The 121,896-nt window shown below is 35.9% G+C and overlaps 1 protein-coding gene and 2 pseudogenes across 1 annotated transcript; all 3 read left to right on the top strand.

Moving 5' to 3' along the window:
• The first annotated feature begins 27,568 nt into the window (after window positions 1-27,568).
• LOC129235339 (IDLSRF-like peptide) lies at window positions 27,569-106,403 on the top strand. The gene is made up of 4 exons (XM_054869135.1): window positions 27,569-27,785; window positions 57,416-57,544; window positions 75,109-75,307; window positions 104,706-106,403. Exons 1-4 carry the CDS (start codon window positions 27,569-27,571, stop codon window positions 104,851-104,853), a joined length of 693 nt encoding a protein of 230 aa, XP_054725110.1. The 3' UTR covers window positions 104,854-106,403.
• On the top strand, window positions 87,133-87,316 carry LOC129236529 (U2 spliceosomal RNA; annotated as a pseudogene).
• LOC129236517 (U2 spliceosomal RNA) lies at window positions 87,891-88,074 on the top strand (annotated as a pseudogene).
• Window positions 106,404-121,896: the final 15,493 nt, after the last annotated feature.

Here is a 121,896-nt window from a genome sequence, read left to right on the forward strand (position 1 = left end):
CAGTAAATTATCTACGCAAAGAATTCTAGACATCTAACTTATTTTAATTCGAATATTGCTAGTGCAGTTTATCGAAATGCAAGCTTTTGCTTCGTAAAATACGTAAGTAAACGAGGAACTTTAATTGAAAACAAAATAAAATTCATAAATTGTGTAACTTCTAAAACTAAAACTATATGAAATGTAATGAAATGCTTTCAGAATATTTAAAAGCGTGTGTAGAATTAAGCCGTTTCATCAAAGGATGCGGCATTGAGTCTTAAGTATCAGGAAATTGTAGCGAAGTTAATGAAAAATTTAAAATGTGCCCGAAGGTGACTATAGGACTAAATAAGCTTAATAAATCTCAAGCTCATTCAGTCCCCACCTAACCTTTTTCATTTAATTGAACAGAGGCATATAATACGTTTTTTTTCCCCAGTTACAGGGTCTCAACGTTTAAACATAAAAAAAATTTTGTGTGAAACTTTTGTTTATCAGTTTTTATTTACTTCTTCAACTGGGCATAAACTGCTGATTTTTTCCCCAAATTGGGCTGGAATTTTTTGAGTGATTTTGGCCGAGTTTAACAAAGCGGGCCAGTCGTTTCTTTCCCGTGCTAACCGGCTTCAGTTGGACATACCAAATGAAGCGAAGTACTTATCCACCTGATCTTTTCTAACACAGAGGAGGCTTTCTTCTTCCTTTGCTGCCACCCGCTGGTACCGCATCGAATACTTTTAGAGCCAGGCCGTTTATATCCATTCGGACCTTTATTCGCTGCAATATATCTATGCCATCGTAAACCTCATACGGCTTATAGTTCCATCGCCTACAATACGAACCGTCGCTAAAGTCAAAAATCTTGCGCAGAATCTTTCTCTCAATTACTCTAAGGGACGCCTCATGAGATATTGTCATGGTCCAAGCTAGTGAAGTGCTCATTTGCCTACTAGTTCTAAGTAACACTTGTTGACAAGAGCGATTCTCCGTTGGACTTCAAGGCTGACATTATTATTGGTGTTGGAGGTACTTCGTCTTGTCCTTATTCAACACCAGACCAATTTACCTTGCATTTTTATCCAGCTTAGAGCAGAAGTAACAGCGCGGTTGTTCAAACCGACGATGTTAATATCATCGGCATATGCCAGGAATTGTATGCTCTTATAACTGACTGCAGCGGAGACATTTGGTGTAATAAATATGTATGTACAAGTAATATTAATTGTATTTTTAACGTTTTTAAAAATAAATCTTCAATATTAATCGGTTGCTGTATGAAAATTGACTGAACTTTTTTATTTTTTCAACTATGAATTTTCTTTTTTTCAATTTCTAAGATTACAATTTTGAACACACACAAAAAGAATAAACAGTAGAACTGTTGAACAGTAGTAAATATCTTTACAAGAATAAACAATTAGAAAGTATATTGTAATAAACAAGAAACTAGTACATATGTCACTTGCATGTTTGTATGTATTAAAGCAAAATTCAACTTTTGATTGATGGTAGTTAAAATGATAGCAAGGGGTAGCAAATATAAACTGACAATAATATTCTCAAAAAATTTTGCAAAAATTAGGAACTCCAATTTTTTTTCATGTTTTGGCTTTAATTGCACTTTGTTAAATTCGCTTAGCCGAATTGTGTTTAAAATTCGAGTAAGTGTGCTTAGAACTTGGTTATTGATTAATCAAAATATTTAGTATGCAGCAAAGCCTGACATTTTGGCGTTTCGCGGCATTTTAAAAATCTTAGTTACTTTAGAAGCATAAAAGTGAAGCGTTTTTTAAACGTTTTTTGAAAGTTTTTTAGTTAGTATGAAACAAAAAAAATTAATTCACAGGTGTAGGTGTTTCATGAAGGAGACTCATACATTTACTGCCAAATTTCGATTGATATGTAGGAGTGTATACAACACAATAAAATACGCAAAAAAAACAAAAAATGTTTGTTACTGATTTGTGCTCTTACAGCTTGACCTCCTTTCCTCTATACAAAGTTTCAAATAAATGGAACCCCACCATCACGTGTCAATAGAGTTAAAAATGCATTTGACAGCCACACTTATACTTTCCACTTTCAACACATCAACAGAAGCGAACAACAAACTGGTGAAAATGTCTGCCAACTGCTGTTGCTCGTATGTTCGCTCGTTCTTTTATTGTTGTGGCGCTGACTCGTGAGCCCCAAGTCGAGCAGCGAAGAGGAAAGAGACCAAATGGCTCCACCAATGAGTGCAAAGTGCAATTCCAACTATAACTACAACAATTTTGCAAATGTTGATTGCAATCTCAATGCCAATCTAGATGGCGTTGACAATGTTGTTAGTCTTGACAATAGATTTTGATGGCATTGGCGATATTGTCAGCGTTTACATATATGCGAAAACATGCGCGAGTGAATATGCACATACATAAAAAAACATATGAAAGTGCATGTATTTTGCCATACTATACGTGATAAAATCGGGGTAGGCTGTCACGCCTGCTCCATTGGTGCACAAAAAGCGAACTGTGCGATGTGCATACACAAAACAACTATACGTAGATACTTAAAAACGATTACACTGAAACTTATATGTACTCGTACAGACATTAGCACACTCATACTATTGCACGCAAATGTGAATGGTGCCTTCCATCGGATCGCAGTGCTGATGGCTGTTGACTTTTCCGACATATACTCGAAGGCACCGTTCGCAGAAGCGGAAGTCATGCATGCTTAATGGTATTCGTTCGTGGACATGTGGCATGTATGTGTGTACGTATATGTGCCATACAACTGTTGCATTACTACAATGTTGACACTACACGTGGAAAAATCGATTATCAAACAACTTGACATCTTAAAATTCTTTTGAGATCTTAATGGTTCTTTTTATACATTTAGGATCTTAGGTTACTAATTTGTAGGGTTATAATCGAAATTTATTATCCTAAGTAATTTGTTACTAGTAACAGCAACTAATGATATAACAAAAATCGATTCTGTATTGTCAATCAAAAATCAATACTTTCAGTCTCATGCGGAATCTTAAATTTTTTCTAGATGTGTTACGTTTAAGGAATGAAAAATTTTTGAAAATCGTTTTATGTGCTGATATCTTACAATAAATTGAAAATTTTTATATTGAGAGAAAAAAAGCTTATTTGGTTTAAACTTTGTAAATATATGGAAAACGTTTAATTTTAATGATAAATAAATGGAAACTGAGCCAAAAATAAGAGGTTTCAACTACAAAATTATATGCAATTTTTTATTTGTAGAACGCCGTTATTTAGCGAGATCACAAAACTATAAGACTGGGAAATAAATTACTACTGTGGGCAAAAAGTAAGGTGAATTTGGTTGTAAAATGAAAAATCTTTATTTATTCTTGTAACTCAATTTCATCCCCTTCAAAGCAATCCACTCTCGATGAAATACACTTATACCAACGATTTTTCCAATCCCAGAAACATGCCAAATAGTCCATTTCCGGTATAGCCATCAGCACCTTCTTCGATTCAGCTTTTATCTCCTCAATCGACTCGAAACGCGTTCTCCGGAGTGGTCTTTTGAGTTTTGGGAATAGCCAGAAGACACACGGAGCCAAATCAGGCGAATACGGTGGTTGCGGAACGATATGCGTGGCATTTTTGGCGAAATGGTCACGAAGAACGAGTGCAGTGTGAGACGGTGCATTATCGTGATGCAAAAACCAAGAGTTGTTGGCCCATATTTCTGGTCTTTTTAGACGAATTGCTTCACTTAAACGACGCATAACGCTCAAATAATATTCATTATTAACAGTTTGGCCAGGTGGAAGGAATTCATAGTGCACCACACCACGAAAATCGAAAAAAAACTGTCATCATGACCTTTATTTTTGAACGACTTTGACGTGCTCTTTTCGGTCTGGCCTCGCCTTTAGGACGATATTCGCTTGATTGGTCGGTTATTTCAGGGTCGTGAGCATAAATCCAAGTCTCATCTCCCGTAATGATGCATTTGAGCTTGTCCTGATAGTCTGAAAGCATTGTTTCACTCACATAAACGCGACGACTTTTTTCTAAGAAATTGAGAGTTTTCGGTACCAAACGAGATTTGACTTTTCGTAGGCCCAAATGGTCTTTCAAAATGGTTTTCGCAGATCCTTCTGATATTCCGATCATATCAGTAAGGTCTTTAACAGTCAACCGACGATTTTTGAGCACTAACTCCTTCACTTTATTGACGTGTTGGTCATCTGTTGACGTCGATGGTCGTCCGGAGCGCCCCAAGTCATCAACACATTCTCGACCCTCTTTGAAGTCTTTGTACCACTTATAAACATTTTTCTGCGACATGGTCGAATCACCAAATGCCTTCTGCAACATGCTAAACGTTTCCGTAGCCGAAATTTCATTCCGCAAACAAAATTTGATGGCACTTCTCTGCTCAATCAAATCAGACATTGGAAAAATCGAAAAATGCACTTTTGGTCGTTTGGTAAACACAAGCGTAAATATATTACTGATAATGACATTCACATGAAAGTTGGCCCAGATGTTATTAACAGTGCTGCCAACTCATGAAAAAAATAACTAGAGCGAAATTTTAATCCCGCGAAGTTTGACAAATAAATTCACCTTACTTTTTGCCCACGATTTTCAAACTTAATCAGCGATTCAACTGAAAACTGGTGTTATTTATGCCGCCTATAACAACACAAGGCGTCACCCAAGAAGTCAAAGAATAGCAACACTCATTTAATTACTAAATATTACAAGGCTCACATCATTGACAGCTTTGTTTCTACGGAAAATACGTCCCTTCTTCCTTGGGTATTCCCAACTACACTCCATTAGACCACAACTTTTATCCTGTAACAGCGTTGTCTATAAACTGCTTTTTGGGGCTTACTGAAATTTGATTTCGATGCAACCAGCAGGAAGAGGGACTTTTAAATGTCTGCCCTGAAATAATTAGTAGTCCTTAAAACATTTTCTGTGGCCGTCATCACAAGGAGTGACGAAATGTTGCTCTACTTGTCGTGAGAAGCTGTTTTGGCATACCGGCGGCTAAGCTTACCTCGCAACACATTATTTGCAATCTGTTCGAAAAGATACGTTTATATAGTGAAGCACACGCATTTAACACTTATGTGAATTAATTCTTTTAGATAGTAACTGCTGTTCAAAAATATGTTTGGATTCAAGTTTTCTGTTACTACTTTTGTTGCAATATTTTCCTCATTTAACATATTTTAAATTTTTTAATAGTTGGAAACGCACCCTTAAGTCTAACTCCATTTTCATACCCATATTGCAATAGTTGTTTCAAAAATGTTTTTATTAGTATTTTTTGGGTAGTTGGCAATGCATTAAAAAAATATTTCTAGATTATAAATGTCTTTCAGTCTCAAGCTCGTATTGCAGTATTTGTTCTTTTCATATTAATTTTCATTACTTGGGTAGTTGGCAACACAGTGCAGAGAATATTTCTTTATGCTCCCACTGTAATATTGTATATTTTCTAACTTATATGAATTTAAAGTTTTTGATAGTTGGTAAGGCTGCTCAAATTATGTCTGGATTAGGATTTTCTTTTTATAACGATTTTTATTTTTTCAATTTTATTTATTATTGTTATTTATCTGCAAAGAAATAATTTATTTCAATAGTTAGGTTGCAATATTTTTATCATATAGTTGTGTATATGAGATATGGTTGTATAGCTTCAGCTTATTCAGCTTATTCAAGCTTATTCAGCTCTGCTAATATGTCTGAACTCTTTTTATACCCATATTGCAAAAGTTTTTCCAACTAATTCAAATTTTTATTTTAGGTAGTTGGTAACGCAGTTTCAAAATAATTTTTAGACTATTGCTATGTTTTTTCCGACTTAAACAGATTTTCAATATATGCATAGTTCAAAAATTTTTTAGAGAACTCATTAAACTCGTTCATACTCATACTGGAATATATTTCCTCACTTTTACTTCTATACCTCAGTTCAAACAGTAGACTGGATGAAGAACTTCCTTTAATACCCATATTGTTATTTTTTTCGTATTTATATTAACAAGGTTTTAATTTTTTATAGTTGGCAACGCCATTTAATAATAGGTCTCTTCTATTCGCCAGTTTGCCACTAAAGCAACAACAAAGTTATCGAGTAAGATTTGCCACTAGCAAAAAGGATGTTTACTCTATTTAAAAAGTGTCAAAAAAATCTTTGCATAACTGATGAAAACAACAAAAAATGCAGTTATTTTCCGCGAATTTCATTCATTTGGGTTTTTTTTTGCAAATGGTATGGAATGTGAAAGGGGTAGGAAATTATTTAGTTGATTTAATTAGTTTCGGAATATCATATTCCAATGGTATTTTTTCCCACTCTTCTCTGATTAATCTTATTAATTCAGTTTTATTAGTTGGCGATCTTTTTCCTACTTTTATTCTTAAATGAACCCAAAAGTTTTCGATTGGATTAATGTCGGGACTTTCGGCGGGAGTATCAATAACTTTGGTGCAGTTGTAGAGTAACCAGGATCTGTATAAATAAGATTTATGTTTGGGATCATTATCTGGATAGTATTTGTATTTAAATTTGTTCGATTTTTTCGGGTCAACAAAGCCGAAATTTTTAATGCTGGAAGTCAATTCGTTTTTTAAAATATCAAGATATACTTCCTTGGTCATTATTTCGTCCAAAATTTTGCTTTCACCCACTCCCATTGTTGATATACAGCCCCAAACCATTACTGACAGTTTTCCAATCTTTACGGTACGGATAATATTTTTGTTTTGTAGTCCTGTGAGAGGCTTACGCCAAAGTCTCTGAGGCCCATCATGGTAGTAGAGCATCATTTCGTCTCAGAAAATAACGTCATCCCAGTACTCTGTGGGTAGCGATATGTGCTCGGTGGCAAATCGCAATCTTTTATCAACGTTTTGTGCTGATAACAAGAGGTTTTTCGTAGCCACTCTTGAAGAATATTTGTGTTTTTGCAACACTTTTCGAACAGTTTCATGAGAAGCTCTTAACCCGTAGTCCTTTTCCGCTTAAAGAGCTAATCCTCTTGTACTGCTTTGCGGGTTATTATAAATAGTTTTAATAATTTTACGTTCAATTCGCTGCGTCACTTTTTTGGGCTGCCTGTAGATCTTTCAACTCGAGTCTTTCTTCATTTTCAGCACGGTTTATGATATTTTATACAGTTCTAATTTTGAGGGAGAACATATCGGCGATTTCTCTGGCTGATTTGTCTTTGTAGTGATTGAAATACACTAATTGAATAATATTTTTTGAAACTCGCTTTCCTTAAATAATTTCTTACCCCTTTCACATTCCATGCCATTTGCAAAAAAAACCCAAATGAATGAAATTCGCGGCAAAATAACTACATTTTTTGTTGTTTTCATCAGTTATGCAAAGCTTTTTTTGACACTTTTTAAATAGAGTAAACATCTTTTTTGTTGTGGTTTTTGTAATGTGTGTGATTATTTAATAACTGTTGGCGCCTAATACTCGTAGACAAGTACAGTAATGGAATGTGTGTATATATTTTTTGTTTGCTTTTTTATTTGTTGTTGGAATTCTCGATCAAAGCTAAAATTTTATATTTTTCTTCACTATGCAAAGATATTCTTGACAAACTGTATGTTCATTTCTGCCTGTTGCAAACATTATTCTAGCTTATATTAATTCTCATTTTTTTAAATTTGGTAACACTATTATAAATTAAGAATTCCTCCAAAACATTTTATTAGAAATTAATATTGTAACATTTTCTATCTTCTCTGCCGAAAGGTATAGTTTTTAAGCTCATTGGCACTACTCTTCCCCTTATTTATGCCGAACTGGGTGAGATATAAATGAAAAATTAAGTCTTAGACATAAGTACCCTTCCCAGAAGCAAAACACGCTTTTTGTGAATAACTGTATAATAAAGAAATATTGAACTATACTCTGTGGGCAAAAAGTAAGGTTAATTTATTTGTCAAACTTCGCGGGATTAAAATTTCGCTCCAATTATTTTTTTCATAAGTTGGCAGCACTGTTAATAACATCTGGGCCAACTTTCATGTGAATGTCATTATCAGTAATATATTTACGCTTGTGTTTACCAAACGAAAAAGAGTTCATTTTTCGATTTTTACAATGTCTGATTTGATTGAGCAGAGAAGTGACATCAAATTTTGTTTGCGGAATGAAATTTCGGCTACGGAAACGTTTAGCATGTTGCAGAAGGCATTTGATGATTCGACCATGTCACAGAAAAATGTGTATAAGTGGTACAAAGACTTCAAAGAGGGTCGGGAACGCTCCGGACGACCATCGACGTCAACAGATGACCAACACGTCAATAAAGTGAACCGACCAATCAAGCGAATATCGTGCTAAAGGCGAGGCCAGACCGAAAAGAGCACGTCAAAGTCGTTCAAAAATAAAGGTTATGTTGACAGTTTTTTTCGATTTTCATGATGTGGTGAACTATGAATTCCTTCCACCTTGCCAAACTTTTAATAAGGAATATTGTTTGAGCGTTATGCGTCGTTTACGTGAAGCAATTCGTCTAAAAAGACCAGAATTATGGGCCAACAACTCTTGGTTTTTGCATCACGATAATGCACCGTCTCACAATGGGGATTGGAAAAATCGTTGGCATAAGTGTATTTCATCGAGAGGGGACTATTTTGAAGGGGATGAAATTGATTTACAAGAATAAATAAAGATTTTTCATTTTACAACCAAATTCACCTTACTTTTTGCCCACAGTATGTATATGCATATATGTAGGGATTAATATCCTTTGGTTACCCATTAAAATTAATTCTTCTCATTTCGACTTTTCTTTTTCCTAAAATCTTTGTCATCTCAATTTTCGTTCTTTTGACACTAACTATAATATTTGGCAGCACATCCAAGTTAAATTGAATTAAATATGTAGAATGACAAATCGGCAGCAGACAACAGCGGGTTGCACACACACATACTGTGTAAAATATAGACTCACTTTAAAATATTAAACCACTACGCATGCAGTACCATGCCAGAGACTGAATAATATTTTGGTATTGGCACAAGAGGAAGGAAATTATATTCGACAATTTTCTATAGAGTGCCAAGGATGCGTATAACAACAACAAGAAAAATAACAATAGCGACATTGCAAACTATAACAATGCAAAATGTTGCCGGGATAATGGAAAGCATCGATAACATAAGTACATATTTATAGCAACAATATCACAAGCTCATTGACAACAATAACAGCAGCCATAACAATTGAAACAACAAAAAATATTGTAATAATTTACTTAAGCAAAAAGCAATATTAACACAATAATAGGGAAACAACGATTGGAAGAAACGATGCGTTGGGTCAGAGGCAACAGAACAGATAAGGAAAATTGAGAGTGTCGATGGTGGCAGACAAACAAGTTAAGCCCTTGTGTTCAGACGTTAATGGCAAAAAACACTTGAGGTCAAGTGAGCGTATAAGCGACTATGAAGCTGTGAACGGGAGCGTGAAAGCACAAAGGGAGTGCTTAGCAGAGATTGGATACCAAAGGCCGAGACGGCAACATGTAACCAAATGGGATTTCAATGAAAATACTAAAGAAGAAAAATATATTTATAATATGACAATATAAATCATAAACATAAAAATAAATAAATAAGACTAAATATTTTGTTTTGATGAAATCAGCAAAACAATAGCAGTAAATATTTGCAAATCTAAGTTAATTGCGTCTGAAATAGAATAGAAAGTGAAAAGAAATGTCACTGCATTAACTATTGGTATTTACAAAAGTCTTACTTTGCAAGTTATTTGTTTTTTTTTTGCTTTTATTGGACAATTCATTACAATTCCAATGTAATTAACAAAATTGCTATGATGCAGTTATTCCATATAATATTTCCAATGCATACGAAGGAACGACCGCTGTTAGAAAAAACTCACACTCAGCATTATAAAAAGGCATAGTTTTGAGTAAACATTATACATTTCCATATTAAGAAACAAATTAGAACAATGTAAATTCCACGATTCTTTTAATTAGCGAATGCTCTGATAATATGCCAAACAACAGGAACACATCAATAGCACAATCTAAAAATAATTGAAAAATGGGAAGTGATTTTATAAAAGAACTCTAAAAAAAAGTAGAGTATGTTTTGCTATGTTCACCCTTTCTAATCACTTTTTCACATTTTCCTTCCAAGTTCTCTAAAAGATGTTGCCGTCTTTTCTTTGGAATAGAGTGCCCTACTTCCTGCATTGCAGACCACAAATCATCACATGTTTTGAAATTGTTGCACGTGATTTTGTACAACAATAGCATTCCAGAAGTTTTCTATATGATACAGGTCGGGTGGGACCTGTGCACGCTATTCCTGCACCATAAGTTTTTCTTTATAGAGCCAATTCCTCACTGTCTTTGGGGTAGGCTACACAACATTAATCTATATAAGTGTACAGTTTTATGGTATAAACTCATATACAAAGGGCTTTTTTTGTTCTGGCGTATATATAATTATTAAAATCGATTTAGTTGATAGTTCACGTGCACAATCTGTCCTATGTCATGCCAAAAAAAGGCCCTTAGATAAGGAAGTTTGCGCATCAAAGTTTAGTCGTCTTCGTGTAAACCTGAGGTACAAGTTTCCATCTATACCCATTATTATTATAGAGTTACTCCATCTCGGTTATTATTATTTTTTTTTCGCAACTACCGGAGATAACATGTGTCCCGGATATCGGTATCAAGGAACGATGCTCTGTTGTTTTGTGTTACGATGTAGTAATGTTGTAAGAATGTAAAATTTTAATAGATCTGGTTTAGGAAGGACCTTACTATATTACAAGTTTTTATTACAACAGCTTTTTGTATTTGTGCGTGTGTTTTTTCGTTTATATTTATTGATTTTAGGTTTTGTATGAAAGTGTTGTGTAGTATTCCTGTTGCTGAAATAATAATTGGTACTATTTTCACTTCATTTTGTTTCCATATGTTTTTGATTTCTTGCGCAAGCTCTATGTATTTTTCAATTTTTTCTGTATATTTGCTGTGTATGTTAACGTCATTAGGGACACTTATTTCAATAAACTGTGTGGTTTTTTCTTTCTTATCTATTATTGTTATATCTGGTATATTGCATATGATTGTCTTATCAGTGTATATGGCTCTCCCAGTATAGTTTAAAGTCTTCGTTTTCTAGTATGGTTTCAGGTGTATATTCATAATATGGTGCTGTGTCATTGGTTAAGTTGAGAAATGTGGCTATTTCCTTTTGGATGATTTTGGCTACTGCATTGTGTCTTTGTGTGTATTTTGTCCCAGCGAGCATTGGGCGTCCTGCTGTTATGTTACATTTACGGCATCTGTCGGATATGATGGTTGAATCTTTCATTATGTATTTTAGTAGTTTTTTGTAGTTTCTGTTTCTGCTTGTAGATCTCCTTTTCTTAGCCACGTATATGTATTTTGTTGATCTATTTTGACATTGTTAACTATATGTGGATGTTTTCCATGTATTTGTTTTTGTTTCCAAGCTGCTAGGGTTTCTTTTATTGAATGTTTTGGTAGAATAAGGCTTTGGTTGTTGAGGTTAAGGGGCGTTAGTTCTTTGTCTGCTAGCACTATTGCTTTATGAAGGGATGTGTCTTGGTTGTAGAAGTATGTTCTTAAGTTATTTATTTGGTTGTTGTGCAGCAGATGGATATCAATAAGTCCCCTTCCTCCATTTTTTCTGGGTATTGTTATACGCACTTTACATGAATGTGGGTGATGTTTATTATGTTTTGTTAATTTCGTTATTATTATTATTATTATTATTATTTATTTTTTAGGCGGCCGCCGTAGCCGAATGGGTTGGTGCGTGACTAACATTCGGAATTCACAGAGAGAACGTCGGTTCGAATCTCGGTGAAACACCAAAATTAGGAAAAACATTTTTCTAATAGCGGTCGCCCCTCGGCAGGCAATGGCAAACCTCCGAGTGTATTTCTGCCATGAAAAAGCTCCTCATAAAAATATCTGCCGTTCGGAGTCGGTTTGAAACTGTAGGTCCCTCCATTTGTGGAACAACATCAAGACACCATAAATAGGAGGAGGAGCTCGGCCAAATACCCAAAAAGGGAGAACGCGCCAATTATATATATATATATATATTTATATATATAACTCATCGAAAGAGTAATTTAAAATCGGCTGCAACATTATTACAGAAAAGATAAATACCAATACGTTTCGAATGGAAAAAGTCAGTTAAGTCAATTTAGTAAATTCAGATCCAAATTTCGATCCCTGAATCATAGAGTACTTTCATTAAGTAACCTCTCCTTATGTCTCTATTTTTCTAAGTACTGTTTGCTTTGGAAATACTCCTTCTGTGTGCCTTACCTGCACACATATAAATATTAGTTAAAAATTTATTTATTTATAAACCGCAACCCACTCATTTTCGATAAAAAGATCAAAACATATAAATAAAATCATGCATACGTAAGTAAAAACAATAACAGCAATAACATAACTAAACAAATTCATAATTTACCTTCCGCATATTTCCAATTACTTTATGCAACGGACAACATTATTGACACTTTAACGCGAATTTGCAAAGTTGTGATTAAATGGCATTCAAGCAATTATAATAGTCATTCAATCACTCATACGTGATGTGGGCGTGGACGTGGGCGTGAGTGTAGTGCATGTTGCGTGTGCGTAATAGAGCAAATATGGAAAAAGGTAAATAGTTGTACGAGTAAATAATAATAACAGCGTGACGCATGCAACACTCGTATATTTGGGCCCTGATGTTTTTCTGTAAATGGAAAATTTCATAGTTTTGAGGTGCCTCTGAACGATGAGTTTTCATGAGAGGTCTTTGCTAGGTGTAAAATTACTTGGATCTTCATATCATTACCCAGTTGTCTACTTTTCATTATCGTGGCAGGGTCGAAACCTAACTCGAATGAACTCCACGCCCACGCACACTCGAGTACTGCCCGTACGCCCCTGTAAATTGTGGCCTCAAATAGTCAGCACAACCATTTTCACGGCTGATGATTGCATAATTTGCAGTTGCAAGTTGTTGACACAAAAGATTTCATTTCGACGCATTTGCACTTTGTGCCACTCATCTTTACATACGTATGTGATTTTTGCGAATGTGAGTGTACGCACGTGTGAATGTGTAAATGTTTGCGTAGGTAATTGCGCTTGCATTGTTTAAGTAATCAATAATATTGTTCCTATAGTAATTTGCGTGGCACTTCATACGCAATTATCGACACTGCACGCTGATATAAAGTTTGCCGTGAGGCTGTCGATTTCATTTCAATTTTATTTGCCAATTATTATTATTTTTTGTCATATATACATTTTTACTTGCGTTGTTATTTTTTTTTTTTTTTTTTTTTTGTGGCTTGTGAGAGTAAACTTTGTTGAAAATTGCGCTGATTTTAAATTCTGTTAATCTTTTTTTTATTAAGTTTATGGTGTGGCAAACATAGGTGTGGAATACTATGTGAAATTTTTAATATTTCGATTCATCATTGCGGCAATGAAATACAAAATTATTAATTGATAACTTAAGGCCGTTTTAATACATAGTAGCGATTTCTTTTTTATTTGCGAGTAAACATTTCACAGCTTTATTGCAAAGAGACATTGCTAGGGTCCGATTGCTAGGCTCATTTTTGATTTCTTACAGTTCGAATATTAATTTTATTAAACTTTTACAAATTTATATAATTCATGTTGAAAAGACCTTCTAAGGGAGATTAGCTTCAAAATAAAAAAAGATCTGTGGAAAACGAAGTATTTTGTGCATAAATATTAGTGTCCATGCACACTTAGGGACTGGTAAATCTTTGGTGAAGTTCAAAAGACGTTCTCTTAACTTTCGGAAGCACTCAAAACTTGTTGGCCCACTCTGCGCTGAATTAGAAATACTTGATTGTTGAGAAAAGAGGGTATTATTTGTGGTGCCACTAAATTATAATTATTAGACAGTAGAGAAAAAATAAAATTTCAAAGGTGTTTTTCAAAGTTTGGATAATCAGTTTATATCTTTGTCCTAAAGCTGACGAATCTTAATTAAAACTGAGGAAATTTTTAGATACATTTTGTTGTTGTAAAAGTGATAATTTATACAATCAAGTATTTTGATTTAGACAAATCATATTACAAAATAGTTTTGGCTTTTGAAAATGAGCCTATAAAAAAATACGACACATAAGGATAAGCGAAACAAAATCAGCATCGGTCGCCCTTGATTTATAGAACAACAAAAATAAAAAAATTATAGACAAGAAAAAAAAATTAAGAATTTTTAAAATGCGCTGGAAATAAAATTTGTAATAGGCACCCTCAAAAGCTCTTCTTCTATTGAATATATGTAGAAGTCATCCTGTGACTAAAGAGCCACTGTTTTCGCTAAAAAAGGCACGAATTTTCCAGGCCTCCTATCATATTATGTCGCCAATGGGGAGACTAAATCAATGTGAACGTGTTGCTTGTAAAATTGAGAGCGAATTCGCTTGTAAGCGATTTCAGCTTGTAACTAAAACGAGAAACTGTAGACGTCGTTCCCAGAATGAGCAATTATTATTTGGAAAAGCATATACTGCCCAAGGAAGGCACAATTGGGGACCTCTATTATGTAATGGTTACTCTCTTTTATGCACTGTTGGCGACATAATTACCAAGGAATAATTAGCGCAACTGGATACAATTTGTTTTTAACGATCGTTCAAGAGGAAACAGCTTTGTAGGAAGAATCTTGTGACACACACTCACGATGCACTCAAACAAGACAAAGTTTTGCTTTTCTAAAGTATCCACCATCAAAATCGAAATTTATATTTATTGAAAATTGCTGGATAATTATTTTGAGTAATCGCGCGTATGCCGCTCGAATTTCTCTCAATAGTTCTCAATCGAAAGAATTGAATGACACAAAATATGGTTGAAAATTTAAGCAACTCAATACCCCAAAGGCTCCAATCGGGTTCGAAATCACACGGACTATATTTCACAAAACAAAATGATATTACTTTGCTGCGAGAAATTTAGGCACTATTAAAAACCTTAAGCCCCCGTTTTTTCTCGAACTATTTAGAATCTTTCACCTTCAAACCATTTCGTATCTCCTAGCCTTTGCTTTTATGATGGAGTATTGCATTTTTAATGTGAACAAAATTAAAATTAAATTACAAATAAGTTTTAAGTCCTAAACATAGAAGAGATGGCAAGAAAGGACATTATAGTATATATTTATGACATTTAACTCGATTACAGGGAAGAGTTGGGGATGTACACCAAAAATACGGCCATAGTCAGACCTATGATTTCTTACGTGACAGTAGTCTTGGAGAATTGCACGATGAAGCAATCAGTAATAAAAACACTTACTTACCTGAGATCTCAATGCCATGGGATATTTTGCTTCTGTTGTTCTGATTTTTCAAAAACTTCAAGGCTTAACTGGGCAATAAAAAGACTTGGGAAGGGTCTACAAGTCAACGTAGCATGATAACATAGTACACAGTTTCATCTTACCGAAAATGGTGCAGGTGCAGCTGCCTGCGGAACAGCGCAAAGACACACGGAAGCGCTAGGCAAGCATGCAAACATATTTTAAGCGGATTCTACGTAATTGAAAGATGCGCCCACTTTAAACCTTCAACGACACTATACCAACAGCATCATAACTACCCTTACTGATAGCCAAACAGCAATAAAGGCTCTCAACTCTTTCTAGGCTACATCAAAACTGGCGCTGGAATGCTTCGGTAAGCTGCATATTTGAGCACGTAACTCCATGGATGCATATAGAAGTTACTGGGAACGAAATGAGAGACAAATCAGCCGGAAGCCTTTATAGACGCAGATCCATTTTGTGGCCTAGAAAATGTGACTTTTCGTCTTATTCAGGAAGTGGAGGAAGGACAAAGTAGATCATACTGGGGAAAGTAGATCAAAATCAATCAGTGATTGGAAGTAAATAAGAATAATTTTAGAATCATCACAGGATTTCTAACAGCAGATTGAATAATCGTCTTACTGATGTAAAAGCGGCACAAAAACCTGGGTAAACATATTTTACCAAAGGAGGAAATAAAACTCGACAAAAAGGGAGAAATACCAAAGTATGGTGAGGGTGGTGGACTCCACGGAGCGGGCACAGTAGCCACCCGTAATAATAATAATAAGTTGCGAACTTGATGAAGGCTATAAAAAGTACTATGGCCTTAAATGTTTGTGCAAAGCCGTATTTGAAATGCAATTTGTGTTAGTATTACGAGGGGTGCCTTTTATATTTCGGGATTAGAGAACAAAAACAAATTTAAATCATCGAAAATCAGTTTATTGTTTTTCAAAATATTCTCCATGAAGATCTATACACTTTTGCATGCGTTTGAACCAATTGTCGAAGCACTTTTGCCACTCTGAATGAGGTACCTCCAAAACATGCATTCTGAATGCCGTAACCGCTCCTTCAGGTGTCGAAAAACGTTGACCTCTCAGTTTGTTTTTTACGTACGTGAATAAAAAGAAGTCATTCGGTGCCAAGTCAGGACTATACGGCGGATGACCCATTAATTCTATGTTTTGGGTGCTCAAAATTGCAGTTGTTTGAGCCGATGTGTGAGAGCTCGCATTGTCCTGGTGAAGAGTGATCCGTCTTTGGCGATTGGTTTTCCTAATTTCTTGGAAGACAACTGGCAAACAAATGGTTGTGTACCACTCAGAATTTACTGTTCTGCGTTGTTCTAGTGGTACGGTTGCGACATGTCCAGTTTTTCCGAAAAAACAGGCGACCATTTGCTTGAAAGTGCTTCGTGCGCGAACAACTTTTGTTGGACTTGGCTCATCTTGAAACACCCATACAGTCGACTGCTGTTTACTTTCGAGCTCATACGCGTAAATCCATGATTCATCAAATGTCACGATGTCATAGACGTGTTTCGAAGCCCCGCGATCGTATTTTTTGAGCATTTCCTTCGACCAATCGACACGAGCCCTTTTCTGAGCGATTGACAAATTGTGTGGGATCCAACGCGAACAAATGTTCTTGACAGTCAAATGTTTATGCAATATTGAATGTATGCTGGTCCCACTAATGCCTAAGATTGTCTCAATCTCACGATAGGTCACATGACGATCTTGCAATATCAGTTCGCGAACAGCATCAATGGTTTTCGGAACAACAACTGATTTTGGACGACCTTCACGAAATTCGTCGTCGTGAATTCACCATACCATCGATAAACACTGGTCCTTGATGGAGCTTCGTCGCCAAAAAATGAATTAAGTTCATCCATGCAATGTTGCTGAGTTAATCCACATCGAAAGTTGTAAAAAATAATCGCACGAAAATGTCCACGATTTAACTCCATTTTTGGACCATTTTTGGATATGAATCTTGTAAGTTACTGTAAACAACACAAATAGCGGTGGTATTTCAAAACGTTCCGAGACTGTTGCCAGATTGCAACACCAGGGTTGCCAAATCCCGAAATATAAAAGGCACCCCTCGTAAACCCGGTCACATAGATACTCGCATATGTGTGAACTTGCAAATGGCTATTTGATTGCTCGTGCTGTGAATAATTCAATTACAAGCTCAAAATGATGCTAATAAATTTCAATGAAACTCAAATTCGTGCTAAACATGCAATTTGAAAATAGCTAAATTGGGCAGACAAGTATTCAAAAAGCCCCTATAACACATAAATTACTTGGGCATGCGCTTTCAGTATATGCATATGTATGTGTGTTTAAATGACTTTTATTATTGCAAATTATCATTTTCGTTATAGTTTCTTGCATAATTGCCTGTGAAGAACAGTAAAGACAAAAACACGAAATTCCTTTGGAAGCCATAAAAATAGCCTGTCTAGGGATATCGCAGCTTATAACACTAGTTTACACCAAAAATGGTCCTCGACCAAAAGGCGTTTTTTAAACTAATTTGAGGTCGCTGAAACCAAAAATGAATTTTATTTTTTTTTCAAAGAACGGTTTCCGAGATATTCCCAAAAAACCTGTTTTTTGGGCAATAATGCAGTTATTACTTGCATTCTCGAAAACAGTGCGCGCCATTTCTTTGAAGTGCATCAATTTCGAAAGGCACATGCATAACCTACATGGCAATACATAATTCGTGTCAATGGAAGTCGTAGTTTTCGCAAAACAGCTGTTGAAAGTTGAAAAAAGGCATTTTTGACGTTTTTTACTAAATTATCAAAGTTTATTAACTTTTTTCTGGAACAAAAAATTGGCTTATATCGACATAAGATAATTTTTTTGAAAGAGAATTTTCTCACCTACATTTGAAGTCTAAGTTTGTCTGAATCGACGAAAAATTGTAGAAGTTATGACCCATAAAGTCAACACGTGTGATTTTGCAGCTTTTGACTTGGCTATGTTTGAGGTCGAAAATACGTTTTTACTCTCGAACTTCTTCTTTTATGTTGCACAGAATCTTCACGAAGTTGCATCCAGCAGTAGTCGCTCATCATTCCGGAGGAAAAAAATCCAAATGCCTGTGAAGTAGGTGCATTTTTAACGACATGCGAGCACCTGTTAACAAAAACAAAGTTAATTGTAAATTTTCCAATAATTTTCCAATCAATTTATATGATAAATATATTTTGGAGTATGTACGTTTTACAATACTAACCAATAGTTTTAAAGTGTTTCATCATTGTATGAATCAACAGACGGTCGTTGTTGCTCCTGTTGTTTCCCAAGAATCCATGAACAACTTTTTGGAAAGCTTTCCAAGCTTTAGCTTCGGAACTGTCAAGGCATTGTTGAAATTCTGTGTCCGTAAACAATTTCTTTATCTGTGGACCGACGAATATACCCGCTTTGATTTTCTCTGTTGATAATCTTGGGAACTTGGTTTTCAAGTATTTAAGGGCTGTGTTTTCCGGTTTTTTTGTCAAAGCTTTCACAAAATTCTTCATTAGCCCAAGTTTTATATGCAAAGGGGGGAAAATAACTTTTTTTTCTCAACAAGTGCTTTTTTGGTAACGTTGTTTTTTCCCACGACATGCTCCATACGCTTCGGCCAAACTTGTTGAGTGAAATGTTTGTCATCCACTCTGCTATCCCAAAGACACAAAAAACAACTGTATTTGCTATAGCCACCCTACAGACCAGTCAGTAGAGCGACAACTTTCAAGTCACAGCATATTTTCCGGTTATACGAACTGTAGTCAATTAATTGAAGTATCTCTTTCATTGTCTCATAAGTTTCTTTGACATTCGTAGAATGAGCAACGGGGATCGATGGTTTCTTGTTGCCTTTGTGCAGTAAGACAGCCTTAACACTATACTTGCTACCATCAATGAATAGACGCCACTCATTTGGATCATGAGTTTCTCCAAGTGCCGCAAACAACTTATTAACATTATTGCTGTAGCAAAAATTTTCTGTTTTTGAGAAATACTGTTCGAAATTTTTATTGCGGTTTCGGTAATACGTTACGTTAGTACCTGATTTCAAATAACCGCGTTCCTGTAGACGTGAAGCTAGGAGTTCTGATTTTTCTTTCGATAAGTTGAGATCACGACATAAATCGTTTAATGCTCTCTGATTAATTGGCTCTGCCTTCTGACTCGATGTGCTTGGGGAGCTGCCGACACTCGAAATCGAAGCTGTTATTCCTTGAGAACTGAGGGACTCTGCTTTGGTGTTGGTGGTTCACGTTTTGGATATTGGGTAGAATGTGGTGCGGTTTTTGTCACTGATGACACTTCGGGATACGTAGCTTTGCTATATTTTCCTCCTCGAAGTTTAGTCAGGCAAAAATAGCAATCACTCACATGATCAATAGGATTCCTCCACTCAAATGGCTTACCAAAAGATAAGTATGACCGTGAGCTTTTGGTAAATTCGTTCAAACGTGCAGAATATGTAGCGCAGACAGAGTTTGGAGTCCACGTTTTGTCCATATCTTTTGCTCGTAAACCAAAATATTGCTCGTAAGCTGCTAATAAATGCGTGGTCAGCTTTTTTCGAGCACTTTCTTTGAAGATATATAAACCACAAATAAAACAGAATTTATCTGGTGCGTGCTTGCACATTTCAGTGTATTTTCTTATAACACAGATATAAACAAAGAAAAACAAAGTAAGTTCTGCTCTAGTGCAAGGCGCAATCTCAACTGCCCGACCGCCTGACGGACTTACGCAAGGAGTCTGTATAAATTCATCGTCTCATTATTATATTGCTCTCTTTCTTTCCCTTATGTATTCCGCGCCTTACGACCAGACCTTACTTGACAACAGAGTCCGTCTCTTTTCCTCTGTCGTCGTGTACAAATTTATACTTGCAGAAATATGGTGCCACCGAAAATTGTATACAGACGTACAATGGTCATACCTACAAGGTCATACCTTTTATTTAGCTAGAATTGGTACAATGGGCAAATAAGCCTATTCTGCGACATATATATATATATATATAAATATATATATCTATTTGTGTGAAACAAATATTGTTTTTAATTATAGTGAGCCTAAGAACAGTTATTTTGCGTGACTCAATACGCAGGCTGGCATTATTTACTTTTGTTCGAAACCGTATTGTATACATCAAAAGGATATATGACAGACGATGAAATTGTCTTCATTCAAATAATATGTTATAACTTCTACAATTTTTCGTCGATTGAGACAAACTTAGACTTCAAATGTAGGTGAGAAAATTCTCTTTCAGAAAAATTATCTTATGTCGATATAAACCAATTTTTTGTTCCAGAAAAAAGTTAATAAACTTTGATAATTTAGTAAAAAACGTCAAAAATGCCTTTTTTCAACTTTCAACAGCTGTTTTGCGAAAACTACGACTTCCATTGACACGAATTATGTATAGCCATGTAGGTTATGTATGTGCCTTTCGAAATTAATGCACTTCAAAGAAATGGCGCGCACTGTTTTCGAGATTGCAAGTAATAACTGCATTATTGCCCAAAAAACAGGTTTTTTGGGAATATCTCGGAAACCGTTCTTTGAAAAAAAAAATAAAATTCAGTTTTGGTTTCAGCGACCTCAAATTAGTTTAAAAAACGCCTTTTGGTCGAGGACCATTTTTGAAAGTGAAAAATTGTAAACTAGTGTAATTAACCATTTAATAAAGGGTCTTTCAAAAGACGCGTCTAGAAATTTTTCTTTTAATAAAACGTGTAAAAATTTAGATCTTTTCAAGTTTGTCTATTTTTATTCAAAATGGATTTTAAGAACTATACTCGTACGTCAAAAGTTATACGAGTTTCATTTAAATGTCGACCACGAACTTCGTCTGCAGGTAAAAACCGCGAAGCAGTCAATTCATGAATGCTTACTTGTTAAGGTTGTCGATATATAGATGTGGAAGGTTGTTCTGCAACACTTTGCACTACAGCAGCAATACTCTACAAAAACTTTTTGATCTGCCATTCCTCCTCGACAGAACCAGTTTCTTGAAATTTTTTTTTACCAACTTTTGAACTCTCGACTCATTTGGACAATTATTTCCAACCAAAAAAAATCACGAATATCGCAAAATCTGCTGTTCTTAAAGATTGACCATTTTCATAATAAGTTTCAATAATTTATAGCGTTCTATCTTGTAAGTATCCATGGTTAAAATTCTGCACCTGTCTACTTCACAAATGTCAAAGCTGACATAAACAAGAAGCTACCCTTTATTTTCAATGACTAATAGATATGACCTATAAGATAAGTCATGCAGAATAATTGGTAATCGAGTAGGGACTACTAGTAGTTCGCTAGTAATTTCAAGAATTTGATTTGATTTAAGAAATGGGTTGTAGTTTTTCTCAAGCCAGTTATGCCCACGTTTAAGTTTTAATTTACTATCGCGACTATTCCAGTGGAAACTTATCTGCAAAGGCAAAAAGTGTACGAAATATTTTAGTAAGGGTCTCTGTATTGTGTTTTGTGAAGCAGTTTCCCTGGTAAATAAGAAAAATAATTATTGTTTTAATTTGCCATTCTTTCAGCACAGTGTAGAGAATATATATTTCTGATATTGCCAAACACCTTTTTTTTAAACAATTGCCAGTTTTTCCACCACTCGAAGGTTCTAAGGTAGGCGAATACCGGAATACCTTTAAGGGTACGTGTGGAAGCTTTACTGATGGCAATTTGGGTCATATCGTTGTACCCCCTGAGAGAGGAATACACTTTAGGCAATACACGTGAGTGTATGGAGGCTTAAGTCGAGCATTTACGCCTCCGGTCCAAACCAAAATTTACTGGCGTACTCCGCAATTCTTCGCATTTTGCGCGCACGCCTTCATGCGATAGGGGCCACTAAGAACTCGATCTAGACACTCCATTATAGAATTTGTTTAGCACGAGTATGTTCCAATACTTTTTAAACAAGCCCTGACCATGAAATGCATGCCAATATTTTAAAATGAAATATTCAGGGCGTGCAAAGTTTCAACCAACACTGTTTGTAAAACGCCCTTGTGCATGTCAGGCGGCAATGAAAAATCTCATCTTCCCATTCATTTTTCTAGTCTGTAAGTGGAGTTGGAATGTAAAAAGCTTATTAATAATGCAAACAAAAATAAAGGAGGTCATAAAGAGGAAAATTTGCTGAAGTCGCCTGAGTAGAAAAGTAAAAACGCATTGTGCTAGACAGAAATTAATATTTATTTCACGAAGGAAAATAATACGTGGAAGGAAAATAAGACGTGGAAATGCAGCAATGGAAATTAGCTCCTTAAATATTTATCTACATTGTACAATTGTACAAGCATACATCCACAGAGGTTCGTTATTCATTATTCCATTGACATAGTCAATTTCTCAACCGACAGGCAGTAAAGGATTCCGGTTTCTTGTGGCTTTTATTGAAGTTTGTTGTTTTCGTTTGTATGTAATTTATTATTTTCCTCACGTCGTATACGAATCAATACCTTCATATATTATGTATATAATTTTATACGTACAAATAACTACATATATTTGTATACACGCTTGCTGATTCTCAATATTGCTATTCCCCATGAAAAAAAAGAAAAACAATTTCGTCCACTCGTTGCGCTGCATACAAAATTGCCAATACACTGTTCCTGCACACGCGCACAAACACAGATTTGCGAACGGAGAGTGACACTAATCAGCTGCTCATGCAACGTATTCTATGTATATGTGTGTATGCGCAGTGCACATACACTACGTATATATTGCGCTCTTAAATAATCATTAATTTTACGCTCACGTCCAATTAGATTGAATTGAGCAGCTACAGACGTAAAAATAGAAAGCACAGCTTTAATTATTTTGGGCACAAATGGAAGGCTCATACGACCTGGTGCATGATTTAGATGAATTTGTATTAATGGAGAAGGTAGGTATTACTGTAGGTATAAAATTAAGCAGCTAGGTATTTTTTTATTTCTATGTAAAGCAGCTAGGTATTAAATTAAGCAGTTTCTGGAATTTATGGTGTGCGCCTTGAAGTTGTTTAGGTAACGGAACTATCTGGTGTCTTATGCCGTCTACGAATCTCAGGTAGTTTCGTTTTCATAGCCACGAACACAGCCGAAGGATTGCAAATGCTTGACGGTGTAAAAACTATTGGAAACAACTTTTTCTACCATTCGATTCCTCATATAGAAAGATAATCAATGATAATGAAAGCAGAAAAGTATATAGAAAAGGTTGAATTTTTTGCATAAGCAGACTAGGAAAAACTTTTTCTCTCTATTGGTGTTACTTGCTTGTGGTTTCGAAACTGAGTACATCCGAATGGTAGACACGCGCCAAGACATTCAGTTACGGCCCCTGATTTATTTACTCTCAATATTTGGGTTTTTATATATTACTATTTGCACTATTTTCGTTGCCAGTACCATTACCTTTACTGTTACGATTACAATTACCATTATCATACAAAAATCCCTAAGGGAACTTTTCAGCACTTGCCAGTTTTTGATTAAGAATGTATATACTTCTTTCCATTTTCATGAACATGGGTTGTGAAAAATTAAAAATTGCAAATATGGAATAATTTTCTGGTACACAAAACTGTAACTGTAACTGTAATGGCAATGATATGTCACCGACTCATACACACATTTCGTACAGATCACGATTATTTTACCAAAAACGACATTAAAACCATTCGCTCCATATTATGAAACAAAATTATAAATTTATCGAAAACGGGTAATTGATTTGATAAGCATTGCACTAATAATTTTTTTCGTTTGCAAATAGAGATCTTTTCCAGTAATCAGAGAGCTTAAATAGTTATCGTTTTTTCTATGGAAATGATGGTTTGACAAAGTTGTATGCATTTCGATAAGCAGTTTTAGTTTATTTTTCTTATTATGATGTCACACACATTAAGGGGGGAGCCTGGTTTATGAGGTCTAAAAATTGCATCTCTTTGCGATGTTTGTTTTTTTAAGGAAAAAATTAATTTAGCACTGCAAAGTTTTTTCTATCTTTTAATGAACATTTAAAAAGTATAAAAAATTTTTGTACTGGTTAAAATAAGTTGAAAAAAATGTTTAACATAGAAATTAGTAGAGCGCTGCAACGCTGGAGTTTCCAACTGGCGTACAAGATACAGCTCGTAATTATTATCTAAAGCAAAAAATTCAAATGGATTTCTAATTATCATGATTTTTTATTCTAGATGAACTAAGAAAACTGAGAGAAATCCCAAAATTTCACCTTTTTGGAGGTTTTAAAGAAAAAAAAGCCTTTCTATAAAAAAAAAAATTCACTTCAACTTGGTATAAAAATCTTGACATTTTTTTTTTATCTATTCTGTTAGTTCAAATAGAAGATAATTTAATACTGAAGGGAACAAGCTATGATTCATTTCAAAAGGTTCATTAGTTTTTTTTTCATTCATGTACGCCAATTCAAAGAAATCATAAAAATGAAAAGTCGAGAAAAGAAGATAAAGTTTGTACTAAAGCTGTCCGGTCACAGCGTAACTACCTAACGCTCGCCTACCTTTAGCTTTGTATCTACGGAAATATTGAGAATTAGGCTCTGTAACTTTGTGTGAATATTCTGAAATATATTAGGAATAGGTTAAAACGAAAAAAAAAAAAAAATTAATTTTTTTGACCTTATAAACCAGGCTGCCCCCTTAAGCGAAGGCAAATAGTTTAATTACATTTGGCAAAACAATGCAAAAAGTAGCAAAACAAAAGATGATAAGTGATAAGTAAAAATTGTTGTAGTGCAAAAATGCTAATAGATTTTGATAATTTGCCTAACGCAACGCTTATTCCTAAAATCTTTTCTTTTCTATTTCTTTAAAATAACAAACGAAAATTATTACACAATAAATTGTACTTCAAACTGTCATAGAGTATTCATTTTGAATCCGATAAACCTAGCTCTAAAAAGTTTCAGAAATAATTTAGCTCGCACAAATTATCTATTAATTGGAGCAGAAGTTCAAAATTATACATCTTTATATAGTACTTCTAGTTGTAAAGCCTCACCCTTCAAAATGAGGTACACCCATATCAAAAAACAAAATTGTACGCATATAAAAATTATTATATTCTTGATGTGTCACTATAATTTCCTACAAGTAACTTTGTAAGGACAAAGTTAGCCACGTGCGAGCCCGAAATCAAGTTACAAACTAAAGATTGAGTCTGACTCAACTCTATGCCGGTGAGTTTGGAAACAAGAACAATTAATATTAACTCATTTACAATAGTTCAAATCCTTTTCTGAATGTCTAATTTTCTCCAAATTGTAGCTTTGATGACCTGATAGTTACTGGCATATTTCATTGGAGTCACGCGTGTGTGAGTGTACGTATATTAACTTAATATAATGAATAACACGACACTAAGCTGGGATAAATTGCATGCCCTTCGATTTTGCGATCAAACTGCCAATGTTAATAAATCCAAATAGCAGGGCCAAAGAAAAATACAAAATTAGGTAGAAAATGGTGAGATAAAGCGTCCCCTTCATGTTGACTTACATGTTATGAATTATTTACTGAATAGTTGGCGTCTTACTGAGATGTTGAAAAAAGTTAATGATATTAATAAATATTGATTTTATTTGCTATATGAAAGATACTATTGTATAAAAATACTCTTCTGAAAATGGCTTCTTTGACATTTGGTTATCATCAAAATATATTGCCAATGGAGTTTTCAGTATCGATTTCAGTTTTCATCGGTGAATATTTTTACTATATGCCTATGTCGTGTGAGTAGTCTCGAAAGTACTGACTTTTTGTTGTTTAAATTTGACCTCCCTCTAACCTAGCTTAACTAAATCGAGGTCAATTATCAATTTCCGACACTTTTGAAAGAATGTACGATTCTTGTACAGAAGTGGTTTTCATAGAAACTACGGTATTTTTTAGCGAATGTTACATATTATTATTATGCAAATGAGAGCAAAGAAAGGCAGACACTAAAAAAGTTCAGGTCAGCTGTATTGATTTTTCATGGGAGGCAGTTTTAATATTTATTGAGCTCATACGGACAATATAGTATGTGTATAGTGTATCTACAGTTACATTTTCCCCCAAAAACAGGCGCTCAGAATGAACAACATCGCTGTGAATAATGCAAGCCTTCGAATCATAAACATTTTTTGTTCGAGTTGGCTTTTTTGTATACGTTGATGACAGCGGTTGGCCAGGTAGTACCTATTTGTTTTGAGATTATACAGTACAGTACAGTACAAATTTTTAATACCCTTCCATATTCCGGTGAAAAAACCGCTTCTTATCTTTCAGTACAAGCCCTTCGATGTTATTTAATCTGTGTTGTACCGATTCTTTTTTGCTTTTGAATCATTTATATTGATTATTATTTGAAACGACAATTATTTGGAAACGACTTTGTCGGAGCATATTTAGCCTCGGAGGATATCTAGCAGCGATTTTTTTAATTAATTTATGACAATATCCAGCACCTACTGCCGGAGAAAATACAACAACACAACTACCCAATATCTTGGCTACCTGAGAGCTCTTGGCAGCCGGTTTATTGTCGGAGGCGACTACAATGTAAAAAACAAGGGCATGGATATCAAGGCACAACTTTTTGTCCAACCTAGATCCGACAAAAGGCAGCAACTACTCACTCTGGAGGACAACATGGAAAACAACACCTCACCAACATGCAATTTTAAACGAAAACAACACATGGGTTAAAAAACGCCACTAAAAAAGGCTAATGTGCTCGCCAGATACTTCAAAAAGACCTTCACAAATCAAAAGGATACTCAAAACTATAACCTGCCTGCTACATCTGACACAGCCAACAAACCAATCAAGAGAGTAACTCCGGACGAAATTCGATGCAAAATTAAGACCACAAACAACAAAAATTTCCTGGATAAGACAAAATCAATGGACAAATATTAAAAGAACTACATGATGGCGGAATAATATACTTAAGACACATCTTTAACTCATCCATTAGACTAAAATATTTTCCCCTTCCATAGAAAGTTTCAGAAATAATAGCATTGCCGAATCCAAATAAAGACGCCAGTAAACCATCATCATATAGACCTATAAGCCTCTTAACAATTCCTCGGACGAATGCTCGGAGGTATTAAAAATGGATGCCGCAGTATCACAAGGCAGCGTATTGGGACCATTGTTGTATATGATTTACAACTATAACAATCCCTATCTAAATGACGACAGCATGATTGTTACCTTCGCCGACGACACAGTATTAATTACGTCTGACAGGAATATAAATGTCGCTTCATCGAAGTTACAAAATCTAATTGACACAATGTTGACTTTGTTTCGCAAAATGGCGAATCCAGGTAAACGCACACAAAACGGTCCAAGTATCATGACCATCGTACGCTAACAATTAATAGCACAGTCATCACTCGGAACGCAAAATCTAAACACCTGGGCATGATCATTGACGCAAAACTGACCTGGGAGGACCATATAATCCAAAAAAGAAATCCAAACGAAGTGAAAAACAGATTCAGGCAACTGTATTGGCTACTCAACAAGGACTCAAAACTGTCAGTATACAACAAAGTACTAATATATAAGACCATGATAATACCCATCTGGAGATACGGCATAGAACTAAGGGGGACAGTAAGCAAATCAAATATAAAGGGTGGTGAAATTTAAAGGGCCGATGTTGAATGACAACCACACCTAAACGTCAACGACACCGTTGGACTTCTTTCTTTGGGGTTATTTGAAAGAAAGATGTACGTCGATAAGCCAGCAGCAATTCAAGAGCTAAAGGATGAGATAATTCGGCACATTAACGGGATAGAACCTCAATTATGCCTCAGTGTCATCGAAAATTTGGACCATCGGATGGAGGTGTGCCGATATTTTGTTCCATACATTATTGAGCCATACCAGTATTATCATAATAAGGACAAATGACAATAATTTCCTAAAAAAATTGTATTTTATTCAAAATCAGTACCGGCCCTTGAAACTTAACCACCCTTTAGATAAGAAACTATTTGCATTTGGTGGTCTTTGGAAGTGTGCCGCCGAGGTCACGGCGGCTGTTTGGCCGATATTTTGTTCTATACGTAATTGAACTATACCAATATTATCATAATAAAGAGAAATGACAGTAATTTCCTAAAGAAATTGTAGTTTATTCAAAATCAACACCGGCCCTTGAAACTTAACCACCCTTTATTATACAAATAATTCAACGACTTCAAACAAAACTCTTAAAGACTATCGTAAATGCACCCTGGTATATAGCAAATGAAGACTTCCACCGCGACCTAAGAATTGATCCCATAAAAAACGTAATCCAGAGATACAGCACGAAACACACATAAAAATTACTAAGCCATTCGAACGAAGAGGTACAAAAAATGCCACACATGGAGCCGACGCAGAAATTAAGACTAAAGCGAATCACACCAATAGTAAATATTAGCAGATACAAAAACTATTTTGACACACTATAACTGTTGCTAATATATTAAATCTTAGCTATGTAACTATTCATTGGAAGAGGTTACTTAAATGCTGATTTCAAGTAACAATTAATCTCCCATCCAAGCTATGAAAATTACTAAGTGTCCATGGACCAATGGAATAAGAAATTGGGATATAAGCAAAAAAAAAAAATTTACGCAAGTGAAAATAACTGGAAAAATATGTCCCCAAATGCTGCAATAGAGTAATGATATCAGCAAGCAACTGCACATAAAGTCTAGAATAAAACACGAAACCAAATTTTAAAAAATTTCACTTTTAATAAGACTGCCTATTGCAACATAAGTGTGCAGCTGCGACGAGCATCGACATGTTTTGCAAAAGAATTGATTTCAACTTGGTGCTCACAGCAATTTCCGTGCGAACACAGTGTGGGCTTGGTATCAAATTCGAAGAAGAGAATCAGCATGCGTAAATAAATGTGGGTTTACTGGAATGTGTAAATACTAGCTTAACAGTATAAGTATTTGGTATCACGTTCTTCGTTTCATGGCGTATATATAACGTATTCGTGTGCGTTGATCATATTTTCAACCAGAAAGTTTGTTTTGTCATTTTATAAATATCAAAAAATCGAATTTATGCATGACAATTTACATATTCTATTAACAAAATGGTTTGCTAAAACCAAATAGAGAAATACTTGTGGACATGCTTAATATTCATATTTCTCTCGAATGGCTGTCTGGCATATTTTTGTAAATGGCAGAGAGGCTGAACCTAAAATGTGTTGTGTTTTTCATAGCAGCCAAGTGTAAGCAAATTTTTTTTCACTAGCTTAGATACTCGTATATGTGAGGTAAAATAATATATTCTGCTGTTATTTAGCGGAAAATGTGTGTGTAAGGCAAAGTTGTCAAAGTTGTGCCATAAAGAAAATAAATTAATTTTCTGCTGTACAATGCAGCCGTTGCAAGTTGCTTACTATAAACTTAAACCCAGATTATTGGAGATTGTAAGTGTTGGAAAAGTAAATGGCAAAATTAGAGTGCTTAAAAAATATGCATATTTCATAATCAATTTTTTCAATTACATATTTTTCAACTTAGATTTCAGAGAATTTCAATTAAATAATTTTTTTTCTGTTGTTATCCAAACAAATAGTGAATTTATATGTAAATTATACACAGTATGTTCAATAAATAGCAGAACTTTTTATTTAAGTCATCTATTAAACTTTGATCATATTGAAAAGGTACAAGCGTCAGCTTTCAACCGCAGCCAACTTCATGTAAATCGTTTGACAGGATAAAAAGTTACGCGCCTTTGTATGTTTCGTGCTTGTGTCGTAAAAATACAATGGAGCAAAGAGCAAATATTAAATTCTGTGTTAAACTTGGAAAAACATTTAGTGAGACGTACGAATTGATGCAAAAAGTTTATGGTGATGATTGTTTAGCTCGTTGAAATGTATATAATTGGTTTAAACGATTTAAACATGGTCGTGAAGATTTGAATGATGATGAAAGGCCTGGTCGTCCAGAAGCAAGTAATCGTGCTGAATTGGTGGAACAAGTCCGCGAAATCATTGCTGTTGACGGAAATTTCACTGTAAGAATGTTGGCTGAAGAATTAAATTCATCTACTGGTACAATTTGGAAAATTTTAACTGACGATTTGTGTAAAAGAAAGGTTTGTGCACGCTCGTGTAGAGCATTGTAAAGATATAATTTCAGCAACTGAAAACGATCCAGATTTTCTTGATTCGATCATAACTGGTGACGAGACATGGTGCATCAAATATGATCTTGAAACTAAGCGTCAATCTGCAGAATGGAAGACGAAAGGGGAGCCAAAAGCAAAGAAATTGCGTTTTCAGAAGTCAAGAATCAAAGCAATGTTGATCACGTTCTACGATTCCAAGGGTATTGTACACAAGGAATTTGTTGCAGAAGGTCAAATTATTAATGGAGAAAACTATTTACAAGTTTTACATCGTTTGTGGTCAAGAATTGTTCGTATAAGACCTGAATATCCAGAGGGGAAACAGCTGTTTTTATTGCATGATAATGCACCACCTCACAAAACCAAAAATGTTCGTGAATTTTTGATGCAAAAACATATTTGTGTTATCGACCACCCTCCGTATTCTCCTGATCTATCACCATGCGACTATTTTTTGATCCCTAAATTGAAAACTGCCATGGAAGGTGCTTTTTATGATGGTATTCCAGCCATTCAAGCAGCCGTGACACAGGTGTTAAAGAAATTCCCTTAGATGACATAAAGAAGTCCATGCAGAAATTGGTTGATCGTTCTGAACGTTGTATCGAGTTAAATGGAGACTATTTTGAATAAAAAATAGCTTTCAAACACAGTACGATACGTGTTTTATTCTACATCTGAAAAGTTATGTTATTTATTGAACATACTGTGTACTTATACATTAAATACAAAATACTTACTAAATACGTGGAAATAAATAAATTAAATTTAATTAATTAAGTTCATTGATAAATTGATATTGTGTTCAAATTCAGCTGTGAACATCGGATGTGTTCTCAAGCATCACTCTAAAATAGTCCAGAATCTTTGTTGCTTGAAGAAAATATTAAATCACTGTAATTTTATAAAAATGATAGGATAGTTTAGAAAACGTCGAAAAATATTTATACCATATCAGTTCTTTTAAACAGTTCGGAATGACTTGCAGTGTCAATAGAGATAAATCCATCCGTCCGTCAATCTCTGCGCGAATATTGAGATTTAGGAACTAAACCCGTTACACATAAAATCACTACGATTTATGTCTTTGCAACAATTACTTGCAATACAGGGTGCTATTATATTACAGCTAATTACAACAACATTGACTCTGTTAGCAAGTCAGTGCATTGAAATATAACTCTGCATTAGATCATATCATCCGCAGAGCAGTGTAAAATAATTCTAGGGTAAAATCAAATTGTATTAATATATATTTTTAGTTCAACCTGGAGAAAGCATTAAATTTGTAACGCGCAGTGGCATATGCTCTTGACATACTACTGTGGGCAAAAAGTAAGGTGAATTTGGTTGTAAAATTAAAAATCTTTATTTATTCTGGTAAATCAATTTCATCCCCTTCAAAATAATCCCCTCTCGATGAAATACGAGTACACTTATGCCAACGATTTTTCCAATCCCCGAAACATGCCAAATAGTCCATTTCCGATATAGCCATCAGCACCTTCTTCGATTCAGCTTTTATCTCCTCAATCGACTCGAAACGCGTTCCCCGGAGTGGTCTTTTGAGTTTTGGGAATAGCCAGAAGTCACACGGAGCCAAATCAGGCGAATACGGTGGTTGAGGAACGATATGCGTGGAATTTTTGGCGAAATGGTCACGAAGAACGAGTGCAGTGTGGGACGGTGCATTATCGTGATGCAAAAACCAAGAGTTGTTGGCCCATAATTCTGGTCTTTTTAGATGAATTGCTCCACGTAAACGACGCATAACGCTCAAATAATATTCCTCATTAAAAGTTTGGCCAGGTGGAAGGAATTCATAGTGCACTACACCACGAAAATCGAAAACTGTCATCATGACCTTTATTTTTGAACGAATTTATCGTGCTCTTTTCGGTCTGGCCTCGCCTTTAGCACGATATTCGCTTGATTGGTCGGTTATTTCAGGGTCGTAAGCATAAATCCAAGTCTCATCTCCCGTAATGATTCATTTGAGCTTGTCCTGATAGTCTGAAAGCATTGTTTCACACACATCAACGCGACGACTTTTTTCCAAGAAATTGAGAGTTTTCGGTACCAAACGAGATTTGACTTTTCGTAGGCCCAAATGGTCTTTCAAAATGGTTTTCACAGATCCTTCTGATATTCCGATCATATCAGTAAGGTCTTTAACAGTCAACCGACGATTTTTGAGCACTAACTCCTTCACTTTATTGACATGTTGGTCATCTGTTGACGTCAATGGTCGTCCGGAGCGCTCCAAGTCATCAACACGTTCTCGACCCTCTTTGAAGTCTCGAATGGTCGAATCACCAAATGCCTTCTGCAACATGCTAAACGTTTCCGCAGCCGAAATTTCATTCCGCAAACAAAATTTGATGGCACTTCTCTGCTCAATCAAATCAGACATTGTAAAAATCGAAAAATGCACTCTTGGTCGTTTGGTAAACACAAGCGTAAATATGTATATTACTGATAATGACATTCACATGAAAGTTGGCCCAGATGTTAATAACAGTGCTGCCAACTCATGAAAAAGATAACTAGAGCGAAATTTTAATCCCGCGAAGTTTGACAAATAAATTCACCTTACTTTTTGCCCACTTTCATTAATGTTATTCAAAACAGTTTAAGTTTTCCTTAAAGGCACAAAAAGTATACAAGTTTTCTTTTCTCTTTCCAATATTAACTAAAAAATGAGTTAGCTTAGTGCACATATACAACGATTTTTAATCTCTGGTTACTCAGTTTAGGTAAACGGTGCTTTGCCTGAGGGTAAAAACCTACGATATTTCGCTAAATAATGAACAACAGTTATCCAATTTTCGTCTAGCGGATAACCATCAGAATGTGTGTTGCCACAAGGTTTGTGAAAGGAGCATTAATAAATATTCCTATGTGCCTGGTGTCCTTCAGAGCTCTTTATTGCCGTCTTCCGAGAAACAATAAATATAAATTCTAATAAGTAAATTATTATATGTACGTATTAGTAAAGTTATTAGCTACCAATACATTTAATTTTATTAAGTAGAAATGAGAGCAAAAAACATTATTTCATGTTTTACTAAGAAATATTGTCAGCGCTATAAGGGTTCGTATCTAACGCTTAACAAAGGAAATGACGAAAGGTATCGTATTACAGTTATAAAGAACACGACTACGGATATTTGTAAGTAAAGCATTTGAAATAATTATTATTCGCCGCATTATTTACTAAAATCGGCAAAATACTTAATCTTTGCGCCTCTTGAATTTGCTTCTAAGCATTCATTGCTCGTACTATGTAACATATCCTCCATTTTCCAGTTCTCGCTGTTTTTTTTATGAAAATACAACTTCATTCTGAAAAAATGGTAGGTTTTAACGGATTTGGCCACGTGAGGCCGAGCGTTGTCATGCTGTAGAATCACTTTTTCATGCCTCTCCGCGTATTGCGTCCGTTTCTCGCGGAGTGCTCGGCTCAATCGCATCAATTGAAGTCGATACCGATCGCCAGTGATCGTTTCGCTTGGTTTTAACAGTTCATAATAAATAACACCAACCAAATATATAGCATAACCTTCGCAGCGTGAATATTCGGCAGCCCCCACGACTTTCTTTTCTTTGGATTGCTGTAATGAATCCATGTTTTCATCACCCGTCACGATGCGATGAATAAACCCCTTTCTCTTTTGCCGCTGGAGCAGTTGTTCGCTGGCAAAAAACGATGACCAAGGGATGTTGGTTTTAACTCATAAGGAACCTAAGTCCTCTGTTTCTGAATCATTCCCAAAGCATGCAATCGCTTGGAAATGGATTGGCGGGTTACTCCTAATACTGAGACAAGCTCTTCTTGCGTTTGACACGGATCTCGGCACGTTGTTTCACTTAAAGCAGCATCTCTATAAACTTTTTGTAGCTCTCGATACGCTTCAGTGCCATTTTTTTTCGAAAAAAGAGCAAAATCAACACTTCCCGCAAATTACGATTATTCGGCAAGAGATTTTAGATGTACATATTTATTCACAAAGAAAGTTCCTGTTTGCTATTATTTAAAAGCAAGTGATACTATTACTTTCACATTTACAACGCAAATACAAGTTTCTGGTCCCACTTTTTTACAATTTCCTGGCGCTCTATTAATGCTGCATGTGCTCTTGTATCTTTTTATCACACCAAGAACTATAGTTTTTGGTAAGTTTAACACTTTGGCTATCTTCTTTTGGCTAGTTCCTGACCTCTTAGGACTTCGAACGAATTTACTCACTATTCGTTTTCTTTGCTACACCTTAGCAGTAATAAACATAAAAATGATTTACTGCATATATTTAGTTATGTAGGATATATTCACAGCTGCATAAGACCTTAATTTCTTTCATCATTTCCTCGCAAATGTGTCAAGGTAAATTATACTGCGGCCGCCGTAGCCGAATGGGTTGGTGCGTGATTACCATTCGGAATTCACAGAGAGAACGTTTGTTCAAATCTCGGTGAAACACCAAAATTAAGAAAAACATTTTTCTAATAGCGGCCTCCCGTCGGCAGGCAATGGCAAAGCTCCGAGTGTATTTCTGCCATGAAAAAGCTCCTCATAAAAATATCTGCCGTTCGGAGTCGGCTTAAAACTCTAGGTCTCTCCATTTGTGGTCTTTAAATGTATAGTTTTTGTGATTGAATTTTTTTTTTGTTTTTTGGTTTTTGTTAAGATTCCATAAAACGGGATTTAAATCTCCAAGTATAATTTGTAAAAGTGGCATAGTGCCAAAACAACTGATTTTGGGCGACCTTCTCAGAAATCGTCGGTGGGCGAACAGCAGTCACACTGCAACCCAATTATTTTTGTATGGTTCTTGCTCGACGTTTAATGATTTTAGTTCATCAACGCATTCTTGTCTTACTAATCCACGTCAAAGATTGTTATTCACGTTATTCACGGTGTAATATTATTTTTTACCGTGGTGAATTTTTAAAGACACTGCCAACAACACTATTATGGTTCACACATCAGAATCTTCGAGTGCGCTTATTGTAAAATATGTCAAACTTTCCAGTAGGAATACCAGATGATTGCAGCTCACAGAAAACTATGTGTTGAGCCAAACTTGTGTGCTGGAAACCATAGGTTTTGACAAATTTGTTATTATATTTTTGTCTTACGTCTTTTGTCTATTGAGCGCTGCAAAGTCATTCCTTTGATCCTTTTTAATATAAACTGTATTTTTGTTGCATAATTAATTTCCATTGCTGTTTATCCCTATTAGTAGTTTTGTGCTTCCACTTTTCATAGTGCTTTATTTTTCTATTTTCGTACAGATAATTACCAAAAGGGTTTTTCAAGCTTAACTTCCCTTTCTGCTAGCGAGTGCATTTTTCTAAACTTTTTTTCAAGCCTTGTTTTCGAACATATTTCGCACAGCTTATAATTTAATTCTTATTTGTCGCACACTTCGATATTTTTATATACACTTATATATTTTCCCCATGGCGCAAGGATTTGTTGGTCGTTAGGTCTTGTTTTAAATTAATTTTTTATTCTATCAAGCCGACAAAGTTTTATGAAAAATTGCTCAGAAACTTTTACATGATTGAAATACAAACTTAAAGTATAAGCTTAAGAAAATAGCGGAAATTCAAAGTTGGTCGTAAAGTTCACAAAATAAAAAAGAAGGAGAAAGTGAGATGAGGAAGGGAGAAGGAAAAGGAAGCAATTTAAGTATTTTGTTTTTGTTAAAGTTTTTACTTCGCTTAGAGACAGGAACGAAATTGAATATTTTTACAAAATATTAAAAAATTTAAATTAAAAAAATATTGAAATATGAGAAATTTCTCTACTTGGTTCAAATTCAGATAAGTGACTGTCACATGCAGACATGTAAAACAAACTTTTTTAATTTTATTTACGTGACTACCACATATAAAGCGATTGTTATACATTATTCTCTGGAAGGACATTCGTAATCTTCTATTTTGCTATTTGTGCTATGCCGTGCTCATTTAGAGCAGAAGCGCCAACCTACCAAATTTTTTGCTCTAAATCTCCTTCCGCACTTTTTTCTATGCCTCATTATCTGAAATGGTTTCGAACCTCTCCGAAAAGAAGGAGGAAGCTCTCCAACACTCGTTCCTTCAATAAAGACATTCATCGACATGATCCAACGCGGTCATTGCACTTGCGGAGTATTCAAGCGCGCAAAGCGTATGAGTGAAAATCAGTTTATACGCTAGTTGACAGGGATGGGATGTAAATTTGATTTAAAAGAAGGATGAATTAAGATAAAAATATGGAGTTGAATAACAGCGAGTCGATGTAGAAATGAAATCAAACAAGTTGCGAGTTCGTGTTAACGCTTCCTTATCTTGAACCCCTGCTGAACTAAACTTAGTATTCAATATTTAAAATTTTTGACTTATTGCAATCGTGGAACTGGATTTAGTTAAATATTTCTGAATGTTTTATTTTTATTTTTTTGAAGCTGCCGTCACACCAATGGTATGTGGGGCACACTCCCACTAATATAACAATCCTTCCACCTTGGCTAATTCTACCCTGTGACCGCAAAAGCGTCCTGAGATCACATCTGGGTTCCTCTCTTGCAGGCATATAAAGGCTATACGCCGTCGATAGTCCCAATTACTCCCACTGTGTTCATAGTTTGTTCTAAAGTAAAAGAGGCATTGGAAAAGTTGCAGTAATGTTATATTAACAGAACACCGTCGTGTCTTCTGTACGATGTTGTATTGAGTGTTTCAATCAAAAGGCTGTGCTTATCGTCGGTACGTCGGAAACCGTTCGCCTCCTCTGTTGTTGCTGCTGTAACTGTTGCTGCAAAGCCTTGCGCTCTCAATCAATATAGCGGAGTCACGACAAGATCTTACATGCAAACGTTTGGGCTTCCTCCCACTTACTGCTGGTTGCACACATATCTCGTATAAGGGTACTGGGGGATGGTTTATGGCCCAGCGCTTGTTTGAGAGCAGCTCGTTCCTCTCTGAAGCGGTCGCAGTAAAAAATCACGTGTTCTGCACTTTCGTCAGTATTCCGGCAGTTTGGCCAGAAAGGCTTGTCTGCCAGCTTAAAACGGAGTAGGTATTCTCAAAAATAGCCATGTCCGCTGAGCAACTGCGAAAGCTACTAGTCGATGACTCCATGTTTTTTTCCTAATCCCACCGCTGCTGCCACCGGCCTATTGTCAGCAGTCGCTCAGCTGCTCAGTAGTCCCTTGCGTATTCTTGGGGTCCTCCTATATTATCTATATCTATAGTAAATACTATAGCGTTCGAGATCAGAGAGCTATATCGATATTGAACTTAGAATCAGCTTAAAACAAAAGCAAAAAAAAAAAAACCGAATAGCTGTATATCATCATTTAAAAATATTTTAGAATTTGACAATTTTCAACTCTGGGCAACTAATATCCGCTTTACAAGATCTGTCGGAAAAGTTTTCGGACTGTTTTTTTACCTCAGCTGCCAGCGCCAAAGTCTTTGAGAAGCGTATGAAGATACATCCATCACGAATGCCGTTAATGAAAGTAACCAGCTGATCCGAATTCCAAAGAATCCCGCTTAGAAAAATCAAAAGTGAAGTTAATGTGGACTCGTTTTTACAATACCAATAAGATTAAGCACAATAAAACCGTTCGAATGGGCCAAAAAGGTAAATACTGTATTCTATTTCGGTGTTATAAAACGTTAGCTTTAGTAAATTCACAGTGTTCGACAGAATACCATGAAAATGGAAATTGACGCTTGTGGCACTACAAGCAGCCCCCATCTTCGCCTGATTTATCTCCGTCTGACTTCCTTCCGTTTGGAAAATTACCCACGACCATGAAAGAAAGCCATATGCAGACGTTGAAGACATTCGAAGACGTTGATTGTAATGCTGAAAAACTTATTCAAACACGAGCTAAATAAGTCATTTGATATGCTTTCGACCAAGTTCGAGGGGAACTATTTTGGACAAAATAAATAAATCATCTTTGCCAACAACTTTTTTAATTGTATTTATTAAGTAGGAAATTAGGGTCAAATAGGAAGTCATCTGTGATAAGAACCTTGAAAAATCTAACTATTTGGAGAGCATTTAAAAGTTACAAAAAGATTGGATGACGCTTATCAGTAGGTACTAGGGGATGCTATAAAGAGAAATAGAACGTTCTTTGCTGGGAGAAGAGTTCACATTTAAATGTTCGCTGACTTAATGAACCATGTTAATATGAATATTAGCTAAGAATATTATGTTGCAATATATTATGTTTAATGTGGCTTTATTTGGCCACTTGGTATATCCACAAAGTGCACTCTGCGTTCTATATTGACATTCCTCGAAAATTTACACGAATATTTCCCAGAAATAATTTATTGCTTCCCCCTGTTTGGAATAGCACATCCTTGAAAAGTTGAATTTACGCGTTTATTCGAAAGGGCAAATCCAAGTAAGGTGATTAGTTTGCCAAAAACTAACAGTGCATCACATTAATGAGCAGCCCTTCCTTACACAAGTGCATATAAAGGGTGGTTAAGTTTCAAGGGCCGGTGTTACTTTTGAATAAAATACATTTTTTTTTTGGAAACTATTGTCATTTCTCTTCATTATGATAATATTGGTGTTTCTCAATTACGTATGGAACAAAAATGCGGCACACCTCCATCCGATGGTCCAAATTTTCGATGACGCTGAGGCATAATTGAGGTTCTATGCCGTTAATGTGCCGAATTATCTCATCCTTTAGCTCTTGAATTGTTGCTGGCTTATCGACGTACACCTTTTCTTTCAAATAACCCCAAAGAAAGTAGTCCAACGGTGTCAAATCACATGTTCTTGGCGGCCAATTGACATCGCCGCGACGTGAGATTATTCGGCCATCAAAATTTTCGCGCAAAAGAGCCATTGTTTCGTTAGCTGTGTGACAAGTGGCAACGTCCTGTTGAAACCACATATCGTCCACATCCATATCTTCCAGTTCGGGCCATAAAAAGTTCGTTATCATCTCACGATAGCGAACACTATTCACATTAACTGCCTGACCGGCCTCATTTTGGAAAATATACGGCCCCATGATGCCGCCGGCCTATAAACCGCACCAAACAGTCACTTTTTGTGGGTGCATTGGTTTTTCGGCAATAACTCTTGGACTATCATTCGCCCAAATGGGGCATTTCTGCTCATTGACGAATCCACTGAGGTGAAAATGTGCCTCAGCACTGAAGATCATTTTCTTCACGAAGTGCGCGATATGAATTTTGATTTGAACGCCAGTTTTCATAATAAGCCTGAATAACTTTAACGCGTCGTTCGATTGTGTGCCTTTCCATGGTGCAAATTGAACTAGTCTGAAATTGAAAAATGTCCAATGAAATGCAGAAAAAAACTTGACATTAGGTGTGGTTCACATTCAACATCGGGCCTTGAAATTTAACCACCCTTTACAAGTATGTGTATGTATGCATGCGTGCTACTCATACGCACCTCCACTTTTCGCATGAATTTGATATTTTTAAATGAAATTCCAACTGCATTGAATAAAAAAGTATGTATGCGTACATGAATTTTGTTGACTTGGAAAAATATTAAAACGAAGATAAATGAGCAGAAAAGTACATGTATGCTATGTTGTTTGCAGTGAGTATTCGTTTTGCGTTTTAGGGGAAATGAAAAAGGGATTTAAGTGAACTGAGATAAATGAAGGGTGTACTAACTACTCAAACTAGAATAACACTGACAGATAGTATAACCCACATAAACTGCTGTGAAATTAAGTGCGTAAAAATTGGGGTGCGGAATTAAGTAATTGTTGCTGTGTGCGTGTATGCATTATCACCTGCGACAGTTTAGTGGAAAACTGTGTTGTTCTAGGTCTTTCAAATACGAGTAAATTGAAAGTGTAGGAGTAGCCAATTTTTTCCGGTATATTTTCTCGTGTTACCTACTTAGGCAGAATAAATATTTACTTAGGCATAAGTTTCACCATTCGAAAGAAAATTTGATGGTACACATGTTCAATAAATTATATCCATTAAGATGGGCCTATGTGTGGATCAGCGGTAGTTTAAACGGTTTTTTAGAAACCAAACTAATAAGATGTAGAGGGCGGCAAAAGTGAATGGGGGGAGAAATAAAAAAATATAAATGAGATCAATTGAAAGCGAACCCACATATTTCATTGTTAAGTGCATCCATTTCTTTGAACTTTTATATGATTCATAAATACAATTTAGAATTTATGCAAATTAAAAATAATAATAATGGCTGCTAGTCGTAGGCGGCTGGAGCTGCAGCCCATTTGTGAGGCCCTTTCGACAGCCGAAAACCTCATTTGTTAGCGCTGCTCAAATTTTACTTATAGAATATCAAGTATTGTACAAATCTCTACATATATTGGGTATGCGAATAAATGTTCGCCCGCGTAAAAGAGGAGTCGCTGCTGCTACTATTTCCGTGTTCGCTCTAGTAATATACTGGTGGTTTGGAGGGTGTGTATGTGAGATCTCGATCGCAGTAGTTGACATTTGTTTGAAGCGTAAAGATCCTTTTTTATCTGATCTCAAAAATGTCAGCGTTCGTCCCGAATAAACAGCATTTGCGGGAAATTATGCTTCATTATTACCTTTTAAAGACAAGTGCAGCTGGAACTTGTAGTATATTGATCAATATTTACGGTAATCACGCTCCATCAAATGCAACTTCTAAAGAATGGTTTCCACAATTTCCAACGTGGCAATTTCGACGTGAGTGATAGCGATCGCGAAGGGGCACCGAAAAATTCGAAGATACTCAATTACAAAAATTATTGGATGAAGACTCATGTCGAACCCTTGATGATATATCCAAAGGGTTGGAGTTGTGAATGGTCCAGAGAGCAGGTAACTGGGTGCCACATAAATTGAAGGAGAGGGATATCGAGCGACGTTTGCCGAAGTGAGAGTTGCTTCTTGAGAATAGGTTTTCTGCATCGCATCGTCACTGGCGATAAAAAATGTATCTATTATGGTAACCCTAAGCGCCGAAAATGTTGGAGACTGCAAAAACAAAAATTCTCTTGAATACTGATATCATAGTTCTATGTAATTGGTGCGCCTTCTATTTTGACTATAGAATATAAATATTGTAAAAAATATGCTAAAATATTTATATCAACTTTAATTGATATTAAAATTCAAGAGATAAGTTATACGAAACTGCTACGCAAAGTCCAAACAGTATTTTATGCATCACCGGCGTTTTAGGGACTACCTCTAATAAAGCGCTAGAGGTGGCTGCTCTAAATATGGTAAGAAAACACGTGGCCACCGCTTCAGCACTTAGGCTTAATAGTATGGCGGTATGGAAACTCGGCGATTTGGCCACGGGGAAATCAGTTTCAACACGAATGGGTCCAAGGTGGAAAATGAAGTAGGCTATAGAGTTTTTTTTTCAAAAGAATTAGGATTAGAATTATCTGTCCGACGTCTGGATTGAAATTGGAATTTGAATTGGTCGAGCCAAGGAGCACCAAAGGATTTGGTGGCTCCTAAAACACTCAGGCTAAAAAGCCCATGGTATTTAGAGCTCTGGAAAGAGGGTAGATAGTCAAGGGGGAAAGGAGAAAAGTATCAGAGGAAGAGATAGGAAAGAATAGGGATAGAGATAGTTACTCCTGTGAGAATTTTTCAAATTCTTTCTATTTCTAAATCTATAAATATCCTCCAGTTTAAGAAGACGAATATTACTCATTCTCACGACATCGGAACCCAAACCTCGTAGTCTTGCTCTAGCAAAGGCAGGACACTCACAGAGAAGGTGCTCAGTGCTATCCGCCTCCTCTAAGCAAGACAGGTGCACTGGGTTCTTAACGATTCCAATGGTGGTCAAATACTGACCCCATGGGTTGTGTCCTGTAATAACACCGACCATCAACCGAACGTCTTTCCTTCCAAGTTTTAGTATAAAGTTTCACAGTTTTCTGTTCGGACTTGTCACAAAACACTTTGCAGTGCTGCAGCGTTTTAGATCGTTCTTCTTTTTACATTCTTGAACAATATTTGAGGTTACCTTCGCGTTCTCCAGGACCTTCAGTGCAGCCTGACTGTCACTGAAAACTCCAATCTGTTTCCTGCTCCATCTCCTCTCAATTATCCACTCGGCTACTTTTAGGATGGCAAAAATTTCCGTTTGGAAAACAGTTGCCATTTCCCGCATAGCAGAGTTATACTTATCACTATCGTTTAAGTATCATCCGACTCCAGAACCTATTTCATTCTTGTACCTATCGGCAAAGAAAATATCCGTCAAGCCTCCCTGAATGCATTCTGGATTGCTCCATTGCGCACGCAGTGGAAATCTGGCATCAAATTTAGTTCCAAATGAAACTGTGGGTAACAAGTCGTATTTGGGTGTCAAAAACAGTAGATACTGCTCAGATATCAACTTAAAGATTTCTCTGTGCCCCGAAGAGCCGTCTTCGTGCCAGAAACCATATTTATGGAGTCTACATATGGCTTTTACTGCTTCCTATTGTATCATAACATCCAAGGGGAGCAAATCAAGCATAGCATTTAGAGCATCGCCGGAAGTTGTACTCATGGCACCCGTGATGCATACACATACACTTCTTTATAGCCTGTATAGTTCCCGGAGTGCTCCGTCGCCACCAGACCACCGAGGCGTAAGTGATGAATCCTCCGCACTCTCTGCAAAGCTTTCTTAGGGATTTATCCGAATCTTAGCGCACAGACATGGCCCGCATATGCTTGGACATGAAAACCGAGTTCTGCATCTCCGCTAGTCTACGACGAAGCACCATAGCAGCGGATTAAGGACACCTCCTTGGGGACATCCTTGCTTGGCCCCGACGGTGATTAGTTCATCACTGTTCCCACCAGCGGTTAACAGCCTCTCATAGAGCATGGAATATATTCATTTGACAATGGTTTGATTAACTCCGTGTGGTTCGGCAGAGGAACTTATTGAGCCGAAAGTGGCATTATCAAAAGCCCCTTCAATGTCCACGAACACGCCCATTGTGTACTCGTCAGCTTCCAACCCGGCTTCAATCTTGCTGATTCACATGATTTTTCACTGTGGTAAGCATGTTGATTTCTACTGAGTAGACTTTTAGTCAATACCCTCACTCGAATATGTTTCTCCACCACTCGTTCTAGACTTTTCAACACGAACGATGCCAAACTGATTGGTGTAAGACTTTTTGTTAGGGAATAGTCGTCTTTTCCTGGTTTCGGAATAAATATTACGCCTACGCGTCACCATTGGGATGATGTATAACCAAGTGCAAGACAGGCTGTGAAGATCTTCTTCAGGGCCTCAATCAGCCTGTCTCCAACTTTTTTAAGCATTGCTGGATATATTCCGTCAAGTCCAGCTGACTTAAAGTTCTCAATGGAAGACAAGGAAAACCTTATCGATTCTTTTGTTCGACTAGCAATAAACCAGCTGCATCTAGAGATTCCATCGCTGCTACCGTTAATGTTCAAGCCACTCTATACTTCAGAGAGAATTCTACTGCCCGGAAAATGGGTTTCGAGTAGAGCATTAAGCGTTTCGGAATTGGAAATGGTGTATGAACCATCAGGTTTTCAAATGGAATCCAGTCGTACTTAGCGGTCTAGATGAAGGACCTTACAAAGTCTCGCTCTTTTCCTCATTTCTTCGACGTTACTGCAAACATTTCTATAGGATTCAAGTTTGGCTTTTCATACTTTTTTCTTGTATTCTCTCTGTGTAAGTCGATGGTTTGCCCAGTCCTCTTCTGTTTGGGTCTTTAAGGCTTTATTAAGAAGTTCGCTGGACCGTCCCAGTCCACATTTCGAGGATTCCTGCCGGAAGGCATTGATATTGTATCAATTCCCAATCGGAGTTCGATAAGACGATGATTCTTATTCTTTTGTACTGTTGAGCTAATAAATGATATAATTTTCGGCCTCGATCTATTTGATTCGAGCTGTACAAGTGTGCGCATCGTTTTCATATCACAAAGCATCCACAATTTGGTGACTCCGAATGGTAAATTTGCGAATTGCATATTCAATTAAATGTCTTTAGACGACACACTACCACCACCAATTGGATCTTTATGAGAAGACATAATTCCGGAAGTAAAAAAAAGGTGAAATAATCCCAAACCTTAACTTAAACCTGCGAAGAGAGTTTGTGTGGAGTTTAGTGATTTCTGATGTAACTCAAGCGATTATTAGTGCTGACTTCTTATCTTATTACGACCTGTTATTCGATCTTAATCGGCGATGTTTGCTAGACCGAAAAGCTACTTACAAAACGCTATGTTCAGCTGCTCAACTCAACGCAACTCAAATCAACTCGACAAATGAGTTAACCGTTAATGTTAGCTCACATTTTTCAAACTTACTTAAAGAGTTTTCCGATATTGTTCGACCGCCGCCTGTCGAAACCATTGCAAAGTCTACAGTCGCCTACCGCATCATCACTACGGGTCAACCAGTTTTTTCCCGACCGAGACGTCTTGCTCCAGAAAAACTTGCCGCCGCGCGAGCTGAATTTAAGCTGTTGAGGAATGGAATATGTAGGCCGTACAGCAGTAATTGGGCAAGCCCACTGCGCATGCTCCGCAAGGCTGATGAGTCCTGGAGGCCATGTGGCGACTATCGCGCTCTAAATTCAGTTGCAGTACCGACAGGTAACCATTGCCCTTCCTGCATAACTTTACACACATACTTGCAGCCAGAAGACGTTTGTAAGATTGCCATTACAACACCATTCCGTTTATACGAAGTTTCACACATCACATTTGTAGTGCGCAATGCTGCCCAAGCGTCTCAAAGAGTTTTAAATGAGGTTTTGCATGGTATTGATAACATTTTCATCAATTTGAATAAAGATGTCATATTGTTTCATGTGAATGCCCAAGCCTTCATTTTTCGCATTTACATATATATTCCGTTATCTGACGATAAGCGCTACTGCCTCACCGTAATTGATGGTTTCTCTCGATGTCCAGATGCGATAGCAATACCAGACAGCACGGCCCCGACTGTAGCAAAAGCCTTAATAGAGACCTGGATAGCGCGCTTTGGCGTTCCAATTGACATAACTTTAGATCTTGGACGCCAATTAAAAGTTCCTTATTTCAACAACTTTTACAATATCTTGGCATAAAGCATCTATGCACAACTGCTTACCATCTGTAAACCAACGGCGTAGTCGAGCGATGGTATCGGATTCAAAAATCGGCAATATTTTTTCATAACGTCGAATGAAGAACACGTTTTTTACCACTTATTTTATTAGAATTTCGGTGCTCATTCAAGACTGACATTGGTGCATCCCCGGCAGAATTAGTTTTTGGAACAACCTTACGTTTACAATCGGCGTTCTTTATAGATGGCATCCGACCGACCAGCGAAACGGAAATGGTAACACATGCTCGACATGTCATGAGAGATGTTCGCCCAGTTGATACTGCTTGGCACACAAAAGAAAAATCCTTTGTGCACTCTAATATTACGACGTGCGACCAAGTTTTCGTTAGATATCCTTCTGTTCGACCGTCATTAACGCCACCTTACAAAGAACCATACAAAGTGGTAGAACGTCATCCTAAATACTTCACTGTTAGCATCAGCGACAACAAGGTGAACATCTCCATTGCCCGATTAAAGCCAGCATTCATTGCCACACCCTGTAACCAGGAGTGGACATCATTTCTAGATTAGCTCATTACATTCTTAATAATTATTCTTTAATTTATCCATATACTTTTATTAATTCTTAATTCTTTGAAATGCAACCATGTGTGAGTTTTCATTTGCTTTTAACTTCTCATTCTTTTGCTTTTCACTGTTGAGCTAATAAGCGAAATAATTTTCGGTCTCGTTCTTTTTGAATCGAGCCGAACAAGTGAACACATCGTTTCCATATCACAAAGCATGCACATATATATGTATAATAATAATATACATATATATTAGGGCGGGTCGATTTAAAAATCGCTCACTGCTTTGTGAAAATCGTACTCTAGGGATCAAAATAAGAAACTTTGCCGAAGGAACCATACCTCTAAAACGAATTCTGATGTCCCCCAATTTGGGTGAGAGCAATGGGCGATTTTTTTGCCTCCCCACAAATCGACCCGGCCTAATATATATATATATATATATATAATTAGCGCTTACTCCTTTTTGGGTGTTTGGCCCAGCTCTTGCTTCTATACTGTAGGTCCCTCTAGTTGCTCCACAAATGGAGGGATTTATTTTTTTAAGCCGACTCCGAACGGCAGTTTTTTTTTTTATGCGAAGCTTTTTCATGGCAGAAATACACTCTGAGGTTTGCAATTGCTTGCCAAGGGGCGACAGCTATTAGAAAAACGTTTTCTTCATGTTGGTGTTTCACGGAGATTTGAACAAACGTACTCCGAATTCCGAATGGTCGGCTACGATGGCCGCACACAAATAACGAAACTAAAATAATGAGTACACATCGATGGTTTTCGAGAAAAGTGATACAACTCAAAAAATACAAAATACTGAATTGGGTCAGTTTTCTAGATAAGTGACACGCCAATTCGATCACCTGACAAAACGACACTAACGCCATCTCTCAGAATTGTTTCAAGATTCGCTTATGACGCTTTTCCAGATAAAAATATATAAACTCTGTAGTTGATTTTTGCTTTTAACGGCAAAACTCCGAATTTCAGTTAATTTTGAGTTGTGTCGCTTTTCTCGAAAACCATCGACATGTGATTATATCACAACCAAGTCCGACACCAACATACTATAGCAAACTATTCTTACTCCACTCTTCAAGAGTTTTTAGCTTCATCTCTCAAGCCTAGTTACTTCAAAAAAGGTAAATGTCATTAACAAAAACTCTTACAATTTTCAAGAGGAATATTATATTTCTCCGGCAACAGTTTGCTCAACCTAATACCACCTTACATTACGCACTTGGCCGTAACCGGCGGTTCTGAAAATGTATAGCTTCTACATTGAGTCATGTGACTCTCATTAATCCGCAAACTAGATATGTAAACTGAAATACAAACAACACCAGTTATTTTCCACTAGCTGAAGTGTTGTCATATGAGTAACAAAAAACCTGAGGAAAAGGGAGAAAATGCAGACTTTTCTGCCACTGTTAGGCAATTTTCAGTTCTCTACTTTTTATCTTCCTGTTAATGTTTCATAATATGGCCAGTGTCCCTCTGGGAAATAAATATAAGTGCATCAACTTAATATTAAATAAAACTACGCCCGCTCTTAGAAAAACTTTTTTCTATCATAAAGTATCCCATAAAAATAAAATATTAAATATTAGCTCCTCTTAGAAATTAGGTCTAGGCGCACAAGGATATATTCAAAGTTATTACAAGTGAAACATTTAATTTTTGTTATTAATAATTATAACGTTTAGGTTTTAAAGAACACTTGATTTATTTTATTTCGCATGCAGTTCACAAGCTGCTTTAATATTGGAAGGATTATTTCATTCCACCAACCTGTCTTTTTAAGCTTCTTCAAGGTCTGAAACTGCCAATCATTCTTTTGCTTTAAAGCATCCCCCACAGATTAACGCACATGCCCGCTTTGGCCTTGGTTGGTACAAAGCAAAGCGAAGACTTTCCAGCATTTCGGAAAGAGGCCCAATCAGTAGCGATCCCCATCGTGATATCGATAATGGAGAGTTTGGCAGCATTCATCGCGCCAATACTTATGATAGCCACCAAGATTGCCCAAATATGCTTTTTTCGTCCGAAAAAGTTATGTTTTGGACCTCGTCGGTCTAAAATTCATGTTTATATTTTGTACCAGCTACATTTAAGCGCCGTATCAGTAACGCCAATAAATGTGTACTACGTGGTAATCTAAACTAAAACACGTCACTAGTGCAAATATTATATATTATAGATGTACAAACTATCAGCACTTTGCTTTACTTAACTCTACTTTACTTTGATTACAAATTGATGACAGGGGTACTGAGCATGAAGATTAAAGAAGAATTTCGCATACCGCTATGAAGAAATAAAGGATATGTTAAAATATTTTTGTTTTATTTCATGAGCCATCTAAAATACTCCTGCTGGTGACTATACATACCTACCAATTAAGTGCGCACTTCTTAATGAAACTACTTTTACGTTCGCTAATATCGGTATATGAGGGGCGTATTGGATGCCGGTTGAAAATGTTTGAGTAATACAAAGTATTTCAAGCACGAGTGTCTTCAGCAATGTTTGGTTTTGATGGCTTCTTTTTTGGTAGATTAAATTGTCTCTATTGTTGCGTTAATTTTGCTATTTAATATTAAGTACCCTCATATAAATTGTTTCGGTTGCTATTCAACCCTTTTCGGGGTGTATCAACCAGAGATGTGAAAGAGAATATGGAATGGTTTGTGTAAGTATTTTTGTGCAAAATCACAATGAAAATCAATAAGCCAAGAAGTCTGTGGTGACAAAAAGGTCAAAGCAGCAAGTACATACTTGCAAGTGATATTAAGTATGTATAAATATATATATATAGACAAGAGAATACAGTTGTGAGCACCAAAATACATACACTCGGAAATTGTGGTTTTTATAATTTTCTTGCAGGTGAATGTAAAGGATTTAGTTTCATACAACATTTATATCTATGGAGTTTTGGTGATGAACTCATGTGGATCTAAGAGGGCTCACTTTGAGGTCAATGAATTTTGATCTATCAGATAATTTTTTCTATTTTATTCATCTTTTATTAAGAAGAGCTTGAACAACGGTGCCTTAATGAAAAAAGCTAAGCCGACTTAAATTCTTCTCTCAAAAGCACACAGATACATACTTCGTACATTACGGATGAAAATGAATCGAAAAACGTTTATATTATGATCATACGGGATGTGGCAATTAAGTTTCTGGAATTTGGGGCTATACTGCATCCTACATAACATCAGCAAATGGATTCTTTCTTTAATTCGTTTAAATATACACAAAAATAACAAAATAATAAAACAACAAATAAAAATAATAAAATTAAAAAAAATTGAAATCCCTTACGTTTGCGTAAAATTTGGTTTTATGGTCGATATATAGCTACTGGGCGATGCTACAACATTTTTTTAACATCAAAATTGCCTGAACGAAATCGACGAAACCAAAATTGCACGTAATTAGCTGTTACAGTTACGGCACACCCTATAACTCAATACTGAATGGAACAAAACAGGCAAAGACAACAAAAAAAAAAAACAAAAACACAGCAGAATAATTTTGTTATTGTGAAATGTCACCTTGACGACCGGTATAACCTTTAAATTGTTTGATCGATACTTTACGAGATATCGATCACTGCAGCCACATACCGGGGTAATAATGTATGCTTCTCGCCAAACTAATATTTCTGCTAATATCTCTTTTAATTTCTCAAGAATCTGATCTGGTTAGCTAAAGTTATAGCTACCAATAGCTATTCATCAGTAAGAAAGTGTTTGAAACTAGGCTTGAGCTAATTTTTATTTTTACCTCTTTTACCTTACCGGGAACCACCCTCTTTGACGCACTATTTTTGGGGTAATTTGAAATCAATGCTCCATACAAAAAATTTCAGCACTTTTAATTTGATCTTATAAGATGTGCTGTAAATCGTTCTTCCTTTGAGTTAGCCCTGAACCAGTTTTCCATTTACTAAATCCAGTCTTCTTTTGATTCTCCGAACTCTCAGAAGCTTGTTAAATCCTTTGCACTATTCTTTTACATCTCCAATTTTGTCTTCGAAAAATAAAAATATTACCCTTTTCCATGTCTTATATGTTGTCCCACAAATGAATAAATGAATGTTACATTTTTTTTTTTTGTAGAGTTTTTTCATTCCCGGAATACACTCTGAGGCTTATCATTGCCCGCCGAGGAACGACCGCTATTAGAAAAGTTCCCCCATGGAGCTGAAAATGGCATACCTTCGAAATAGCTCTTCTTCGTTGGATCTCACAGTTTATGTCGCTGATGCTATTTACTAGAAGTATGTGCTGTTTGCTAAGAAGACAAAGCAATTCACAACTTCAGAGTTATAATACATTTCACGATTCCTTTTTCTTCTAGAAAAAACGTGTAGACCATACCGAATTTTGGCAAAACTGCTGGTTTGGCATGCTCAATGTCATTTTATATAGCCGTATAAGTTTTTCCAAATAACCATATTTTAATATGGCGCCTAATAGGTAGCTTCGCTCTGCCCTCAAAGACCGCTTTAAAGCTTACGAAAGACTTGTATCCCTCAATTTGTGGGATTATTAATTTTATCAATTGTTCAGAGTACACTCAGACTTCACCGGCTTTGATAATTTTAAGCTGCTTCACCTATATCCTCATTATTTATTCACTTATATCCACACAATTCGGCTTGCCTGTATTTCAATATCCGCAACTGTACATTTCAATATAATCCACTATTTAACATTCTGTGCAGAGGTTAAAATGGCAGACAACAAAAGAAAATGCAAAATGGCACAATGTCGAAATGCCGTAATGTCGCAAGGTCATCTACATAGCATTATGTTTGCAAAAACCAGCTAACCAGTGCAAAGGCAAAGAAGCGCAACGTATCCGTAACTGAGCAGTGTAGCGAGTGTGCATGTAAATTGCGTGTTCACAACTGGTCCTTTACCACTTCATTGTTCTTGTGGGGGCCTTATGTGAATTCACTTTCACCATTTCACATTTCTTTCCTTTTGCCGTAATTAGCCCGAATGACGAGGAAAAGTTCCATGTAGGTAAGTGAGATTGGTACTTGTTTTTTGTTTTCTTTTCTGGCTCGTAATGAAGTGAACGATGTTTTAAGGCGAGTGCCCTCATTCACTATAATTTTATTTTTAAATGATTGTTCCATTATTGTATACATGTAGCGTAGTTAGGGGAATATTTTTATCAGATACAAGTTTTAGACACCTAAGAAATTTGCTCGAAAAGAGGTGGGTTTTCAGTTTCAACGAAAAATATTTATTGGTGGATGGATGCCTACTTTGTTTCCTTCAAAGTAGTCTCTCATCTAAATATAATACTTTTGTGATGGAGCTATACCAGAAATGAGGTCTTTATCTCCGCAGTTATTTGTCGTTTTGTGAATGTTTTAGATTTTGGAATAGATAAAATTTAGCAAGGAGTCAAACTGAGGTGACTGCGGCATGATTGCGAAATATGGATTCTGTGAGCAATGTTTTTAGAGAAACTATCAATCAGACCAAAAGGCATCTAACAAAGGGTCTTTAAAGGTCGCACCTAGATTTCGTTTTAAAATAAAACATGTAAACATTTAAACTCTTTCAGGCTTAACTATTTTTATTCAAATTACGGCTGTTAAGAATTAATTGTGAAAAATACATTTGAAGTAATGTCATTCATCTTCACCCACGCGAACTAAAATTTTCAAGAACTCATTCACACATAATCGCATTGACTTCAGCAATATCGATCCGAATGTTTTGTTTCAGTTTTCTAATCGTTGTTCCGTTATTCACATAGACTTTACTTTTCACAAAAATTAGTCTAATGGGATGAGACCGCATAATCTAGGTGGCCAGTTTATATCACCATTACGTCAAATTAATCGAGAGGAAAACTTAGATCGCAATAATGCAATGTTTTCCCGTACTATGTGACTTGTAACTCCATTCTATAGGGTTCGACATATAACTTTACGGAATTAAAAATGCTATAAAAAGAAACTACTCAATATTTTTCCAAACTGTGTTTTTTATTTTGAAGTTCAATCCTTCCGGTTAATGATGGAATACAACTTCATTCATATGGCTGCCTCGGCTAGCCATGCACCATCCCATACGATCGATCCAATTTTTCAACACATTTTCGATTGTATGCGGCTGTATTTCAGCTATGACATCGCGTATGTTGGTCTTCGGTGCATCAATTGTTGCTGGTTTGTTGGCATAACTCTGGTCTTTGACGGCACCCCAAAGATTATAATCTAACGGCGTCAAATCGCAGGTCCGAGGCGGCCAAACGATATCAGAATTTCGGCTGATAATGCGATCTTCGAAGACAGTGCGCAAAAGATTGATCGTAGCATTCGCTGTGTGGCAAGTAGCGCCATCTTGTTGGAACCAAATGCCACCAATATTCTCCTCTTCAATTTCTCGGAACAAAAATCCGTTCAACATGGCCCGGTAACGCTCTCCATTGACGGTTACGGCCACTCCTCGCTTATTTTCGAAGAAAAATGGACCAATGATGCCTCCCGACCAAAATCAGCACCAATCAGTGACGCGTTGTGAATGCATCGGCTTTTCTTCGAGTGCGTGCGGGTTTTCTGAGCCCCAAATGCGGCAATTTTGCTTGTTAACATACCCGCCAAGATGGAAATGAGCTTCATCCGAAAAGATGATTTTTCGGTCAAAGTCTTCATCTTCTTCAAGTTGATCCCAAGCCCATGAAGCTAGTTAAAATCCGTAACGATAGATGGCGGGCCCTGTATATAACTAGCTCATGAAATTTCTGCATTTATTATAATCCGTTTGCTTCAGTTCTTGTGTTAATTGAATTTTGTAAGGATGAAAATTCAAATCCGTATGTACAATCCCTCAAACAGGCGACTGAATGCCTTTTTGTCGGTAATGTCGAGATATCGATGCCGAAAGTGGTTCAGCAACATCCAGTTTTTAGTCTGTCAGTCCCTTTTCTATCCTCGATAGAACCAGTTTCTTAAACCTTTGTATTTGCGACTCATTCAGATAATTATTTCTACCAAAGAAATTACGAATGTTGTTCTTAAAGATGGACCATTTTTACAAGGTTTGTTCAAAAAATAAGGTGAAATTGCAAATTTCACGAGCTACATACATTCGAATTTTGATTATTATTATATGTCGGTACACTCGTCTCGAAGATATGTTCACGGTTTTCGCAATATAGCATGGTTAGTTTTTTGAGAGAGGCATAAATAAGACAAGTGTTTTGCGTGTTGAGTGATTTTCTGCTATCGAAAAAAATGGATCAAAGTAGTTGCATCAAACTTTATGTAAAAAATGGAACTAAATTCTGAAAAACACTTCAAATGTTGACAGTGGCATACGGTGAGAGTACTCTGAGTCAGAAAAATGTTTGCAAGTTGTACAAACTTTTCACAGAAGGTCGAGAAGATGTAAATGACGATTCTCGCTCTGGACGCCCCAGCACTCCAATAAATTTGAGAAAAATTTAAATTCACCTTATTTTTTGAACACACCTCGTATAATAAGTTTCCATAATTTTAACGCGTTGCTCTATTTTGTAAAATTGTGCATCTGTCTTAGTGACAAACATCAAAGATGACATATTTAAAGGATGAATACATACTGATATCTAGGCGCGTGTTTTGAAATATCCTTTATAATATCTGCCGCATTAGTGGTAGTAAAGTACCCACCCCACCGTCCATCTCAGAGCCATCCCCTTATTTCAGCATTTATTCGGAATACCAATCAGTTTAGACAGGCACTATTTAGTTCTGGTAAGGTAACTGGAGCCATCCTACGTCTCCCTATAAAGATAACAACCTCTACTTTCCGCAAGTTGACGCTTAAGCGCAGCGACGTCTTTTGCATCAAGTTACAAAGTGTTTCTTGAAACTGGTCTCTGGATGCAATGGTGGCATTGATTTGTTAGAGTAAACAGTAATTACTATAGATGCTTTCCATTTCAATTCAACCGGGCTACTCGGGTCATGTTCTTCGATTTCGATGTAACTTAAATATGTTGCTCTCTGGTCAAAATAATGAGACACGTATTTTTTTGTTCGCCCGAAAAAAATTTTTTTCAAGAGTTATCGGCAATTTTGTTTTTTGCCTCAAACTCGATTTTTTTTAATTATATAAGAAAAAAATTTTTTGAAATGCCCATAACTTAGTCAAAAATGAACCGATTTTAATAATTCTGGGTTCAAAATGATCGTAATTACTTACACAAGCGACTTCATGTAGAAACAATTGCAAAAAAGTAGTTGAAAATTTTTTATTTAGCAAAAAAGAAAAAAAATTGAAATTTTTTCGAAATTCAATATTTCAAAAAGGGCATTTTTTTTTTTTTATAACTTTTTCCAAATCAAAAAAACATCTCAAACTTTAATTGAGCTGCATGCCTAGTAGCTAAAATGCGTTGTTTTTGAGTAATGAATTTTTGAGTAAACACCCTGTTTCGCACTTTTTGTTTTTTGCAAAATAAAAAATTTTCAACTACTTTTTTGCAACTATTTCTAAATGAAATCGCTCGTGTAAGTAATAACGATCATTTTGAACCCAAAATTATTAAAATCGGTTCATTTTTGACTAAGTTATGGGCATTTAAAAAAAAAAAATTCTTATATAATTAAAAAAAATCGATTTTGAGCCGAAAAACAAAATTGCCGATAACTCTTGAAAAAAAATTTTTTCGGGCGAACAAAAAAGTACGTGTCTCATTATTTTGACCAGAGAGCAACATATTTAAGTTACATCGAAATCGAAGAACATGACCCGAGTAGCCCGGTTGAATTGAAATGGAAAGCACCTATAATATTATATCCCGTTTTCTTGTAAATTTCACAAAGTACCAAACATACAGATAACTTAAACAAGACAGGATAATGGGTTGTAACTTTATTGAAATATCTAGAAACTTCGGTGGGTTATTCGTCCTTAATCAATTCATGGCACTGCTTATAGCAATTTTCCATATCAAGAAGGACAAATGAACACCTAAAAATCTTTCTCTCTTTTCGTTGAAAGAAACCATGCTGCAGAGAAGGGTCGCTTTTCTTTTGGTTTATGTAGAGATTTTGTTCACTCAATGGCAGTCTGCAATTATAGGTGCAAAAAGGAAACAATTTACAAATATTTCGCATAATTTAAGTGCGAAGAAGAAAAAACTGATGGGCTTAACGTCCTACGGACTGGATGTAGATATATTTAAAGCTTCAGTTGAGATACTAGTAGCTGTAAATGAGTTAAGCGCAAAGTAGAGGTGCCAATCCACAACCCCATAACCTCACCCGTAGTATAAACCATAATGACATTTATTGCCATCAATTATTTGTGCCATAGCCATAACCAGCTGATATTTACATATATTACCATTTATTTGTGGAATCCGTGAACATTCTTGTGCGATTATTTTTCACAACTTTCGACGTGGATTAACTCAGCAACATTGCATGGATGAACTTAATTCATTTTTTGGCGATGAAGCTCCATCAAGGACCAGTGTTTATCGGTGGTATGGTGAATTCAATCGTGGTCGTAGTTCACACCAAGACGAATTTCGTGAAGGTCGTCCAAAATCAGTTGTTGTTCCGAAAACCATGGATGCTGTGCGCGAACTGATATTGGAAGATCGTCATGTGACCTATCGTTAGACTGAGACAATCTTAGGCATTAGAGGGACCAGCATACATTCAATATTGCATAAACATTTGACTGTCAGGAAAATTTGTTCGCGTTGGATCCCACACAATTTGTCAATTGCTCAAAAAATACGATCGCGGGGCTTCGAAACACGTCTATGATATCGTGACAGGTGATGAATCATGGATTTACGCGTATGAGCCCGAAAGTAAACAGCAGTCGACTGTATGGGTGTTTCAAGATGAGCCAAATCCAACAAAAGTTGTTCGCGCACGAAGCACTTTCAAGCAAATGGTCGCCTGTTTTTTTCGGAAAAACTGGACATGTCGCATCCGTACCACTAGAACAACGTAGAACAGTAAATTCTGAGTGGGACACAACCATTTGTTTGCCAGTTGTCTTCCAAGAAATTAGGAAAACCAATCGCCAAAGACGGATCATTCTTCACCAGGACAATGCGAGCTCTCACACATCGGCTCAAACAACTGCATTTTTGAGCACCGAAAGCATCGAATTAATGGGTCATCCGCCGTATAGTCCTGACTTGGCACCGAATGACTTCTTTTTATTCCCGTACGTAAAACACAAACTGAGAGGTCAACATTTTTCGACACCAGAAGAAGCGGTTGCGGCATTCAGAATGCATGTTTTGGAGGTACCTCATTCAGAGTGGCAAAAGTGCTTCGATAATTGGTTCAAGCGCATGCAAAAGTGTATAGATCTTCTTGGAGAATATTTTGAAAAACAATAAAGTGATTTTCGATGATTAAAATTTGTTTTTGTTCTCTAATCCCGACATATAAAAGGCACCCCTCGTATAGCATATCGCCCAATAACACTTATGACTACTCCATGACTTAGGATTTGCAAAGGATCGGGTTGTTCCTTACAATAGTTATGATATGTTATACAAGCTTGATATGTTTTTAATTTAATATGCAAACTTAAGAAATTCGTACGATTTGTGTCACACTAACAATGGAATGCCTCTCTAGCAATCCTTTTGAAGCCTTGTCGACCTTAAATTAATTATTAATAACTTAACTTGCTAATTTTAAATAACATTGAAGAGTATCTCTAATATTCATTATTTTTTCTTACCATTTCATGCAAACCCCATGCTTCTTCTTCATGGATGGCAAAAACGTCAATCAATCGCTTACTGGCTTACCATAATCAACTCATTTTGCTGCCTTCGAATATCGAATCGTTCTACGCGGAAATCATACTGCACGGCATTGTCAACTGCATATGTTTGTCATTACCCGGCGGTCTTCATAATTGTCAATAACCGTGAATGTCACATTCTTCCACCCTGACATTTTGCTGTTCCCTGCTGAGGGCATTTCTGAACCGCTGCTAATCAACTGCGATCACATTTATCAACATTTTTCTTCATTAACTTTCCATGCCTTGCCATGCACATAAATTTATGCTTGCCTTTGAATTGGTGTTCGGCTTTATTTGTGTTTGGTGTTCCATGCGCAGAGGCCTGTCACCCTTATGAACCGTTCAAGTGTCCCGGTGATGGTAATTGCATTTCAATTCAGTATTTATGCGATGGCGCGCCCGATTGCTCTGATGGCTATGACGAGGATTTGCGACTTTGTACGGCAGGTAAGTGAAAATCAACAAGCTTAATATAACATTATAAACATATATTTTAATGATTTACTCAATGCAGTTGGCCAGCCTAAATGTGAAAGCATGTGGAACGAAATTGAAAAAGCTTAATGTAAATTGAATGGATGAAAAGATTTGAGTGAAACTGAACAAGATTGATTTCAAAATACCTGAACTCGTTTTGGAAAATCACTTATGGTATTTCTTCTAACAGATTATCTAAAGTAATTAAATGGAAAATGGCACTGCATAATGCAAAAAAGTAATAAGATACAGATAAAGGTTTACATTTAAGAGGGCAAAGGACTGTCATAGCCTGTTTTAAAATTTAGGTCGGTTTATTTTCGGCAACCGAAAATTTACTTCAGCTTAGGACGAAATCGCGATGTCCTTTATTCAAATTACCCAAGCTTTCTTTGCACAGTCATGTAAGAATAGTTTCCTTAAAACACATTAACCATCTGCCTCCTTCACCGGTACCGGTGACTGGTGACTCACCGTCTACATCACATTTATTTAAAGCTAATTTTGTTTTGCTTATTCCTAAAACCGAACTGATTTGAATCAACTGACAGAATCAACTTTTAAATGCAATAGTCGCTACCAGCTACAGTGATTTCTTTCAAACCAATCGACGATGTAGTGATTGGAAATGAGGCCACCTGGGTGTGTCATCTTCTATTGAAAACTGATTCGTTGATAATTCTGTTCTTGAATCTGAACCCATTTAAATTATGTAGGGGCACACGTCATTGAAGGGGTCAACGGAAACGATATTGAAGCAACCATTTTTAACGATAACGATCTCAACTTAGAAAATTCATATCTCCCATGCTCATCAGATCTCCTCATATTAAGGGGGAGCCTGGTTTATGAGGTCTAAAAATTGCATCTCTTTGAGACTTTTTTTTAGGAAAAAATTAATTTAGCACTGCAAAGTCTTTTCTATCTTTTAATAAACATTTAAAAAGTATAAAAAATTGTTGTACTGGTTAAAATAAGTTGAAAAAAATGTTTAACATAGAAATTAGTAGAGCGCTGCAACGCTGGAGTTTCCAACTGGCGTACAAGAAATAGCTCGTAATTATTATCTAAAGCAAAAAATTCAAATGGATTTCTAATTATCATGATTTTTTATTCTAGATGAACTAAGAAAACTGAGAGAAATTCCAAAATTTCAACTTTTTGGAGGTTTTAAAGAAAAAAATGCCTTTCTATAAAAAAAAATTCACTTCAACTTGGTATAAAAATCTTGAAAAACTTTTTTTTATCTATTTTGTTAGTTCAAATAGAAGAGAATTTAATACTGAAGGGAACAAGCTATGATTCATTTCAAAAGGTTCATTAGTTTTTTTTTCATTCATGTACGCCAATTCAAAGAAATCATAAAAATGAAAAGTCGAGAAAAGAAGATAAAGTTTGTACTATAGCTGTCCGGTCACAGCGTAACTACCTAACGCTCGCCTACCTTTGGCTTTGTATCTACCGAAATATTGAGAATTAGGCTCTGTAACCTTGTGTGAATATTCTGAAATGTATTAGGAATCGCTTAAATCGAAAAAAAAAATTGATTTTTTTGACCTTATAAACCAGACTCCCCCCTTAAGATTAACAAAAAATATGTTTGACCAAGTTTCACTACACTTAGTGAATCAGAATATACGCCCGCCCAAAACAACCATCATTCCTTTTATGCTGTTAGTTTGGACAGCGAAGTTAAGTATATTGGCCTGTCTGCGATGTCAAACTTAACTGCAAAAGACATGCTGATGCAACCTTGTCCAAAGCAACAGAGGCTAATAGATCGAAGTGTTTCTTCCTGTGTTTCCGCAAAACGGGCACTGCTGTTGGTTTTAAGAAATTTATAATAATTTTCTTTATTCCAGCTAAATATGTTAAAAATAAAATATGCAGTAAAAAGTGTATGCCAAAAGAGTTTTCTACGGATTATATTCTTTCCGGAATGTCTCACATTCTTCCGCAACTTTAAGGATTTCTTCACCAAAATATTTCTCTGAATCCATGTTGAACAATCGAGGTCCTTCCTCTACATATTCAACAGTACCTTCACAGTAAAGGCGACAACAGAAATGTTGTTGATTTGAAAAAAAAAACACAAAACGTTTTTTTCTATCACACTGAACAATAATCACAATATTTTGTGAAATTCGATATAAAATAAACGGCAATGAATATCTGCGATGCAGTCTATGCAATATCGAAATACATTCTGTCAAAAAAGTACCGGGAATTTTTCAATAAAACGCAAGTAATCATCAACATTTATTTTGTCGCCTTCAAAATATTCTCCATTCGAAGCAATACATGTACGCCAACGCTTAGTCCAGTCATCAAAGCATCATGCTTTTAGACGCATTTGAAGAGATCTTCTTCAGCTCCTTGAGCGAATTCTCTTTAATGGCCTCTATCGACTCAAAACGGCGTCCGCGGAGTGGCAATTTAAGTTTTGGGAAAAGAAAAAAGTCGCAGGGGACTAAATTCGGTGAATACGGTGGTTTTTCGATGATATTTGTTGAAGTTTTGATCAGAAAAGTGTTCACAATATGAGGCTTGTCAGACGGTCGATTATCATGGTGCAAGATCCATGAGTTTTCTTTCCACAAATTTGGCCGTTTCCTACTCACATTCTCTCTCAAACGTCACATAACTTCTAAATAATGTTCTTTATTTGCCGTAGAGCCATTTGGAACGAATTTCGAGTGCACAACACCATGATAATCACAGAAAACAAGTACATAGCTTGACTTTCACTTTTGGCCGACTTTGACGTGGTATTCGGGTATCGGCTCATGTGGATATTACCATTCAGCCGTCCGTTGACTGATTTGCATGTCAAACTCATACACCCATGTCTCATTACCTGTTATGATACGCTGAATAAACGTTGGGTCCGAGCTCACTTGCTCAAGCATGTCTTCAGCCACCTTCGTCCGATGAAGTCTTTTAAAGAAATTCAACTCTCTTGGAACGAGTCGAACAGCCACGCGTCTCATGCCCAATTGATTGTGTAAAATGATGCGAATTTATTCATGAGACACGCTAAGGTCACGAGCTACCTTCCTCAAACTTAAATGATGGTTTTCCAGCACCAATTCCTTAACTATGTCGACGTTTTCATCCGTTGAACACGTTGATGGGCGACCAGATCGGGACAAATTTTCCACGACTTCTGGGCCCTCTGCAAAAGGCACATGATATACCGTTGAAAACACAAAATTTAAGGCAAATTCTTTATTCGATATTTTTATCCATAGTGAAAATCGCAGAGCAAACCTGATGTTGACTGATATGATTAAATGCCAAAATAAGCTAATTGACTGAACACGCTCAAACTCTGCGACAATATAGAGGACAGTTGTACCAACATTCCAACAAAAAAAATTTAGTACACATATGTCATATGAACGCACGCTTTTTAAATGAACAATTCCCGATATTTTTTTGACAGAATGTATGCTATGTATTTTAAATGCATCTTTAAAATAGTTAGTTAAATAGTTAAAAAAATGATTTTGATTCGCTAAACGCATTACAACATTTTCCTTTACTTTATTTAGTTGGGATATATTTATTTTTAAACAGTGGGCAACCCTTTTAGACATTTTTAAATATTTTCTACCTAAATCACTGAAGCCGTCTTAGAAAGTATTATCATTAAACTCGGCGCAGTATTTAAGGAGATAAAGAGCGATCGCACAAAAATACAATAATAGTTAGATAGCCTGAACTTATATTCAGGCATAGTGTGGTTTGAATTAAATAAAAATGCTCCAATTGCACTCGTCCATTTCAGTAAACGTGCAATCTCATTGGTTGCTGAGATTTTCACACAGTCAGAACAGCCAATTTCCGCTCGGGATTTACCGACACATTGTGATGTGCTGCACCTACACCTTACCGACCGAACGGATGTCAAAATTGACGGATGTATTCAACACAATGTCAGGAGATGAATTGCTTTTTAAGCCACATAAGCCCACAATGGGCAACTCTGAAATTTGCATGAAGGTGTACAACTTAGTTTCGCCAGTTGACGACCACCACTTTGTTGTAGTATTCAATTTCGTATGTGTGCCGTCAGTGGAAGTGATGGATGGTTGGGTGTTTCGTGTGGCAAATGACAGACGTCAGATGTAATACAATATGCACAGCGAAGTTATGCTTTTTCCATGTATGTATTCTTGTACTTACCTGAAAGCTGTTTTTTGTTTTTTTTTTTTTGCGCCGTGAAATGTAACCAATATGCAGATTCGTAGCAAATACAAAAGAAATGTTTTTGTCGGAAAAACCCCTGTCATTTAATTATTTCGCTTTTTTAACGTCATTCAATACCAATTAGTTAAAATGGTAAAAGAAATGAATATCACTCAATTTGATTTGCATAAATGGATTGGGAAAGCTTTATGAATAAGTGAGAAAAATCGATGCGCGGTTGGTGGCAAACATAACGACATATCCGACTATTTCTGAAAGTGACGAATTACAAATATATAGAAATATATTCAAAAGTCACACCTTGACTAGGAATAAAAACGAAAGCGTTGGGCGTATGTGACAATAACAGAATTTTCTTTTTTCTCTATATCAATGAAAGCATATTTTTAAAGTATGTGTATAGACATTATAATCATATCGAACGTGACCATCCCACACATTCAAACTGAAGAAAACTGTCATCTAAAACAATTTTCCATTTAAAGTAAAGCAAATTTTAAGCAATTTTTCTTTTTCAACATAATTGCAAAAAACCAAGTCTATCGCACGGGACAAACACAGAAGTGAAGTTTCGCGGCCACCAATTCAAATACCGATATCAGTAAACTTGAGGCAATATGTTGTGTATTGATATCGATAAAAACTGGTTTTGGTCATGGGACATCACGCGACATGTCGTATGTGACAATTTTTCTATTATGATATTAGTTTTTTTTTTATGGGTGAGGTAGGGTTCAAAATGCCTTCGCACGAACGGCCAATAAAACGATTCCTCCTCTTCTTCTGGGGAGACACCCTTCCCGGGACGGCTTTCTATATATAAAGGACCAATTCATTCACCCACGTCTGGGTCTACCATATTTGTCGCCAGCTTTCATGCTATAGGCTCGTCTTCTTGTGTCTCTATCTATGCGACTTCGCTTTGTTGCACTCTGTCGAGGTCAATCTTTTTATTCGTGGTACGTTCTCGATGTATTTCTTTATCGCGTTCCAGCTGTCCTCGCGCTCGACGATTTTGCTGATTATGTTGCTCGGCGCGATGACGCCAATCCGCTCCCTCAGATTTCTTTCCGCGAGCCATCTGTCGCAACTAAAAAACGTGTGTTCAGCGTCATCGCTCAGCACTTCGCAGTATATGCACTTTGAATCGGTTACCTTGCCCATGTGGTATAGGTATCTCCGGAAGTATCCGTGGGCCGAGAGGAAATGAGTTAAGAAGTAGTTCATTTCCTCGAAATTACTTTGGACCCATTAGTTGGAATAAGTTTCGCCGTCCATCTGCCACTCGGTTCAGTGTCCCATCGGCTTTGCCATCGCAGCATGGTCTGGCATCTCCGATCTGAGAAGATAGTCATGACGTGTTTCTTCTTGGAGTCGCACACATCCCTTCGTTACCGGGCCATGGGGTCGACGGGTATCTGCCCGCTGATCACAAAACTTGCTGCGCCTGAGACAGTGCGGTAGGCTGAGACAACTCTAAGTGCTCCTGTTCGTTGCATAGCCTCCAATACTTTGGGCTTGGCTGTGCAGTTTAGCACAATTCCCCAAAAATTGAGTTTGTGGCCACCAGAATTAGCTTTCTATTACTCTGTGTTGTCACCGATGGCAGCCGCATGCCGTGGTACCTAAGTATTTCACTATTTTTGGGTCACTAAGGACGTGTCGCCTATTTGCATGCTGGATGACTTCGGTTTTATGTTTGGCGAGTTCCATAGCGTGCTCCTCAAGCCATGTTTGCGTGCTTTTCATAAATTGGGGCAGCTTCCTTCTAGCGTGTCTCGAGCTGGTATGACCCTCGCTATATCGTACCGCGCCGGTCACCGTATTGCCTTGCTGCACTCTCAACAGACAGCAATTTCCCGGCGCTGCCCAGCATGCAAAGCGGACGGCAGGCTGACGGTTGCGCTGGGTCGCCCTAACCCTTACTGATCATCGTCAGTTTCTGTATTTTCCACAGCTTGGGAAGATGCCTTGAGCAATTCATGCATTGTAAACGACAAGCATCACATCTGGTCGGCTTTTAGCCACAAGTTTGAGAGCTTCAGCTGGGATGCCATCTGGGCGTGGAGCTTTATTTCTTTTAAGGCTGCTCTTCCTCAGTGAAGGGTGGGAGCATCACGTCACCTTGGGAGTCTCGGTCCCCGCACAGCATTGGTTGCGTAGGGAATAGTCTGCCCACTATTTTTCTGTTAGCATCACTGTCTAGATGTACGGCTGTGGAGTTGGCGCTTAGCTTCCCCGTCACAGTTTTATAGTCTAGACCCCAGGGGTTGCTATTTAGATCCCTTCGAAGTTCCTCCCATTTTGCCTTCTTACTGGCGATGATTGCTTGTTTAAGCGTTTTTCAGGATTGTCTGAAATCAGCAGCTTCCACCTCTGCTTCTCTGTTTCGTCTGGCTCTGGTGTACTTTTTCTATTACGGAAGCAGGTTCTTCTGTGCTCTGCGATATCTGATGTCCACCAGTACACAGGTCGCTTTCTTGAGCGTAACCCCGCGCGGGGTGCCGATGCGTCGCAGCTTTTGGCAATGCGCTGCATCATGGCGCTTGCAAGGGAGCCAGCGTCACTACTTATATGCAGTCGATTTTTATAGCGCCGATCTCGATGAACTTCACGGCCCCTTCTGCAGATAGCGTGAGGAAAGCACGTACTTGCTCTCGTGTATTCGGTGCCGTTATCCTCGTCTGTATCTGATCCTATTGGTAGGTGAGCATTTTTTGGACTGATGTTTCTACCTCCGCCTTGGCCGCCAAGGAGTCGCGACCTCGTATCTCAATCGTGGCGCTCGGCTGTAACTCCGCGATGGAAGCCCTGTCAGGTGATGCTCGAACTCTGGCGTGACTTTTTCTCCCTTACCAAACTCCAAAAGTATGGCCCCAGCCTTCGTTTCCCTGACGGACCTTACATTAACTGACTTATCAGTCGTAATCTTCGCTAGCAAGTCATTCAGTATATCTGCATAGCTATGGCCTTCTGCGGGTTTTATCATAGCAGCTCCTGGCTTTACGTGTTGTGTTCACGGCTTGCTCCTTTTGTTTGTCTAGGCTAGCTTATCCTATCTGCCAGCCTTCATCCGTTTTCTGCGAGGTTCCTTTTTTGTTCCCTGTGGGTCCATTTGCCCTGGCTTTCTTACAGCTCTGAGGGACAGCCGGACTGTTTGCCATTCGCTTCGAGTTCGTCGTCGCAGAGGTGGGATTATCTGTTATTTGCTGGATGACAGTGTTCTTTCGGGGGTTCGAGAACGCCCTTTCGTCTTCTGCTGCCTTGGACGAACGTCTGTAGTTCAGCGTTATATTCAGCAGTCCATCCATGTTGTCATTTCGATCATCTCTGTTTCCTTCTTCTGTTCTTTGCTCGGTGGTTTGTTTTTGATTTTAGGTATTCATAAACAATTCTTTTGATTCCCGACTTCAGGCCGCTATCCTTACACGAAAGTGCAGCTTCCCTAAGTGTCCCCATTGTTACCTATGCGAGCAGGGAGGCCATACAAAGGTTCACTCTACGCTTCATGGGCAATAGAGTTCAGAGCCATGAGAGGATTTATCAACTGACCCTGACCACCAACTTACTGGTGACGTGTAAGGAACGTACCCGAAGGGTTGCCATAGTTTTAACGGTGAGGTGTCACCCTCCTGCACTAAGATAATACTGATAGAATACTACTTTCATTATCCCATAGACTTCCTATTCTAAAAATATTTTCCAGTATACCGTAATCAGGATCTTACTGGTCTCGATCCTGAAGAGCTTTACTACCGCTGGAGATACTCGTGTATATGAGGCTTTTCAGCCTAAAATTACGTCAAATAATTATGTCGTATTCTCTGGGAACCGAAGAGCGGTACTACGATTTCCGTAACCTTCTGTATTCTTTTCAACGGTTTTCTCTCCTTCTTGCACGAACTTAATATTTTATCACCTCTCATCAATACTTGTAGAATCATTATTCCTCCTGACAGCAAGGCTGATGCTGGTGATTTCTCGGGTTAAGGCAGCACTCTTACAAATATACCTCGAACTGAGAAGTATCGCTTCCTTTGATACCAGAATATTAAAATATGATATCATCGAAGTTTAGAAATCCCAACGGAATCTGATAGTCTCAGTTTTCTAGCTATGATGCAGGTGCATCATTTCCATAAAAAGAGAGCAGAATTTAGTTAATAGCTTACGAAAATAGAAACTTAGGAAACTAAAATTGCAGTAATAATTTAATTTTTTTAAATCTACTCATTTTTAGAAACTAGCCCAATATAAAAGTTTATAAAAAAATATTTTCGTTGGTATATTATTAAAAATATGTATACTGTATACTGGATTTAGTTGAAAAAAAAAAAATTAAAGACCAACCGTGGGAGAGGTTATGTGTGAAGAATTTCGACACCATAAAAAAAATTGTTTTTGATCTTTAAAACTACCGAAATGTTTTTTATAACAACTTGGTTATTTGATGTTTGAAGTGTTGCACCTTTTTTATATATGAATTTGGCGTAACAGTTTAACAGAAAACTTGTAGATACTGTACAATAGAATGAAATATACATAGATCACGAATCGGTTTAGAAAATCTGCCAAGGCGTTAATTCAACGGTTTTTAAAAGATTCAAAAAAAATTTGTATGGGGCCGAAATTCTTTCAACATAAGCTTTAAATACGGAGCCAGGCTTTGACTACTTTTTTTCGTATAGCGACCCATCCGGTCTGCAGTATAATATATGGTAAAGCGGATGGGTGGCGAATCTTTTAACTGAAATTATTTAACAATCTGACGGCAGATCTCCTATGGCGTTCAGCGCATAAACAACTACATATTCAGTACTCATACCCAGTGCATGAAATTTTGTGGGTGAGTGGGTTAGACGGAATTGAGTGAAAACAATTATTCAATGGCCTAAGTTACACTAATCCAGCTTTTCATGGTCTGCAAGCGCAATAAATTCATTTTGTACAAACATACAAGCATTTATTGAGACAACAATGGGCAATATATACTCGTATATAAGAATGGATTTGTATATGTAGTTATTGTCAACCAACTAGATCTCATGCGGTTAGCTAGATAGTGTATTACTTATTTATTCTGGTATTTTCTACATGACTATTCATAAAATCTTCTGCAATGTGCAAAAATACTGCAAATAATGCAAATGGAAATAATAATAGAGTTTTGCGTGGCAATGAAATATTGTCCAACTGTATTGCGTTTTCAAACCACTAACCCGCAGAGAGCACAGATGTCATGCTGGTACGTCAATGTTTAGCTTATGCATTTGTATAGCTGTGAATGAAATGGAGAATAAATAAGGTGATGGCTATTCAAACAAAATTCCCATTATTTAATGCATATTTCGAAAGAATTTGTTAAATATAGCTTACAAAAAAATTGAAATATTAAAAAAACCCATAGCCAAATTTTCACGGAGTGGATTCATATATACAAGATAGTTCTATGCATATAGTTCTAAAATAAGATTGCCACGGGAAATCCATTTTTCATTAGAATCATTTTCTCATTGATCCGTCAAATCGTTTTCTTATTTTCAATTTGAAACAATATTTTCACAAGAACTTATATAAATAATGCACACTAAGAAAAAGCTTGAAAAGTATTCTGTACGGAAGGGTAAGCTTTCTATAAATTGCAGATTTCTTTGATACTCTGAAAATGAAATTGCAAAATTCAAAAGAGGATGAAATTTATTGAAATGCAAAAAGCCTCAACAAAAATTGGCACCAAGCTCCCACTAAACACGAATCTGAGATCTAATGGAAGGGTCATGGAAATTAGATAAAAATTTAGAATTTTTTTACCAAGCCATTTCATCCACCAAAGTACTGCATTCGACATGCGAAAATCACTTTCTCTCACTCCCATATCTTTATCCCTTTTCTATACTTTTAAAAATACGGCTCTACCTTGCCATATTGTACCACAAGCAAAAATTTTGTGATAATTCTAATTTATGTTAGCCGAAGTAGCCGAAAAAGTATATGCGTGATTAAAATTCTGTGGGGCCCGAATCCCAAGTGATAGAATATTTGTTTTTTAAAAGAGGTTTTCCCTTGACCAGATAATTGCAAGCTTCCGAACGTATTAGTTTTGGGGAGGGGAAAATCCATTACTTTCTGGGTAGATATCTCGTAAAATGTCAATCAAGCAATTTAAAAATAACCCCAACGAACAACGAAGTTAAGGTGGTTCGCTACGATCTCATACGTTCAGCGATTAGGGAGAAATTTAAAATCTAACGCTGCCACTGGACACCCTGAAATATATCTCATTTAAAACGTCTAGCGGAAAACGGTTAGAACCCTTCATTTGATCTAATGTTTAAGCCACAATATCAAAAATAGATTTCCATAGTTTTTTTTTTTATTAAAAGGGTTCTTGTAAGTTTAGCAGTGATTTCCTTGTTTTTTTCATGCCTTCGAGTTGTACAAATATAGACAATATGAAACTAGTTACCATACGCTGAAATCAAGGCCAATAATGAACTAAACATTTTTGCCAATTGTTCTGATTTTTTTCTGCATCGTACAAGGCTGCAACGATAAATATGTAGAAATATACATTCATTGCATTTATATGAGTATTTGCATTACTTGCCCGCAGCGATCACTTGGAACAACAAGTTCTCATGCTCTACTTTAAGCATACAAACCGACGCATATAAAGAAGAAACCTCTGCCTTCCCTCTTAGCGACATTTTTTTTTTGAATTTTCCAAATTTGAATTCCTGCAATTCATACGTGTGTTAGAACTTTTTACACATACATGCATACATATGTAGATTTTAAAAATATCTAGTTCGGTGGTATTTTGTTGATTTCCCTGAAGGTGCAAACAAAATGTATATTGCATTTAACGACTGAGGGCATAAACTAAAAAAAGCAAACTCAAGAGATGCTATACAAAATACAAAATAGAATTGTCGAAAAAATTTGGGGACATGGAAATTCCAATAAATTTGAACCTCGAGAGGTTATACATGAACAACAATTGGACTTCCACTACAAAAACAGATGTGTATGTGTTAAAGTATCTGAATGTACAGAAGTGTGTATAGTATAATGTACTGTACGACAATTTTAGCATAAGCTAGTTAGTTTGTTTACTGTGATATTTATCAGAGTTGTTATTGTAGATTTTTATTTAGTAAACACTTTTCTTTTTTTACGTCAGAGCCAGCATTCAGCACGTTTCCTTCTCTCTTATTCAGTTTGATTATTCATTACTTCATTTGACGACATTTGGAAAGTCTGCACCAAGGTTGGGAACAACTCTTTCAGCGCGATTATACAAGAGTTCATGAAAAAATGCTTAGCAGTCTGTTGTGAGTTATTCCAGGTATAGGTAATTTTCAAAGTATGAGTGAATTCTGGCATTTTACGATTTTTAACTCATATAGAAATCGTTATGCAGGCATACGAGGTTGGTGGGCATATGACCGAGCCTTTTCCATGTTTCACAGGGTTGTATACATTTCTGTCAAAAGATCTCTTCTGCCTATATTGGAAAACGGAAAACCCAGCGGGACTTATATGAACCCGATTCCATAAGCCTTCTTTTAGTCTCTAAGCTCGCACACTGATCTGCCTTCTCATTTACCAAATTACTAGGATGCCTCGGATGCCTCCCCATGGCCGAATGGGCTTATGCGTGACCGATAGATTGGTAGGGACCGGTTTCGAAGCGCTACATGACACACAAATGATAGAAAGTTGTTTCTTCTAATAGCGGCTTCAACAGTATTTAGTCCTTGCAACCGACATTACGGGTTAGTCGTTCAAATCGTGAGGCGGGTTTCGTTCTATGGAAGTTGTTCGAAAAAGATGCCAGACTCTATTCCAGAATCCATTTTTGAGCCACCTGTAAATACAGGGTGACTGATGAATTTTGCTACATTAAGAAACTCAAATAACTTTTGTTTTAGTGTATGGAATTCATTGAAGGTCATTAAATTTTATTAAATGTAGCTTAACTAGTTTTAAAAATAATTGAATTTAAATGCCCCCCATGCTCGTTGACACAAGTGCGGCATCTTAGTAAAAAGTTGTTCATTGCTGCTTTGAGAGTTGCGACAGGAATAGCCGCAATTGTTGCCCGAATGGATTGTTTTAGTTCATCCAAATTTGTTGGCTTTGTTTTATAAACTTCTTGTTTACATAAACCCCACAAGAAAAAGTCAGATGCAGTAAGGTCAGGCGACCTGGGGGCCAACGAAATTCGGAGTTTCTTGAAATCAGTTTATTGGGAAATTTTCGTCGCAACTCTGTCATAACAGTCTGGGCTATGTGAGACGTTGCCCCATCTTGTTGAAACCACACAGAGTTGAAAGGAATTCTCTTTCGGCGTAGTTCTGGATAGAAAAATTCTTTCAGCATTTTCAAATAACGGTCTCCAGTAACCGTAACGGTGGGACCATTTTCTTCAAAAAAATAAGGCCCGACAATACAGCGTGAAGAAACCGCACACCACACTGTCACGCGAAGAGGATGCAATTCCGTCTCGTGGAGTATCTGTGGGTTAGAAGTACTCCATATTCGACAATTTTGTTTGTTCACATTGCCGTTTAAATCGAAATGGGCCTCATGAGACATGAAAAGGCAGTTTAACATGTTTTGGTCTTCTTCCACCATTTGCAGGATCTTCTGGCAAAATTCCAAGCGAATCGGCAAGTCTGCTGCATTCAGTTTGTTAACCATTTGAATTTTGTAGGGAAATAAGTCTAAATCTTTGTGCATTATTGTTTGCAAAGACTGTCGGCTGACACCAAGTTGAGCAGATAAGCTTCTTGTTGAAACCCTTGGATTGCTTTGTATAGCTGCAGCTACAGCAGCGATCGTTTCCTCCGTCCGAACTGGTGGGTTTCGATGATAAGGCCTTCTTGCGACTGTTCCTTGCTCAGCAAAATTATTCGCCAGTCTCATTATGGTCCATCTGCTCGGGGGATCGCCGCCAAACATCCGCCTGTACTCTCTCTGTACCAAAACTACGGACTCCAGTGCGTGATAGCGGCGGACTATCCAAATTCTTGTTTGCGTGTCCCAGTTATCCATTTTAATAAATTTTAAAGATCAATCTGCACATTAAAACAAAAATGGAACAGATAACTTAAAAAGAAAAAAAGTTATTCAATTTTTTTTTGGTAGCGGCTTTCATCAGCCACCCTGTATTAGGATGTAAATATCTGAAATAGTAGAGCTTAAAACGGTATTAAATTCCCAATCATCTCTGTTCAGCAAGTCAGCGTCTATGGAATATTAAAAGCCACCCTTTTTTGCACAGCATACACAGCACAATTGGTATACGATTTTACGTAGTCTCTATTCCAGGTGAGCCAAACTTTGAATTCAATTTCCTAATTGTTCTTTGCAGTTTATGTAGACAAAAGCTTGCACATATGTATGTATTCGTATCAAGGTTTACAGAGCAATTTTCCTCCAGTATTGCACTGCTTTTAAAAATTTTCACTCGCATTCAATTCTGGCACGATGGAATATTTAAAGCAATTTTTTTTAGTCGCACGTGCGTTATTCAATTAACGTGTATTGAATGAAAGCAAAGCAAGGATATACAAAATCAAATGCCTAGATTATGTCTGTATACATTTGGGTATGTTTTGTTAAAATAAATATGAAAAAAAAACCAAAAGCTGAAAAAACATTACGGAAAAAGTAAAAAAGGCAACAATAACTACAACAACTTTTCGCACAAAGCGTTTCTATGTCAGCAAACACCAAAATAATGTGCGCGTTGAAAAGGTACCCACAAAAACAGAAAAACACAAAGAATACATTGAGGCGCGCCGCAAATGAAAATTACGAAAATGCGTAAATTTCTGCTTTATATTTTTTTAATTGTTTTTCGTCCCGTTCCTAATCTTTTTTTTTGCATTTATATATGTGCTTTGAAACCGATTTCGTTTTAATTTTGTATTTGCTTTTTTTGGGAATTTTATTATGAAATACTACAACGCAGGTGCGATGGACTTTTTGCCATTTTAATGGGCATGTTAGCGGATGGCTTTATTTTTATGAAGCTTTGTGGCATCAGTTAAATTAAAATGCAATTAGATGCTAAAAATATGTAAAAATGCCAAAGGATCGGTATTTCATTGACTTTAATTAAGTTTTTAATTAGGTGCCACTTTTTCGAAAACAAAAAAAGGAGTGAAGGATTAAAATAATTGGTAATAATTACTTCTCGGCTGCTCTTGATTACTGATTACCTAGAGATGAAAATAATGGGAAGATAGTGGAGTGTCTTCAGCTCTCGCCTTTATGTAGACAACAGGAGGATAATTCTGTGTAGGTTTTTTCCAACCATAACCTTTACACCATTCTGAACTCAATCAATTGCGTTTGTTGGTTATAACACATCCGGCACTTAGCCGTTTTCTGGGCTTTGAGTCACTTTGCCATTATTCTAATCTAACTCAACCCGAACTAGATATTATTTATATAGTAGAAGGGATATTGTTAACCATATGCTAGTCCATCCGTTCAGCTAAAATCACTTTGCACAAATTTAGTTCATCTTATATTACAGAGACTAGCAGAAACCAGCGATTCTGAGTAAACTGTCAAAGTAATGAGGAAAATAATATTTATTAATCATTTTGATGATATAAATACTACTAATAGTGGGACCACTACAGCTTTATTCCCCCTTTGGATGTAAAATGGTGGGAAATAGTTATTCCCCATTTCTGGGAGGTGTTCCGCTTTCCAACACCAGGGGACGCGTCCTATAGGGATTACAGGTTCCACCGGGAACTCATAAAAAACACAAAAAAATTGATAGCCTTTTAAATTTTCATCTATATTGCTGTCTTTCGAATTTACAATAATGAAATATGAAAAAACGTATGTTGCAAATAACAGGATTTGTTGCCTTAATAACGTGATTTAGCCAATTTATTGCCTGCTAGAGCTCGGCACAAATTCTCTATCTCAACGCTACTGGAGATATAATTTCACAAAGGCACACAATACTGAATGTTTATCTCTTAATCCATTTCATAACATAACATAACATTTCCTTATATTCTTAACTACAAATATACAAGACCATTAGAAAAAGAAAACCGTACCGACCCAACGGGTCACATCAAGCTCTTCCAATAAGAACGACTTCCCGAGGCACTGAGCCACAAGGCTCAATAAATTTATCCAATGATGTTTTTCTGTACCCCGCTTATGGGCGCTAGCAAACCTCATGAGCTACAAACCTCAAATATATGAAAAAGCTCACCCAGAAGTTCAAATATGAGCATCGGTCCCCTCACTCTCCTTAAGCTAATCAAAGACTTGAAATTGAAAATTCGTGAAATTGAAAAAAGTGTCATCCGGAGGAGAGTAAGAGGCGTACCATTAAGTACAGCAGACATGTGGGTTTACAAACACGGCCAGAGAAGACCAAGTGAGAATAAGACACTCTATTTCTGTATTTAAAGGAAGTTTCTGTCCGTTCGGAATTCACAGACAGAACGTTGGTTCGAATCTCGGTGAAACCAAAATTAATAAAAACATTTTTCTGATAGCGGTCGCCCCTCGGCAGGCAATGACAAACCTCCGAGTGTATTTCTGCCATGAAAAAGCTCCTCATAAAATATCTGCCGTTCGGAGTCGGCTTGAAACTGTAGGTCCCTCCATTTGTGGAACAACATCAAGACGCACACCACAAATTGGAGGAGGAGCTCGGCCAAACACCCAAAAAGGGTGTACGCGCCAATTATATATATATATATATATATATATATATTCTGTCCGATCACAGATTCATTAACTCCGGTTATGCTAAGCTAAACAAGTACTCTTCTGTTATACTCTTGATTGATCTTTGTGCCACTCACGAGTTCACCATGTTAGCTGATTACCACACCTTAATATTTTAAGGAACATTATTTTCGCCAACCAGCCTCCCTCAAACATACTAAATATTTCGTCTCGGTAAAACATTGAAACATTCATTCTTCAACTCTTTGATTCTTTTTTCTTCCATTCGAGCATGTATTTGTATTTTGTGGAAGAACAAATGCTACACTTCAGCGAAAAAACTGTCAAAAATCAATATCGGTATTTCAAAGTTTGATGAAATTTTGAAAAACAATTTACAAGTTTCGAAATTTTGTTTTCGATTAACTTACCATTTCCATCTCTTAATTCTACTGTTTTATTGGATCTAACTTTTTATATTTTTTTAATATAATGAGTTCTCGAAAATTTATCTCTTCGAGTCAAACTAACTTTACTAGAGAAGCGAGTTGTAAGCCCAGTCAGGAAGCTTTTGCCTCCCATTTTATGTAAAATAATAGGTTTATCCTTGTTTTTAATTTAAAAAATAAATAAAAAATAACTCTAAGTTAAGTATTTCTCGAATTTACATTTCTTCAAAATTTCATCTTTTCTCTCTACAAAATTTTAGCCTGTTATTTTATTCATTTAACTTTGTCATGGCAAGTTTACTTTCACTAAAAGCTGTCAAGCGTCAATTTGTTGATTTTGTTCGTATAGTCTCTTGATTTCTGTGCCTTTCTCTGCACATATCTGATACCTGTTCAACTTGAAAAGTAACTGCAATCCTACCTGACATGTTTTAAATGTACTCTTTTAACTTTTCTTGCTTGTCTGCACTTAACTTTTAGTTACGGCACTATTGCTATAACATGAATATTTATCCTGCTGGATATGTATGTAAGAGTATATACAGATTTACCGCCCTAGTATACTTGAGTAACGCCGCCAGTGAAGCATACTCGATGAACGCCTTTGTAGAGGTTGCCTTGCAGATGATACTTCAAGTGAAGAGAAGGATGCAACGTTTCAGACAGGAGCTACATACACGTATTACAATTAGATATGTATATGTATTTATATGTCAGCAGACGTTGATTGCACAGCAAAGATATATGTATGTAGTGCGCTACTGAGGGGTGTTAGTACACGGTGTAATTGCAAGTCCATACGGATGCAAGACATTTTAATGGCTTTGACCTGGAATCGAGCAGATTTTTACCATGTATTTTACGCTAATTTATATTTTCAATTATACGCGACGAGAACTACTGCTTGTTGGAATAGAGAGAGATGAAGGTATGAATGGAAAGAGATATCGAAAAAGAGTGAAAGTTAGTTATAAGTCATTGAAAAGTGTGCATGGAAACGATTTTAAAAAGACGTTAATATTTTTATTCGCACTTAAAATAATTTTATTAGGTTCGACTTGGCATGTACCCATTTGCCTTACTTGTATTTTACGTGAATAAATTAGACAAATTTTCATGCCATTCCTGTGGTTGTTTCTTTTTTGCTTTCAGCTAAACGCCCACCTGTTGAGGAGACTGCCTCTTTTCTGCAAAGTCTAATTGCTTCACATGGCCCCAATTATTTGGAAAAGCTGTTCGGCAGTAAGGCACGTGACGCGCTCGCTCCCTTGGGTGGCGTGGAGAAAGTTGCCATAGCCTTGAGCGAATCACAGACGATTGAAGATTTCGGCGCAGCATTACATTTAATGAGGTGAGTAATTGAGCGACAGTGGAGGCAGATAAAATCCTGGTAATACTAAGTAGATGATGCAGTGACTCGGGCACACAATATTTACTAGGGAATAAAGACTAAAAAGCAAATAAATACATGTACATGAATAAATGAATATATAAATATTATTAATATGGTAATACACAAGCACACAAAAACATTCCAACTCTGCTTACGGCAAACAAAATTCAAAAACTGTAGTAAATAACAAAGTCCCAAATGGTTACTCAATTATGCCGCCTTTTATGCCAGATACCTTCAACAATAGGTATTCTAGCAGACGCCATGGCGTATGAGGGTTATTTATGGCAAACTGGAGAAAAAATATTATATTACCTTTTGTCTTGTGCCTTATTTTCGAACTTCAATGCTGTAAATGTATCAAAAATATGGCAAACTAAATTAAATATGAAAGTAAGATTGTTATGCTAAGAGAAAAACGAGACAATGTAATACCTTTTTTAATGCAATTTATTCCCCGACAGAGTAGGGCAACCGGTTAATACATATTTTAGAGAAAAGCAGACACTAAAAGAAAAAAACAAAATTGAAACAGTGGTAAAAAAGATACACGCTCATTTTTTTGCGGAGGCGTTGTTGTATTATTATATTTGTTGTATTATTATATTTGTTGTATTATTATATTTGTTGTATTATTATATGTATGAGAAAGTAGCTTCGTTCTTTAAATTGACCCTGCCCAGCGGGTTACAATCATTTTTTTGTGCTCATTGGAATAATTGCACGCTTAGCACACCCACAGGTGGCGAGCTCCTCTGTGGCTGTTAAAGAAGCAAAGAGTGCGATGGCGAGTCTTCAAATTTTATGATATTTGTTTAAAACTCAATTCGTAATAAAACGCCGCCACAGATGCCAATTATTTTGTGGGTCCAAGAAGTTAACTGCTGCAGCAATCTGTGTAAAATTGTTCGGGTCATTGTTCATGTTAAACATACGAGGTGTGTTCAAAAAATATCACGAATTTTGTGTTTTTTTTTTCAAAAATTATTTATTTATTCATTAATATCTATTTTGTCCCCTTCAAAGTAATCCCCATGAGATATTATGCACTAGTGCCAACGTTTTTTCCAATCTTCGAAGTACTTAAAAAAATTATTATTTTTATCTTCTTCATCTCCTCCTTCGATGCCGTCTTTATCTCGTTAATCATAGTGCAGTGTCGTCCTTTCATGGGCCTCTTCAGTTTCGGGAACAAAAAAGTCACAGGAGCCTGATCTGGGGAATACGGTGGCTGTGGCATCATTAGTGTATTGTTTTTGACCAAAAAGTCGCGCACAAGCATCAATGTGTGAGCAGGGGCGTTATCGTGATGCAGGAGCCAATTTTTGTTCTTCCACAAATCCGGGCGTTTCTGGCAGATTGCTTCGCGCAAATTGCGCATAACTTGCAGGTAATATTCCCTATTGACCGTTTTACCTTGTGACAAGAACTCATGATGCACAACGCCCCTGCAATCGAAGAAAACGGTAAGCAAAACTTTCATAGGCACCCGAACTTGGCGCGCTTTTTTCGGTCTTGGTTCGTGCGGCAACTTCCAATGAGATGATTGAGCTTTGGTAACCTGCGAAAATTCTAAATTCGCGATACGCACCTCGTATTCACCATAACTATAGATTTGATTGTACCATTTAAATTTTTGTAACGCAGCATACTGTAAATGCGACCGTGTTTAAGAATGATGCGTAAGTAATCGAAGTAAGTACAGAAAAGGTATCGTCTTTGAATTCTCCCGCCTTTTTTCGACTTATTGCCATGCAGTGTGTGAGTTTTCGATTTCTCTTCCGATTCGTTTGTATAACGAATTGGGTAGGGGCCTTCTTCTTCTCCCTTTAATCTTTGTCTGTTGCTTATACATTAATTGTCTAGTGGCGGAATGAAACCAATTTATGTTCAAAATATAAATACCATAGTAGAGCTCCTAAAGCTTCTTCCTCTGCAAAGTAACATTTTTTTAATCTATTAAATAATTTTTAAACTGTGTACCTGAGCGCTTTTTGAACAAGTGGGAAAAAGTACAAAACACTTATATGAGCCTAAATATTCGCCATATAAACTATAGTAATATATCAATATATCAATGAATGCGGCTATACTAAGATCAAAGGTTGCACAGGAATGCCGAGCAGCCCTAAATGATATTAGCGTCGTATTCAAGGTCAGCCTTATTTGGATTCCGGGACACAGAGATATTGAGGGAAACTGTAAAGCTGCTCAGTAAAGAGTAAATTAATAGTAAAAAACAACATTATCCAAGAAGCCAATAGGTCATGGAAAGACGAAGATACATGCGTAACAGCCAGGCTACTATGCCGCAAATAAACAAGAAAAGAACAATGGAATTGCTTAGCCTCTCAAGAGAAGATATCTCGAAGGTCGTAGCTTGTGTCACCGGCCACTGGCTATTTGGTAAGCATTCCTTGAGACTAGGAGTATTCTCCCCTGAATATTGTAGAAGCTGCAGAGATGAGGAGGAGGAAGAAACAGTAGAGCACTTCCTTTGCAATTGTCCAACCTTAGCTAAAATCAGAGCAGGTTGTCTAGGTAAACACTTTCTCAATTCTCTTACAGAACTATCTGGCGCGGGGATTAGACCAATCCTGCGCTTTATAAGAGCCTCAAAATGGTTTCACGAAAGCAAATAAACAAGGTTCCCGTGTCGCACAGTGGTATCACAACAGACCTGTGAGGTCTAAGTGAGTTGGTCATAGGGACCGATTGCCACCACAACCTAACCTAACCATAGAAATATATCACAAAGATTATTATTTAGGGAAAAATCGGCACTATACGCCTCATAATCAGCGCCGAAGCAAACAATAATAATAATAACAAAAATCTGCATAAAATGAACGTAGAAGTCTACAAGAACTAAAATAGGAAATAGTTCTCCAGTTCACCTTAAGGAATACAACACTTTTCATACTTCCTTTCACAGGAAATTACGTTACTAATGCACAAAGCTTTTACCTTTGTCAGTAATTGCTTTATTTTGAGATGGGTTTGCTGGGTCATAACTTCTTATTCAGAACTTAAGCTATTTAAATATAATTGCAAACTCTTTAAGGATATATCCTGTGGGCCAAAAGTAGCGGGAATTTGGTTGTAAAATAAAAAATCTTTATTTATTCTTGTAAATCAATTTCATCCTCTTCAAAATAATCCCCTCCCGATAAAATACACTTATGCCAACGATTTTTCCAATCACCGAAACATGGCAAATAGTCCATTTCCGGTATAGCCATCAGCACCTTCTTCGATTCAGCTTTTATCTCCTCAGTCGAATCGAAACGCGTTCCCCGGAGTGGTCTCTTGAGTTTTGGGAATAGCCAGAAGTCACACGGAGCCAAATCAGGCGAATACAGTGGTTGCGGAACGATATGCGTGGAATTTTTGGCGAAATGGTCACGAAGAACGAGTGCAGTGTGAGACGGTGCATTATCGTGATGCAAAAACCAAGAGTTGTTGGCCCATAATTCTGGTCTTTTTAGACGAATTGCTTCACGTAAACGACGCATAACGCTCAAATAATATTCCTTACTAACAGTTTGGCCAGGTGGAAGGAATTCATAGTGCACCACACCACGAAAATCGAAAAAAACTGTCATCATGACCTTTATTTTTGAACGAATTTGACGTGCTCTTTTCGGTCTGGCCTTGCCTTTAGCACAATATTCGCTTGATTGGTCGGTTGTTTCAGGGTCGTAAGCATGAATCCAAGTCTCATCTCCGGTAATGATGCATTTGAGCTTGTCCTGATAGTCTGAAAGCATTGTTTCACACACATCAACGCGACGACTTTTTTCCAAGAAATTGAGCGTTTTCGGTGCCAAACGAGATTTGACTTTTCGTAGGCCCAAATTGTCTTTCAAAATTGTTTTCACAGATCCTTCTGATATTCCGATCATATCAGTAAGATCTTTAACAGTCATTGTTTTATGCTTGATAAGCTCATGCCGAGTACTTTTCCAGTAACATTGAACTAGTTTTAACTTTTTGCCCATATTACCCGAATGTAATTACTACAAATCGTAGATGAAAGTTAAAAGTTCGCTGTTAAACATTGTTTCGACAGCTCTCCAATATTAGATTTCTTGCTTTTATTTTTAGATGGCTTTTGCACTCTAGCTATATTTAGGCGAATTTAGCCACAAAGCTCTGAGCCATATAATGCAGAAATAGTCGATTTAGTTTCAAGTAATATTTTAATTTATGAAGATCCAAATTGCTCTGTAGCAAGACTTGTGAGGGTACACTGAGCTCTCGATTATTAGACCATCTTACTCGCAAATTTCATTCAATAACTACACAGCGTTTGGTTTTTCAGAGCCCATTTTCACATTGTTGTCATTCACCATTATCAATATATATTTTTTGTCAGGCAAGCTCTACCAGGCACGGTGAAGTCATCGTCAATCTTATTTAATCTTTGGTCGAAGAAACATACTGTTTCGACAGAATTGGTCCAAGGGGAGAGGGGTGGTAGATGAGAGAGTTGAAGATGGCAGGTGAATAGGTGGTTGTGTCGCCGAATAAATGTTAAGTATGTCAAGATGGATTCTGGATAGGTAAGAGTTCAAACTGCTACAATACCCTGAACATATGTAATTGTGCCATGATGGCGTCTGCAATGGATTTGGCTTAGTAATTGTATTTCGTTATTTTCTTATACAACTCAGAAGTTATAGAAGTTTATAGAAGTTATTTTATTCTGTGAAGAACGCTCACAAACTGTGAATAATGAAAACTCAAGATGTGTACAAATGGACTTTTTTGCACTTGTTACACGTAAGTGGGCAACTTCGCAAAAAAGAAAGAGACAATTGCATAAGTTTTTTTATCTCGCTTGTGCTGCCAAATAAAAATGAGAACATTAGATTGTTGAGCCATGTTTCAGCTGTAATATGGCAATTTTTATTTAGGGTGAGATCTGTATCCAAGTCCAATGTACAAGCTGCCGAAGTAAGTGGGCTCTGCGTACGGACTCCAAGTAAGGATTCGCATCCTTCATGCAGATTTTTTTCCGTGTGGTTTAATCCCATAATCAATGGTTATGAAATTTCTCGTCTTAGTTACTGCGAAACAATAATTCTGGGTTTTGCATTTCCACAGCACAGCTCCGGTTTTTAAGTGCGTTGATGCAACTTCAGTTTACGCATCCAAAGTACGGCCGAGGCAAATTAAATTAAATACTGAAAGCGATTTCATCCGCTTGATGGAGCCTCATTAACTTAGCAAGAGTTACTAAATAAAAAAGGTCTCGCTTGGAAAAGAGAGGCTATACTTAATTTTGCCATAAATTCTGTGACAAATTCTGCAATGCATACTGCGAGAACGTACAAGTGAGTTTTACGAATTGCTGAACAAGCTTAATATTTCGAACATGTTTATTTACCGTACGGGCGGCCGCCGTAGCCGAATGGGTTGGTGCGTGACTACCATTCGGAATTCACAGAAAGAACGTAGGTTCGAATCTCGGTGAAACACCAAAACTAAGAAAAACACTTTTCGCCCCTCGGCAGGCAATGGCAAACCTCCGAGTGTATTTCTGCCATGAAAAGGCTTCTCATAAAAATATCTGCCGTTCGGAATCGGCTTGAAAGTGTAGGTCCCTCCATTTGTGGAACAACATCAAGACGCACACCACAAATATGAGGAGGAGCTCGGCCAAACACCCAAAAAGGGTGTACGCGCCAATTATATATATATATATTGTTTACCGTACGATCAATCGTTTTTTTAAAACATCTGAAATAACAAATAGAAAAAGAAGTGGTTGTTCTCGCGTGGTTTGAATCAGTGCAGTCATAAAAGCCGTTCGAGAAAGAATTTACAGAAATCCACTTAGAAGGAAGAAATTAATGTCCAGGGAAATGAATGCATCGACCAGGTCAATGTCAAGACTAATTAGAGATGATCTCCACACGAAAGCCTTCCGTCGCTCAACTGGTCGACTGAGAAAATGTTCACTGTTGAAGAAGCTTTTAATCAGCAAAATGACAAAATCTATGCTAAAAATTCTAAAGACGGAAAAAATTTTGTTCAAGGGTTCAGCATCCAGCCTCCATAATGGTTTGGTGAGGAGTGTCTTGTAAAGGCGCTACATATCCTCATGTCTTCGAAAAAGGGGTTAAGACCGGGGCAAAAGTGTACCAGGAGGATGTCTTAGAAGGCGTGCTGAAGCTGTTAGCCAGTACTCTCTTCAATGGAGAGAGTACCACCCAACAGTGGCTAAAAAGCGCGGTGGCTCGGCCAAACGCCCAATAAATTCAATTTCTCTTTGAAAAGGGCTTAGCGACCGTGGCGTAAATATATTTGCTGAAAGTTTATAAAGAAAATATCCATGGCCAGGAGAGTGCATCATAGCTATTTTAAAAGCAGTAGATGCATCTCATAGAACTCTTACAGATTTTCAAAAAAATCATCAATCCACGGATGGAGTTCGAAAATTTTTTGGTCAGATTGTAAGCATAAGAGAAAAGAGCGAGTCTATTCAAGTCAATTACGATTCGCGAAAGTTTTCAAAGTGATTATTTCAAACCCCAAACTTTCATGTTTCCATGTTTATTAGAAGCAAACAAATTTTGGGCTAATTAATAGCCAAAAGTTTGGCCTGTGGCCGAGTATAGCTAGTTCTAAAAAGCGAAAACTTTGTTGGATTCAAAGCACGAGATGCTTTTTGTTACAGGGAGTTTTTATGCTGACAAAAAGATGGGAAAAAAATATTGCTAGCGATGAACAATATTTTTAGAAATAAGTGGAAAACCATTTGTAAGTGACAAGAAGCTTCAAATTTTGGCGATAATTCCAATTTTCTATTTATCTGTACTATTTTATTAAAGTTTTCAAATTTAAATTTAGTTAAATTTTTATTTCCTGATTGTAATTTCGCTATTGGCTATTATGACTTAGAATGAATGCAGTAATGGGTTTTTATTAAAAACAGAAAAACACACTTTGTGTTATCTTGTGTGTTACCTCATCTAATTTATTCAGGCAATTTAATTAATGTCAAAAATAACACGGCATTAGCATTGTTTGGTTAAGAAGATATTATATTTCATGACATGCGTATAAAAGTTGCGATTACAATCTACAGCCGTATGTATGTATGTATGTATTTGATGTACTATAACTAAATGAATGTAATATGATCTGACCAAAGGTTAATTAGAAGGATGACTCATCTAAGTCTACGAGTATGTATGCCGCCTCTGTATAGCACCCGGAGATAGCTGAGCATTCACTTTTGAAAGGATAACATTGGACAGAGAAAATACATACCTACATACACGATTAGGCAATAACTATATATAAATATAATTAATAGCGCTCTTGCGCACACAAAATATATATATGTAGAATCAGTTTTCATTGCTTTATAAAGCGAACAATCCATAACACACTTCCACATACACAGTTGCGGCCGTAAATATCCCCAGAGTCTGAAATAAATGGCTACTTTTTTTTATATATTTGTGAATATATACTAGTACAATGCATGCCTACTAAATTCATAAAGTGGTTGCGCTCTATGAAATGTACTTACGGAATTTTGAAGAAAATTAAATGGTGCCGAACTTTGAGAAAATAATCGGGAGTAAAAAACGCAAATTTCAGTCTCGTGAAGGAAAAATAAATGTACTAGCCAAGAAATTAGCAAAGGGTATATTTTTTTTAAATAATTTTGAGAGCACTCGATATAGGAAACGCGCTACCCGCTCAGATGGTTTCGAAAAGACTAGCTGGGTTCAGATCGATGCATTTGGATCATCTGATTTGATAACTTTTTCAAGATTACCGTGTGAAACGCATGAGTTTGCAAAATAGAAAGTAACGGGTGGGCCATATAGCGTTTGCTTTTTGAACCACCTATTTTTTTAAGAATTTTAACACAAATGACATGTCAAATGTGTTCATAATTTACTTAATGGTTTGACATTTCGAAATGGGACGCTATACGCTTGAACAAAATTGGGAAATATTGAAAACCTATTTCCAAAGTGGCGAGTCTTCTTCTTCTTCCGCGGTTACAGTAAATGGCGAGCGTTATCGTGACATGCTCAACGAGTTTTTGTTTCCAAAAATTGAACAGGATGACATGGACGACATTTGGTTTCAACAGGACGGTGCAACTTGTCACACTGCCAAAGTAACTCTAGAACTTTTGGCTACCGATTTTGAATCCCGATATCAATTGTCCGCCTCGGAGCTGCGATTCAAGCCCGTTGGACTATTTTTTGTGGCGAGCCGTTAAGGACAAATGCTATGCGAACCATCCAGAGACGATTGATGTTTTAAAACACGAAATCGAAGTTGCCATTCATGAAATTGGAGCCCAAACTGTCGAAAATGTGCTTAAAAATTAGGTTGATCGAATGGCCTACTGTAAAGCCAGTAGTGGCAGTCATTTTAACGATATTATTTTTCATTCATAAATAACAATGTTCAATCTTCAAAATAAAAAAAAGTTTAAAAAAATATTGATTAGTTTTTCTTTTTATAGCCGATTCAAAAAGCAAATTTTACATGGCCCACCCTATAGTTTCTGCAAGCCAAATGAATGTTTTTATGAGAATTTTTTTCCATGTTCATCTCAATTGAACCAGATAGTACCAAAATTTACCCACATGTGGTAGTAGAAAAGTGATTCTCTCAAAAAAGTCCTCATTTCGCCATTTCGTTTTCTATTGTACGAGGGCGGTTCAATAGGTAACCGTGTTTGTGATCAGAGGGCGATCCTAAGAGAAGTTGGTATTAGCATCGTGTGATGGCATCTATTAAATGACGGCAAAGTAAATGTCAGACTAATTGATTGGCTGGTGTGGATTTGACAGCTATTTGTTAGTTTGGATTTGGAAATTATTCATAAAGTCAACGTCATGATTCTCGCTGATCGACGAACGAAAGTGCGCGAAGTAACAGAGGTCATAGGTGTGTCGACAGGAATGATAATTAATATTTTACGTGATAAATTGGCGATGATGTTGCTCACAAGCCACAAAAATGGGATGCGGCTGTTAACTGTTCCAAGTAGTGTTTGCAGCAATTTAAGCGAGATCCGAAGAAATTTTTGCGTCGAGTTGTCACCGTAAATAAAACCAAAATTCAGCATTACACACCAAAAACTGAGCAACAATCAAAACAATAAATTTCTCGCGTTGAATCTGCTCCAAAAAAGGCGAAGACATTCCTATCGGCCGGAAAGGCCATGTCGACGATTTTTTGGGATGCGAACGGCATCATACTGAGGGATTTTTTAGAAAAAGGAAGAACGATCACTGGACAATACGACAGTGAAATATTGGACCGCTTTCACAAAAAATGGCAGGAGACATGCCCGTTTTTGGCGGATAAGAAAATGCTGTTTCCCCACGATAATGCAGCAGCACATTCATCCGAAGTTTTCGCTGCCAAACTGCATGAGTTGCGTTATGAACTGCTGCCGCATCCCTTAACATAAAGAAATGGGTCGTGGAAAAAATGTACATAGTTCAAACGAGGAAGTCATTGCCGAGACAGAGGCGTATTTTGGAGAGTTCGACAAATACTATTTTCTTGAGAGGTTAAAAAAATTACCGGAGCGTTGGGAGAAGTGTATCTTTCTAAAAGGCGACTATGTTGAAAAATAAAAAACAAAAAATTCAAAAAAATGGTGTCTTCATTTCTAACTCGGGTACTTATTGAACTCCCCTCGTATGCTGTACGTAAGCAGATACGATATTTCCCAAAACTTGTTTTGTCTTATATTTTATTGAAAAGATGTATACTTGTATATTTAACCTCCTGAAACTAGCGTTTCCATATGGTAACCGTCGGTCGCTTAGAATTCAAGTTTCTTACGAAAGAAAAAATAATATTTGCACATGCTTTTTTTTCTTAAATTCCCTAAAGAAAGGTGTTTTAAAATAAATATATTTATTGAAATCATAACTAAGCAAAGTAGGAATTTATCAAAATAAAAAAGGGGAAATATTCGTTGAACTGAAATAAATCAGAATTTGGTATCATAATTGGCATTATATATATTTATGCTGTTAGCCCGTTGCACCTTTGCATCGTTCATCCGCACAATACGATTAGATGGTACTACAAAATGTCCGGTCTGATCATAACGGAGACTATATTGAATTCAACCTGGCTCTTGTTCATATCTGTGGGAGGGTATCGAATCAGATGATTTAGTTTTTATACAGTAATGTTTGCAGTGGTATGCCGCTAATTGTCGCCAACGACAACACTAGTTGAGTCTTTGTCGTTTGCACTTATCAATAAAGCTGCCAAACATTTTGAACACAAACATCTATCAACCAGGAAAAAATACAGACCACTATATTTTTTTCTCTATATACGATGCGTTATTGGGACAAATTTGGTTGAATCGGTCTACCCTGCATATTTATTATATTCCGTGATCGCGCAAGGATGGAGTACATTTATTTTGGCTCTACTTGCGTCGGAATAACGCTGTGTCATTGATTTCGGATTTTCACCGAAGTTTGTAGATAACATACAGACATCATTATTAGCTTTCCATTTTACCAAACAAACGCCAGTGCTTCTCATTTTCCGAGTAACCTCTTTCCATTGACCTGTAGATTTTTACATGCACAAGTATAGAGCTTAGTGGAATAGGATTTTTCCGGGTTACTCCCATAGCATTACTTACCATATACTGCTATATTTTTACCTACAGTTATATTTTTATGTCGCATTGAATTTCTTTGTGTAAATACAACAGCATATTTTGCATTACCATCTGGTAACCGTAGACTTTTTCGGGTTAAGAGTGTCTGTAATGTACCGTTAGATAAGGTGGTGGGGATTTCTTATGTTGGAGTAATTAGCTTAAAGACTCCTCCAACTTTAGTTGCTTCAACTTTGCGAATTCCCTTCCGGTGTTGACACACGGCAAGTCCATTGCTTGGAATTGTTTAGTTTTTGGCTTACAGTCAACAACACCATTCAGAAGAACGAGAATACAAGGGGTGTTGATAGAGTACAAGCACCTCAAGTAACGAATTTATGCAGCAAATGGTTGAACACGGTCTTACTAATACTCATCAAGTGCTTCTAGACAAATGTAATTTTTGGCAGCTCCTTCCCAGCGCTACCAACAAATGTTTTCATACCAGTTGCTTCATTTATTCGCCACTTGCCAACGCTTGTCGAATCTAAGGGCCTAATATAATCCTAAAATTTTTATACAGGAAGAATTTTCATTTATTTGTCCACAGATAAGGATTTAGAGAATAGATTAGTCTAATAATAGTCCCAACCTTAACCTTATAAGAAACCTTTGACCAATTTTAAAGAACACCTATAGTAAGTCTTTACTCGTATTGGTATCGGAACGGATACTCCAAGAATTTTATTATAACGTAACAGAAGAAGAATTCCTGTACAATTTAATTAATAAAATTTCAGAGGACACAAAGTATATTATCAAAGATAAATATGTGAATACTTTTTGAAGTGAAAACTTCTTTAGAATCGTTGGGAGTGATTTGAGGAAAAGTGAAACGAAAAAAGCGACCAACTTGGCTACGAAGCGTTATATTATATGTTGATATAAAAGTAGCGACGAACTAAATAAAAATAACTTTTATTTTTTCTTGTGATTCGAACCAAGGATTTTGGATCGGAAGCTCACATTGCTAGTCGCTCGGCTACCGCGCCATGCTGTTGTCGCTGGCCTAAAAGTTATTTAGTTACGAAGCGTTATATTATATGTTGATATAAATAATTTTTGTGAGCGTGTAATTCTCAAGAGTTTTATTAGGTTTATTATTTAAAATGTATTGACTAGGTAGTGTGGTTATCAGGTTAACATCTGATAGATCCTCCATCGGAGGACAACAAATGTTAAACTAATTTTTGGAAATGGGCGGAGTGTTTTAGGGGCTTGCTCCTTCTCTGCCACGGGTTGACCCGGTATTGCAGTACCGCCGGGATTTCGGCTTTGAATAAATACAAGAAAAAATATACTAATACATTTAGCTTTGGTGGGAAGAGCCATAAATTTTTATATGAATACATGTAGACGAAAATGGAATTTTTTTTTTTTGGAATTTGCATTGTAGGACATTTCTGATTATTTATTGAAAACAGTTTTTTGGTTTAGATACTGAAAGTCAGTTTAAGTGAATCGGTATAAATATTTCGTATATTAATTTTTGAAGTGAAAACTTCTTTAGAATCGTTGGGAGTGATTTGGGAAAAAGTGAAACGAATTACATCATATAAACGTAGCGACGAACTAAATAACTTTTAGGCCAGCACCGACAGTACGGCGCGATAGCCGAGCGGCTAGCAATGTGAACTTCCGATCCAAAATTCTTGGTTCGAATCACAAGAAATAAAATTTTTTTTTTTTTGAAATTTGCATTGTAGGACATTTCTGGATTATTTATTGAAAACAGTTTTTTGGCTTTTCTATTTTTGGTTTAGATACTGAAAGTCAGTTTAAGTGAATCGGTATAAATATTTCGTACATTAATTTTTTTTTTGTGAGCGTGTAATTCTCAAAAGGTTTATTAGGTTTATTATTTAAAATGTATTGACTAGGTAGTGTGTTTATCAGCTTAACATCTGATAGATCCTCCATCGGAGGACAACAAATGTTAAACTAATTTTTGGAAATGGGCGGAGTGTTTTAGGGGCTTGCTCCACCTCTGCCACGGGTTGGCCCGGTATTGCAGTACGGCCGGGATTTCGGCCTTGAATAAATACAAGCAGAAATATACTAATACATTTAGCTTTGGTGGGAAGAGACATACATTTTTATATGAATACAAGTAGACGAAAATGGAAGAAATTTGTAAGTCTGTTTCTTCGGTCCGTTTGGGTATTTTTTTTGACAACATCGAAACCAAAGCATTTGTATCATATTTTATCTATCATAAGCCACTCGTATCATTTGTTGAAATTGAAAACATTGAGGATGAATAATGATAAAATGAAGAAAATAAAATATGAACTTTATAGCAATATTATAATGAACCTATAATTATCCCGCTCCTAATGCTGCTTTCGTCTTATTCTCTCTCAGTTTGTTTTACGGAAGGTTTCACTTCTATCAAGTCTAACCGTTAGACTGGTATTTTTTTTTTTTGTTAGAATATCAAAAGGGCCCACCAATATGTGATATAAGTTTTTTAGTCATACTTAAGGAAGGGAGTGTCTAGAAGGGAAAACTCTTAATTTTTCAATATAACTTCATAAGAAACCAGTGATAACTTCAATTCTTTTTTAGTTCAACCTGATCAATCGAAAGCCTGAATTCGCTCATTTACATTCGCTCTTTTTTTGTGTTTTAATAACAACGAGTGGTATCTGGCATTAAAAAGCGGCAATCACACATGTGAGCAAAATGTTTTCAGACTTGGGTCTTGGGATCTACTTCCAGCTTAATACACTTAACAAATATTTTAGTTATTTTTTACACTATCCAAATAATCGGGGCCTTCAAAATATCCAGATATTTGTTTCATCATAGAGCTATTTATTTATATTTAAAAGCAGTAAACAGTCTTAGGGGGCTAAATCTGGATAATAAGCGGAATGTGCGAGCCAGTTTTAACCTAATTAAAGTAATTTTGAAGTTACTCCTGCGGACGTACACCTATGAACCTGTACGTTGTCGTTATGGAACATAACTTCTTTGCCAAATGCGGTCGTTTTTGCTTCAAATCGACATCTAATATATTAGATACAACATTTCTGCATAATGTGCGGATGATCATTTAAGTAATGATGATAATTCCCCGGGCTTCGTTTCTCCATGAGTAAGTAGGCAAAAAGTAAGGTGAATTTATTTGTCAAACTTCGCGGGATTAAAATTTCGCCCTAGTAATTTTCATGAGTTGGCAGCACTGTTAATAACATCTAGACCAACTTTCATGTGAATGTCATTATCAGTAATATATTTACGCTTGTGTTTACCAAACGACCAAGAGTGCATTTTTCGATTTTTACAATGTCTGATTTGATTGAGCAGAGAAGTGCCATCAAATTTTGTTTACGGAATGAAATTTCGGCTGCGGAAACGTTTAGCATGTTGCAGAAGGCATTTGCTTATTCGACCATGTCGCAGAGAAATGTTTATCCTCGTGAGTGGTACAAAGACTTCAAAAAGGGTCGAGAACGTGTTGATGACTTGGAGCGCTCCGGACGACCATCGACGTCAACAGATGACCAACACGTCAATAAAATGAAGGAGTTAGTGCTCAAAAATCGTCGGTTGACTGTTAAAGACCTTACTGATATGATCGGAATATCAGAAGGATCTGTGAAAACCATTTTGAAAGACAAAGACCATTTGGGCCTACGACAAGTCAAATCTCGTTTGGTACCGAAAACTCTCAATTTCTTAGAAAAAAGTCGTCGCGTTGATGTGTGTGAAACAATGCTTTCAGACTATCAGGACAAGCTCAAATGCATCATTACGGGAGATGAGACTTGGATTTATGCTTACGACCCTGAAACAACCGACCAATCAAGCGAATATCGTGCTAAAGGCGAGACCAGACCGAAAAGAGCACGTCAAAGTCGTTCAAAAATAAAGGTCATGATGACAGCTTTTTTCGATTTTCGTGGTGTGGTGCACTATGAATTCCTTCCACCTGGCCAAACTGTTAATAAGGAATATTATTTGCGCGTTATGCGTCGTTTGCGTGAAGCAATTCGTCTAAAAAGACCAGAATTATGGGCCAACAACTCTTGGTTTTTGCATCACGATAATGCACCGTCTCACACTGCACTCGTTCTTCATGACCATTTCGCCAAAAGTTCCACGCATATCGTTCCGCAACCACCGTATTCGCCTTATTTGGCTCCATGTGACTTCTGGCTATTCCCAAAACTCAAGAGACCACTCCGGGGAACGCGTTTCGAGTCGATTGGGGAGACAAAAGCTGAATCGAAGAAGGTGCTGATGGCTATACCGGAAATGGACTATTTGGCATGTTTCGGGGATTGGAAAAATCGTTGGCATAAGTGTATTTCATCGAGAGGGGATTATTTTGAAGGGGATGAAATTGATTTACAAGAATAAATAAAGATTTTTCATTTTACAACCAAATTCACCTTACTTTTTGCCCACAGTAGTATATCATTTTCTCATATCTTTTTGTACAGCGATGTATTTCCATTATACTCGTACAGTTACGAAATAGTTCAAAACTCATTCGAATTGCGATGGCCTATCATCAAGCACTAATTTAAAACTGTCAGACTATTGAATTTGTTGCCAATTACAAACAAATGTAGCACTTATCTGCCAGACGATTTCTTCATATGAAAAGTGAAATGACTGATCCATATGAGACGATCATGGTCTCTACTAAGTCGCTTGAACTCTGGTGCGTGTTTTTTGAAAATGAGAAAAATGTTGGATTTGGGATGACAAGGCCATTGGTTTGAAGTTTGCAAGTATCTAAAACGGTGTATTAAAAATGCTAGCATGCGTTTCAGCTCAAACTATTAAAAAAGCTATTTCACATACTAACTAAAAAAATTAAGAAAACAGAAGATATTATGTTTGTGTGAAAAAGTATTCAAAGAAAAACTGAATTTGTTTAGTGTCTGGATTCTCATGTCCGCTACTGTACACTGTATCCTGAATGTTTGTATATTTATCATGATGCCGGTTAATTGATTGAGGCGCCTAATAGGCCTGATGATGCATGTGATTATAATTAATCGATTTGATTTACGATTGTTGAGCTTATTCTTCTGCTATGCATCTAAAAAGCTTATTTATTTTATATATAAGTCAATTAGGCATTACAAACAGAAGTAGCCCGAGAATACTCAATTTCGAAAGTAATCATAAAGCAATTCAATGGAGACAAATCGATTTGCAAAGAAAATAATGCAGGATTACAAGAAAATTAGTGAGATGTGAAATTTAGGCTTATAAATATTTATAGTGTGATTTTTTGTACTACCCAAAGTTTTCTCAATAAGAGAATGATTAATTGAAAATATAATACGATTTTCTTACTTTAGTTTTTTTCGGGACATTGAAACATTTAAAATCTGCTGGAAAACTGCGTTTTTTCAAAAAAAAATTAAATAAAATTAAAATACATCAAAATTAAATGCTTTAAATAGTTTTGTTATTTGCTTATTTTCGGTAAAATTGGGCATTTTCCATCCGTTAGACAGATTTTATTTTGTACCATATCCAAATATTTTTTTCGGCAAAATTATACTTACAGAAATGGTTTACTCACTTTTATATATGTCGTCTTTTAGAAATCTTCTAAGAAGTGCGAACCATGACTCTCTCCGAACATAAGCCCAGAAGTCCAGAATACATCTTTGAGAAACTTTTGCATTCGCTCAAAATTCTTCTGGTCTTCGTTATGTATAAAAGTTCCTTATAGACCAAATGTGGATATAGAGCGAACATGAACCTTTTGCTACAAAGCGTAAAATGAGTCTCGTTAATTATTATCTCGATATTACAATTGCCGAGGATTTATTTCGAAAAGGAAATTTTAAAAATTTCAGCCCGTTCTCTTGGCGTGTTATGGTCTATAATAAAAATTTACTGAACTGCACTTTCAGACACGGGTAGTTACTTGTCAGGTCAAGTTGGGTGGTCCATCTATTATAGCTTTTTGAATGTATTTTAATTCGGCTATAAATAAAAGACGCGTACAAGTTTTTCACTAATCACACCAACACAAACTTTAATTTCTTGTTGCAATTATGGGATCATCTCTGGAAGGTTGGGGTATCTTTTATCCCTAATGGCGCCCCACAAACCAGTTAAAACCAATTGTAAGCAGAGACATCAAATTGGGAATACAAAAAATCGGTAAACGTAACGCGGTAATCACAATGCCATGCGACCAAAATGCACATCAAACAGTCACTCGTTGGGGATGCATCGGTTTCTCCAGGAAGACGTGTGAATTTTGCTACCCACAAATAGGACAATTGTTAATAAGTACGATGACTCATTACATGACTAAATGTCAAGACTAAATACGTATTTGGCGGATATAGATTCACGGGGGTGACCGGTCAATATGCGAGTGACTTTAATATGCCTTAAATATGCAATTGTGCCAACTCCGGTTATACGAAGTCGTTTCTTCTAATCATTTTTTTTTTCTATATATTCATGTATTAAACCGTTATACATTCAGTTTAGAATTTTTTTTTATTTGCCCTGAAAGTTAATGGACTATGAATAAGTTCGTGCGGTTTTTTTCGAAATTTGAAACTTTATTGACGTAAAATGGTTACAAATTTAATATTCAAAGTATTGTCCATCGCTTACTACTACTTTTTCCCATCTTTCTGGCAATTCACGGATTCCCTTTGTGAAAAATTCGGTCGGTTTTGCCGCAATCCACGAATCGATCCATTTTTTGACTTCATCGTAATTACGGAAGTGCTGGTCAGCCAGGCCATGTTGCATCGATCGGAAGAGATAGTAATCGGATGGCGCAAGGTCTGGACTATACGGCGGGTGGGGTAGGACATCCCATTTGAGCGTTTCTAAGTATGTTTTGACCACTTGTGCAACATGTGGCCGAGCATTGTCATGTTGCAAAATAACTTTGTCGTGTCTATCGGCGTATTGCGGCCGTTTTTCTCGCAGTGCTCGGCTCAAACGCATCAATTGTCGTCGGTAGACATCCCCCGTAATCGTTTCATTCGGTTTCAGTAGCTCATAATACACAACACCCAGCTGGTCCCACCAGATACACAGCATAACCTTCAGGCCATGAATATTCTGCGCCGACGTCGATGTTGAAACATGGCCAGGGTATCCATACGTTGCCCGACGTTTTGGATTGTCGTAATGGACCCAATTTTCATCGCCAGTCACAATTCGATGCAAAAAACCCTTTCTTTTGTGCCGTTGAAGCAGTTGTTCGCATGCCATAAAACGGCGTTCAACGTCTCTTGGCTTCAATTCATACGGCACCCAATGGCCTACCTTTCGGATCATTCCCATGGCTTTTAAACGTTTGGAAATGGTTGATTGATCAACTCCCAAAGTTTTTGCAACCTCTTCTTGCGTTTGAGCCGGATCTTGATCGAGCAATTCCTCCAATTCGGTATCCATGAACTTTGGCGGCGCACCCTCGCGTTCTTCGTCTTCCAAGCCAAAATCACCACTTTTAAAGCGTGCAAACCACTTCTGGCACGTTCGCTCAGCTAGAGCATGCTCACCATAAACTTCCACCAAGATACGATGACTTTCGGCTGCTTTTTTCTTCATATTAAAATAATGAAGAAGAATTCCCCGCAAAAACACATTATTTGGCACGAAATTCGACATTTTCAAGTGTGGTAAAAATATTGTTGTTTACGCTTCAAATAAAAAACTTATACTGACGTTTGTGCCTTACGACAGTAGCTCTCCAATGAATGTTTGGAAATGTGGATCGATGGAATAATAATCAAGTTACGCCATCTGTTGTAAAACCGCACGAACTTATTCATAGTCCTATTACAAAAAAACTCAGATTTGGGAGAGGCAATGGGTCATTAAAAGACCGACCGAATATAAATTTGTAAGTTCGAATCGTTACGAAGTTCGGCCAATTCCAGCCGAAGAAGGAGCTTAACCAAACATTTTATAGAAACCATGTAATAAACAAGGAATAATTTTTTTTAAATTCAGTATTTTTATCCATGAAAAATCAAAAAGTGTCTCAATCACATAAATTTCAATTTATTTTTACATGTGTGCATATGGTAATTATTTAATACTCATAGTTGAATAATTCTATATTGAAATATATTTATATTTTATATATAGTAATTACAGAAAAATATCCAAGCAGTCTACAATTTCTAAACTATTCAAGCGTATAGGGAAGGAGAAAATGTACTTCGTATGTATGGGAGTTGAATCTCCCCTCACCAGCATAACTTTGACGCGGGACGGTCTAGGCTTACCAACCTACCGGTCTTTAGTGAATACCTCATTGATATGTTTTTATATGGGTTCCAAACAGGTGTTGCGTGGTGTTAATCAAAGGAGTTTATACCATCTGACGGAAGTATCTTAGGATCTGTATTCTTTTTAGTAATGATACAGGCAGCTTTTTTTTGCTTTTTAGATTCTTGCTTTACTCGAACGACTTAAAAGTTGTCTTTTCGATTAAGAGTTCTGAAGATGTTTCTAGAGTTCGACTAGAGGTCAATAGATTGCACCAATAAGTGTTATTACTAGACATCGGATTCTTATGCAAGTGCATATTTTGTTTAACATCAAATGAAGTTCGCACCTAGGTAGAAACTCATCATAAGAAAAATTGAATTAATAGGATCCTATTATGTTTTGCATATTTCCATAATTTTGCATATTTCCTCTTTTGCATATATTTTGCAAATTCAATTTGCATAAAAATCCGATCTCTAGTTATTACATTACGTAGTACGGACAACGTTAGGTATCTCTGGTGTTGACGACACAAAAGACTTTGGAGTAATCTTCTGTGCTTGTTTTTAATCAGTAACCAGGTCAATTTTACCATATCTAAATCATGGGCTGCGTTGGGATTTATTTATTTATTTATTTATTTATTTATTTAATTCAATTAGTAGTCTAAAAAATACAATTTTTCGTACAGACTATGAAAACAGATTAATGCTAAATTAATTAATCAAAGTAAAATTAAACTTATAATTAACTAGCTTCAATTGTAATTATTTTTTATAACTTACTTTATTTGCAATCTATCTACTATAAGACATTCAGCAAATAAGTTCTTATAAGATAATGGCAGCGGTAGTTTTGCTTTTGTGCAAATCTACATAGAAATTACAACAGCTTGTTAACTTGTACCATACAGTTCGTTCTTAAATTATTAAAATTCATTAGTACTTCAAGATTGCTTAAATTCATTGTTTGTTAATATTATCACTTAAGATTAAGTTACTTAATTTTACCTTAAAGTTTATAGGTTGAGTAGATTCATACTAGAGGAATGGCAAGTCTAAGATATGATTGCGTTTTAACCGTATAGTTTCATTGGTTGTGTCTAATAAACAAATAGCAGCTGGATTTATGTGATTAGATAATCGTTTCAGATATCTAGTAGTGTATTTTCGTATTTCATTCTTTATAAAAGGAACACCTAAGTCGTTATGAATAGATTCATTGGTAATAAACCAAGGGGCATTAACAAGGCTTCGTAATGTTTTTGATTGGTAACGTTGCAAGATCTCCACATTGGAGTTGCTAGCAGTTCCCCATAGCTGTATTCCGTAGGTCCAAATGGGCTTCAGAATAGCTTTGTAGATCCATATTTTGTTTTCTAGACTAAGTTGAGAGTTACGGCCAAGCAGCCAGTGCATACGTGTTGTTTTAATTTTTAGTTGTTGTTGCTTAGCCTGAATGTGACTTTTCCACGTGAGGCGTCGATCAAGATGCATCCCTAAATATTTGACTTTGTCACTAGTGGGAATTTGTTTATTATTTAAAAATACAGGAGAGCATTGCTCTCTTCTTAATGTAAAAGTGACATGTGTAGATTTTTCCGAATTAACTTTTATTTTCCATTTGTTAAGCCAAGACTCCAAAATTTGGAGTTGATTTTGCAAAAGATATGAAGCTTCTACAGGGGACTCGTTATAAGCGATAAATGCTGTATCATCAGCAAAAGTTGCTACTTCTACTTTTTCTGAATTGGGCATATCAGCAGTAAATATAGTATAAAGGACAGGACCTAAGACACTACCTTGGGGTACACCGGCATTAATGTTATAAATTTCAGATGAGGCATCCCCGTGCCTTACATAGAAGTGTCTGTCACTTAAATAAGATTGTAATGAGTAAAAGAAGAAGAAAAAGAAAAGATAAACTTTTTTATAACTTACAGAGGAGGATTATTCATTTTAGTAAGTCAAGAAATACAAAGTGTCTTACAGACTTCATAGAACCAAGAGTATTTATATAGAAGTAATTAACAAAATTAAAGCTTAGGAAACTAAATTAACAAAATTTACTAGGTAATTGTTTAGAATTCTTACAAAGGAAGACATTTTTTAATTGGGTATTAAATACATGCGTTCTAACAAGAGGCGCTTTGACACTATATAATGTCCTCCTAACTCCAACATGAAAAATTTTGACACGGCGAAAGTTCCTGCAAGGAACATTAAAATGTATTCTTTCTAGAAGAAAGGGGCAGTCAATTAGTCCATTAACGAGATCGAAAATAAAAGAAACTGCCTGAAACGTACCTCTGTCACTTAATGGATAGAGACTAATCAAACGGGAGCGTGATTCGTATGATGGTTTCGGGAAGCCTGCATGGCAATCATCAGAAAAAACGGATAAGTTAGATAAGGTAGATCTTGCAGCTACAAAACCATGCTCACGTGGACTAATTAGACGTTTAACACTAAAATTTAACTTGTCTATAACAACACATTCAAAGAGTTTAGATACAGCAGATAATTTGGAAATTGGTCTGTAATTTACAATATCGCTTTTATTACCGCTTTTGAAAATAGGAGTGACTGAAGTCCGCTTCCAATCATCGATAAATATTCCTTCGGCCAAGGATTTGTTAAAAATTAGTTTAAGAGGTTGAACCAAAGAGCGACAATTTTTAAACAAAGTTACAGAAAGCCCGTCTACATCCGAATGAGCCGAGTTTTACATCTTTAACAATCCCTCAATGACATCATCATCTGATAGAACATGCGAACCAAAGACAACTGCAGAAGACACTTTCCCCAAGAAATTATGGCGAATGGCTGCCAAATGTTCTTCCTGAATATCTTCATCAGACACGAAGTTAGATGAAAAGAAATCAGCAAATAAATTCGCTGCATCGCTGACAGAGCAGGCAGTTACGTCCCTATAAAAAATAGAATTAGGAATATAAGAGGCCTATTTAATCGATTTAATATATCGTCAAAAATTCTTCGGATTACTTTTTATATTAAGCTCAAATTTGTGACTGAATTCCTTATACAAAGACTTATTTAAAGTACGAAACTTATTCCTGTGGAGGATAAAAAAATCATAATAGCGGGTTTAACTTGAACTTCTTAAAAAACTTATTTTTCAAATTTTTATGATGTTTAAGTTCTTTCGTGCACTAAAGAATCTTATAATTTACACGCTTAAAAATTGGAACATGTTGAGAACATATATCAAGGACTAAAGTTTTAAATATCTCAAAGCATTCAATATTGCCTAGAGATACTTCCCAATCAATTTCACGTAAGGCATTATCAAGAGTTTGGAAATCACAATTGGCAAAGTTAAAGGAAGGATGAGCACTATCGGCCCTGGATTCAAAAAAATCCAAAAAATTCCGAGTCTAGCTTTAAAGGAATATGGTGAACGTTGATCGGCGATATAGAAGAAAAAGGCTGCGATAGAACAGAACTAATGTTGTCGCTTATAAAAATCAAATCTAGTAAACGACTCATACTATTAGATAACCCATTATTCTGAGTTAGACCCATGCCCAGTAAATTATCAATAAAAAAAGACTCAGTAGGACTATTGACGTTTGAAGGCGTTAGATATACGTTTCTAAATATACCCAATTTATATTGCTTAAGTTAAAATCCCCTAAGACACATAATAGGTAATTCCCAATAACATCTTGAAGGGCTAACATGTTGTTCACATGCGACTTATACAAGTGCTCATTACTTAAGGGTGGAATATAAGACACACAAATATAAAGAAAACTATGCGCACCACGTATTCGCACGCATAGCTGTTCTAATACAGTATCAGTCTCATGTAATTTAATGAGTGATGCGTGACGATTACAGCGAACTGCAATCAAGACTCTGCCTCCTCTGCTACATCCAGTTTTAACAGCATCTCTGTCTTTCGTCGAAATAGTTCTAATTTCACAGATCCCTACACCTTGGGACTACTCTATACTCTATATATCTTTATCGCTTTAGTCAATAAGCACTTTTGACCATTTGAAATAAGTAAAGAAATTAATAAAAGCCATAGCTTACCGGCATTTTCACCTTGCTGAGTGCACCGCCTATCGATGTAAGGCTGATTTGCAGCACAGTTACTAACCAAAGGCCTCGGAACAAAATTCGTTATTTCTCTAGTTATTAACTATATTCTAGAGAAATCATTCTCGCAATTTTCCATTTAAAATTCTTCAAAATATTTTATCCCTTAAATGTATTCATTTTGCGGTTTCATATGCGGTTCCATCCTAAAAAGGGATACATTTTAAATCCTATATTCAGAAGTGAAATCTAAGGACAGATGTCATTCCTGGGCTAACTTTACCCATACTCGGTTCACAGAATATTGCTATAATTTTGGTTTATGTTATGGTCTAGTACTGCGTTATGTGCGACCCAATTTTGTGGCACAATCCCACTCCCTTGGCTTTCTGAAATAACCAGAAAGAGGTTAACACACAAACAAAGTAAAATAAATTGAAAGCTAAATCAAGGGTCCCAAATGGCCAATCATCTAAGCAAAACGGGAAGCTAGCAAAAAAGAAGTGAACAAAAAATTCAAATTTAGTTTAACAAGCAAGTCAAGCTGGGAAGTCTGTACGCATAATGAGACGATGTAAAAGTAAGTAAAAGCACGACAAAAAACATAGACTCACAGAAATGTGCAAGACATGGTTGATAAGCTGCAAATTGAGGCAATAAAGCCATAAAGGAAGTGTGTAAAAAGAAGACATTTAATACTTACATACATACCATATGTAGACATGCATGCAGACAAAAAGCATAAGCACTTAATGCAAAAGACTGCGATGGGAAATGGGGCCATAAATTCATATATGCCACATATCACCCACAGAGAGCGTTAACGCTGACAAGTGAAAGCAGATCTGACCTCAAATATTTCTAATGAGCAGAGGGACAGCAAAAGAAGCGGCATTGTAGGTCGTTAATACAGTGGAGAGTAGTTTGTGCTATGAAATGTAAATTGGCCAGTTAATGACCTAATAAGTTTTAATTTGAAATTGAAAAATTAAATAAAACATTCTTTCAAAGGGACGAGGCGCTTCTTCCACTTGCAATTTTTATTTACGGTAAACAAACAAATTTTATTTGATTGTAAATATAAGATTGTAAGCTATTTATGCATAGTGCAATTTTTCGATATATTTATTTTTGCAAACCAAAAATTAAATTTAAAAAAATTGAAATCGTCCGAAAATTGTATACAAAAAAAATTGTTCATATACAAAAATTCTTTTGTACTTCCCAGCAGAATGTATTTGGTATAACTTTTGATTCAGCTTTTACATTCGATGACCATCTCAATTACATCTCCGATTTCAGAGAACCATACACGAAAAAAGCAGCAGGCATGCTAAGAGAAAACACTCACGGTCATGCGTCAGTTTTACTATCTGTGAAACACTTGCAGGACGCATCAAAAACATATTATCTGGTTCCCAAGATAGACCTGAACAGACTATAAAATACGAATAACTGACAGGAAGGATTAGCAGACCAGCCATATCAGTTGAACATGATCACCATATTTATACTGACGGCTCACAGAGGGATAATGAATGGCGCTGAATCTGGAGTGTACTCGGAACAATTATACTTAAATGGCTTCTTCAGACTTGACGCTCTACCAAGCTGAGATCTACGCTATAGACAAAACCGCAAAAACGAGATGACTGATGGACTTACCTCCACCAAACCTTACCATCAATTCAAGATGTGTTAAAAATGAGGGCGTCGGTCTCATTATCCAACAACACAAACCGACACTTTGTCGGGTCCCCGGCCACTCTGGAGTGGAGAGAAGTGAAAGAGCGGATGAGTGTGGAAGGAAAGGCTCTGTACAGAACATTAGCATTCCTCTAAACGAACTGTACAATGCGATGAACTTGAGCGTAATCGCGAAAACCAATAGAAAGCGGTAGCTGACTACTAACTGCCAGGTCTCCACTCTTGCAAAAACTGAATTTTAAAACGTCAAAGTTCTACTGGGATTCAACGGATCAACTACCAGCATGCTCACAGGTGTCATAAGGGGTCACTGCGAAATTAGCACCCTAGCCAATCGAATGGGTGTACTTCACAATGACTTCAGCGAGAGATGATGAGATGAAGAAGAAATTGAGTCGGTACAACGCCTTCTTTGTGAATGCCCTGCACTTCAAAGAAGCCATGCCAAATATCAGGGCGTTTATTTCTTTGAAGACCTGAGAAATTTTCAAAATGTCTCACTAGAGGGACTAGTTACCATCTTAAAAAGATTTAACTGGTTTAAGCAACTTAGTTAGGGGATGGAAACCAAATGTAGATATCACAATAGCCCTTAGGGCCACCGAGTGTCTTGTCTTAGACCAGCAAGCTGGCTAACTTAACCTAAGCCTTTATAAGAATATGGAATTCATTTTATGCTCTTCATAAAAAGAGAACTGAAAGAGGTCTAAAAATTTTCATTTTGAGTTTAAATTACCTCTTCCACCTTATAATTCTTATAAACTTATAAATTTGTATACTCTTTAAAGTAGAATAATTATGCAAAATGTAATATTCACGGGCATTATACATTTTCTGTTGATGTTTGTAATCCCTCCATTGCTTTGAATGAACCTATCAGTAAATCTTTAATTTAGTTGAGTGCAATAAAAAAGAATACGATATCTGTATTGATTTCTCTTTAAACAAATTCTGTTTTAAAAAACTGTTGTTTTCTTATTTGAAATACTAATTAATTTTACTCATTCTTTTTTTCTGAATTTTTTGCTTTTTAAAGATAATGGAGCTAGTCAATAATAACTTATTGTTTAATTTACTTAATAAAAACAGAAAGAAAGAAATAATGGACAGTTGAAATTTCAATTTTAGTTTTCAAAATTTATTTGAGTAATGAGTCCTCCAGACTATATAGTATAGTTTCGGAAAATATTTGCTTAAAGTTTTCAGTACAGCGAATAGCAACTCTACCATGGATTACTAAAGAAAAATATCACAAAAAACTGAAAAGCATGATTTACAGTAAAAAATACAACCCTGCATATTCCAGGAAATACCGCTCAGAAATTATCTTCGATTGGGGTACCGTTAATTCATGGAAAAAAAGGTTGATTTTTTTTTTATGACACAGTTAAAATTTATTCTTCAAATCTTTTACTACATAAAACTATAGCATTTGAAGTATATTTTGTGAAATTTTCATCCAAAAATATTTAAAAATACGGCAATGGCAGAAATTATTCGGACGCATCTCAAAAAAAAGTAGTTTTGCGGTGCCCCTCATAACTCGGTGTTAAATCATCTGAAATCAAAAAACCAAAGTTATTTCGTTAGATAATCGTTTTCTCCGGGTAACGCCGAGAGGGTTTTTTGAAATTAAAAATTTTTCGATTTTTGCGAACACGTTAAAGTCAAAAACACGATTTTCGCGTAAAAAATCGGCGAATTAGTTACCGTAAAAACAAAAGTATCAACAAATTCGAAAAAACTCTTCGGCGTTACCTTGTAAAACATCTACAGAAAAAGTGTTCAAAATTTCAAAAGGATCGGTGCAGTAGTTTCAAAGTTATGAGGGGCACCGACTTTGAAAACGTAAGTTGTCGGTAAATGATCTTCTGTGAAAGAGAATATATAGTGAGCGAAACAGTTGCTAGGTACAAATGGCGCGCGGTTGAGCCAGGTAGGTAGCAACACTTACATGGCTGTATCTTTGTAAGTTTTGCTTCGATTCATCTAAAATTTTCACAGAATATTCTTGAAAGGTTCTTCATTTAAAAAATCAAATAAAAAAAATGCAAAAAAAAAATTTAAAAACGTTACCCCCCCCCTTAAATGAACTAATGAAGATTGACTTTTCATATTTCCCACTCATTTCATTCCCAAAGTTAAGCAATTTTAATTTGCAGTATACTTCACAAATTTTCGGAAGGGTTGATCAAAAACAACGATTTTTTTTTTAGTTTTACGATAGCCTGCTATTAACTTTGCCGTTAGCTTTCAAGCTATTTTATTTTTAAAAATTGCTTATTTCATGAAATCCAAATACAGAGCCATATAGCGTTTGCTTTTTGAACCACCTATTTTTTTGAGAATGGTAACACAAATGACATTTCAAATGTGTTCATAATTTACTTAAAGGTTTGACATTTACGAAGTGCGACGCCATACGCTTGAACAAAATTGGGAAATATTGAAAACCTATTTCCAAAGTGGTGATGAGCATTTTTACCGAAAAATCATCTTTTCTGATGAAGCTCATTTTGGGGCTCAGAAAATCCACACGTTACTGTAGAGAAGCAAATGCATCCACAACGAGTCACTGTTTGGTGCGGTTTTTGGTCTGGCGGCATCATCGGGACATTTTTTTTTCGAAAATGAGCGAGGAGCCACGGTTACAGTAAATGGCGAGCGTTACCGTGACATGCTCAATGAGTTTTTGTTTCCAAAAATTGAAGAGGATGACATGGACGACATTTGGTTTCAACAGGACAGTGCAACTTGTCACACTGCCAAAGGTACACTCGAACTAATCAGCCGAAATTCCGATATCAATTGGCCGCCTCGGAGCTGTGATTTAAGCCCGTTGGACTATTTTTTGTGGGGAGCCGTTAAGGGCAAATGCTATGCGAACCATCCAGAGACGATTGACGATGAAATTGGAACCCTAACAATCGAAAATGTGCTTAAAAATTGGGTTGATCGAATGGCCTACTGTAAAGCCAGTCGTGGCAGTCATTTGAACGATATTATTTTTCATTCATAAATGACAGTGTTCAATCTTCAAAATAAAAAAAAAAGTTTGAAAAAATATTGATTAGTTTTTTTTATAGCCGATTCAAAAGGCAAATTTTACATGGCCCACCCTGTATGTATTCTATTATTCAATCACATTGTTTTTTACTTTGCCTTTCGTTTAATTGGATGGACAATTTTTGAAGTGATGATAAGTTGAATTTTTATTTGGTTTTTAGGATTCACTACGCAAATGATTTATTACATGATTTTTATTTCTCCAATCCTTTTTATTGCAACTGGTACAAGTTTAGTCACTCTCGATCTAGTTTGACTTCTTCCACCAATTTCTTTCAAGTTCAAGAACTAAATGTTTGCATGGTAATTTGTCATTTCACTGTCGAGTTATGTAGACATACATGTCAGTATTAACGCCTTAACGTATGCTAAACCTGGTTATAAGCTTTAGCATAGCGACTCTTGGGAAACTTTTAGGCGGTAGCCGCAAATGTGCCTGCTGAGATTAATTAAGAGCAAACCAACATAAACGGAGAATAAAGGAAATGTCTACAAACGGGCATTTGTAATTATAGTCATAAATCATTTTTCACGTATATTAACTTACACCTACATACAGCATTCTGATTTTTTTATGCAAATATATTACATATATAGGGTTATACGAGGCGTGCTACATAAGTTTCGAGATAGACAAGTAACCAAAGGGTTTTGGAACAAGAGGTGTTATTCCGGTAAAAGATCGATGGTTTCGTTCCATGTGTGGCACGTAGCGCCGTCTTGTTGAAAATAAACGTTGTCCAGATCAACACCAAAATCGTTAATCATCTTTCCACAGCGCAATCCATTCACCGTAACGTTACTCCAGCTGTATTTTCGAAACAATAAGGTCCAATGACTGCACCAAACAGTCACACGTTGAGGATAGAGAGACTTTCAACAATAACTCTTGGGTTTTCTGAGCCCCAGATCCCACAATTCTGCTCGTTGACGAAGCCACCGAGGTGAAAATGGGCGTCATCGTCAATAGATCGCAGTCCTTTGAATGTCTCTATGTATTGCTCAGCGGTTGCCTTGTTATTCGCGAAGTTATGAAGTATTAATTCATTTTAAAAGGACAAGCGATCAATAAAGCCCCTGGTGAATTTAGTCTCATTGATGCACATGAGCAGCATTCATGTAATGGAAACGATTGGAGTTGGGGAAATACTGTTCTCGGATTCTGCCCTACAACACCTCTTTGTATGGGAGCAAGCAAATTATATCAAAAATCAACGATAAGATGTCATATTCGCCGTATCTAGCACAGTTTTTCCAAAACCGATATTACAACAACAAGCCTTGAGTGTATTGAGCTATTGAACGAAATTTGTTGACACCAGTGAAGGCAACACTGGAAAGCGGATATAAAATTTCCACGAAAGGAGGAAAACTGTATTGTGCTATCTCTTTCTTAGGGAAATTAAAAATTGTATGCATTAAATGAAATTTTAATGTTTTGTGCCCAAGCTCAAGCCATAAGTACAGTTTTATTAGAATATTTTGGCTTAAAAATTTAGGGCATACGAAATACTAAACGACTCAATTAAAAATAGTTAAAATATAAATAAATACAATTAAAATCACTTTTGCTATTTAAATATTATTTTTTTATTTTTTACAGATCTGATTTGGAGCACTTACGATCAGTTTTTATGGCTGTTGAAAATGGCGACCTTGGAATGTTGAAGTCCCTGGGCATCAAAGACTCCGAACTGGGCGACGTAAAGTTCTTTTTGGAAAAATTAGTGAATACCGGTTTCCTAGACTGAGTGGCGCCAGATCCCGCTTCTGGATTTTATTATGCACACGCACAACCAATCAATCCCAGCTTCTATTCGTACTTAGGCACACCCTACGACAACTACAACTACTAAGCAAATGGTAGTGGCAGAATAGTAGAGTGACGCTCGATTAACGAATAAGAACCGAACATTCATAACGCATACATACAAACACACACAGAATACAAATAAACAAAGAAGAAAAATACAAAACAGTTACAAATACAAGCAGATACGGTGCGATGACAACAGCGAAAACAGACGAAGAAAAATAGAACACAAATGAAAATAGTAGTTGAAATAATAATTTTTTCTCAAATTTTAAAAGAAAGGTAAAATATTTCAAATGAAACTTAGTTTTTTTCCTAGGTTTACATTGTTTTATATTTTATGTAATGTTTTTTTAAGTACGTCTGCAAACTTTTTATAGAAAAGATTAAGGAAAATAACAAAAAAATTGCAAAAACTTATATGTGACCAAAAAAATCTATCTCATTTTTTCTTGTGAATTCAATCAAATAAAATAAAAAATATGTGACGAAAGGTGGGAGTAACGGAGTAAAGGCAAAGAGAAGTTGAAGAAGTAGAAGTAGCAATGTTAATGCGTAAAACCAAAACACTTTTAAAAGAAACTCGTGGAAGTAGTATAAAATAGTTTGTAAAAGATGTATAAAAAAATACTTGAAGTAAAAAAACTAAAAATTCAAATTGACGTAGTCACTTGATTTACTGCTATCTACGTAAATATATGTATTCGTTAATATTATTTTTGCGCAAAATTTTAACACACTTTGCTAAATGTTGCTTTATGTTATGCAAAACAGTGCGCTATTTTGAAAATTTAAATTTGAGAGAAAAAATTAAATAAACTAACAACAACAAAAGTATGAAAAATTCAATGGTTTTCAGTGGTATCTCAATGTGTACATTACAATTCAATCATAAAAATAATAAAATGTGGAAGCAGGATCTATGAGAACAATGAAAAAAAAAATACATATATAAAAAACGTATAAAAGGCATATATGTAAAAATATATATAGCAAATTTTAAATGATTTAAAAATAAAAAAAATTAAGACTAAAGCAGCAAAAAGCATATGTAGAACAAAACAAGAAAATTATGCAAACAAATAGCGCAATGAAACCTATCCAAGGCTTGCAGTGTGCAAACTTCAATGTATTGCAAAAAAACAAAACCGATATGAAAAAATGAAAATTAAATAATGCAAGTACAACTTAAAAAAAATAATGATTAAAAAAATACTTCTAATGTTCTATTCGACTATTTATGAGCATAACTTGTGTCGTACAATCTGTATGCATATATTGTATTTCATAATGGCTATCAGTAAATACCTTCCAGCTAAAGAAAAAACAAGCAAACTTTTTAAATGAAAGAATTAAATAAATTTACTATTTTCTTTATTTTTTTTTAAAGCAAAACCCTCGTCTAACTTAGAAGGTGAATAATAGTGAAGAGGGACTAGACAAAGAAGCCTTTAAATTTTCAGAAAAAAAATTATTTTATTAAATTAAAAAGAAGTGTTTTAAATTAAAAATTTTAATAAAAATTTAAAATAGAAGGAATTTGTGATTTAAATTTACTACTTTGAATTAAAAATATTTCTTTTTTCGACAAAATAAAATCCACTCTTGAATTATTGAAAAATAGCAACCATAAATTAAAAAAATAAAAAAAACTGTTTCATTTTTTTAAATTTAAAAATTTCGAAGTTAACTAATTCTAAAATTGGAAAAAACAAAATCCACGCTCGAATTAGCTGTTGAAAAATAGCAAAGATAAACTAAGAAAATGAAAAAACTTTATATTTTTAAAAATTAAAACAACTAAAAACTGCAAAATCTTTTTAATTAAAATAGAAAAAAATTGTGGTTCACTTTTACTAATTTTAAATTAAAAAAATATATACAAAATCCATTCTCGAATTAGTTGTTCAAAAAAGCAAAGCTTAAGTTAGTAGAAAATACGGAGGAAAATGCAAAATCAAAGTACTTTTTATTTTTCCAACGAAAAATTTATTAAAAGCAGAAAAATTATATGCATAAACAATTTTATTAAAATCATTTTTTTAAACCCTCTCTGGAATTAGTTGTTGAGAAATGGCGATGAAAAACAAAGCAGGAAGTCAGTCGAGATTACAGAAATCTCCTTTAGAGTAGTGCGCCGGATATTTACAGGAGTTATGCAACAGCGGCGGCAAATGAAAACGTTTAAGTCTTGTACTTTAAATCACTTTACATATCAATGTGGAAAATTTTGCATCGGTGAATTATTTTCAAAGTAGTGGTAATTAAAAAAATAATTAAAATAAACTAAAATAAAAAAATTATTTAAAAAAATTTCAAAAAAGAGCCGAAATTGTGGCCATAGTGAACCATAATTTTGGCTACTTAAAAATTATGTAAAAAAATCACATAGTTGTAGCAAACAAAAAAAATATCCCAGCAAGCCCTGCAGCTATTTAAAAACAGTTCTTAAAATGAAAAACAAATACACAAATTTTACAAAACTCCTAAATAAAATATGTGTATATAAATATGTATATCAGCGTCATAAAATTAGTTCTAGCGTGAAAGTCTATTAAATTTTTTTATTTTTTCGTGGTTAGTATTTTATTTACTTGTAGTTTGTTCAAAATCATTTAGCGCGCGTATCTATGAACACTCACAAAGTGCAGCACAGAAATGAAAATGAAAATGAAAATAAGAAAAAAAAATAAAAACATTCCTTGTATTGGAGAACATTTTCTCTCCAGCAAAAAAAAATTCAATAAAAATTAAGAAAAAATAGCCTGCAATGCAATTAACAACCAGCGCAAGCGTACACACAAATGTTGAAACAAGGGTTTGAAGCATTGAAAAAACAAATTAGAATACAAAAAAATCTCTGAATTGACAATTGACCAGAAACAAAAAAAGATAACTCAGATTGAAGTCATAAAAATTACTTTAGCCTTTTCTTTTGCTTGGCATAAGCAAAAGAAATGCAAATTCAAACGTAATTCAAATACCTACAAACAAAGGCAAAGAATGTAAAATGAAAAGCGGAGAACAACAAAATTATCAACGAAAACAGGAAGTGCCATCACCTGTGTACGAGTTGAGCGCGTGGCACAGCTTGCTGGCTTGGCGCTTTTTCAAGTAACACATACATATGCAAAGCTGTAGTTCGCATGTGTGTTTGATATTATAGCAAATAGTTCATTGTTCGTTATAAAAAATCAAAGAAAAAATAATAATAGTAAAAATCTAAATAAGAAAGCAAGTTTTTCAGCGCTAATTTTTTCCAGTAAGTAATGGCTGTTCTTTTACGCTTTAATTGGTTTTTGGATACATTTTTTAATAACTTCTTCACAACTCAAAACTGAAGAGCGCTTGATTCTGCTATAAAATTATCTGACCCAAGCTGACTACCTTCGAGGTTTATATGGGTGGTGGACAGTTTGTTGATTCACATTTTTTATGATATTAGAAAAAATAAATCAAAAGATTTGTTTACAAACTTCACTTCTTTTAATTTTAAGAAATTAAAAAAAGAAATTTGTATATTTTATATTTTTTATTTAATTATTATTCTTATACTTCTATTTATTTCGTCCCAAAAAAGGAATAATTTATATTATAATTTTAATTTTTATTCTATTATTATTATTATTGTTTACTGGCACTTACATGAAATTAGGCAAAATACGGCGCACAGGTACAGAACAGCGTAATTAAAGTCCCGCTCTTCATGTGTATATTTAAATGACCTCAAATAAAAGTCTACAATTTATGATTTATTGCAAATGCGTTTATTCATGAAAAAATTTGATTTTTAAAGCGCCCACTTGTTCACAATATAAATATATTTGAGCTCAATATAATTTCCCAACTTTTGTATTAAAAATTAGTTTTAGCTCTGAAGAAATCATCGTACTTTGGCAGAATTCTCACCGCTGATTAGTTGCTCATTAACCAGAGTGTACGTACAGTGTATTTTACCGTAGCCTCATATCCAGGAGCACTACTGAGACAATATGAAAGCTCTTGTGCCCAAGGCCGACGGGTTCACGCTATCTGAACGACCTGCATTTGGAATCTTACACCAGCAGGATTTCTCAAAAAGGGGACTGTTTTGTGCTCTTATAACAACACAACATAAATTTAATTCTTTTTAATTTTATACTTTTAATTAATTAAAATTAATTCTGTGTTTCTTATTTTGTCATGCTGTACTAACTGCCGTCACCATATAAACCATTTTAGCAGAATCGACCACTCCTACGTAATGAAAGCTAAGAAATATTCCATAACAAATTTTTATGCACATACACTTACTTGAAATGTTTAGTATATACATAGTTAGATTTAGGAAGAAAATTTATAAAAATACAATCGAAACATATCAGTATATACAAATACATAACTATAAATATACCTTTACAACTAGGCAATTTATACTTTGAGAAAAGTAAAACAAGATAAAAGAGTTAGGTAGAGACATTGGCTCGCAATAACAACAAGGCAAATGAATGAACTCAAAAAAGTGCGCGCTTAGGCGGGGAGTGAGAAACTTTATAGGTGGGGAGCTTGAGAAGCCCAGAGTGAAAGGCTTGAGGCAAAAATATGCGAAGCTTGGAAAAGGGAGAAGTTTGCGAAACCAACACTGATTGCAATAGATAAACGAAATATGTAGAAAACTGAAAACTGTATATTTTTATAAAAATAATTTGCAAAAATACTATAAGCGGGATATGGAAATGAAATGCAGAAATAATTTAGTAAAGAAAGTAATAATAAAAAACTGAAAATAAACAACAAAGCAGCAACAATGAATTTAAAAAACAGATGGGAGTAGAAAACATTACAATAACAGCAAAGAAAATAGCAACAGATTTATAAGGCGACAAGCTTGTTAGCCGTTTTTTGAAAATCATAATCACCATACAAAAAATAATGAAATTAAAACCCAAAGTTGTCAATAAACAAAAAGTTAATTCCAAAAATATAAAAAAATATTTAAGCGTGGAGAGAATATATATTTGAAAGCTCTATATACTATACATATCAGTGAGTTACATTGACGAAATTATGCAGCTTGTAGGTACACCTAACTCATCTCACAAAAATATCACGAGAACTAACTCACCGCAAACTACATACCATGTAACCACTCAAGAGACAACTTTAAATAAATGGAGTTATAAGTACCTTAAATTAGTGCGTAGTGAGACAAAATGCGAACAAACCAAAGGGTAGAGGGAAAATCTATTGAGCGAAATGCTGAAAAATGCAAAACTACTTTACTATTAAAATATCTTTAGAAGAAATTAGAAGCTATTATACATACTATGAATACAAAAAGTCATATTTACTACACTGGGAAGGACGAGTGTGTTATTTAAGCTATTTAGCAGCAAAAAGTTACAGCAGTAAACAAATTTATACATATCTACATATATTTCAGTAAAAAGTAAATGCTAAAATTTTCAACCCTCTGTTATTACACTTAGTGGAACTAGAGCAGAAAAACACTGGGCAGAGTATAGATGTAAATGGCAGTGAAGCAAAACAGTTACAGTGGCTAGGAGCTATGAAAGAAATTTCAAGCGTATCTGTATAAAATGCTGTATATACGAAATTGAATTTATTAGGAAAAAAAGAGCATACAAAAATAAACCAAAAAAAGTAAACAAAAAATAGCAGAAATAGTGTTGGCTAAAAAATGCATATGAAGGGAAGTGGAAAGATGGCAGCTCAATGTATGAAAATGAGACAAATGAGACAAACTACTTATTCCTATAAAAAAATATTTACAAAGAAACAAATGTACTAGTAACACTAAAGTAAAAGGAAGCACACAACAAGTAGTGAAAATTCAGAAGATTTTAATATTTTTAATGATAAAAATTTATTTAGAAAGTTGTACAAATATATATACATACATGTATTGTTTATTAAAGTTTTAACGAAAAATTTAGTAAAAATAAAACATTAAATGAAAATGAAATAATTTGGAATTAAATGCATAAAAAATATATGAGAAAATAGAGCATAAAAAAATAAAATTTGAAAAAATACATAAGGAAAATAAAAAATAATAAAAATACATAAGGAAAATAATAAAAACTAAACTTTTTAAAAACTTTTTTTTTTTTTTTATTTTAAATAAAACTATACAAAGAACGAAAAGGTTATTAAACTAACTAAAAAATTATGAAAATTATAAAAAGCTTGAAAAAATATTGAAGAAATTAAAAAATGTAAAAAAATACTTATGACAATTTTTTGTTTGTTTTTTTTTTTTTGTTAAAAAGAATTATATCCCTTTCAACTATTAGCACACTTAAACCAAAAAGAGAAAAAAATTTGCAAAATATTATGCAATCTCAAATGCTTTTTTACTTTTTCGTATATTTTAAGTGAAACCAGCAGTGAAACACAACTTTAGGAGGAAGCAGTCGCTAATTTGTTGCAAGCAAGTGGTACCAAAACAAAACTAAAAAAAACTTAACAAATCTGTATTTATGTAATAAAAATGTAGAAAAATTATATATGTATGTACACATTTTCTTAACTTTTGTGCTGTAAATGTCAACTAATACACACTAACGCACGTTATTTGATTGATTTTTGAAATAACCGTACTAACTGCACGAATGTGAAAAATATTTAATATACTTCAGAAAAAAAAAATACTAAAAGGGGTACACTTAAAAATTCAAAAAATTAATTGCACTTTTGGTTTTGTTTCACGTTTTTCAGCTAAATATTTCAAAGCGTTTATCTTAACTTTAAGTAAAATAAAATTAGTAAAAAATAAGAATACGCAAACTATTATTGTGCAAAATGTATGTGACATTATAAGTATAAATTATTGTATAAAAATTACAAAAAACAAAAACAATAAAAATATGCATATTTTAACGCTATACATACCAAGTAAATGCAACGCAATTGTTGTTGTTAGCGACCGTTTCTTAAGTAGTAAAAGCGAAATATCTGTGAAAATCAGCAAACATATCAGTCTACTATACAAAGCAAAAATACGACTAAAATATTAAAATATCACTAGTGATTGCCGAATATTTAGAAAGTGAAGAAGAATAGTGGAGGCTGTTGATGCAAAAATAGTAGGGCAAATAAATACTCATAGTAAAAAGTTCAATTTGAACACTGGCAAGGAATTTCTTTTCAGTGTATACATACTTACATATCAACTGCGCTTTAAGGTAGCGGTACTTTTGGGAAGTGCATACAAATAAATTGGCTTTGCTATAGGGAGAGGCGTAATCGAGTGTAGTTTATCGGTGAAAATATACCAAGCTTCTTTTAATTATGTACATATGTCCATACGTATATGTAATGCATGAATATGAAATTATAGAGCTCATTTAAAAAATTACAGATATAGATTTTCGCTACCATTTCGCTTGACTTAAAAGAGTCGATACGTAATATTTCTTAACCGCATTTTGTTTTGTAACTAATTTTTGCATATTTTTCTATTGTGATTCCTTTTTGTTTCTCGTAAAAAATACCTCTGAAGATAAAATAAGACATTTCGTCACTTTGATTGCAAAAAAATGTATTATTTTATTTCATTTCCATTTTTTGCATTAAAATAATGGGTCGCCTGACCACTGTACTTTTAGCTCGTAATACTTATATAATAATGTAATGTAATAAAGTATTTAAATTTTGTAAAACTTGCGATTTCATAAATGTTCCGATTCCATTTTGTTCCCTTCCTCAGAAATGTATGACTTAGCAGAGATAGTAATTTCAAGTCCATAGATAATTGTTCTCTCCACGTGTTTTATTCTCCTTGAGTGTTTTCCACCAATAACTCATTTCAATAACTCCCACTTTCATTAATCACTTGCTGATACAAGAACCTCCTTCGTATTTTAGTGCGCTTTCGAATGCCGCATACCTTGTTTTAAAAAGGTTTCCGCTTCGTTTTGTTACCTAGCGATATATTCATCACCCGATATATTTCTTGGAAAATTTCTTACCAATGTTCCAACTTCATTAAATCAAATATTTTTAACGATTACCTTTTAACTATTGTTTTCATTTCTTTCCGCTAATGCTTTTTTCCAAGTTTACTGCTATTTAAACTAATTTTCAATTCCACATTATTCTCTGAGTTTTGTTTGATGCGACTAATATTATTTACGCCTCGGTTTCATTAGGTTCCATAGAGAAATAATTTTCCGGCAAACTCGTTTATCGATTTTACTTTCATTTTAGCCATTCACTTGAATTCAGTTTTGTTTCTCAATGGCAAGCTATATTTAATGAGATATTGACTTATTTTCGATACACAATTTATTACAATTGGTATTTATATTTAAGAACGCATCCTTTGTTCCAAGGGTTTCAGGTGATCACTTTTATCGAGTACGAAATAATTTCCTCGATATTTTCCAATCGCTGGTGTTAAAATTAACAAAAAATTTACATTTTGTTACACTTTTTTATAAAATTAAAATAATTCATTAAATTTCTTTTATTTATTTACAACGTTTTTTACACACATTATTGTATTTCTTCAACTAACAAATAATATCTATGATGGCAAATTTTGTGCCTTATCTCAAGTGTGCTGCAACAAAATCTGACCCAACCCATTTTCTGGAAGATTTATAACAAAATTCAACAACATCCTGCAATTTATTGTAGATTTTCCGAAAACTCGCAGCAAACTTGAGTTGACTGCACAAAAAATGATAGGCACAAAGAAGAGACAACAGAGAAAAGCGCTTATCACTGCAGTTCACGAAAGTATCGCTACAAAAATTGCTAAGAAATCCGAAAACTCAAAAACAGTTACAAGTTGCCCACAAAAAATATTAAATCTGATAAAAGTTTCAAAATGCTGCACTAAGATTCAATTGTCCGTTGCACTAAATAAAACGACAGGCAGGCACACATACCTACATATCAAAATTGTAACGAAAAACAAAACTGTATTATAAAAAAGTTTTAAGTAGCAAGAAGATGAGCAAATATCGAAGAGCAAACTATGATATTATTTATGAGATATTATTGTATTATTATACATATTACGCATTATTATGATCACAAAAACAAAATGAATTACAAAAACAATGTACGATGAATATTAACTGAATAAATTTTTAACATTCTAATGAATAATATTTTCGATGTGCTGTTTAAGGTTTTAAAAAACTCAATTGATGTTTTATTTGGCATGACAATCAGGCAATCAGGTATGTTTTGAGTGATGGAAATTTGGGCGGCGGGGAAATTAGGCGGATATTTTATAATTCGCTAAATACAAATCTAGAAAATTTGGTTGACAAGATTACCTGCAACATGAATGCTGCCTTGGCGGAACCTTGTCCCATAAGAAGACTGAGGGGTAAACCCAAGCCTAAGGGTGGACGGTTGAACTAAGCAAGCTTCAAAAAACAAGCAGAAGCGCTTTTAATGAGGCAAAGAAAACACGTCTCGAAGAAGATTGGAAAGGCTATAAAGATGCTCTGAGAATCTACAAGAAGGAAATCAGAAATGCTCAAAGGCAATCTTGGAAATCCTTTTGTGAAGAGGTTGAGGGGGCAACTAAGGCCTCCAGACTACGTAAGATTTTAGCGGGAAGTCCCCAAAATTGGGAGCTGCTACAGAAAAGTGATGTTACTTTCCCTACAACCAGTAAAGAGTCTCTAGAACTTTTACTCGACACTCATTTTCCAGGCTGCTCAGACATTACTGGGCATGACATGGAAGATACTGCACACTGTCGTGAAGTCAGAATAGATGTTATATCTGAGGATCGGCTGTTATGGGCGATTGAAAGTTTCAAACCTTTTAAATCACCGGGCCCAGATGGCATTTACCCGGTGGAACTGCAAAAGGCCGCCGGATATCTAGCACACGGGCTACTAGCAATCTTCAAAGGTTGCTTTCTCTACGGTCATATACCTCTTAAGTGGAGACAAGTCAAAATTGTTTTCATTCCAAAAGCTGGTAGAAACTCACATATCCATCGAAAAGACTTAAGACCGATATCTCTTTCTTCCTTCCTATTGAAAACTTTGGAGAGGTTGATAGAATTTCACTTAAGCCTAACTATAAATAGAAATCTTATCTCTACGTCGCAACATGCCTACACGAAAGGGAAATCGGTGGAGACAGCTCTACATAACCTTATTTACACGGCAGAGAGTTCACTGCACAAACAGGAATTCACTTTAGCCGCTTTCCTTGATATTGAAGGGGCCTTTAACAATGTCGAGGGGGGGACAATTACTGCAGCAATCACTGATCTTGGGGTAGAACCGGGCTTGGTAGGCTTCATTGGCAAAATGCTAAAAAGCAGAATCATTGAAGCGAAACTAGGAGAATCGGTGCTCAGGAGATTGGTAAGTAGAGGTACACCACAAAGTGGAGTCCTCTCACCGTTTTCATGGAACGCAGTTGTAAATAAACTTCTGTTAATACTGGAATCGGTGGGCTGTAAGGTGATAACTAACGCCGATGATGTTGCCATTGCTGTCTCTGGTAAATTTGTATCTACATTAAGAGACCTAATACAAAATGTTCTAGATATACTTTCTAGGTGGGCAGAAAAGTGTGGTCTAGGAGTCAACCCAGACAAAACACAACTCATATTGTTCACTAGGAAACACAGAATCCCTCAGCTAAGTCCAATTATGCTCAAAGGGGAAGCTCTTGTGATTTCGGAAGAAACCAAGTACTTGGGACTAAACATGAATAGGAAACTGACTTGGAAGACAAACACCTTAGAAAGAGTCAGAAAGGCGAACCTAGCTTTTCATGCCTGTGAGAGAGCTTTAGATAAGACCTGGGGAATCAAACCTAAGGTTGCTCATTGGTTTTACACTGCTGTCGTCAGACCCATTCTTCTATATGGAAATGTTGTCTGGTGCTGTGCTATGCAGAAAAAAACCTATTATAATTTATTTAACAAGGTGCAGAGATCAGCGGAATTAGCAATATGTGGCGTCATGAAAACCACGCTACCCATGGCTTTGGACATCATGCCACATCTGCCACCCGTAGATCTCTTCTGCAAATACTCAGCGGCCTACTCCGATTTAGGGCTCAAAGTGAGCTCACAATGGAGGACTGTCACACATGCACATTCAACCATCTTAGACTCCTACACGGATATACCCAGTGACTGTGATTATCACCCTCCTATTCTTTGCTTCGAAAGGAATTTCCTAATCAAAATCCCTTCTAGACTGGAATGGCTTGAAGAAGATCCAACACCCAACACACCCATTAAGATCTACACGGACGGATCTAAAATGGAGAGCTTTCTATTAGTGAATCCTTTAAACTACCGGATCACTGTAGTGTTTTTCGAGCGGAAATAAACGCTATTCATGAAGCTTTAAAATGGTTAAAGATAAACAGAACATCATCAATGGATATCTGCATTCTATCGAACAGCCAAGCTGCCCTACAAGCCCTGGATGCATTCCAAACAACATCAAGGAGTGTCTTACGTTGTCGCCAATCTCTAAATGAGATGGCCAAACAATATCGTATAATCTTATGCTGGGTTCCACGCCACAGAGATATACCAGGGAACTGCAGGGCAGACCAACTTGCAAGAGAAGGTACCTGTATGCCAGACATAAGTAATTTTATGGAGATACCTCTCGCAACTTGTAAGCTTCGCATTAAGGACGCACTAATCAGTTCTGCAAATCAAAGATGGACTAGCGCCAACACCTGTGAAATTGCTAGGCAAACATGTCAAAGGCTAAACTTACGTCTGTCCAAGAGTATTATAAAACTGAGTAGACTTCAAATCAGGACCTTAGTAGAGGCCCTCACAGGACATTGTCACATAGGAAATCATGCAAGGAGATTAGGCGTTTGCACGCATGATTTCTGTCGTAGCTGCAGAAATGAGGAGGAATTGGAAACAATTCAACACCTTTTTTGCACATGTCCGGCTCTAGCCAGAAACAGAAACCGATTTTTAAAATCCTACTTCTTAACGAATGTAGATAATCTATACACTTTAGGTATCTACAACCTTTTACGCTTTGTCAAAAGCTCAGGATGGTTCAATATGGAGAGGGAAATGTAGCCCAGGCCCCGCGGCTCACAACGGACCCATTCCGTGGTCTAAGTGGCATCGTTGTTTCTATGTGCGATGCGGCTGCCAAACCTAACTTAACCTAAATACAAATCATGTTTGGTGTCGTGCAAAATAACAGAGAAATACTTTAATGTGAGGTAAGCTGAAAAAGTTGGAGAAATGGAGGACTTGGAGCAGTTGGAGAGACAAATGGAGATTTTGCTTTACCTAACACTAAATGGAGACTCAATATAAATAAATAAATATAAATTCTATCTTTGAGTGAAATCGCTTAGTTAAACACAGGGCGTGTAGCCTAGATAAACAAGAGAATTGGGGAAAAATAAACTGTGCAGAAAATTCAGAATCTTGTCGCAATTAAGTATGTGCCCCATCATGCATGGAAAAGCACGACAGAGCATTACAAAAAGAGACCACCTTCTTTGTCTAGAAATGGTCTATAAGTGGCATAGTCTGTTCAAGCGGAATGGAAAGTCAGGACGATCAGGCCTTCGGCCGGACGACCTAGAAAAAAATTCTTCTTAGAAACAATAGATATGTCCTAGAAAAACGTCTAAAACTACCATAACTTAAAGCAAACTGGAAATTCACTAGTATCTCAACATTTTAGCTGTTTGTGTGGGCCCTAAATTAAAAGAAGGCCTTTGGCACTATGTCACATAGAATGCTCTTGTGTAAATTGGACTCTCTTTGCTTTCACTCGGTTTTCCTTTTATGGTTAAAATCTTATCTAAGTCTGCCCTTTCATTGCCACTTCTGAGGTACCTTAAGGTAGTGTCTGTGTGCTCTACTATTCGTCTTATTTATAAATGATATAAGCAGATGCTTTTCATTTGCATGTCATCTCTTATATACTGACTTCTTAAAAATTGTTGCCTTAATAGACACGCAGAGGATGTGGGTAGAATACAGGCTCGCCTTAATGAACTCGTTCCTTGGCGTACATATTAATGTATCTCTTTAAATTAGAAACAAATGTTTTTAAGTCACTGTAAAGCTCGTGATATTCTACAATCATCGTACTATATCTCTTATAAAGTCCTCCCACAAATAGGAGTAGCTCGGCCAAACTCCTAACAGAAGTGTACGCGCCAATTATTTATTAATTTTTAATGCCCTTCAAACTATAGATGGGATCAAAGACCTTGTAATTTTTTACTCAAATTTTTCATTCACAAGTCATATCATTTATATTATCTCAAAACCAAATTCGATCCTGGGCTTTGTTAGACGTAACAGTTCAAATTTCTCAGACTCTTTAACAATGAAATTACTGTTTACCCCGTTTGTTCGGTCTAGGTGGGAATATGTCTCATTTATTTGGCGACCTATGACCGAATTCTGTAAGCGAATCTCATCTCAAGTCACTAAAATTGAAATTATAAATTAGTGACTCTTTTTGTGACTTGAGACGATTTTGCTATTCAGTAAGGGAAAGTCACAAGAATTTCACCAAATATCATAATGAAAATAAATAGAGACAGTCAGCTGATGGCACGTATCGGCTAAAGATAGTCAAAAAGTTGAGCAAAAATTCACTTATCGATTCCATATGTAATGGGATTTTTTAAACTTATTTATCAAGCGAAATTCTTCATCAAAAACATAAAGAATATGAATATTACTAAGCTCATACAAAATAACGTTTCTAATTTCTGTTTTAAAAACCTTTTACCTGAATCGGTTTATCAACAATTGAATTGAGACAAACAAAATTAAGAATCGATAAATGTTGAATTGCATCTCTATATACCTTCCGTTGAAATGAACGAGCTGGGAATTCCGCTCAAACTTGTCAAGTGGTTTGAGATCTTGAATAAGTTTTCCTAGCAGAAGGATTTCGGGAATCTAAAAAACCTCCTGAAAACGTCTTCTTCCAGAAGGAATGGGTCTTCCGTGCTGCGGAAACTTGCCGAAATCCGTCTACGCATATTTCTAAAACGTCAATAAATACACAATTATTCGTGTTCTTAAGAAATTTTTACCCAAAACATATTACTTGGCTTCATTTTCGCGCTTTTTTTTTGCAATATATATAAAATAATTAATTCCTCTTCCATATTTTTCGTTTTATGAGTTGCTCAGAAGTAGATCACTAATTAGTGACTTTTTTTTGAGACTAATGACGTGAGATTGCTTACTGAATCGCAACTAGTCTCAAAATCAAATTTCACCACGAAAAGTCTCAATTAGTGACTTGAGACTGCTTACAGAATTCGGGCACTAGTCTCCAGTTTGCTATCATAAGTATGAAACAGATAAAAAAGATGTTTCGTAATCCTGGCTTAAGATCTTTTTATTTTTCTGCCCGACTCACTCTTGTAGCTTCACTTGTTATTAATCAACTGAAAGCCGCTTGATAGCAGACGGTGGATTCTATCTTTGAGCGTTTAATTTAGTACAAGGTGACATTGATTCTGCGAGAACTTTAAGAAGCTCTTATCTTTTTATCTCAAGATATTGAAAACGAGTTTCGAGTCCAATGCACCTATTGCTCGGACTCTGCGTGAATTTAATGGGATCTCCAATACCATATCGTTAGATTGTACAGTAACTAAAAATCCATTCTCTTCCTTGTTGCGCCATCAATCATTTAACAAAAGTTCATTTAATAAGACATTTAATAAGAGATTTGAGAGAAAATTTAAATCCTAGAAAGGCCTCAAAAAACACCCAAAAATGATCAAAAATCAACCCAAACTTGTACTGCATTAGAATAAAATTCAATGGGTACTAAATCTGCTTACTTCAGTTTTCCTAAAACGAAGTGAGGTCCGATGATGCCGCCATGCCGTAAATCGCACCAAACAGTGATTCTTTGTAGATACATTGAGAGCTGGGACGAACACTTGTCGATTGTGAAGCGCATACATAACAGCAATTCTGCTTGGTGAAATGGCCACGGAACCTCGGCCGGGAAGATGGTAATTTGGCCAAAATCCGAATCTCCGTTTTTTGCAACTAAGAAGAAATTTGGGTAATTTTTTTATCAATTTCCTCATATTTGACAAGCGTGAAACAAAGCATGATGAAATGGCAAACTAAACTGAATATTTTGGCATCTGGATGTCGTTGTTAGCCTTGACAGCAGCTGAAACATAACATATCATTGCTATATAAGCACCCTTTATTTTCCTATGGTACACAAGAAGTGAAAGCAACGCAATTTTTACACACTTGTCGATCGATAACTTTAATAAAAAAAAGTTACAGGGCTGAGTTACTGTCCTAATGTAAATTGACACGAAATGATTTTATTTAAAACAATTTTTTGTTCTTTCAAAATTATTTAGCCTATAATATTACAAGGTGGCTCGCAAAAACAAATTATTCAACAGTTTCCTTCAAAAAAAAATTTACTATCTCCTTGCCTGTTTATAACCACTGTTCTTCTTGACACCACCACGGATAAGCAAATTGTCAAATGATTAGTCATAAATGGCTGAGCAGCAGGTTGGACGTTTGTTATGACAAATCATCCACACAAAAATATTTGAAATGGAGGTTAATTTTATTTCGTAAATTTATGGCAAAACTCGAAAATTAAACGCAATATTAAAAACAACAAAACGAGGAGCAATAAATAGTTCAGCAAAAGGTGGGGCATAGTATTCGTGATAGTCGAAATGAAATACCTTTGCAACTGATTACGCATTTAGCAAACAAATGTGTATGCAAAGGGGAATGCAATAGGGTTACTATATTTTTTTATAACATTACAAACGATATTTGAAAAAGAAGGAATGTAAGAAGCTATGGTTGGAAGTATTTGATAATAATGTTGCATCAAAGTTTGAGGGTCTTTCAAAAGGGACGCCTAGATGTCAGTGGTAAATAATTCCTAGTCGGTTCTTTTTTTCATGTCCTCTTTGACATTTATTAAGCAAGCAGACGTACAATTTTACGATAGAACAATGAGCTACAACTATTGAAACTTATTATGAAAATTACCGCTCTTTAAGAACAACACATCGCAAAATTCGTGATTTTTTGGTGGAAATAAACTTCCGCATGATTTGATAATTCAAAGGCTGGTGTTGAGAATATTGCTGCTGTAGCGCAAAGTGTTGCTAAACAACCATCAACAGCGATATCCCGTCGTTCTCAACAATTGCGCATTTATGAATTGCCTGTTTGGTGGATTTACCTGCCGACACGCTCATAGTGGACATTTAAATGTTTTAATTTTTCTCATAAAATAACTAAGAGCCGCATTTTGAATAAAAGTAGAGAAAACTGAAGAATCTAAAATTTTAAATCCTTCTTTTGGAAAACCCTTTATTATCATCAATATATAGTCAAATGACGGTTTTCTCTTCATACTGTTGTTTAGATATTTACACCGTGTCACAAAAACCAAAATAATTCTAAACCCATGAAAAAACGGAGTTATTCGTTTTTCTCTCTGAGGTCAGGATTTTTTAAGAGGACTTTGAAATTTGAAGGATGCGCTAAATTTAAAAAACGTACTTAATAAATTCAGTGTAGAATAGTCAAAAAATCATTTTTCACTTTTTTATTGATTCGAATAGTGTGTGAAAGGCTCTTTAAAATGGTGAAAACCAGAAAGTCATAATTTGTTTAAAAGTTTGTTAAAATTAAAAAAGAAAGAAAAGTACAAATACGAAAAAGACTGATTTTTTTGTCATGATACTAATTAGAATAACGAAGAGAATAATTTGTGCAAATTAAAAACTGAACCATTCCTGGATAGTCTGAAGTGTAAATAATACGATACTGAAGTCTGTTTTCAAAAAATGTGTTACAAAAAATGTATTCATAACTTTATAAATGGTGGTTTTCAAAGGATTTGTCAAAATTTTTGTCACGAATTTTGGCATTGTTTCAACATCAAAAGTTAATTAAAATATTTAAAAACTGTTATTCGGGGGTTTGCGAGGTCGCTGAATATGAATA

Source organism: Anastrepha obliqua, chromosome 1 (assembly GCF_027943255.1).
Source record: "Anastrepha obliqua isolate idAnaObli1 chromosome 1, idAnaObli1_1.0, whole genome shotgun sequence".
Taxonomy (NCBI): domain Eukaryota; kingdom Metazoa; phylum Arthropoda; class Insecta; order Diptera; family Tephritidae; genus Anastrepha; species Anastrepha obliqua.

Bases quoted from the DNA above. Each gene is read 5' to 3' on its own strand.
- LOC129235339 (XM_054869135.1), top strand. From the start codon at position 27,569: ATGGATGCCGCAGTATCACAAGGCAGCGTATTGGGACCATTGTTGTAT. The intron at 27,786-57,415 runs GTAAACGCACAC...TTCCATGCGCAG, and splicing joins TCGCAAAATGGCGAATCCAG to AGGCCTGTCACCCTTATGAA. The intron at 75,308-104,705 runs GTGAGTAATTGA...TATTTTTTACAG, and splicing joins GCAGCATTACATTTAATGAG to ATCTGATTTGGAGCACTTAC.